Source organism: Myotis myotis, unplaced genomic scaffold (genome assembly GCF_014108235.1).
Source record: "Myotis myotis isolate mMyoMyo1 unplaced genomic scaffold, mMyoMyo1.p scaffold_m19_p_2, whole genome shotgun sequence".
NCBI lineage: Eukaryota > Metazoa > Chordata > Mammalia > Chiroptera > Vespertilionidae > Myotis > Myotis myotis.
Window position 1 is genome coordinate 210156206 of NW_023416324.1, and position 116947 is coordinate 210273152.

The following is a 116947-nucleotide window of genomic DNA, read 5'->3' on the forward strand; positions in this document are numbered from 1 at the left end:
GGGCCACCCAGAAAGTTCCCAATGCTTGTCCCTAAGACAAAGGCAGGAAGAAAGGACAGCTTCCTCCTCCCTTGCTGTGCAGATAAGGTCAACTCGGCTCCTTATCTGTGCGTTAACGGCTCCATGCCCACCTCTCGGTGCATAGGCACCAGCCTGCGGTACGTCTGTGTCCTGCACGGATCGGCTGTTGTCTACAGTGTGACCGGCCGCCTGGGGTCCCCACCTCCTCGCACAGGCACCAGTGCCCTCGCAGCTCACAAACACAGGACACGCACGGCCTGGCGCTCCGGGCAGCGGCCTGGCTTTTAATGCGGAATTTGCGCGAGGAGCGCATCGCATCGCACTGGGCAGGCGCTCTGGATGCGTCTGCGGGAAAGCACAGCGTCCTTGTCTCCACGCCAGCACGTTTCTCAGACACACTCCTCCACGAAGAGAAAGAACAGGACCCATTTCTGTATAAGAATATATTATTTAAAAGGCAGTTTAAAAGTAAAAATTCTGTACAGCATCATGAATTCCTTTTTTTTTTTTGTATCACTGAACAAAACGGTCCTTGCGTGGGCGCCAGGGCGTCAGGATCAGCTTCTCCCCGCGGAGGATCTCACGCCGAGTGGCCGGGCCCAGGCACCGTGGACGGACGTCCTCCTCCTTCAGGCGAGGTCTGCTCGGGAGGGAAACGGACTCCGGGTTTGTCTTCATTGGGATTGAAACGCGCAGGCGATATCGCAAGTGTCACAGGACTAGTCGCGCACTGTGTTTGAAAAATGAGGCCATCGGACATATTGTTGAACATGTTCAGGGAAAATAAAACCATCTCGATCCCTCTTCTGAGCCATTCAAAAAATACGATCTGCCTTCAAAATTGAAAGCCAGCCCGGCTGGTGTGGCTCAGTGGTTGAGCATCCATCTATGAACCAGGAGGTCACAGTTCGATTCCCCAGTCAGGGCACATGCTCAGGTTGCGGGCTTGATCCCCAGAAGGGGGCGTGCAGGAGGCAGCCGATCAATGGTTCTCTCTCATCATTGATGCTTCTCTCTCTCCCTCTCTGAAATCAATAAAAACATATTTTAAAAAAAGAAAGAAAAAGAAAAGAAAGCCAGCATTTACGGAGTGCTTCCTATGGACCAGCCCTCTGCTTGGTTAACTGCTAAAACCACAACATGATGGTGATTTAGAGACTCGGGGCCTGAGGCTCAGAGGTTGAGTCTCCAGTGCAAAGCTTGGCCCCAAGGCTTGCTTTGTTGGCTGCTGGGTGCCGGGACCTCTGTTCCTCTAATAAAACCAAACCTAGTTTCTCATGCCGGCACCTTGCTGCTTTATAAACCGAAACTCCCCCAAAGGATCCATCAGCCACCTGGGTGGCGTGTCCTCATTATTCAGGCCGAATGGCTGGTCTGCCTTCTGCATGGACTGAGGGAATGGCTGATGCCAACAAGTGCTCGGGGAGGTGATCACAGCCATGCTAACAAATACTTTCTTTGTGAAAAGCTTGAAAAAAGCGTTTTCCCTTAGGAGTGGCACACCTGCTAATTACTGACCTTTTCCTATCAACTAAAGCATGCCCCCTCCTTCAGAGCCTGATTCTAATTATTCTGAGCAAGGCATACACGTTTTACTTATTTAAAAGTATCTGATATTCAGGTTTCCTCTCTCCTCCCTCCCTTCCCCTTCCCTCCCTCTCGCCCTCCCCAGATTCCAATCCAGCTCCACTGTGTTGGGAACTGCTGGGAATCAGTGCACAACAGCATTACCTTCGCTTGGCTTCCCATCTCTGCTTTTCTCCCTCGACTTGTCGGTGCCCCCGCCTGCCCGGCTCTCGCTCTTCCTCTGTAACCAGGACAGACAGAGAAGTCAGGCTCGGGGACCCTGAGGGGTGGCTGCTCGTCTGCTTGGGAGCTCCCCGTTGACTGCAGATGCTAAAACGTGAAGCTGAGACGAACGTCTGCAACCTTGTGGTGCCAAACACACACGTGTGAGCGTTTCAGACACAGCTCGGTGCACGGGCCACCTTCCCTGCTACGGGAGGCCTCACCCGGTGCGGCCACTGCCGGGCGCCTGGACGGCGAGCTCACACTGGCTGCAGTGCACACAGCCCCGTGGACTGGCCGTGGCGACTGTGGAGTCCACATCCCTTTCACCTCCTTTCTGGTCTGTCCTTTCTGGGGGCAGGAAGGGGCCGTGGAGGGTCCCAGTGGCCCCCACTGGGCGGCCGGGGCCTGGGACTTGGAGGCTCAAGGCCTCCGTTGAGATGACGTGTGGATGGCCCTGGAGAGTCAGGCTCTGCAGCTCTCCTGCAGGGGGTCTGGGCAGGGGGACGCCTCTTCTTACATCCGTCCTCTGTATCATCTGCTCTTAGCTTTTGGAGTTTCAGCACCTGCCTGTGACCTGACAGCCGTGGGCAAACTACAGCCCGCGGGCCGGATCCGGCCAGTTTGAAATGAATAAAACTAAAAAAAAAAAGACCGTACCCTTTTATGTAATGATGTTTACTTTGAATTTATATTAGTTCACACAAACACTCCATCCATGCTTTTGTTCCGGCCCTCCGGTCCATTTAAGAACCCATTGTGGCCCTCGAGTCAAAAAGTTTGCCCACCCCTGTGCTAGAATCTAACTAGAGAGATGGAGATGGCTGGGCTGTGGGCTGGGAGGTATGTGTTGAGCACCTACTCTACGTCCAGCATTGCACCAAGGAGGCTGAGAGCAACACAGGGCGAGCCTCAGCAGGGCATGGCGGGAGTTCCCAGTGGCAGAGGCAGGTGGAGGCACCGTGATGGGGAGGCCCTGGCTGAGGTGAGCAGTGAAGAAGACATGGTGCAGAGCCAGGTGGGGGGCACAGGCTGGGATGGGGTGAGGTCAGCCACAGCCACATGGGGCCAAAGTATGAAGCAGCAGGGAGACTGCTCCAGCTGCACTGGGGCCCCCGGGGAGAGGGGAGGCCACACCTGGGGTGGGTGGAGGTCAGGTGAGAAGGTCAGTGGGTGGTCCCAAGAGGCAGGGGGCCCTGACGCAGAGATGCGCACACCCCGGGGTCCTGCCTTGGCCAGACTAACTTGGGGGGCTTTGGGGGAAACCTCGACCCCAGCTCTGAGCCTGTGAACTGGACCTCCCCTGAAAACTATCAATCCCCAAACACCCTAAAGCCAGGCCCGGTCTGTCTCCCTGGCCCCTGGGAGGGGCCGAGCTGCCCCGTGGGAGAGTCTGTGGCCTAGAGCCAGGACGGGACATGGTGGTGGCTTTTCCCAGGCCAGGGGGAGCCTCTCAGTGAACAAGGTCAGCGCAGGGGCAGGGGGAGGAGAGGGAGGACGTTGGCCGGACGCTGCTGGGGGAGGGAGATGCCGTGGACGCTGACCCTCGTCACCTCACAGCGGGCGGCACTGTCATGTGACCTCCAACCACGTTAGAGCCCCCGATGTGGTCGGCCTGCCTCTCCTTTGGGTGGGAACGAGCGCCCGTCCAGAGGGGCCGCCTCGCGGTGCCAGCAGCGTGGACGGAGCCCGCGTCACCCGCTGTCCCGCGGGGCCCTACCTCCGTCATGGCGTCGTCCATCTGCTTCAGCTCCTCGTAGCGGTCTCTGGATTCCCACAGGGGCTGCAGCATGCTTTCCTCAACCGCAGGGAAGAGCTGGAGGGGGACACACTCGGTCAACCGTCCGCCGCTGAGGCGACGGAAAGCGTTTGGGACAAGGGCAGGTCCTGTGTCTCAGTGGATCGCACGGGAATCTGCATCCGTCCACGGGGCGCGGTCGGAGCCCCCAGGGTGTGGCCTCTATGGCATCCGAGGTGACCAAGGTTCTGACACTGTCGGGTCAATGGTTCCTGGAGCCCCTCACGCCTGCCACCTGCCCACCTGGTTCCACGGTCCCCGCTGTCTCCTGCTTCTCACAGGGACCTGGTAGAAGCCACTCCCTCCCCAACTCTCCCCTCCCGTGTCCCCCTGCCCCCCAACTGTCCACACTGCACTTTCTCATCTTCCAAAGCCAACTTCATCCACTCGGCCCCCGACAGCCCCAGAGCCTGGAGGGACTCGCTCATGCCTGCCCTCCAGCCTGGACGGCTCTGTCCTCCAGTCTGTCCGCCTGTTGGACATTCGCTGAGACTCAGCACAGGTTGCCTCCCCCCTCCCTCCCCACCCGGGGCCCTGTGCACACAGCTCTCCTCCCGGGAAGGTCACACTCCGCCCTATTGCAGGGGAGGGTGGGCCTGTGGTCGCGTCACTGCAGCCGGGACCAGCTCTGCTCGCCCGCTGTGAAGGCGCAGTGTGTGGAGAGAACGCTGTGAGCAAGAAGGCAGCTCCCGAGAAGCAACAGTGCCCGGGGCTTAAGGAAGGAGCGCTGAGCTGGTTCTGGAAGATGGAGGGAGCAGCATGTGAGGCTGGGGGCCCAGGGGAGGGAAGGGTGCACTTGGTGGTAAAGGTTGGAAGAAAGGCCAGGACCAGGAGCTGCGGGCCGTCCTGCCAGACAGAGGTGCTACGGAGGACGGGGGACCATGGGCCTGTGTTGGGGCAGTGGGGAGCCATGGAGGGTTCAGGAGAGAGGGGGAGACCTCCTTCCTGAAGGTTAACCTGGTGACAGCCGTGTGCTGGGTGGAGTGAGTGAGATGGAGATGGGACCGCTTAGGAGGTTCTTCCGAAGGTGACGGTGAGAGGAGCTGACACAGGCTCCTCTGGGGCCCCGCGAGCAGAGGGCCACTCGGAGGAGGTCTCCGTGGGGACTAGCAGGCTGGCCCTGGTGGCGCAGGAAGGGGAAGCGGGAGGTTCTGTGGGTGTGCTGCTGTGGGGAGCAGGAGGCGGGAGGGCAAGTGGGAGGTGGGGGGAGAGTGTTGGGCGTGTTGGTGTTAAGGTGGAGGGGGGCTTCAGGTGGGGTGTCCGGCGGGCAGTTACAGTTCACATGCACGTGTGTGTGAGCGTGTGGGCGAGTGTGTGAGCGTGTGTGAGCGTGTGGGCGGGTGTGTGAGCGTGTGGGCGAGTGTGTGAGCGTGTGGGCGAGTGTGTGAGCGTGTGGGCGAGTGTGTGAGCGTGTGGGCGAGTGTGTGAGCGTGTGGGCGTGTGTGTGAGTGTGTGGGCGAGTGTGTGAGCGTGTGGGCGTGTGTGTGAGCGTGTGGGCGAGTGTGTGAGCGTGTGGGCGTGTGGGCGAGCGTGTGGGCGAGCGTGTGGGCGAGTGTGTGAGCGTGTGGGCGTGTGTGTGAGCGTGTGGGCGGGTGTGTGAGCGTGTGGGCGAGTGTGAGAGCGTGTGGGCGTGTGGGCGAGCGTGTGGGCGGGTGTGTGAGCGTGTGGGCGAGTGTGTGAGCGTGTGGGCGTGTGTGTGAGTGTGTGGGCGAGTGTGTGAGCGTGTGGGCGTGTGTGTGAGCGTGTGGGCGAGTGTGTGAGCGTGTGGGCGTGTGGGCGAGCGTGTGGGCGAGCGTGTGGGCGAGTGTGTGAGCGTGTGGGCGTGTGTGTGAGCGTGTGGGCGGGTGTGTGAGCGTGTGGGCGAGTGTGAGAGCGTGTGGGCGTGTGGGCGAGCGTGTGGGCGGGTGTGTGAGCGTGTGGGCGTGTGTGTGAGCGTGTGGGCGAGTGTGTGAGCGTGTGGGCGGGTGTGTGAGCGTGTGGGCGGGTGTGTGAGCGTGTGGGCGGGTGTGTGAGCGTGTGGGCGGGTGTGTGAGCGTGTGGGCGGGTGTGTGAGCGTGTGGGCGGGTGTGTGAGCGTGTGGGCGAGTGTGAGAGCGTGTGGGCGTGTGGGCGAGCGTGTGGGCGGGTGTGTGAGCGTGTGGGCGTGTGTGTGAGCGTGTGGGCGGGTGTGTGAGCGTGTGGGCGGGTGTGTGAGCGTGTGGGCGGGTGTGTGAGCGTGTGGGCGGGTGTGTGAGCGTGTGGGCGGGTGTGTGAGCGTGTGGGCGGGTGTGTGAGCGTGTGGGCGGGTGTGTGAGCGTGTGGGCGGGTGTGTGAGCGTGTGGGCGAGTGTGTGAGCGTGTGGGCGGGTGTGTGAGCGTGTGGGCGAGTGTGTGAGCGTGTGGGCGGGTGTGTGAGCGTGTGGGCGAGTGTGTGAGCGTGTGGGCGGGTGTGTGAGCGTGCGTCCACAACGTGTGCATGTGTGTGTGAACGTGTGGGCGAGTGTGTGAGCGTGTGGGCGTGTGTGTGAGCGTGTGGGCGAGTGTGTGAGCGTGTGGGCGAGTGTGTGAGCGTGTGAGCGTGTGTGTGAGCGTGTGGGCGAGTGTGTGAGCGTGTGTGAGCGTGTGGGCGGGTGTGTGAGCGTGTGGGCGAGTGTGTGAGCGTGTGTGAGCGTGTGGGCGAGTGTGTGAGCGTGTGGGCGGGTGTGTGAGCGTGTGGGCGGGTGTGTGAGCGTGTGGGCGAGTGTGTGAGCGTGTGTGAGCGTGTGGGCGGGTGTGTGAGCGTGTGTGAGCGTGTGGGCGGGTGTGTGAGCATGTGGGCGAGTGTGTGAGCATGTGGGCGAGTGTGTGAGCGTGTGGGCGAGTGTGTGAGCGTGTGTGAGCGTGTGGGCGGGTGTGTGAGCGTGTGGGCGGGTGTGTGAGCGTGTGTGAGCGTGTGGGCGGGTGTGTGAGCGTGTGGGCGAGTGTGTGAGCGGGTGGGCGAGTGTGTGAGCGTGTGTGCACAGCGTGTGCATGTGTGTGTGAACGTGTGGGCGAGTGTGTGAGCGTGTGGGCGAGTGTGTGAGCGTGTGTGAGCGTGTGGGCGGGTGTGTGAGCGTGTGGGCGAGTGTGTGAGCGGGTGGGCGAGTGTGTGAGCGTGTGTGCACAGCGTGTGCATGTGTGTGTGAACGTGTGGGCGAGTGTGTGAGCGTGTGGGCGAGTGTGTGAGCGTGTGTCCACAACGTGTGCATGTGTATGTGAGCGTGTGGGCGAGTGTGTGAGCGTGTGGGCGAGCGTGTGAGCATGTGGGCGAGTGTGTGAGCGTGCGTGCACGGCTGTGCACTCCGTGTTTCTCACTGTCTGTTGTGTCGCCCCGGGTGCGGCGATGGTCACTCACCTTGGTCACTGTTTCAAACATGGGGATCAGGACGAACTTGATGAACCCAATCTGGGCCGTGGCTTTGGTCACTTTGTCCCGGTCCATGAAAGGGGCCACGGGGAGGCCTTCCGACTTCTCGCGGTCGCTCTGGGGAGTGCAGCAGACGCAGCGTTAAAGAAACACGCAGGGAACTTGGGGGGCTCTGGGGATCACTGTTCTTCGAGGAGGAGAAATATGAGCTGATATGCCGCGGCCAGCCCAACCGCGGTGCGTTATGTAAATCAGGAATAACAATTGCCAATTGTTTGAAAAGACGATGCTGCTCTGAGCGCTACATCGGGTGTGCAGGGCCGTGCGGGGCCGTGGGGTGAGCACTGAGGGGAGGGCACAGGCAGAGGCCAACGAAGTGGGTCGCAAGAACGCGCCGTGGCAGAAGCAGCTTGGGGACACCCCGCCGGCTCATCAGAGCTTCCCCGGCCGCCCCGGGAGCCCTTCCTGTCTCTGCAGTCTTGACCTTCAGGCGGTTGTCTGACATGTGTGCCGCTCAGAGCAGCTTACTTAGTGGTGACCGGCGGCAGTTCCACAGCATTAGCTTTCCCAGGCAGCCATGCCTCCCAGGTCTGAGATGACAGCCTCGCTCCCGCTCCCGTTGGCTGTGCGCCTGCCGTGAAGGCTTTCTGGGGGCGGGAGGCACTTCTGCCGACCCGTCTGTGTCCACTGTGACCCGCCTGCTGCGATTCAAACTGGGCCTCACGTAAGGGGCCAGGCAGAGCGCCCGGAGGCGTGACTGCTGTGCACGAAATATTCCCGTAAAATACTCTTACCTGCATGAAGTATTCTTCTAATAAGCAGTCCACCCAAGGCTCTGCGACTTCCATCGGACGCACCTCGTTGGAGATATCACAGCATTTTATCAAAATCATCTTCAGCTGCAAGAAGAGGCCTGGGGTCAGGCAATGGCGCGCAGACCGGAACCCACGCCGTTTGGGCTGGACGTGGCCCCCAGGAGCGGGCGGGGCTGTGGACGGGGCTGAGCTCGGCTGCCCCTCCATGGCTCAGCCAGGGCGCCTGTGGTGGGGTCCCTGGCGGTCTGCATCTCGACCCTCAGCCTCAATTGGGGAGGATGAGGGGCATCACTGCACCCCCATAGGATCAGAATGTTTTTCTTTCTTTTTTTAAAAATCCTCACCCAAGGATATTTTTCCATTGATTTTTAGAGAAAGTGGGAGAGGGAAAGACAGAGAGAAATGTCGAGGTGAGAGAAACACATCGACTGGTTGCCTCCTGCATGTGCCCTGACCAGGGCGCGGGCCGGGGAGGAGCCTGTAATTGAGGTACGTGCCCTTGACCGGAATCGAACCTGGGACTCTTCGTCCGCAAGTTGATGCTCTATCCACTGAGCTACACCGGCTAGGGCTCAGAATGTTTTCTCGGCGGGACCTTGAGTGGTAGAACAGCCCATTTAACACCAGGACCTTCTGTCATACGAATATACATTATGAAGTTCTTGATTATTGAAGAGACAGGAAAAAGTGTAGAGAGGCATCGTTAGCGATGAATAATGGAGCCACTACAGTCAAGCTGCTAAATTATTAAAATCACGTTGCCTAAGGCAGGAGGAGATGATTATAGTCTTGTTCTAATCAGCTGGGAACTTGCACTTGAACTCTCCAGTCCCGTGTCAATGCCGGGACATACAGCAGACCTGCAGGTAATCCTCTGATGACCTCAGAAGGACTAAGAAAAGAATGTTCTCGTATCCAGACCGCTGAACGTGACCAGACCTCCTGGCGTCCATCCTCCAGACCATCTGGACCAATCCGAGGGCCAAAAATGCACACTGGTCCTTCTCCAGAATGTACACTTTGCTATAAGTACTCTTAGCTTTTCTTTCTTCTCCGGGACATTTCTGGGTTTTGGCTTAGCTGTGTTTCTAGTTGGCAAATCCTAAGATCCTTGAATAAATCTTGATCATTTATTTCTAGCCAAAGCTTCCAGACTCTCACTCATGTGACGTTAGGAATCAGAGGTTAAAAGGGTAATAGGAGTGGACAGTGCTGGGACACCCAGTGACAAAGCGGCACATTAGAAATATAGGGTGAACGTAAACGCAGCGAGGGCATAGCCTTGGCACCCTAACCCCTGAATAGGATGGGCAACTGCAGATTCCTCCTATCCCCCGCAGCCCAGGATTAGCAAGACTGCCCGAATGTCAGAGGTGGCATTAGCTTCTGCCCCCTGCTCCCAGGCCCGCGTCTTCCCTGTGGTAGCCGGGCTCTCTGCCTCTGAACCCGGTCAAAGCCGCCACCCTGCAGAAGCCTCCTCTCCCCCTGCGTCCTTCCAGGTCCTGCTCTGGACCCTCTCTCCAGCCTTCCTGGCCACCCAGACCCCGATTTCAGCCCCCACAGTGCCGCCCTGTGCCTGGCCACATCTCGTTTGTGCTGTTCCCTAGTTGGGTGCCTTTCTGGTCCTCCCAGGACACCCGACTCCCTCCGAGCCTGGTGAGGTCTGGGCATGCATTTGGTTCCTCCGATGGAGACTCGCCAGGCCCAAGGATTCAGCCAGAGCGTTTCCACCTGAATCAGTCACGTGAGGGCCTTTGGGACCGGCTGCAGCACCAATGACTTGTTCCAGGCCCAGCGACTGTCACCTGGACTTGCCAGTGTTTGAGATCAGTGCTGGCTGCCACTCAGAGTCTGGTGCGGGTCCACCCGGGCTGTGGGCCCCGAATCTGCCTGGGCTGCTCTTCCGGGGGGGAGGGGGCCTTGGGGAACCTGACTTGACTCAACTTCAGCTGAACCTCCAGGTGAGCACTGCCCTTTAGTCCTTCCCTCGTCGCCCTGCCCCATGGCTTCCTGGGAACCGACCCAGGCCTTTCTCGTCTCCTGTGTGAGGAGTCGGGCTGTAGGCCACAGGCAAAGGGCTCTGCCTGGCAGGCCTCGGGGGGACGCTGCCCCCGACACCAGGCTGGGGCCAGCAGGGCACGGCCGTCCTGGAGGGGGTTGAATCAAGGCCTCAGGCCTGGGCCACCGGGTCCCCAAGTTGCCCTCCGAAAGGCTGGGTTCAGCATGTTTTCCCGGGCTGTCCTTTGTGGGAGAGCCAACTATATTCTCAGGAAACCAGAGCAAGATGAACCGCCTTTACCCGCTTACTATCCTCCCACCAGAATGAGAGGGAGCGTGCAAAAACGCTGCCCGTAGCCACGACGGAGCTTTACTGGGGGAGGTTCCCAGCAGGCGGCCTTCCTGGTGAGACTGGGACCTTTGAAAACCAGCTTTATTGGCACCTCCCTCCAAGGCAAGTAGGAGTTGCGGTTTCTCGGTTTCTGGTCTGAGCTGGGGAAAGGACTCCCTCACCAGCTCCCCGACCCCCAAGAGGCGAAATGAGCCTACTCACCAGGGTCATGTGCTCCTCGTTGCTGTAGTCGAAGTTCTCCATCTTCTCTTTGAAGGAATCCATGATCTCTGCGTGCCTGGCCATGTCAGTGGCCAAGATTAATGTGATCATGCCCTGAAGAGCGAAAGAGCAAAGCATGAACACCAGGCAAATCCCAAGCATTCCCCATTGAGCGCCGACTGTGTGCTGAGCCCTCTGCACACACCAAGTCTCTGCACAGACCTCATGCCAGCCCTGTGTGTGTCTAGGAATCACTGTCCTCATTTTCATTTTATTCATGATTATTATTTTTGTTAATCCTCACCTGAGGATATTTTTCCATTGATTTTTAGAGAGTGGAGGAGAGAGGGAAAGGCAGAGAGGAACACTGATGTGAGAGAAACTCATTGATTGGTTGCCTCCTGCACGAGCCCCATCAGGGCCTGGGAACCTGTAACCGCGGTACCGGCCCTTGACCTGCATCGAACCCCGGACCCTTTGGTCCACAGGCCTACGCTCTACCCACTGAGCCAAAACAGCTAGGGTGCTGTGTTCATTTTTAGATACAGAAGCTGACACTGGACGAGGCCGAGGGCCCTGCCCAGGCTGCAGCGGGAGGGTGGAAGCCTGGCGTTCAGGCCCAGCGGAGCCTGACCCCTCCCCCTGCGCTGTGTCTGTGAAGCAGCAGCAGCCACACCAGGTCTCCCAGGACAATGTCCTCATGGATGGCAGCTTGGCCGCGGACAAAGGCTTCCCCGTGGTTTAGTCACCTAGGCCTGTGGTCTTGTTGGAGGTCAATGACCGATTTTCCAAGGGTATTTTTCCCGTTATCTAATCTGTGTGTGATGACATGTGTACCTATTGCTTGGGAGTGATCAAAGTCTGTCTATGTACAATAGCATTCTTCTATGAACGAATTTGTAAATGAGGACGCAATGAGTTTTTAATATAAATAATCCATTACCTTACTAATCAGATGTTGGCTTAAAAGTAACATAATTCAAAACCATGACCATCTGACCATCCATCCATCCATCCATCCATCCACCCATCAATTTATCCATCTGACTTGTCCATCTGTCTGTCCGTTGGTCTGTAGATCCATCCATCCACCCACCCACAAGCATTTACAAACACACCACCGTGTCGAGCATGGTGTTCTACTTTTAAAAAAAAAATGAAACCACAATCATCAAATGCAGAGCTCAAGTCACCCAGCACAGATCATCTCAGATGTGTTGGGAGGAGGGGGGCACGACTGACATTCTGAATGGTGCCATTTCCCTGTGAAGATTTAACTGTGTAGCAGGGAAGGACCTATGCCGTGAGGAGTTAGCCCTCAAAATATTCAGTGACAAAATGTTATTAAAAATCAGGACAACTGCCCGGCTGGTATAGCTCAGCAGTTAAGTGTCGACCTACAAATCAGGAGGTCACTGTTAGATTCCCGGTCAGGACATATGCCTGGGTTTTGGGCTTGATCCCCAGTAGGGGGTATGCAAGAGGACACTGATCAATGATTCTCTCTCATCATTGATGTTTCTATTATTCTCTCCATTTCCTTCCTCTCTGAAATCAATAAAAATATTTTTAAAAATTGGGACAGCTGATTTTAGTCTCAGAAAAAGTCTCGTTTGAACATGAGGCGTTTGAGGCAGGACAACCCTGTGCGCCCCAGGGCGGACACGAGGAAGATCTGGGCTGTGGGGTCAGCCGCTCCTCCAGCCAGGCACTTCCTCCCCAGGGTCGCTGGGTCTCCCACGAGGGGGCGTTCAGGTGCTCGGATTCTCCAGGTCGTATGCATTCCAGGTCGCTGGGCAGCCGTCAGGGGCAGCAGCCAATGCAGTGCTGTCTCCAGGACTTGCCCTTTACCTGCTTCAGAGAAAGGTTCCCTCGGGCTCTTCAGAACAGCACATGGCACTTGCTTGCCCGGTGGTTCCATAAACATGGGAGGGAGGCAGAGGCCTGGGCTTGAGGAGGGACTGCCCCGGGAACCGGTGATTCAGCGATGACAGTAAGCACCGCATTTAGCTCTGAACTTCCTGGAAGCAGGGCCAGTGGGGAAACATATATGAAGCTTATCAGCCTCCAGCGGGAGGGAGGGTTCCCAGCTCTGGATTCTAGACCCTTTATCAGGCGCATCTTCAGGGAAGGCCACGAAGACATCTCATGGGTGCGGTTTTCATCCATGGACTGTCAGGGCGTGGCTCCTCCAGACGTGGACCTTGGCTCCTGTGCAGTGTCCCAGGCTGCCATCCACATGGACCCGGGGACACAGAGGACCACAAAGGTGTTATCTCAGGGTTCTGGAGGCCAGAAGCCTGGATCCAAGGTGTCGGAGGGCCCTGCTCCCTCCCAGGGCCCCAGGGGAGGGTCCCCTGCTTCTTCCAGCTGCTGGTGGCCCAGCATTCCTTGGCTTGTGTCCACATTACTCCAGTCTCTGCCTCTGTCATCTCATGGCCTTGTCGTCTGTGTATCTCTGTTTTCTCCTCTTCCGTCTCTTGTAGAGACACTTGTCGTTGGATTTAGGGCCCGCCTGGCTAGCCCAAGCCAGTCTTACCTAGCGATCCTAACGATGCAGCTGTGAAGACCCTTTTTCCAATTAAGGGTAACTTCACAAGGCCGAGGGTCAGGAGGTAGACATACATTTTGTTTTTGTTTTTTTTGGCAGGGGTGGGGCTACCATTCAACCTACTACATTCCTCCAAAGGTCGCCCTGATGTCCTCCCTCAGAGGGTGGAGCACAGAGACGCGCTCGGTGGGACCTCCTGGGCGAGGGCTGTCATTTGTGGTGAGTGGAAGTGTCTGCCTCAGGACAGGGGGCGCTCTCAGTCTCCTCCCAAAATGCCCCGAGAAGTGGTCAAGTCTCTTAGCTGAAGTGGGCAGTGGGCAGACTGGGTCAGGGGGTGGCAGGGGACAGTGGTCAGGGCCCAGCTAGGTTGGATGTGGCAGGTATGTCTGTCCAGGGTCTGCTGTGTACTCCCTGTGCTCCCTGGGCAAGTTACCCAGCGTCTGTGGACCTCTCCCCGCTGCGTGGCAATGGAGAGAGGGCGTATCTCCAAGGATAAGTTCAACGCTGGGTGTGAACTGCCGTCAGTGGACTCCCAGGTACGCAGGCCCGGGCGTGCACCTCTTCCTGGGCGCTATGTGGCCTTGGAGGCGGTGGGAAGGGGGGCGTGCTCCCCAGGGTCCCTGTGGGCGCTGCTGTGACCGGGAGCTTCCGGGAGCCTCAGCTGGAGAAGGGGTTCTCTCGTGGTCGTGCTCACTGTCTCCCCTGAAAATCCCCCTCACCCTGCAGGCAGAGTGCCCCCACCCCCGCACACCTGTCGGATCTGCTTGAACCCGTCGGGCTGCACGTTGGAGAAGATGTTGCACTCGGGCTGGGCGAGGATCTGGAAGGCCACGGCGCAGTGGTGGTTCTCCAGGGGCGAGATGTCGTTGTAGCGCACGGCCAGCTCGGTGCGGGCGTTGATCTGGTACCTGGAATTGGGGGTGAGGGGGCAGGAGCCTCAGCAGCCCGCACTCGGAGGCGCCCGCGTGTCAGGGCAACACGCTGAGGGGTACTGTGCTGCCGTAGGGGCTGGGAGGCAGTTGTGAAGGGGCTGGTGAAGGCGGCTGCACTCTGCCCGTGCCAGGAACTCACTTCTCCCGGCTCCCCTGACTCTCTCCTGCCCCTTGAATGAGATGATCCCAAGTTTTTACAGTCCTACCAGGTGGACAGCACCCAGAAGTCTCCATTTCTCTGTTACGGTGCCCTGAAGGCACCGGGCCTTTCGGGATGGCACCTTGCAGACATTTCAATACGTGCAAAAGGCAGGCATTTGGGAGAAGAGTCGGATGCTGCGGTCCAGGCCCCGTGCTGGCCTGTCACCGAGGGTGGGCACTGAGGGAGTAGGTGCCCACGGGCTCCCACGCCTTAGAATCCATGGTCCTGACCATGGCAGCAAGGTTCTCGGGCACATTGTGCGTAAAATAAAACTCAGTACACAGGTACACACGTCTGACAGAAAGAAGCCATGTGTCACTGTGAACGCAAACCAATGCCACGCGGTCGGGACTGCGGCGGTCAGGTGGGTGGGACTCTGTGCCTTTGCCTCCAAGAGGCGGGAACGGATCAATGTTCCAGCAAAGCCCACCGTGCACCCCTCCCACTCCCCGCTCACCCACCCTCCTCTCGCTCAGTCCTAGCCCTGGCACGGTCCCTGTGGGAACAGGGTGGGGAGGCTGCCGTGGGGGGCGGGATCCAGAGTGAGATCCCTGTCCGTGTGGGCATCAGGCCCTGCTTCAGGTACCGCCAGGGCTCAGGCCTGTGCAGAGGCACAGCCTGGAGCCAGGACCACAGAGGGTGTGGCAGCCTCGTAGGGTTTGGTGACCTTGAAGGGTCTGCCCAGGGAGGCCCAAGGCCTTGGACAAAGTTCCAAAGTGGGGAGCTGTGTCCCATGGAGGTGGTGCTGGGGGGTCGGAGGCCTCTGCTGACGCTCCGATTTGGGGCTGGTCTGAGTATTGAGCTGAACCGAGTGCCCTTTAAAACGAAAAGTCACCGTGCACGCACGTGTTGTTGTATCCTGGATGGTCCAGATCGTGGCAGACGGCTGCGGTCATTAGGATCAAGATATCCATTTGGGAAAACTTCTCCTGGATTAGAGAGGGGGGTAGGGGTGAGGAGGGGGTGGAGGGGGGTGGAACGAATGATAAGGGCAGGATGAAGCCCCCTCCAGCCGCTGGCCTGGTGGGAGAGGACCCGCCCCCTCTCTGGGGTGGGGTGAGGGGGGCCCACTTGCTCAGTGACTCAGAAGCGCCTCGCCTAGGTGGGCGATGACACTGATGGGCTGGGTGGGTTCCCTGGAGGGTGGAGGAGCTGCTGCGGAGCCCGAGGCTGTCTGTCCCTCTGGGTGGGGGTGCGTCCCTGCCATCCCCTGGAGGGGCTCCCCCAGACCCACCTGGAGCCCGCAGAGCCAGATCATGCTGTACATCATCTGGGCCACGCAGAAGCAGTGCCGGAAGTTGTGGAAAGGGTTGTTCCTGTAGTTGTCGTGCACGCAGAGCTGCGGGAGACGAGGGTCTGACCGCCCGCGCTGTACCCACCGCCCTCTCCAGCTCCCTCGCTAGCCGTCCCAGATGCTCCCTGCCCCGCCCTCGTCTGTGGGGCAACAGTGCTCCTGTGAGGACAGGCGAGGACGGGTGGCCCAGAGGGCAGGCGTGGGGACAGACCTCCAGGCTTTCACCGTGGGCTCCTAGACTCAAGGTGTCTGAGCAGCCACACTGGGACATGGAGCTGAGGGCCAAGCCAGGGGAACTACCGGGGTCCCAGTGACTGTCTGACCTTTAATATTTGGTTCTGAGCAGTATTTTATTTTTAAAAAGGCCCGCTATTAACACACACTCGTACATGCCATTCACGCATGCACACACTCACACACATACTACTCACACCCACAGCCACACATGTACAAATGCACACACAAGCACATTTACACAGGCACACCCTCACAGACATACTCACATAAACACATACACCTACATACACATACACTCACACATGCACACTCACACACACACGTGTGCACACAATACTTACACACATTCAAACACACACACTGACACATATTCACACACGAACACACTCATGCTCACTCACATGGTCCCACCCACAGACACTCATAACACACTCACACATACTCATGCACACACTTGCACATGTACATACTCATGTCTACTTTCCTCACAAACATGCACACACTCAGACACTTTCACACACTCATACATACTTGCACACACACACACACACACACACACACGCCCCTGCTTTAGCACATGCTGCTGCACTGGTCTGCCCTGTCCTCACCATTGTCTCACTTCCTGGAGCAGGAGCGCAGGGGGGAGTGTGTGGTGGGGACACAGGCCGGCGGAATGTCCTGGCAGAACTCTCCTGAGTGCCCAGGGCCACCAGGAAGGTGCCAGGATGGCCACTCCCATGTAACTGGATGAAACTGTGTTCAAGAGGGACTGCAGGGGCTGCCACTTACCAGCCACCTCTTGAGCGTGATGGGGTTGATGCTGAAGTCTCTGACCAGGCAGAGGTCGTGGTACATGTGCTCCAAGCAGCTCAGCATCTGCGGGCACAGGAAGAGCACAGGGTGGTCAACAGCACGCAGGCCGCCCGCCCGGCCCTACCGTCCCGGGAGAGGTCCGCAGGGCAAGCCGGGCAGCTTCTCCAGGCGCGTCCCCAGGGGGCAGCCCTCCCTGGCCCGGGTCCCCCAAGAGTGAGGCCTGTAGACTGGGGATTCAGCAACCCACAGAAGCGGTGTGGGGTTTGAAAGAGCAGTCAGTGTTCAGAAGTCAATGGAATTCTATACAAGACGGAACAGCAAGCGGCTGGATAAGAGGGAGTATGCTGCGCCCAAAGGACCACATCAGAGATGATTTCATTTATTTCCGCTCACAAGGCACAATCTCATTGGGTCAACCTCGCAGTCTCCAGGACTCTGTTCCATCTAACTCAGATCTGAGAGCTGCGCCCCAGAGAAAGGCCCTTCACTCGCCTCAGGCCTGAGCCGGAGGGTACAGGGGCCAGCAACTTCCATCCCCAACACCCTCACTGTGCCCCCTGGGCCACTTATTAATGTGTTAAATTTAGTCCAGAAGGTGAGTGCATTCTGGGTAAGCGCCCTCCCCTCCCTGCAACCTTACTTCACTGACTGTCTTCTAAAAACCCTGCTCACATTGAAATAGATTTTGTTTTCAGTCCCAAAGAGGATTTACTGTCACTGTTATCATCTATTTAAATATCGCTCAGAGCTCTGGAGCTAATTAAGCGAGGGAAGACAGATTAAATTATTTTTAATAAATGAAAGTTTGACAAAGTGGGCTTTGCCTTCTGGGAAAGCAGGTCTTAGATGGGAGCCCAGGGAGACAGATCTGCAAAGCAGGGGCAATGAAGATGTCACTGGGGGGTGCAGAGCTGACACCGGCCAGCGCCTCTCTGCCCAGGGCCACACACCTGTGCCCTGCCTCTGCCACATTCTCCAGCTGCCCGGTGCCTGCGCAGGCATGGCAGGGCCTCCGGACTGAGGGTGCAGCCCCGACACCCCTTGCCCCACCCACCAGCCCATGCGCCGCTCCAGGCAACCCCCAGGAGCTGCATGAAATGATCGGCAGACGAAACCATCTGGTGCCATGGCTGAGGCACGTGGTATCTAAAGCAGGAGTGAGGTGGCCATGCATCTGTCCCCAAGCTGGTGGCAGGTCCTGGTCAGACAGCTGGGCGATGGGGAGTGTGGAGGACTCAGGAGGTGACCAGGAGGCCCAGCCTGTGAGCCCCGTGCTCAGTAGAGGCGGCCACGCTGCGCTTCCCGGCCCCCGTGAGCTGACAGCAGCTTGCGGGGGGGCAGCAGCGTGTGAGGTCATGGACTCCTGGTCTGTGATGGGGGAACACTGGGCTGGAGCCGGGTGAAGCTGGGCACAGCATCTCTCCTGCTCGAAGAGGTGAACCATCGCCACTGGGGGCTCTGACGTGCTCGGGGTGCGAGGTGCTTTGTGGGTGGCCAGATGCAGTTTCTCGGGGGCCAGGTGGGATTTCAGTTTTCAGTTGTGACTCTTTAATTGATCATCTTTGCCGCCCATGGTCCAAAATTCATTGCACCCCCAGATGTGCCAGAGGCCGGGGGTCCAGTCTTTGGGCACCTCTGGTTGTCACCACAGGCAGCGGGAAGAATCAGGCCCCTCACAAGTCTCTGGACCACTGAGATGTGCTGGCAGGAGCCCCAGGCCAGCAGGTGGCCACACAGAGGCCGAGCCCACCCGCAGGGAGCTGTCTGGTTCCTCTCACGCTGGCCCTGCATGTACACTCCACATGTACATACACCCCACGTGTTGTAGGACAGGGAGGCGTGTTCTCTCTCTGGCCACATGACCCTGTGCTCAGAGGAGACAGCAATGGCAGCGATGCCCACCCAGGTGCTTTGCCATCAGGGGCCAGGCTTCCCCTCTTGCTCCTCGTGGCTGAGGACAAATGACTCCAGGGACCGTGCTTTTTCTCGATGTCTCTATAGTGGAGCTTGTCCACCTGCCGGAAGCAGGGACCTGCACGGTCTGGGCCGTTGAGACCAGAGGTCACACCTCTTGTTTCTCCAGGCCACGCGGCCTCCCATACCCAGTCGATTTCTCACAGTGCATTGATCTGGCAGGTGATGGCCGCTCCCCTAAAATGTCTCCTGCTCCTTTATATCCACGCTCCCAGCCTGCACGCGGCCTGGACGTTGTGGAGCACGTGCGCCATCTGGTCCAGTGTTTGCTACGGGACCATCCCTGGCACACAGGCGGGCTCCCGTCAGGCTGGCTGGGGTGGGAGGAGGTGAATCTCAGGTTTCTGGTCAGTGCTGCCGCGGCTTCCCCTTTGCTGGGGGAGCAGGAATGAAAGCACAAGCAGGGTTCACTCCGGGGACCCCAGCGCCCTGGGAGCGGGCCAGCGCTGGTGACCCTCCCTTTCCGCCTTCGCAGGGATGTCATCACTGCCGCTCTCGTCCAGGCGGGCAGCTTGCTGGGGGCAGCCTTTCTGCATCTCTGCTACTGCAAAGCTGGAGAGTCCGTAGATTTTGGGGGCCTGATGTCTGTGATGAGGGACTTTCTGTGTTCTTGAGGTTCAGAAGAGACGGGTATGACTGATATGATTAGGTAACTAGACCAAACAAAGAAAACCTCTTTTGTGTTTTCTCAGCAAAAGGGAAAGTAAAAAAAAATCTTGCCAAGTGCCTCGCCTCCCAGGTCCTGTACGTGTGCCTGTCCGGGGGCCGGCCTGCGCCTTTCCCCATAGAAGCTGCTCTTGGGTGGGGGGGTGTATCTCCACGGTGTGGGGGGTCTGTGGGCAGCAGCTGGCAGCTGAGAGGGTGTTTGTGGGGTCAGCAGAGGGCCCCTGGGGACTCTCGACGATGATGCTCCCTGGGGGTGAGCACCTGCAGTCAGCACCCCAGGGTTCAAGCCCCTGCACTTGACCGCCTGCTCCTCTGTCTGACATCCCCTTCCTGAGTTCTGTCTCCAGGACCCCCCTGAGCCAATCAACAGTCAGCTTAACTAAAACCTGGAGAATCAAGTGAAAAAAGCAACAAAAAGAACAGAGAGGAGAAAGGCCAGGGGGAGAGTGACGGGGATGCTTCCGTCACGTCCCCACGACGCCGGTCCCAGAGGCTCCCCCACTCACCTCGTTGGGCTCCCAGAGCCAGACGTCGAAGGTCGGCTTGCGCAGGCCCTCTATGGTCTCTGGCGAGAGCAGATACTGGAAAGGACAGGAGGGCATTAGCCTCTGGGCTGAGCCACGGCCGTCACCTCTGGGGGACGGGGACGTTTCCTCTGTCCCGCAAGGACACCCGTGTACAGGCTTGCAGGCTACATTCTGCAAGAATTCTGGCAGCGGGCAAACTCCAGGGACGGGAATCCCACCCGAGGCAGGGCCAGAGCGCCCGGCATGCCCACGTGGGCGCGAGGGACCGTTCTGGGGTGACGGGGACGCTCCATCCCTTGACTGTGGTGGATGTTCCCTGACTACACGAGTTTGTCAAAATTCACCATACAATGCGACTCACTGCATATAAGTAACATCTCAATAAACTTGACTTGAAGAAGCAAAGTGAAGTCGCGGGGAAAACTGCTTGGTGTAAGTCCAAATACTGGCTCAGAAGTGGGTTTGGGTTTGCTTTTTGTGGGAGCCCATATGGTTTAGCTGTGGGCTGAGGGCCTACAGGACACGAGTCAGAGTTAAATCGTCACAGGAAACAGGAACTGCGATTTTAGACGTCAGCCAGTCATAGTGTTTTGGGATTAGATATCGTGTTCCGCAAGGGTCGTGGGGTTTCGGTTTATTTTTTTTTAAGGAACCGCAGTGGAGCACTGAGACCCTGTACTTTGGACCTAGGCTGGGCCTCATGACTCCCTAGGGCTGGAACGTGAGAGATCTGGGTCACATTTTCCTACAGAAGAGACGCCGGTGTCCATCTGAAAACCCTGGACAAGCCTGGTTGGTGTGGCTCAGGGGTTGAATGTCGACCCAAGAACCAGGAGGTCACGGTTTGATTCCCAGTCAGGGCACATGCCTGGGTTGTGGGTTCCACCACCAGCAGGGGGCGTGCAGGAAGCAGCCGATCAATGATTCTTTCCCATCATTGGTGTTTCTCTCTCTCTCTCCCTCTCCCTTCCTCTCTCTGAAATCAATCAAAACAGATTAAAAAACAAAACCAAACAAACCACGGACAACCTGCAGGCCCCTGGCCCCTGTGAGTAAGCGGGAGCCCCAATATCAGCTCAAGAGGGCGCTGAAGGTCAGCTGGGCCGGGGGCTCGTTCACTCACCAGCTGAGGGCTCTGCTGAGATGGGTGACCGCCATCCTGAGACCCCCCTCCCCAATTCCCGGGGCCCTGCTGCTTTCACAAGGGCCCGGGGTCTCTGGTAACTGAGAAATCTTTTGTGACCGAAAAGCAAAACTTCTCATAATAACAGCGTATTGTTCAGGGACAGAAGATCCCAGAGAGCAGGTTTTAAAAAATTTACTTAGAAATTTAGCCCTTACCTCCCGCCACAGTAAGCTATGGTCTGGGACCACTTGGCTCAACAAACGTCAAAGAGAAAACTATTCTGCTTAAGAAGAACAGGCGCGTCCCGCAGCCCACGGCCGCGGCAGGAGCTGTTTCTGCAAATGTGCAGACACTGGGCGGCCAGGCCAGGAGGCCAGGGTGGCCGAGGGCGGGGCCTGTGCCCGGGGCTGTGGACACAGACGCTCTATCTTCAGAGGCAGAATTTCATCTTACCTTGGGATAAGTGGGGACATCGCGTTGAGGTGTCAACTTCTTGCTGTTATCCAAAAAACTGTACTTACAGGGGCAGCTGGTCCTAGGGGGGAAGCAAAGGTTAGTCTGCACCGTTGCTTCAGTCTGGGTGTTCACATGGGCAGGGACTGTGGGCACCTCCTCAGAGCAAAACAAACTGCAAACCCCATGCCAAGCCCAGAGCAAACCCTACAGACGCCCTTGGTCGTATCTGTTGTGGAGGATAAGTCATAAAGCCAGAGACGCCTCATCACTGACCCCCAGGGCCCCTGCTGGGTCTCCACAGGTACAGTGGGCTCTTGGAAACATGGGTCTTCATTACAGATAAGCTCCTAAAAACCTTTTAAAATGACGAAAGCAAAGCGCGTTCCTTCCACAAAATTCAACCAACACAGAAGTAAAGTAAAATAAAAAAAAAATCGAAGTTCCTACATCACCCCCTCCTTTCCTCTTGAGTCGAACACCCTGGGGATCCCTGCTGCGGTGTGGGGTATTCTTCCGGAACATTCCGGGCCTGGACACACACGGACAGCCCCGTGCTTTCCAACAGAGGCGGGATCGCACCAACGTCCTCCCGGCTGGGCCGCCAGCTGCTTTCACCGAACGCGCCACACACCTGCTGGTGCGGCTTCACAGAGCCCGGCCTTGTTAAAAGCAAGCCCTTCTCCGGTGCCCGGGGGGTGGCCGCACTGCACGCTATCAGTCCGGCCCCCAAGACGACTTCAGGGTGCCCCCAATTTTCCCATCACATGCGTGCTGACAGGCGGATCTGCTACCTGGCTCGGTCTTCGTCATTACTCAATGTCAAGGTGTCCCACAAAAGAACAGAAGGAAAGGGGCCAGGTGTGATCTGGGTAGAAAGCCACCCTCCGGGATCAGGGAGAGTGTGCTGGCCCCTGGGGTCGTACCCGGGGGCTGGAAGTGGAGGGCCACGCCAGGAGATCTGGCTGCTCCGTGGCCCCCTCCCCACTTGGGGACCTTAACTTTCTTGTATGTGAACGTGCTCTCCATCCTCCCGCTGATGGGGAGCACAGGGAGTGGGGGTGTCTGCACCCCTCTGTCTGAGGTTCTCAGGCCGGTGGGCGGGAGCCAGCACATCACTGTGCCGCAGCAGCAGCTCGTGCGGTCTGTGGGAGCCGTTGGCGGCCGTACAGTAAGAGCCATGAAGAAAGGCACACCCTTTCAGCTCGACTGTCTACTCTGGGGGATTCACCTAAGAGAAGAATTAGGCACAAGCAAACAGCTCTGTGCACAAAGGTATTCATCGCCGCTTATCTGTTGTAAAAAACACCGAACCGAACGAGAAGTGACTTAAACGGCCCCAATGGGAACTAGTTGAAGCCACTTTGGTACGGAGCGGTCGTTAAGATAACTGAGAAAGCGATGTGAGGTGAGGAAAGTCTGGGTGGAAAGAGAAGCGTCGCCCGCAGCGTGTACTGAACCGGAGTGCGGAAATACTCTCCCAGGCGCGAGCAAACACGCTCACGGGGGGTGGACAGCGAGCCGGCGCTGCGCCCTCTGGAAGAAGGGGTGAGCCACATGTGGGTTAAATCTGGCCTATTTCTCTCTCACCATGCCGCGTGTGAAACAATTAAACATAGTATTTCTTAGTTGTTTTATATGCAAAAAAAAAAAACTTATGGGAAATCAGTGTCCGCATGTGAATTGGGGGCCTTGTGGCTGCTGCCATTTTGGCGATTCACCCCCACATCAGGTTAGTCTGATGGCTTTACAAGGAGGCTGTGCTGCTTGCACACTCAGGATAGTCAAGCTATTTTCTTTCTGAGAAAGGGGCCCTCGGTACTGTCTTCTTGGCATGCTGCTACTCCTCCCCTCAACTCTGCGCTAACAGGAGCAATCAGAGTCGCTGTGACAGCTTCCTGCGTGAAGGGGGTGTAACAAAAGGAACAAAGTGAACCAATAGAAGGCCCCAACCACATGATTTCCATGTCACCCCGCGAAGGAGAAATGCCATTTGCACATTCCCGAGCAGCGCTGAACTTGGTCTGTGCACGTAAGAAAAGAGATAACGTTATCATGACCTTTTTTCTGCTTTTACCCCCTTTTCTATAAATACCCATGCACATGCTGTGTAGGCGAGTCGTGTGCATTTGCCAGGAGGGCTGTGGCAAGAGGGCTGGACAGCTGGAATCCAGCTGCTTCCTCAAAAATCCCAGCATGGGCAGTGTCTGCTGGGTGCCTGGCAACTTGTGCCAGGGCCTCTCCACCTCGCCAGGCGGCCCTGCCTGCTCCCTCTGCACCCAGTTGCCATGGGAACCAGCATCCTCCAGCTGATAGAGCAGCTGGCATGGTGCCTTTCCTTTTCATTCTATTTGGAGCGTGTTTTTCTTTTCATTTCCTGGGCTCTCAGCCTCCACTCCCCTGGGGCTCACACCATTGGTCAAGGCCATTTGTTGGAGATGAAGTTGAGATTACAGACCCCAGAGCCCTCTGATGCCACTCATGCTCCTGCAGCCCTCCCCCGCCCCGAGCCAACCAGCAAGCTCCACCCTGTGGCCTAAATTCCAGCAGGCCACCGGACCTCTTTCCTCATGGGGGAAAGAAAGAGAAACCCCAAGGTGTGTGTCTCCGGGGAGGGCGGCCTATTCTGGGGGTGTCTGTGAGCCTGCCCTGGCTCACAGTAGTGACCTGGCTGCCGTCTGCTGCTCCCCGAGAGGAAAAGGAGGTCTCGTGCGTGCAGACCTGGCCCCGAGGCCCTGTCGGGGTGCTGTGTGGGTGGACCTGGGTCGGCACTTCAGGCTCATTAGCCTTTGGTTCGTGGGGACAGAGTGGGGCTCGCCTGGCAGGTGCCTTTGTCCTTTCCGCCCCCCCCCCCCCCCCGAGCAGGGTGGACATCATGGGAAGAGCTACTCAGAGGTGCAGTTTCTCCCCTAGCTCTGCAGGGGAGTCCCACTTAAGAGGCCCAGGGACGCTGAAATGACACCCCTGCTGATAAAAATGGAACCCTGCCGCCAACAGGGACAGGAGAGAGCGCAAGCCACGGCCTGTTCCACTCCTCCGTCTGTTTCCCAGAAAGAAAAGGGAAGGCTGTTCTCTCCGGCCCAGAAGGGGCTGTGAGCTCCTGGGCCCGGCCTGGGGGGTGGGGGTTGGGGGTGATGCTGCTGAGGACTCGACCTGAGCCCAGGACACGGACTCTGTTCTAAGTGTGTCGTGACATTTGAGATCCGCCCCCCTGCCCCCACCTGTCTTTGATGGAGGAGTCACTTTTACCCCCTCTTGTCTCTCGCCTCTGTGGGCTGCTGTGAAACTGCTGAGAAAATCTGGAGCCCAGGACGCTGGATGTCTTCTCTTTGGATTATGGAGCTGTGAGTTCTAGAATGTGCTTTTCTGGGGGGGGTGGTGCCTTACTGGGGTGAGCCCCAGCGCTCACCACACCTCAGCTCAGCCCGCCCTGCCCCACAGCGGGGCCTGCAGGGGACATCTTGTCTCTGGGCCCCAGGCTGGCTTCCTCTCACAGGCTCTGAAATCAGGTGTATTTTCCCCCTGTGGTGTGTGTGGGTTGAGTTGTATCCCCCAAAGGTCACATGTTAAAGTCCTAGCTCGGGGACCGTGTGCCTTCATTTGGACACAGGGTCGTTACCGACGTGCTCAGCTAACACGGCCAATGGGAGCAGGGTGGCCTCTAATTCACTAGGACTGGTCTCCTTTTTAAAAAGGGAACATTGGACACAGGCACAGCTGGGGGCCTTTCTCCCTGACCCATGTGAAGATAGAGACGGGAGTAATGTCACTACAGTCCAGGGAACCCCGAGGATTGCCGGCACCGCCAGGGCTGGGAGAGGCCTGGGACAGAGCCTGCAGGGGAGCGTGGCCGTACTGACACCTTGATGACAGACCTCTGGCCTCTAGAACTACGACAGGATACATTTCTATTGTTTTAAGCCCTCCAGTTTGTGGTATTTTGTTATAGCAGCCACAGGAAACTCATACAACTTGGACAACATCCTGTTCTTTCTCCTGCAATCTGACCCACAGGCCAGAAAGCCCACCGTGAGCGGCACACCCTTCCTGTCCCGCCTCGCTTCTACCGAGGGCGGGCGGGAGGTGGAGGAATGAGGGTGCTGGGCCGTGGCAGGGGTGAACCCGCGAGGCTGGGCTCAGGATCTGCCCTGGCGCTTTGAGCACGTGGCATTAGGTCATGGGAGAAGGGACAAGAGGCCACAGATGTCTAGTGCTCTGTGGGCTCTGTGGACAAAGCTGTTTGTGGGTGAGTGATGCCCACAGAGGTGCGAAGGAACCAAGGGGGCACCATTCCAGCTCAAGAGACACACCCTCTGGGCAGGGGCTTCTCCCGCCCACTGTACAGACCAGGGGCAGAAGCAGAGCCAAAGACCAGAACTCAAGCTGAGTCCTCTTCCCTCCGATCCTGCTGGGTGACTGAAAAGGCCACCTGTGCTGGACCCACATCCCCTTCCAAGGTGACCTGCTCCACCTGGCCCTGGGCAGAGGGCAGCTGTGCCAGGTGGCACCACACTGGGCTACCGTCTGAGGCCAGTCAGAGAAGAGATGCGGCTAAGCATAACCAACTGGGCCTGGGCAATCGGGCAGTAGGACTGGCCACAGGATGGAGGTCCGGTGTGTGGCGGCTGGGGCACACGGATAGCCGGAGGGCTAGGCTGAGCCATGGAAGTCCTGAGCCAGGGTGACACCATGACAAGGGTCAGGTCAGGTCTGAGCGTCCTTCAGCTGCCACACCAGGTCCCAGCCCCGGGGGCCCAGCCCTGAGCAACTGCAGGACTGTTACTTGTCACACGGAGGACGCCTCCTGTCCCCTATGGAGCTCCCGCTATGGGGTGGCGAGGATGAATTATTCTCCGTTTCCTGTGGTCACAAATTCCTCTGCCCTGACTCCCCAGATCAAATGGGAGGAGACACCCTGAAATCCAAAGGAGCTGCCACGTCAGCAGGACATAAAGGTGACCTGGTCCCTGTAGGACACATGCCAACAGGGCTCTGAGCTGTCAGGCCCAAGCCCACCTGAGGCCACCAGCCCCGCCGGAATCTGATGGACTGAGCGCGAAGATCCGGGATCCCTTCACCTCCTGCCCCTGGACGACCCTTTAACACAGCCCCCTCCCCTCTGGTAAGCAGGCTGCACTCAGCGTTTTAAAACAGGGAGAGACTTCCAAACCATCAGGTGACTGTTTGTAAGAAGCTGGCACACGGGCAGGGCTGCCCTTGGGTGCATTAGTCCCCATGAAATCCCGCCAGGCCCTCCTGTCACCTCTGCAGCACTTAGCCGTGTGGTGGCTGGGGGTGCGGCCACGGTATCACCACGCGGTCTCCAGGGCGGGAACTCCTCGGGGCGGGAAGAGAATCCAGCAGAGCAGGCTGGTCCCTGGGAGCAGAGCCCTCCACAGCCCACCCAGTAAGTGCTCATAGCGCGAGCATCTCTGCCCTAAACATGAGCATCTGCCGTGACTACGGTTCCGGGAGAGGGTCCTATTGTACGAAAAACCCACTTTCGAGGGGGCGTAACGAAGACTGGGGTCTTTGCTCACAAATTTCGGCTCTACGGGGGCACGTGGGGATGGACCCCTTGTTCGGCAGGACACGGGACTCTGAGCCCAGGACAGCTGGGGGCCTTTCTCCCTGACCCATCAAAGGGGACGTCCGCCCAGGAGGGACCTCTGGGGCACCAGGACACTTGTCTCCTGGAAGCCAAGAGCCTTTTCGTTTTATTGTTCCTGTTCTTAAAACACTAGGGCAGGGGTGGGCAAACTTCTTGACTCGAGGGCCACAATGGGTTCTTAAACTGGACCGGAGGGCCGGAACAAAAGCATGGATGGAGTGTTTGTGTGAACTAATATAAATTCAAAGTAAACATCATTACATAAAAGGGTACGGTCTTTTTTTTTTTTTAGTTTTATTCATTTCAAACAGACCGGATCTGGCCCGCGGGCCGTAGTTTGCCCACGGCTGCACTAGAGCTAACTTCTTTCAATCTGGTAAGTTAATCCTAACACTGATCTGGAGGCTGATGCCCCTGGATGCGCACTCAGCCTCCAGCCCCCAGGCCACCAGCGTTCTTTTTTGAGCAGAAAGCGCTGCGGTTGAAGAGCAAATCCCACCAGGAGCAGGGCTGCCTCCAACAGCCAGAGCTGGATCGGGCGCCCCAGCTGTGCTTCTGGGAAAGCGAAGGCCAGAGGCTCCCTGCCTTCGCCCATTCAGAGCACCCTGCCCCGCTGTTCACCCAGCACCCGGCGCAGACCTTACCTGTTGCTTCTGGCTGCCAGTTCCTCCCTCATCTTTTTAATGTCACTCTTGCATTTCTCAATCTCCACCACTTTCAGTCCTTCCACTGGTGGCAAAGAGAAACAAGGGGGTTACCATGGATACACAGAGAGGCTCTCGCAAGGCTGCTCAGTGGGGGCCGCCGCCTGACTCAGCGCAGTGGTTCCCACTCCTGCTCAGGCTGCCGACGTTCCGGTCGGTCTCTCCGCCTACACTCGGCTCAGCCACAACTGACTCTGAGATTGTAGGCCTATCCTGCGGCCAAGTGTGGGCTGTCCCCTTCATCTGTGGGTTTCTACAGGATGAAGTCCTTCTCCCTGCTCCCTGAATCTTGACTTTTCTTGCACCCACTTCTAGTTTCTCTCTCCAGACCCCTAAGCATGAGTTGAGGATATAGGACAAAGAAGTCTCTTATCCAGAAGAAAAGAAATGGGGGGGGGGGGGCATTGCCCCAGGACATTAAAATGCAATGGGCTCAATGGGCAAGACCACAGCCTTCCCAGCAAGGGTTCACATTTCATTTAAGGTTAAAGCTTTGCACTAAGGTCCTCCCGAAGCAGTTCACCAGGAGGGCCGGAAACGGGTGAGAAATGAACAGGCAGCGTTCAGGATGGGCAGGCCTGGGAGGGACGGCATTGCTGGAGTCCCCTGGCACAGGTGAGCCCGAAAAGCCAGGATGCAGTTTTCATCTAAGAGTGAGCTGGGGCAGCCCAGCCAGCGTGGCTCAGTGGTTGAGTGTTGACCTATGAACCAGGAGGTCAAGGCACATGCGCGGGTTGCGGGCTCAATCCCTGGTGGGGGCCATGCAGGAGGCAGCCGATCAGTGATTCTCTCTCATCATTGATGTGTCTCTTTCTCTCTCTCTCCCTCTCTCCCTCTCTCTCTCTCTCTCTCTCTCTCTCTCTCTCTCTCTCTCTCTCTCTCTCTCTCGCTTTGTCTCTGAAATAAAAAAGTGAGCTGGGGCTTAGGCCTCCAAGCCCGCGTTCAACATTCAGCCGTTCACTCCGGCAGAATGGCTGCTGGCTGCCAGAGGCAGGCGGCTTTGAAGAGGCTTTTTGATTAGAGTCGGTTACAAGAAATGAAAAGACTCTGTAATCACACCTCAATTTTTATGCAAAACGACATGGCCACAGACACTCTATTCCCCTTTTCATCCAGAGCAGCTGTGAATGTGGCTAAAAGTCAAGCGCTGTGATTTCCTTCGCAGTTCCTCCCACCCCAGGAAGTGCTGGGCTCTAGAGCACGCGTTGGGGGGCCTCTCCAAGGGCGGCGCCAGGGCAGCTGGGCTGGGACCATCCCCTCCCTGGGCAGGCTTTCCAAAGATGCCCAGGCTCGGGGGCCAGATGGGGGCAAGGCTGTGTGAAAACACTGCTTCCTTCTGCCCAACGTGACCGGAGTCTGGAGGATCTGATACTCAAATCTGGTGCCGGTGCCTTGCTTCTGGGCCATGCCTGGGACTCTCTCCCGCCTCAACCAGGACATGGGACCGAAGTCGGGGGCCTTAAATGCCAGTGGATGGAACCAGCGAGGTGGCCGGCCGAGGCCAGATGGGCTGCCGTGGGGTGTGTTTCTGCTCACTCACTAAGCGCACACACCCTTCCTCGTGGCGTGGGGTGTTCTTAGCTCTTCCTTGCATCACAGGGCTGGGTAGGAAGTCAGTGAAAGCCACGGGACCTCTTCCAAGAAAGGACACATCGGTACACACCCTCATGGTTTGCACTTGGACAGGGCGCCGTGGGGAGGCGAGCCTGCGTGTAGAGCCCGCGGGGGAGCTGCGCCCGGCCAGCCAGGGACCATGGTTACACTCATTATGCTGCAACCATCGTTTTATACAAAATAGCAGGTGGTAATTGTGGAAACCAGGAAATACGGGGCATCTCAAAAAATATTTTAAAATCTATCTACGGTCTTACTGGGGCAAAAAACAACCCATTTCATATTAAACATATTGGCATTTCTCCCCCTCCCCCTCAGCCCCCTTGCATTCTAACTATCTATCTACTCTTCATTTTAAAAAGACAAACTTAGGACCATGCTACTTGTTCTGTTTTCTCACTTGCTTTTCTCCCATCGTCAATAGCAGCCGCCTCCCAGCATCCATATGGGAGTGGACGCAGATCAGAGTCCCTGGCCACGTGTTGGGGGTGATGTTCAAGTTAAGCCTTTTGGGCCACACAGTATATCACTCCTTTGAATCCTGCCGATTCATGGCAATTACCTTTACGAAGGAAGAGCCTGGTTGCCACGGAAATTGATAGTGAGTCACAAGATGGCAAAAGTCGTGCATTAATCAATGGAAGAGAATAACATCATCTCAGCCCACTTGCCCCATGTTTGGATTAAAGAGCTGAACGTGGACTGAGACGGTCACAGAGCGCGAGGCGGGCCAGGCACCAGCAGACCGGGGGCCTGACTCCCAGTCCTTCCCCAGATACCAGGATGCCTTTGGAAGACTGCACAGCCCACCTCCTGGACCCCTCCCAGCCCTGCCTGCCCCTGCCTGAGGAGGGAGAAGGCCCCTCGAGGAGCTGGGGCCTCCCCCGTGAAGAGTCCTACACAGACTCGGGGGAGCCTCCAGTTGAGATTGCACATCAGTTTCATACATGCGGCCCCACGCGTCCATCTCGAACTTTAAACACAGGTGGGCTCAGACCAGAAACTCAAACTAAAGCGGAAGCGCCCAGCACCCCCAGCACTTGGCTTATTCTCCCTCTCCAGGCCCGGCCGGGCAGGCGGGTGCACAGGCTGAGCACACCTGGCCCCTGGCTGTCCTCATGCGGACTGTGGATGTGCTCCGTTGGGAGGTCACAGGGCACTGTGAGAGAGAACCTTTAAGGATGATTTTCTAAGAGGGACACTGGCTTTGGGGACTCAGCCGGCAGGAGCAGAATGGGACCCGGAGGCAGCTCTGCTCCACGCTGGCCCCTCCCAGAGCTGGTGGAAGAAGCCCGTGTGTGTGTGTGTGTGTGTGTGTGTGTGTGTGTGTGTGTGTGTGTGGCCCCCTTCAGCTGCAGAGCTGGTTAAAGCTGTTTAAAGCCATGTGAGCCGTTGCAACACTTCCTCCAAGGACTTTGGTAAAGAATTCACATAAAGCACATTTCCCGACTGACAAGGAGAAAAGCAAGGTTGGTTTCAGCTTCGGGTCCCCTCGATTGTTTGCATGAGCCTCGGGCCGGCTCTCCCTGTGGTTAGGTTTTAGTCCAGGCCCTGGGCACAGGCTGCCCTGTGCCCATCCTCAGGGACCCTGGCGCAGGGACCCCCCTGCACAGTGGCCAGTGGCCAGTAAACCAGGAAGGAAGTGAAACCCTTGCAATGCTTCATCGCTGACCAGGAAGTGAGTGAGGATCTGGGTGTCCTGTGTTTACAAAATAATCTCTAAGTTGAGAGGGACCCCAGACTCCTTGAGGAAGGCAAACATTTCACATGAAAAGAAAGAAAAGCTCTTAAAGTGAATGAAGGAAGTGGGGAAACTTACGTTTGATTCAGGAGAATGATATGTTTGGAAGGTGAAAAAAATAAAAAAGCAGGAAATTCCATTGAAAACAAGTCAAACAATGTAATGTTGCCTACAGATGGCCGGTGCTGGCTGGCCGCCTGCTCGAGCTCCAGAAGCAGAAAACAGCTCACGATGACCAGAGAAAGTGTGTGTGCACGTGGCCACGGTGCGTGGATGGGTGTGTGTCTGTGCATGTTTATACGTGTCTCTGTGTTTACAAGTATGTGCATGCGGGGGGGTTATGCATGTGAGTGCATGTGGGTATGTCTCAGTGTCTTTATATGTGCATGTGTGCATGTGTGTGTGTGTGCGTGTGTGTGTGAGCCTATACCTGGCCTGGGCCCAGTGGAGTGCTGGCAGTCGGTTCCTGGCAGCCTTCCCAGTCCAGCGGCCCAGGCCAGCTTGTCTGGCAGATGGCTGGGTCAGGATTGCCCTCTGAGTAGCGGGATGACCCGTTCCCCAAGTGATCTGCACGAGAGGTCCAGCTGCAGGACCCCTCTCCTCAAAGGCCTCCCCTTCCCCTTCCAGGGTACCTGCCCCGTCCTTGGGGTGAGGCACTGCTGTCTCCGGAGGCTCTGTGGAATGCATCCCCCTGGGGATGGCGCAGGCACGATGTCCCTGCCACTCTGTGCTGGTGCAGAGGCTGCTGGAGGCTGGGAAGGTGGCCGCCAGAAGCACCAGGAGAGGGCCAGCCCAAAGCCAGGTGAAGTTCAAGGAGGTCGAGAGCCCTTCTGAGTCATGGCCACATTCCTGATGGGAGGCGGGCAGCCAGGAGATGGGGAAGCCAGGGGCTGGTGGGAGCAGAGGCTCCCAAGTGTGGCTGTGGGGGCCCACAGCCAAACCCACAATTCTTAGACCATTTCCCATCTCCCTCCCTGCTCCTGAGAGGGCGGCTTCCTCCATCCCATTCCTGCACCCTGGGCCTTGGTGCTAGAAATGAGCACAGCCAGTAAAAACCCCAGTAACTTCGACCTAGCAGCGAGCCTGAGCTCGGAGGGTGGAGGTGTGATGCCTCTTACAGGCCAGCATGTGAATCTGCAGGGTTTCTGTGGTTTACCCAAGGGCCCTGCAGGGAGATGCCTTCCTGCCAACGAGCAAGCCGGTTCTGGAGAATTCTGGGCCTCAGACAGGCCAGGGAAGAAGGTCCTATGGGCTGCGTCCTTTAATGGTCCTTCATTCACATGGCACTTGAAGGCAAAATAAAAACGCTTCTTGGCCTGATCATCGTCTCAACGGCCAGACGCCAGAAGCCACCCAAGTTGAGGCCAACATAGATCTCTGCAGGGGTTTTCAAAACTCCTTCACGGCCTCTTCAACTTGCCTGTTTGCAAGTGGTGGTGGGCGGTGGGCGCTGGAGCGGCTTCCGTGTGGGGAGGGGGAGATGGGCGAGGGCAGGAGGAAGTGGGAGGAGCTGGAGGGCAGGAGGCCGAGCAGGCGGCACCGCTGCCCTGGACATTGGCCCGCCCGGTGGTGACCGACTTTCCCCACCGTCAGTGTCGACGGGGACTCAGCAGCGAACGTTCATTTTCTGTGTTCTTTGGCTGAACCCCTTCCCGTGTTTGGAAATGCCAAATGCTCACTGCAGTGGCTCACATCCCAAAGATGTGCTCACATCCTAAATCCTGGGATATGCGAATGGGACCTTATTTAGAAACAGGTTCTTGGCAGAGTCCTCCAGGTGAGGTCATCCTGGATTAGGGTGGGTCTTAAATCCAAAGACAGGTGTCTGTGTAAGAGACAGGCAGAGGGGGCGTGAGCCACAGAGACACAGGGGGGAGAGGCCCTGGGAAGATAGTTTGGAGTGATGTGGCCACAAGCCAAGGCTGGCTGGCAGCCACCGGAAGCCAAAAGAGGCCTGGAACAGATTCTTCCTCAGCCTCTAGAAGGAACCGACCCTGAAGATGCCTTGATTTTGGACTCTGGCCTCCGGAACTGTGGGAGGATTCTTTTTTTGTGGTTTAAGCTTCCCAGTTTGTGGTCCTTTGTCACGGCAGCCACAGGAGACTAATGCACGTTGTCTGGTCTCTCTTGCAGCAAGGGTGTGGGCACATGGTCCCCCTCTGTCCAGAATTTGAACCTGTAGCCGGTACTTGGAGAAGCAGCCTGATGTCTGCAGCAGTGCCCATGGGGCAGGTACCATACGTATGCGGTTCTGATGCGCAGCTCAGCATCCTCACGGAGTCAGCTATGCTGGGATTCCGCGCACCCTTCTTGCTGCAGAGCCCAGCCCTATTCCTGGGCCCTCCTGGTGACCATGGGAGCTCCCCAGAATCCTTTTATCCTTTTGAAAAAGCCCCTTTACTCCTGGCTGGTGTGGCTCAGTGGCTACAGTGTTGGCCCAAAGACTGCAGGATCTCGGGTTTGATCCTTGGTCAAGGGCACGAACATGGATTGCAGGTTCAATCCCCGGGCCGGTCAGGGCACGGTGCATGCAGGAGGCAACCAATCGATATGTCTCTCTCACATCAATGTTTCTCTCTCTCTGCCCCCCTCCCTCCCTTCCACTTTCTCTAAAAATATCTTCATATGAGAATTTGAAAGAAAAGAACGAACCCCTTTTCTGTTCAATGCAGCCACAACCGGTGGCTGCCGGCAGCCTGCTTCCTAACCTAAGTTCTCAGGGCCCCTTGTGGGCGCCCCAGCCAGGAGTGGAGGAAGGTGACATGTCACAGAAGGGCAGGCGGCAGGCGGCGAGAGCAGCCCCGCCAGGAGCCTGGTGCTGGTCCCAGGCTTATTTACTTTTCTAATTTGCTGAGTGCATTTGAGCAAATCACTTATCTCTTTGTGGCTCTTCAATGGGGAAAAATAAAACTGCTCTGAAGCTGCCATGGTGAAAGGATTTCAAAAGTGTCATCGCCCTTGGAGAAGTATGACCGTGCGAATCACGTTTCACGTGACTCAGGCGAATTGGCTTTTACATGCTCCTCAATTTCCTTTCCCCAAAACACCCAAGCAATTCACGCCAGGTAATGAAAGGTGCCATCCAGCCGAGTCCCGCCAGTATGAATCAGCCAGGCAGTGTCCAGGACGCAGCAGCCCCGCTGGCTTCCGGTCGGGGTTTGCTTAGTCATCCTCCAGGTGAATAGATAAGGTGCCTTGAACCGCTGCCCTTCGCCTTGACATTGACCAAGAGCCTTCCTTCGCGTTGGGAGTTGGACGGGGCGCGTGGGGCTCCAGCCCAGCTCCTTACGCACCGAGGAGGACACAGAGGCCGCTTTCCTCCAGAATTCTAGCCCCATGGCCACCGGCTCAGGACGGGACCACCCTCCTTGCTCACCAGCGGGGTTCCTGCTTTCCTTGCGGTGACAGGGAACCGAGAGGTAACGGCAGGGGACACGCTCCCCCCAAACTGTGACACCGCGGAGTGTGGGTCCGCGGGACCTCATTTCCTTGAAGGAGACCCACAAGGTATTCACAGAAGCTCCTGTCCGGAGAGGCGTGCTCGAGGCGTCCCGCTCTCACCCTGTGCTCCGCGGGCACGGCAACACGTGACCGTGTACTCGTTACTTTTATTTATTTAATTTAATTTTTAGAAATATATTTTATTGATTTTTTTTTTACAGAGAGGAAGGGAGAGGGATAGAGAGTTAGAAACATCGATCAGCCCTAACCGGTTGGCTCAGTCGATAGAGCGTCAGCCTGCGGACTCAAGGGTCCCGGGTTTGATTCTGGTCAAGGGCATGTATGTGGGTTTCGGGCACATCCCCAGTAGGGGGTGTGCAGGAGGCAGCTGATTGATGTTTCTCTCTCATCGGTGTTTCTAACTCTCTATCCCTCTCCCTTCCTCTCTGTAAAAAATCAATAAAATTATTTCTTTTTTTAAAAAAGAAACAGGGATCAGCTGCCTCCTGCACACTCCCCACTGGGGATGTGCCCGCAACCAAGGTACATGCTCTTGACCAGAATCAAACCTGGGACCCTTCAGTCCGCAGGCCGACGCTCTATCCACTGAGCCAAACCGGTTAGGGCTGTACTTGTTACTTTTAAAACTCGCGGGTTAGTCACTGCTCGAACCTTTGCTAACATAACATTTAGGCATTTCACAGAGAAAACGCCTCACACTTCCCTGCACCTCCCTCCCCTGGTTTATGAGGTGAAGTTAAACAGAGGTCAAAGGACATGTAAGCGAAAGGAAAACCGAAGCTGCACTCACATTCCACGCGTTTCTCTAGCACTGCCAAGTGATTTGCGACTTCAGCTTTGAGTTCGTTGATTTTAAATGCTCTAGGAACGAAAGAAAAAAAGAAAAGCCATAAGCCATACGTTTCTCAAAGTTAAAATGGGCTCAGCAAACAGCTGCTGAATCACGGGCAGGGGGAGGTATGCGAGTGGGCAGGTGAGGGGGGCACAAAGATGCCAGGAGTTGCTTTTAAGGAATTAGCACAGTCGGGGGTACAGGGGAGGAAGGAGAGACACTCTCAGACTATCTGGGGGTGTATTTCCCAAGAGGGACCACAGCAGGTCCTTACCAGAGAGGATGTTTCCTTCCATGCCTGGGAGTGAGCCCGTGCCCCGAGGGGTGCTCTGCTCTCAGCTGGATGCCCGCGCCCCCCCCCCCCCGGGCACACACCACCTCAGGGCACTGGGTGCCCTCTCCAGGCTCCAACCCAGTCAATAAGACAATTCTTGGGCTTCAAGAAAGTACCACCCAGCCCAGCCAGAGTGGCTGAGTGGTTGAGCGTCGATCTATGAACCAGGAGGTCATGGGTTTGATTCCCGGTCTAGTCGGGGCACATGCCCAGGTTTTGGGCTCGTGCAGGAGGCAGCAGATCGATGATTCTCATTATTGATGTTTCTCTCTCTCCCTCTCTGAAATCAATAAAAATATATTTAAAAAAAAAGAGAGTACCACCCATATGGCCTCTCCCCATTTGAACTCCCCTGGGCGGTGAGATACCACAGTGACCAGAACGGGAGGACAGCCCAGAATGCAACGGTCAGTAATATTTTTATTACTGATTTCAGAAAGGAAGGGAGAGGGAGAGAGAGAGAGAGAGAAACATCAATGATGAGAGAGAATCATTGATCAGCTGCCTCCTGCACGCCCCCTACTGGGGATCGAGCCCACAACCCGGGCATGTGCCCTTGACCAGAATCCAACCTGGGACCCTTCAGTCCACAGGCTGATGCTCTATCCACTGAGCCACCAGCTAGGGCAGAACGCCCATTTAAAAAATGGTCTCAGTGCTTGTAGCCGGAACTCCGAGTCCCAGCAGAGCCCGTCGAGAAAAATCTCGGCAACATGGGCCCTCATTCTAACAGCGCCCACCTCACACGGTCTGGGACATAAGGTCTTTGCTGTAAGTGTTTCCTGGACCCCACCCCACGGGCTCCCCCTGCCGCCGAGAACAGGCACACGGCTCCGGAGGACACGGCTCTGGCGTCTGTACCTCGAGAACTGCTCTGCAACCTGGGTCAGCACGCTCTGGATTAACTCTTCTTTCTCTGCAGAGCGAAAAAGAAAGACAGATGGAAAAAGGAGAGGGGTGCGGGTCCGCCGGCCTGACCCACCTGCTGTGGGCACGTGTACCGATGCCGCGGCGAGGAGCTACCCGCCTCACCCGGATGGAAGCGCCGACGCCCGTCAGCACCCCAGGACCTCTCTGTCCACCTCCAAATGCTCTTTCCCCCTGGACTGCTCCAGGCCACTACCCTGCCTTTTAATGCCTCTCAGCAGAGCGGCCCTCCCATCCCAGGAACCGGCTATAAAAGCAGGCGGGACTGGGTCTCTAACTAGGGGATGTTTTCACAGAGTTCCCTGGTTCATTTTATGAGGGCAATTACCATGACAGAGCGGGTTCAAGGCCTATTTCCAGCGCAAAACACGGTGTTCTCTTCTCAGGGCAGGTCCCGAGAGCGGAAGCAGGCGAAACCTGTCCCTTTGTTGCCTGGCACACAAAACAGGCCGGGCGGCTGGATTACAAGGCACAGGCCCTGGCTGAACTTGACCTGCCTGGTTTCCTGTTTCCTGCCTGGCCCATGCTGGGTACCTCTCGGGAAGGCGTAGATGCCCACAGACCTGTCTCCCCCTGCAGTCTACGCTCGTGGACGGGGAGCGATCGCTTCTTGGCTGCAGCTGCCCATCAGTTCACGCCCCTACACACTGAGAGCCTACGTGAGACTTAGCGAGACTCTGCGCTAACCCTTCACTAAAATCAAAAGAATCCTGCCGAGCAAACAAAAAATCCTAATAATCGCCCGGCTGGTGTGGCTCAGTAGTTGAGCTCCAACCTATGAACCAGGAGGTCACGGTTCGATTCCTGGTCAGGGCACATGCCTGGGTTGTGGGCTTGATCCCCGGTAGGGGGCGTGCAGGAGGCAGCCGATCCATGATTCTCTCTCATCATGGATGTTTCTCTCTCCCTCTCCCTTCTTCTCTAAAAAAACCCCAAAAACATCACAATAATCCAACTGGGCAATGGGGTTCTGAAGCTGGAAATGCTCAGATGCTCTGACCTAGTGTCTCCATTTCTAGGAAATACTCATGTCTGTGCACAGCGCTGGCCACCAGTGCTATTTCACATGGTGAAAGCTGTAACCGCCTATATTTCTATCGAATGGACATTAAATAAGTGATGACACATCCATACTCTGGGATCCTATTCTGTTATTAGAAATAACATCTTGGAAAATGTTCATGTCTATTGTTAAAGCAAAAAAAAAAAAAAAAAGGATTGTAAAACAGTATGATCCCATATTTGGAGACACTGGGAGGATACAGTTTGAAATAATAATGGTAGTTATTTCTTGGTTGTAAGACTTTATGTAAATTTTATTTTCTATTTTTGCTTCTCTGTATCTTATGAATTTAGGTAATACGCATGTTTATTTCATTTAAAAAATTAAAGAAACTAATCAATCTAAATTAACCTAATGAAAGGGTGGACCAAGAGACCAAAGGTTCCCTCTGGCGTAAGTATTCGATGTCTTGATGCGAAGAAGAAAAACGACGTTTTGTTATGTTTCTGGAAACTATAAGAGTGAAAATGTCAACCAGGAAACTTTCATGGAGCTGTGTGTTGAGCTGCTGCCCGATCCAAGGCCCCACACTTCCGGGGGGGCTCACACCCCCAGGGGACAAAATTGGCGACTCCATCGATGGGAACCACCAGTGCGAAGGCCTCACAGGCCTCCTGGTGAATCAGCAGGACTGCCGATCACTTATCCTGAAATCTCTGGCAAAAGTAATAAATCACTCACGTAACCTCCAAGAGTTAATGATCTCAAAGTCTTGAGATAAATTTAGAAGGCCATCAAACAATTGACATTTATAGACTGCTCCACCTAGCAGTAGTGGGACACGCATTCTTTTCAGGTGCCTTCCAAGATAGACCACATCCTGGACCGTAAGGAAAACCTCAACGAACGTAAACGAACTAACACCATAGAGCGTATGTTCTCCGGCCACAAGAGAATCAAGCTAGAAACCAGGAACAGAAATATAGCAGGGAAGCTTCCAAACACTTGGGAACCAAACAGCACACGTCTAAGCAACCCATGGACCAAAGAGGAAGTCTCTGGAGAAATTTAAAAAGGCATCAAACCAAATGAAAATGAAAATATAGCACAGCGAAAGGTAGCTGTGAGACATGGCGAGGGCAAGGCGGAGAGGACATTTATAGCACCCAATGCTTACATTCGAAGAGAGGAAAAGTCTCCACTCCATAATCTAAGAGCCCAAAAAAAGCAAAGCAAAATAAATCCTCAACAATAGCAGGAGGAAGGAAGGAAATAATAAAGAGCAGAAATCAGTTAGATGGAAACCGGAAAAACAATGTAGAACATCAATGAAAGGAAGAGCTGGTTATTTAAAAATATCAGTAAATTGACCAACTTTGAGGAAGACGGACAGAGACACACAGAGAAGACACAGATCACCAAAATCAGAACGAGAAAGGGAAGATCACTCCAGACCCTCCAGGCACCAGAAGGATTATGAGGGAACACTACGGACAACGTCACACACACACATTTGACACCTCAGGTGGCAATGGACCAATTCCTAGAAAAGCATGAACCACCGCACTCATCCAACATGAAACAGGTAGTCTGAACAGCCTGTCACTATTGAGGAAATTACATTTCTAATTGAAACCCCCCAAGAAATTATCAGGTACAGACGGTTTCACTAGAGAACTTCACCAAACATTTGAAGAAGAAGAATTAAGACAAATCTAAACAACTTCTTCCAGAAAACAGAAAAGGAGGGAACACGTCTGGATTCATTTTATGAATTGTTTTAGCTATTGTTAAAGCAAAAAAAAAAAAAAAAAAGATTGTAAAACATAACTTGATACCAAATCCAGACAAAGACAACCAAAAAAGATAATACAGACCAATATCCCTCATGAATACCAATGTAAAAGCCTTTAACTAGCAAATAGAATTCAGCAATATATAAAAATAATTATACATCGAGATCAAGCAGAGTTTATTTCAGGGATGCAAGGCTGGTTTAATATTAAAAAAATCAATGTAGTCAACTATATTAACAGGCTAAAGAAGAAAAAATTATACGATCCTATCAATTCATAAAAAGCACTTGGAGAAATTCAACATCTGTTCATGATAAAACCCTCAGGAAAACAGAAAAAGAGGGGAACTTCTTCAAGTTGATAAAAAAATCTGCAAGAAACTTATAGCTAACTTATAGCTTATGGCGAAAGACCGAATGCTTTCTCCTGAGGTTGTGACAAAGCAAGGATGTCTCTCACTGTTCTCGCTCAGCACAGAGCTGGCAGTGCCAGCTGGCGCAACAAGGCAAGACAAGGAAGTAAAAGGCATGCATATCAGAGAGGAAGAAATATAACCGTCCCTGTTTGCTGATGACACAATTGCCTACATAGAAAATTCCACGGGATCTATAAAAAACCCTCTTAGGACTAATAAGTGAGTTCAGCAAGGTCACAGGATACAAGATATACACACGCAATCAGTTGTATTTACATATATGACCAATGACCACATACACACTGAAATGAAACCACAAGGCCACTTACGAACACTTCAAGAACCTTAGGTGCAAGTGTAACAAAGCATATGCAGAAGATGTATGCTGGAAACCACAAAATATCCAGGAAAGAAATCATAGAAGATATAAATAAATGAGACCTACCTGGAAGCTTCAACATAGTAAAGATGTCAATTCTCCCCAAATTGACAGACAGGTTTAACACAATGTCTATCAAAACCTCAGCAGGATTTTATTTTTGTAGAAATAGACAAGATTTTCTAACATTTATATGGAAATAAAAAGGAACTAGAATAGCTAAAACAATTTAGAAAAAGGAGATAAAATGAGAGGAATTGCCAATCTAATTTTAGGACCTAATATACAGCCACAATAATCAAGACGGTGTAATATTGGGAAAGATACTGAGGGACAGACACAGAGGTCAATGGAGCAGAACAGATAACCCAGAATCATATCCACACAAATATGCACAACTGATTTTGATCCGTGTCACAGTGGAAGGGACTTGGGTGTGGCTCTAAGAGGGGAGTGTGAGGGACCCTGTGGGATGGGACATACTGTGTCTGGACTGTATCAGTGTCAACAGCCCGATTGTGGTATCTCACTGTAGCTTGCAAAGATGTGATCATTGTGGGAAAACGAGTAAAGTCTACATGGGCTCTGTTCGTCTTTTTTCTTACCACTGTGTGCATCTTTAATTATGTTAAAACGAGAGGCCTGGGGCACGAATTCATGCACCAGTAGGGTCCCTTGGCCTGGCCTGTGGGATCAGGCTGAAACCGACTCTTTGACATCCCCCAAGGGGTCCCAGATTGTGAGAGGGTGCAGGCCAGGCTGAGGGACCCCACTGGTGCATGATTGGGGTTGGGAATAGATGTGGGAGGTTGGCCAGCCAGGGAGGGACCATGGGAGTGCTTCAGGGTGTGTCCAGCCCTTCTTGCTCAATCCCGATCGGCTGGACCCCAGCAGTAAGCTAACCTACCGGTTGGAGTGTCTGCCCCCTGGTGGTCAGTGCACGTCATAGCGAGTGGTTGAGCAGCCTTAGCAGATCATCAGCATATTACGCTTTGACTGGTTGAACGGCCGACAGGACGACTGGACACTTAGCATATTAGGCTTTTATTATATAGGATAAAAAGTTTAATGGAGGAGTCTTTTCAACAGGCAGTGCTGAAGCAATTGAACACTCACAGGCAGAAAAATGAGCCTCGATCTAACCCTCAACACAGTTTATCTAAAAATTGATGCAAAATGGACCACAGATAAAAACATATAAAATTTTAACATTTTAGGAAAAAAAACAGGAGAAAATCTTCAGGATCTTGGGCTATGCAGGGAATTCTTAGATTCGACACCAAAACCACAGTCCATACAAGGAAAAATGGATAAACTGGATTTCATCAACATGGAAACTTTAGTTCTGAGAAAGATCATGTTAAGACGGTGAAGACACAAGCTCCAGCCTCGGAGAAAATATTTGCAAACCACACATCTGACAAAGACTTGAATACAGATTATGAACATAACTATCAAAACTCAGCAGTAAAAACCAAAGGACCCGATTTGAAAACGGGCAAGAGACGCTGGCAGACACTTCACTGCAGAGCATATACAGACGGAGAATAAGGACAGGAAAGGATACTGAGCGTCTTTAACCATCAGGAAATGCGAACCCAAACCACAGAGAGATCACTGCGTGTTTATCAAAAAGGCTAAAATAAAAAACAGTGACAGCCCCAGATGCTGGCGGAGACGTGGATCACACACATTGCTGGCGGGGATGTAAATGGTACAGCCGCTCTGGGAGATGGTTTGGCGGCAGCTTCTTAAAAATTCTAAAGATGCAACTCCCGTATGACTTAGCAATTGGACCCCAAAGCAGAGAAATGAAATTTTATATTCACACAGAGGCCCGTACACGATGTTCCCAACAGCCTTGTTTGCAATAGCCCCGAGACTGGGGACAACCCACACGCCCTTCAGGGGGAGAGGAGATAAACAAACTGCAGTCCACCCCGAAACACAACTCAGCAATAAAGAGGACTGAACGATCGCTACGCACAACCACCTGCACGAATTTCCAGAGAAGGCTGCTGAGCGAAGGAAGCCAGTGGCAGTTACCTCCTGAATGACTGCATTCCCAGAACACTCTGGAAATGACAAGACGATAGAAACTGAGAACACATCGGGGATTGCCAGGGGATAAGGAGCTGGTGGGGAGCGGAAGGAGCTTGGTGTGGCCGTGAGAGGGCGCGTGAGGGGCTGTGGGGTGGAGCATTCCGTGTCTGGCCTGGACCGGTGTCAGCCGGGCTGTGGTATCGCACGGTAGCTTGCAAAGCTGTGACCCTGGTGGGAAAACGAGTAAAGGCTACATGGGCTCTGCCTGCATTTTTTTTTTTTTTTTACAACTGTGTGAATCTTGAATTATTTTAACATGAAAAGTTTAATAAAACATTTTATAGAGAGAATGGAAGGAAAGAGTTAAGGAAGGATTTTCCTTTGGACTTTTGCAGTGTGACCCTTTGAGCATTGTGGGGTTTTCATGTCTAAATGTAATTTCCAGCCCCAGGCCCCCCGCCCTCCCCCCCCCAACCTCCACACCCTGAGCCCAGATCAGGAAACGAGGCCTCCCTCCCACCTGGCTCATTGCAATTCCTGCAGCCGCCACCGCTTCCTCCCAGTGGATTCCAGCACTTGCAAACAAACTGCGATTTAATCTGTGTAAAGGACTCTGGACGGGACCGCAGTGAGCGCTGCTTGTACGAGCTCTTGTTATTGTTGTTGCTGTGACATCACTGAGTGTGCTGTCAGCCGCAGGTGTTACCATTATAGCACTGGGGGTTCCCCACAGCCACAGGCATTACATCGCTGGCCCTTTCTCGCCTCCAGTGACTTCCCTGGTGAGCTCCTGTTCCCTGGGGGTGACAGGCTGAGTCTGGGGGCACCACCTCCAGAACCCTGCCTGCAATGTCTGGAATGTGCCCCTGGAGCCCTGGAGCCCCACACGCGTGGACTTAGGGGCGACAGCAGTTTTCAATCACAAAGGTTAGTTATTCCCAATCACTGAGGCCAAACCACACGCCATCAGAAAAAAGACCTGACGGTATGTAGGACTCCCCGCCCCCTCTCTCTCCGCTGCTGCTGCATGGCACACATTTAAAAATGAATGCCCATTCAAGGAACGTTGCTTTGAGAATTTCCCAACAGCTTTAAGGATAACCAGCAATTCGGGGTGCACATGACTGGGTCTGTGGGGGGTCCTCTGGACCTGGACTTTTTGAGGAAATCGGGAGAACGGAAATGAGATTCTGAGAGATGGGACAGCAGCACGGACTACGGGTGATCCGTACAGATGGAACCCGACTCAGCAAGAAAAAGCACTAAACTCGCTACACTCAACCACCCGGATGAGCTGCAATTAAAATCCTGCAGTGCTCCAAGGACCCCGCGCCACTCGCATGTTCTCCGGGGGAAACTGCTCCCCGAGCACAGCTGGCCTGTTGTCTGGAGTAGCGGTTCTCCGCCTCGGCTGCACCTTAGAGTCACCTGGGAATCTCTTTAAAATCCTGATTGCTGGGCCTCGTCCTCCGGAAATTCTGTTTCTTTGTTACTAATGTTGTGGCCCCACCCCGTAACAAAGGAACAGAATTTCCGGAGGATGAGGCCCAGAAATCAGGATTTTAAAAAGATTCCCAGGTGATTCTAAGGTGCAGCCGAGGTGGAGAACCACTGACCTAGAGGGTCCTGGTGCCTGGGCCTACAGCAGCTGCAAGGGCACTGCTGCAAGCTCACTGTGATGGGCGCCTCCGCACCGATGGCTTTAAAGGCAAAACATTCGGACCATCAAAGGGTAGAGGTTTCCGCAGGTTCATCATCGGCCTCTTCAAGTCTGGGCTGCTGTTCACCTGGTCACACCTGGACTGACCTACATTAGGTGCTGGGCGCTTGTCTGGCTGGCTACCCAGGTGACAGGCAGCGATGGGGAAATCCTGGGGCTGGTGGAGTATCTCCTGTGAGACAAGACTCCCATTGAGGTCCAGGGCAATCGTAGAGGCTGGCCGAGGCTGGGTCCAGTTTTTAGGGTGCTGCCCAAACAGCCCAGCTTCAGGCCATGAATCTGCACTCAGTGGCCTCAGAACCTGACCCTTGGAACAGACCCAAGGGGACTGCACTACCTAACCCCGGGAGATGACTGTGGAGTTGCCTCTTGGGGTTCACGGGCAGGACAGAGTCCGTGGGGTGGCAGGGTGGCAGGATGGGCCGCCTCCGGCGGTGTTTACGCAGCTGCTCTCACGAGTGCCCAGGGCAGAGTCTACGGAGCCTGCATTTCCCGATGCCCTGAGGCCGGGCCCTAACTCCGCCTTGAGCTGCAGCAGACAGTTCAAGGAACCTGCCTCTGCGTCCCCACCCCTTCCAGGAATTGTTTACTGTTTCATAGAAGCCCGAGTCTCCCCAGCACAGAATGACATGAAAATCTGCTTTAACCGAGCCACAGGACCACACAACCTACAATTCCTGCTCCAAACATTCGTTTACCGTGATGCACTCACTCCGTCGCCCAGCCGCTGCCTAGCATATCGCTTCATCTCGTGCTGAACAGAACAATAACAACGGCCATCATTCTTTCCGTCCTCTCCACACCTGAGCGGGTTGGGGTGCCTCCCTGGCCAATAAAACGCAAACTTGGCCCTAGCCATCCGCTGGCCCCCAACCTGCGCACGGAGGGGAGACGCTCAGATGTCAGCACGGGCATTGAACCCCACGCCTTTGAGTCCCCAGTGGTGCAATGAACAAGACCTGAGGGCATGCGTGGGGTGCCTTGAGGTTCCCCTCTGGCCCCATCTCTCGTGCTATGAGGGCAGCCGTGCCCACCCATGTTAATAGGATGTGCGCAGCGAGCTGTTTCGCCTGATCAGTCTCACCCCAAGCAATGGCGAGAGCTGCTGAGCATCCTCCAGGAAGCATGTAGTAACAGATACTCTCCCCAGGCCTTTAAAACAAGACACTGCAAACCCCTCACCTTACTTTGCACGACAGAAAACAACCCACAATGCTTGGCTCCGAAGAGACAGGCTCCCCCGAAAGCCCTGATTGGGGGGTGCATTGTTTCCGTTCTTTCCAGGGCTCTGCCTAGGAAGGGCCGGGAGGGGGACTCCCCGTTCGCCTCTCTCCACTCCTTCTTGGGGTGTCACTTCCTCTTCCAGGGAAACAAGAGGGGTGCGCTCACCTGTTCCATGCCCGCTCTCCAGGCCCCGCCAGCCGGCGGAGGATGTCCTGGCCCCGGGTGCAGTCATTGGCAACTCACTGTTTATGAACGCCATAAACTAGGTGTGCAGAACGAGGATGGTGCCTTTATAACCCAGGAACACAATAAAGTTATATGGTCAACAGTGACCTCCCCTCGCTTCTTAAAGGCACAGGAGCCCTTTCCAGGGTCGGTCCTACCGAGAAATCACTCACGTTTATCAGCAGCCAAAGGTTCAGATGTCCCAGATAACTAGACACTGTCAGTCGTTCCGATGTAACGAAGAAAGCAAAGCAGACGGAAGGACCCCGATGAGCAGATTGGGAAATTTGGAGGATGTTTCGTACCTGCCTGGGCTGCTCCTCGCTGGAGAGGGGACCTTCATGCTCTGCCCAGTTTCAGTTGGATTTCAAAAGTCTGGGTGCGATGCTCTCCTCCGCAGGCTGAGTGTGCCAGCGGAAGAATGCCTGGAAGGGGCGCGGCCTCGGGGACAGCACCCTTTTCCTTTACTGCTGCTCAGACTGTGACAGCCACACAATCTTTATGGGGGTTTTATGTTCCAGGCACTGTTCCTAGTGATTTGCATATGTTGATCGTTTAATTCTCCTAATAACCCTAAGTGCCTGTGTGATCTAGGGACAAGGCCAAGTCACAACACGGCCAAGTCACGCTCCCATTTAGGGCTGCAAAGGTGGGGCAGCGGCACTCTGACCCTGGAAAGGTCCCCCCCCCCCCCCCGAACTAGCCCCTCCATCCATGTGCCATGAAGTCAACTTCGAGGGAGAAGGACGCGGGGACGACATTCTCTGGAGAATGCCCTCCGATGAATTTGAGCTTGAGAACGAGCAGCTGACGGCGCCTGCTGGCCGGACTTTGCCCGCTCCCTGATAACCAGTGCGATAAGGCACCCCGTGGGAAAGTTTAATTGTGGTGAAGTCAAAGGGGGTGAACTCTAGTTCATCATGTCTGGGTTCTGACAGTGCATCCAATGGCCCCATGAGACTAGTTTCAGGAAGAATTCTGTCCTGGTAAACTCTGATCCAATAAACTATTATGGTGCCAATGACAGGACCTCTGCTAAAACCTATTAAAAGACTGAGCCTTTTTTGCAGACCAAAGGTCTTACTCCATCTGTGGACTTTACCGTGTTGCACACGACTGTAGAGGCTGCGGCAAGATAGACTTAAAAACAACCCGGAAAATGACACAGACATTGAAATCAGCAGATCGAACCTTTCATGCCGCGACTGTAAGCATGTCCAAGGGGATGGCAAGGATGACCGCTCCCTTTCATTTTCATTTAACGATACTGGAGGTGCAACTAGTTCAGCAAGGCAAGGAACAGAAATAAAAGAAAGGTTGGGGTGCAAGAAGTAAAACTGTCCTCGTTATCAGAAGATACCATCGTCTCTATGGAAAACCCTCGGAATCTATAAAATAAGCACCAGGACTAATGAATGAATGTCAGAAGGCACCAGGCCAACATACAAAAATCTGTTATATTTTTTATAAACTAGCAGCAAACAAATGGGAAGTTAAATTAAGAGCCCGTTAACAATAACACCAGAAAAAGGAAAATGCTGAGGAATAGATTTAACAAAAGGTATGCAGGACTCCCGTCCTGAAAGCTGCAGAACTTGGCTGAGTGGAGGGACGTATCACGTTCATGGATCGGAAGACTCGGTGTTGTTCAGATGTTGTTAATCCCAAATTAATTAAATTATAGCAATGTATTGAATGCAATCCCAATCAAAGTAATTTTATTTTATTTTAAAATATATTTTCATTGATTTCAGAGAGTGAGAGAGAGATAGAAACATCAGTGATGAGAAGGAATCATTGCTTGGTTGCCTCCTGCACACCCCACACTGGGGATTGAGCCTGCAACCTGGGCATGTGCCCGGACTGGGAATCGAACTGTGACCTCCTAATTCATAGGTCAACGCTCAACCACTGAGCCACGCTGGGCTGGGCCCAATCAAAGTCATTTTAGAATTAAGAATTAACTTGTCAATTTATTCTAAACTTTGTAGGGAAAAGGGCCCATGTAACCAAAGCAACTGAAAAGGAAGCACAAAAGTGGAAGACTACCTGATTACAAGCCCTGGTGACGAAGCCAGTGTGGGAGTGGTGTCAGCCCAGACAAATAATTCAGTGTCACAGAACAGAGTCCACGAAGACCCTCACATAGAGAGACATACTTTTCAACAAAGGTGTCAGTGGGAAAGGAAGGCCTTTTTAATAAGTGGAGTTGTAACAACTGGATATGTCAGGAAAAGAACGACTGTCAACCCCTACCTCACACCACACATAAAATTAACTTAAAATGGCCCAGCGGCATGGCTCAGTGGCTGAGCGTCGACCTATGAACCAGGAGGTCATGGTTCGATTCCAGGTCAGCGCACATGTTTAGGTTTCGGGCTCAATCCCCAGTGTGGGGCGTTGCAGGAGGCAGCCAATCAACGATCCTCTCTCATCATTGATGTTCCTATCTCTCCCTCCCTCTCCCTTCCTCTCTGAAATCAATAATATATTTTTTAAAATGAACTTAAAATGAATCGTAGGTGACAATTTAGCAGCTATAAGTCTAAATCTCCTAAAAATTGATCTTCATGACCCCAGGGTAGAAAAGGGGCTCTTGGAGAAGACACAGAAAATACAAAACAAAAGAGAAACTTGTTAAATTAGACTTCATCTAATTAAAAACGGCAGCAAATGTCCTCATTAAGAAAATGCACAAGGTACGTCACAAACTGAGAAACACATTTGCCAAACATATATCTGACCAATGAAATGTATCCAAAATAGACAGAATTCCCTACAAACCAGTGATAAAAAGACAATCCAAGCCACTTTAAACAATGAGCAAAATACTTAGAACAGACACTTCCCAAAGTGGGATATTCGAGTAGCCAGTAAGCACCTTAAAATCATGCCGAACAACCACTGTTATCCAAAGAAATGCACGCTGAGGCCATAATGAAGTATTTCTCTACGCCCACTTGAACGTCTCAACTGAAAACCACTGAGCACGCCTGGAGCCGGGCTGGCTGTGGGACGACTCGATCACCCACACACGCCCGCGGGAGTGTGGGACGGCGCGTCCCCCAGGGAGACGGTGTGGCAGTTTCCTATTAAGTTAGACACACTTGCCGTGGGAACCAGCAGCAGCCCTCCCGGGTGTCACCCAGGATAACGGACATGTCTGCAATCAGACTCGTGCAGTGCTTAGGTAGCTTAACCCCACACTGGAAATTACCCAACGTCCATCAGCAGGAGAGTTTGAGAAACAGCTGTGGATATTCACACGATGGCGGACTACTCAGCAACACAGACGTTAATAAGCGAATGCCGGGCTCTTAGAAACCCGATGCTGAGTGGAGGAACCCGCTCACAGAGGGTGAAACTCACGCAATCAGGAGGAGGAGGAAGGAGCCTGCGGTGGTGGTGTGAGCAGGCTGTCTGGAAGAGTGGCACCAGGAACTTTTCTGGGGTGACGGGAATGCCTTTTGTCTTGGTGGGGGGCCCAGTTACACGCGTGTGTACATGTAAAAAATATTATATATTTTAAATATTTTTTTTTATTGATTTCAGAGAGGAAGGGAGAGGGAGAGATAGAAACATCAATGATGAGAGAAAATCACTGATTGGCTGCCCCCTACTGAAGACTGAGCCAGCAACTGGGGCATGTGCCCTGACCGGGAATCGAACCGTCACCTCCTGGTTCATAGGTCAATGCTCAACCACTGAGCCACACTGGCCAGGCCAGGCATATGTACTTTTATTGGAGCCCGTCAGCCTGGCATTTCCCATTGGTGTGACTCACTGCAGTTACACGGGACGTGGTCGTGTGTGGGTTCTGCCTGGTCCCGGAAAGGCCTGGAGGCAGGGAGCCCTGGGAACGTTTGCTCCCTTGAGGTGCTTGCAGCGCTGGCCAGAGGTCACCGTCTCTACTACACTGGGTTCCACATTCATGACACATGGATCTGGTGTTCCTGTTGGCCACCCACGCGGTGACAATGATGCTGTCTTTGTCTACTCGGCCACCCCAGCGGGGCACGAACCACAGCCCACAAAGCTGCAGGAAGCAGACGTGGAGTGAGCCAGCCCCCCAGGCGTCGCAGGAGGGTGGTTCGTGCTCATTTTATACACTGCGCTCTTGTTGTTTAAAAAATAATGCAAATCAGAATGACTAAGGCTGTGATTATAAAGCTGTTTGCAATGAAACTGCACTAAAAATAGAAAACGTTATTAAGAAGCTGTATTATTTCTCACAAACAACATGTGTGCGCTGAAATTTCAAGCATTATCTTCACGTGCAAGTGAGAATGGAGCCAGCGGGACAAGTGTGGTTTTAGCTGTGGGAGGCATTCCGGTTCTATTAAGACCCAGCAGGTCCGGAGAGACAGAACCGCTAGCCGTTCAAATATGCCCTCTAGGCCATTTAAAGAGATAGCCGCATTCTGCATAAACTATTGCATTCATCCTCTTAGGAACCACGGAGGCATGTATCCCAGTTCCTACTCTGTGGGGACATGGAAGCGCAGTGGGGCTAGGGGCTTTCCTGGGGCCATTTCACCCACTGACAAGTGAGGAAGGCAGAGGGACGGCCCTTTGTTCTTATCCTCCCAGCCCACCCCCAACCCCTGGCCCTTAGGTTGGGTCCCTCAAAAGCTGACTGGAGACAGGAGCTGGGTGCCAGTAGTGTATTTGGAGGTGATCCCAGGAAACCCTTGGAGGACACAGGGATTGAGACAAAGAAGGAAGGAAAGCCCGTTGGGGGGAGTCAGCGAGGGGTCACCCCTGAGGCAGCTGCCACTCATGGCTCTGGGGTCCCTTTGAGCAACTGCACAGATGACACTGAGGAACAAACTGTCCCACCCCCGGCAAGGGGGTGCATCAGCTCCCTCTGTTGCCAGGAGGACTGTCCTGGGCGGAAGCAGAGAGGAAGCCACAGGCAGGCGGGACTCATCCTGACATCTTGAGAAAGGCTCTTTATTGTCCTTCACGCAAAACCTCATGCCGCTGAGATATTAATATGGCTCTTTGTGCTCCGCAGTGCAGTTTGTGATCCAACCGTGGTGGCTCCTAAGATCCCAGGTTTGGGAGGGACTGAAATTCCCAGTCCACTGTCCCCCTCCTCACTCAGCCACCTGCTGGGCACCCCATGAGGACGTGAAAACCCAGCCCTTCACCCCAAGTCCTGTGGGAGGCAGAGCTTGGATCTCAAGACGGCCAGTTCTACCCACACTGGCTCTGGCTTTTGTCAAGTTCTTTCCCTGAAGAAGCCTCTACTCCATCTCTCATTGGTGCTAGTTGGGCTCCCAAGTTACACAGAATCCCCTATATTCTGCCTTCCCTGGCAGTCATGTGACTCTCTGAGCATGGACTTCCTCCCCCAAGCTCATCTCTGTTGCATCCACCCCTCACTCAGGGCTTCCTTGTCCCTGGTCCTGTGTCTGAATGGTGTCAAGTTGCCAATGTCCTTCTTCCTTCTCTTGGAATTCTGTCCATGAGTCTCAGGGCTCAATCCTTAGTCCCTCCTGCTTTGGGGAGTTCATCTCGCCCATGGCTACAAACATGTCACTCCCCACGTCACATCCCTATCTGAGGGGGAGCTCTAGGCTCCTCTCAAGGAATCTACTCAACACTGATGTCCAACAGCCAAACCACACCCAATGCATCCAAAACTGAGCTCCTCTCTCCTCCCTGCACCTGCGCACCCTCAGCTCCTGCCCTGTGGGGGAGAAGGTGCCATTCCACCCTTTCATGGCTCAGGCTGGACCCTGGAGGCTTCTTGGACCTCTTCTGTTCCTATCCCACTTCCACTTAGGAAATCACCTGACTCCTCCTTCAGAACATGCCAGAATCTGACCATTCCTCACCACCTCCACTTGCACCCTCCTCCTAATGCAGTAGTCTCTGCATGGTCCTTCAGGGTCCCACGTGATCTGCCCCCAGCATCCCTCCACCTCATATCCAAATGTCTGAGCTTCAAATAGCCAGAGTGGAGAATGCTCGGTGGCCAGCCAGGAGTCAGCGAGGACCGCAGAGGGACCATGCGTTAGCAGTAGGACTGAACTGTGCCTGGAGCAAGGGTCCTCTGCAACCGTCCTAGCAAACCTTACAACCGGTCTCAAAGGCACCGGACAGACATGCGTGTAACTTAACTGCCTGCCCGACAGAGCCCACGCTCTTTAAGGAGGGAAACAAAGTCCAATCAACAATATAACAAAAAAATGCAAACACGGATCTATGCAAAGGAATGAAGAAAAAACATCACTGACTACAGAAAGCAAAAAAAGATAACAGTGTATTAAGAGTTTCCCCGTGGAAATAGAAGTGAAATGAATGACAAATAGCACAAAGAATGAGGTGGGAGAAGCGAAAGCACAGTTGTGAGATGCTTACACTGTTGACAAGGGGTGTAATAATATAATTTAAAGACTGTGATAAGCTGATGATACATGTTGTGAAACCAAGAGCAACCTCAAAGAAATTCAATAAAGAAGCAAAGATCATAAACCGGGAGTGGAGGAAAATGGAATTAAAAAATGCTCTCTGTGCAAAAGATGTAGGAAAAGATAGAAAAAATGTCAAGAAGGCTTCAATGAGACAAGTAGAAAATGAGTATCAAGGTAGTAGATTTAAATCCAACCATATCCATAATCACATATAATGTGAATGGTTTAAAAATGCCACTTGAAAACTGAAATTGCCAGTATTGATAAAAGCTGCCTGTAAGAAATCCACTTCCAATATAAGGACACAGATACATTAAAAGTAATAAGATGGAAACGAATATAACCATGAGCATTGCGCATAAGAAAGCTGCAGTGGCTATATTAATAGGCGATAAAGAAGACTTTAAAACAGAAAATAGTCCCAAGGATAAAGGGACGATTTCATATGGATCAAGAAGTAGATACATCAAGAAGACACAACAATCCTAAATAAGTACGTACCTAATAACAGAAATTGAAACGGTATGAAGCCAAAACCAAGAGAACTGAGAGAAGAAATAAGTGTATCCACAATATAGTGGGTATTTCAATCTCATCTTTCATCAATCAGTAGAACAAGTAGACAAAAAAAATAGTAAAGGTATAAGAACCTTGAACTACACTATCAACTAACTTGACCTAATTGACATTTCTAGATTATTCCACCCAAAAACAGCAGAATATACATTCTTCTTGGGAGTACCTGGGACAGTCACCACAGTATACCATTTAGCTCAATAAATTAAAAAAGACGGAAGTTACACAGGGTTTACTTTTGATCAGACTAGAATTAATAGAAATCAACAGCAGAAAGAGAGTTGGAAAATATCTAAGTATTTGAAAATTACATAAAATACTCTTAAATAACACATGGACCAGAGAAGGAACCACAAGGTAAATTAGAAAAATATTTTGAGCTGAATAAAATTGAAAACACAACAAACCAAAATGTATGAGGTACAGCTAAAGTATGTGTAGAGGGAAATACCTAGCTTTTAATCATTATAAAAAAGGAGAAAGATTTAAAGTCAATGATCTAAGCTTCCACCTTTATTAGATAGAAAAAGAAGAGCAAATTAGAACTGGAGCTAAAGAGGAGAAATCGACGAAACAGGAGACAAACAGAGGAAGCCAATGAAACTCAAAGCTGGGTCTTTAAAAAAAATCAATAAAATCTAGTATAAATCTCTAGTTAGACTGATTAACTCAAAAAGGGAGATGCTATAAATTACTAATATTTTGGATGAAACTGAGGATTTCACTATCATCCTATGGACATAAAAAGGATCACAAGGACATATTTCAAACTACATCATGCCAATAAATTCTTAGAGGAAATGAACACCACCTCTTCAAATGAATTCCCAAATAAGTACAAACCCTTAATCTACTAATCTAGTTAAGAAATCGAACTCATGCCCTAACCGCTTTGGCTCAGTGGATAGAGCATCAGCCTTCGGACTCAAGGGTCCCAGGTTCGAGTCCGGTCAAGGGCATATGCCTTGGTTGTGGGCACATCCCCAGTAGGGAGTGTGCAGGAGGCAGCTGATCGATGTTTCTCTCTCAACGATGTTTCTAACTCTTTATCCCTCTCCCTTCCTCTCTGTAAAAAAATCAATAAAATACATTTAAAAAAATAAAAATTATAAAAAAAGAAAAGAAATCGAACTCATAATTTAAAACCTTCCCACAAGGAAACTCCACACACAGATAGATTCACTGAGGATTCTACAAGCACTTAAGATAGAAACAAGGCCGACTCTATACAAACCCTCCCAGAAAAATCACACAGGGGCCCCGGAAGCCTTCCTAACTCATTTTATGAGGTTAGATGAACATATAATAACAAAGCTAGGACCAATATTCCTCCTAAACTTCACAAAATATTTGCAAATTGAATGTAGAAAATATACCATGGCCAAATAGAGTTTGTACTAGGAATGCAAGATTAGTTTAACTATTTAGAATCAATCAGTAAAATACGCCATGAACAGGATGGAGAAATAAAACATGAACCTCTCAATAGAGGCAGAAAAAGCATTTGACAAAATTCAACACCAATTTATAATGAAAACTCTGAACAAATTAGGAATAGAAAGAAAAACCCCTGATAAAGGATATCTAAAGAAAATTGCAGCTAACGTCATAATTGATGGTGAAAGACTCCACACATTCCCTCTATGATTGATAACAAAGCACGAATCTACACTCTCACATATTGTACTGGATCTCCTAGCTAGTACAATAAGGCAAGAAAAAGAAACAAAAGGCATCTAGATTTAAAAGCAAGAAGCAAATCTCTCTTGGAAAATCTACAAAAAGGTATTGGACTTAATAAGTGATAGTTTAGCGAGGTCAATAAACAATAGCAATTATATTTCTATAAAATAAAAACAATTAGAAATGAAAAAATGCAACAAATCTATTGACAATAGCATGAAAATAGAAAATGCTTAGTAACAAATACATCAAAATGTATTTAAGAACATTTCCCTGACAACTATAGTAACACATTATAGAGAAACATTAAGAGAAACCTAAATGAGAGATATTCCATATGCATGAATCTGAAGGCTGAACATTATACCAGTAATTCTTCCCCAAATTTTCTATATATTTAATACAATTTCCATCAAAATCCCAGTAGACTTTTTTTTTTTTGGTATCAATTGACAGACTGATTCTAAAATTTATTTGAAAATAAAAGGAACCTAGAATAAGCAACATGTTTTTGAAAAAGAAGAGAAATCCCTTGGACTCGCATTTCTTGAATTCAAGACTTACTAAAAATTTACAGGCCAAACCCTAACAGAACATATACTTAACCATATGATCCAGAAATCTCATTCAATCCCATAGACATGAAAATAGAGCCCAGCCGGTGTGGCTCAGTGATTGAGCATCGACTTACGAACCAAGAGGTCATAGTTCGATTCCCGATGAGGGCACATGCCTGGGTTGCAGGCTCGATCCCCAGTGTGGGGTGTGCAGGAGACAACCAATCAATGATTATCTCTCATCATTGATGTTTCTGCCTTTCTCTCTCCCTTTCCCTTCCTCTCTGAAATCAATAAAAACATATTAAAAAAAAGAAATGAAAATATACATCCCTACATAAATACTCACAGCAGCCCTATTCATAAAGCCCCAAAATGGAGACAGCTCAAAGATCCTTCAGCACGTGACCGGATAAACCAGCTGTGGTCCTTCCCACCACGGGGCACGACTCACCTATAAAAAGGACTGAACTACTGACACACTCAACACACGGGCACAGCTCCAAAACATTAGGTTGAGCCAAGGAGAGCACACACGTTATGTAATTCCTTTTATCTGATACCCTTGAAAAGACAAATCTCATCTTCGGTGTCAGAAAGCAGGTCGGTTGCTGGCAGAGAGCAGGAGTAGAGCGAGGGGGTTCATGGGAGGGGGCGCCTGAGAACTTTCCCAGGTGATGTAAATGTTCTGTGTCGTGGTTTTGGGGTAGTTACAGGGGTGTGTACATTTTCCAAAGCTCATCAAAATCTACACCCCAACAGGACCGTTATCTTATGCATACGGCATACATAAGTGAGAGTGGTACGGTTCCGGGAGGAAATGGGGTTTTAGTGAAACAGCACCACTGGCTGAGGCATCCTGAGGCTGCAGGCTGCACACGGCCCACCTCTCTGGCTCACAGTCTAAATGGGCAGGGCAGGCACTGATCTCAGGAGGACAAGAGGGGACTGTCGCCCAGTGTCCGCTAAGTCCCTGGGGAGAGAATGGCGGGGTGTCCCTGAGGAATTGTCATGGGCAGAGTAGAAGCCTGTCTCTGCAGTTATAAATGGCTTTAGATCCTGGAATAGTATGCGGCTTTCGATGCTAATGCATAACTAATACACATTCATCACAGGGTAGCCCGGAGCTTTCTTCTTTTTCTTTTATATTTAAAATGACAGCAGGGCCTTACCAGAGAGTTGCTTGAGGGCCACAGGTCTCACTTTGTAGGGAGTGCTGCAAAAGAGAAGACAGGTCACCGTGAGATACTGTCAGAGACGGCCGGGCACACCTGGCCCCAGAGATAAGCGCTCAAGTGAATTAGAATTCACTGGATTATTTGTTGTTGTTGTTGTTGTTGTTTTAAATTAGTTCTTGCCTGGCCCGGGTAGTTCAGTGGTTGAATGTTGACCTATGAACCAGGAGGTCACGGTTCGATTCCAGTCAGGGCACATGCCCCAGTTTCGGGCTTGATCCCCAGCAGGGGGTGTGCAGGAGGCAGCTGATCAATGATTCTTTCTCATCACTGATGCTTTTATCTCTCCCTCTCCCTTCCTCTTTGAAATCAATAAAAATATATTTAAAAAAACAAAAGAAAGAAAGTACCTGTCTTACCACTGTTGGAACGGCTGGCTCTAGGAATAGTGACAAGGCTGGCTCTACACAGGTGTGGTGGGTGGGGAGAGAGCCAGAGGCGCTGAAGACAGACGCCCCACGGACCAGACTTGGGATGGGCTTATGCAGAGACCCTCCCATCGCCACAGGATCCTGAACGGAGCCCAACTCTCCCTGAAGAGCCCATCTCAGCTGCGAATGCGCACAGGTAAACCTCTCATGGGTGAACTGGGGAACGGGGAACCCCAAACTGGGAACTGAAGCAAAAGTGGGCGTGGGACCGGACCTGGAGAGTGAATGTACCGAGCAGTCACAGGAACCTTCCAGGCCCTTGAGCCAGATGCCCGGGTTGAGTTTCTGGCCCCTCCAGGTTGGCTCCTTGGTCCTTAACCCTGACTCTGAATATCCCATGGCCAAATAGAGTCTGGGGGCTCTCAGACCCAGGCAAGCTGCTGCCGGGACCCGTCAGCTCCTGGCTCGGTCACGGTCGAGCCGCCTCGCCATTCTCTTCCTCAACAACGAACTGCTGCAAACTACTCTGGGGTAAACTGCCTTGAACTTCCATTGCATTTGTCTTTTTTTGAAAACATTACTGCCTGGGTGCCCTCCTTGGGAGGAGGAGCCCGGCCGGGACCCAGGAGGCCTGTCTCCTGGGCTGAGGGATGCCCGTCTGCCACCTCACAGGCACACAGCCCTTCGCCCACCAGAACGCTACACCTGTGACGACTGGGCTAAAACGGGAAACCGGAGGAGCCCTTGTGGAGGACACACGGGCTGCGCCACTGTGGCCCCTCCTCTCTCCCTGTGCCCGGCCACAGCCCCTCTTCTTCTCATGCTATTTGAGCGTCTGTTTCTCTCTCCCGTGAGGAGCTATCTGGACGCAGCTGTGGCAGAAAGAGAGGGGTGGCGTGGTCAAGAGGCCACAGCGTTCCCAGCTGGACCCCCTGGCAGCCAGAACGGCCCCCGGTCCAGGGAGAAGCGCGGGACCGAGGTCCCTCTGAGCGCTGTCCGAACAAGGTTGGGATGCGTCTATTCTACTTGTTGGTCCTCAGGGGACAGGGCTGCCAGGTGGTCAATCTCCCTTCTGACCAGCCCCCAGAGAGAGCGGGAGCCCCGCAGCCGCGGTTAATGAGAGCCTCCCCCTTGGGTCATCTGTCGCAGGTTGTTTAAAATGCGGTCTGGTCATCCTCTGACCTGGGGAAGGGAGGGGCCCTCAGTGGGTCCTGGCCGTGGGAGGAGCAGGAATTCAGCACAGAAGAGGGTATGCTTTTGTGGTGGGGCCCTCCTGTGCATGGGGCCATGGAGCTGCCCCCTGACCCTCTTCCCCCATGTGACAGCCATAATATCTCCAGACATCGCCAGATGCCCTCGCCCGCTGCCGCCCTGTGGAGAAGTGCTGCCACAGAGCCAAGGGCCAGACCAGAGATAACGCGTGACAGAGTCTGAAAAGACAAACTGTTTCAACTGAATTCAGACAAAAATGTGGTTTCGCTCCATCAGAGACCAGCTTGCACTGACAAGGCACTGGTCTGAGTGAGAGATCACTTGTCTGGTGGACAAGCCTGGGTGACAGGTCACGTGCTGGCTTTCCTTCTGCAGCGAGCTCTGGTTAGGCCGGAGCCTGGCTGAGATCTACAAGAATCTCGTTGACGTCTTTAGGGAGCCAATTAGCACCGTTCCTTCCGGGGAGCCCGGAGCCCATAATCAGGGGGCAGAAGCTGCTGATGAGTGAGATTCAGGGAGGCTGATGGGTGCGCTGGGCGGGGGAGGCCTGGCGGGGGTGGGGGAAGCCTGCAGGGGAGGTCTCAGGTCACCTGCCATTAGGCAGCCGCGAGCCCTCCAGTTGCTGGGTAGGTGAGGGTCTGCCTGGTGCAGGCTGTCTCCCGAAGGCTCAGACCAGCTGGCTCAGGCCAGATTCACACATGTCGCTTGGAGGGGGTGTTCAAGGAGGACCCGGAGACACAGACTGGGGTCTCAAGGGGCACCCCCACACCCAATCGCACTCGTGTTCCCCACAGAGAATGCAGTTTAAATTGCCTCGCCCAGCCCCTAGGATGAAGTGGGGGCCGTCGGGGACTCTGCAGAGCACTGGGCAAAGGGGCCGAACAAAGATGGAGGGGCCCTGCTCAGAGTCCTCGTCCTTCCTTCCTCTTGCCACACACAGTGTACTCATATTCGAAAATGTGTTCACTGCCGACCCCTCCCCTGTCCCTCCCCTCCACCCCCCCTCCCCCGGCTGCCTCCCCCCCCCCCTGTGCAGAGAGGAGTCCCCAGGACTTCAACACCAGGATTCGTCCCGGTGGGAAAATGCCAACTGTCCCCAGGGGCTCTGTCAGGGAATGTCCTGCTCCCCTTCTGCAGGTGGACAGGGGGTGGCTCCACTATTCGACACTCAGCCCCCTTGCCTCGGTTTGCCCATCTGTGAAATGGTAATAACACCAGTCCCTGCTCACAGGGCTCCTGGCCCCCTTACAATTGTTACCACCTGGGTAAGGAACCAGCTGAACCAAGCCTCCTTCACCGGCCCTCCCACCCCACCCTCCCATCTTTGCTCTACATTCAGATTTCTTCAGCATTAAATCACAAAAACAACCAGAGATCCTCGGGTGGGTGTGGGCAAGTGTCGGAGACGCCACGAGGACAGGGTCGAACTAAGCCGCCGGCCGCTTACCTCTCGGAATTTGCGGGCATGGTGGGGTCGATGGAGACCATGGCGTCGTCCGTGGTCAGCAGGGAGATGGTCGTGTTCCTGGAAGACACGCCAAGCCGGCGCCTTCACCTGACGGCCTCACGGGGCGCACCCTGGGATGGGCCTCGCGCGAGAGGGGCGCCCGGAGCCCCGAGAGCACGAGCGGACTTGTGCTTCGGCCCTGCCGCCCGGTTGTAAATAAAGCGGAATGGCCGAGTAACCCTACGTGCTCGGGGACTTCACCGTCATTTAAAATGGGACTTGGAGAAAGCCTCACTGACTGAGTTGGAAGGTTAAATAAAACGGGCGAAATGGGAATAAACAGTATATCGTTTGCCTTCCTACTTCATTCCTTTGGGAGTCCACCTAAATGGGCACGAATCTCTCCGACAAAACAGTTTTAAGTGAAAACGTGGAGTCTCCCTCCAACCTCTCCCCGGGTCCTCCCGTGAGCGGCTGCCTGCGCCACGGTAGGTGAGCTGCCTGCTCTTCAGTTGCGTATTTTTTAAAATCTGTGCAATGGGTGACACTCAAACCTCAGGGTTGGTCTAAAGCAGTGGTTCTCAACCGTGGCTGCACATTAGAATCACCTGGGAACCTTTTTAAAATCCTGATTTCTGGGCCTCATCCTCTGGAAATTCTGTTTCTTTGTTACTAATGTTGTGGCCCCAGCCCATAACAAAGGAACAGAATTTCCGGAGGATGAGGCCCAGAAATCAGGATTTAAAAAAGATTCCCAGGTGACTCTAATGTGCAGCCAAGGTTGAGAACCACTGGTCTAAAGAATAACATACATTTATTTCTTAGCACAGCCCTTAACAAAAGATGCCCCAGCCGGTGGCTATTTTTGCTGCTACAAACTGCCTGCCATTTGCTGTAATTCAGCTCCGAATGCCTTCCTCACTCGCCTGTGAAAGACTCCGTGGTCCCCGCTGGACCCGGATACTGACTTTAAAGGCAACTGTCCTGCCAAAGCTACTCCCAATCACTCTATAATTGAAAAGTTACGATAGCTTTCCCACTTGCTCTAGGACACTGCTGATTTGGGAAAACAGTTCTCAGGGAATGCTGACGATTCTATAAGGTAGGCAACTGGTCTTTTCCCAAATACTGATCTGTGATGACCCGCCTGAGCTAGAGGAGGCACCTGCTGGACCGTTAGGGGATGGGAGAGGTGGGGGCGGGCAAAGCCAGACACAGCTGCCCTCCTTCATCCTCCCTCCAAAAGCAGATGCGTCAATGGAGGAGAAAGGAAACTCTTGATGCTACTTTCTGCCTGATTCCGCCCAACGCTTTCCTCCCTGCAGACACGGGAAGCCTGTGGCACCAGTGTGCCGGCTGTGGCCGAAACCGCCAGGGTTTCATTCACAGATGTGAAAGGGTTGCCCAGGTGGCCCTTCTGCCCCTCTCAGCCCTCCCCCAGGGCGACCCCACCTCTTTTCCGGTCAAGGTGAACTGAAAGACACGGAGGCGGGGGCAGAGACGCCCTCCTGGCGGCGGGTCGGCTGCACACTCACCGAGGCAGGCCGGTGGCGATGCAGAAGAGGTCCATGATGTCGCTGGAGTTGCAGTACTTGCTGAACACCACCTGCGGGACAGAGCGACAGGCCGTGAGGAGCGGAGGAGCGGCGGTGGGTCTCCACGTTGGCTTCAGAGTCCGGGAGCTCCTCTCCGGCCCCAACCCGCAGGCTTATTTTAAAAAGAAGAAACCATAACCTTGGGCTCTGGAATGTTACACATAATACACGTCATTCAGTGCATGGAGAGAGGTTGTGACTAATTTCATTCCTTTGCCACTGAAAAGAGTTGTAAAATCCAAAGCGACCGCCCACGTAAACGCCCCCGCAGGTGACAGGCGGCCACATGCCCACCCTCCGTGGAGCCTGGCTCAGCGCAGATAACCTTGGCTTAGGGATGTCTCACTGCAGGGAGCCCCCAGTGACCTCATGAGGGCCATTATGTAAAAAAATAATAATGTATAAATTTAAAGGTCGTTAGTTTTAAGAAAATTGCCTTTTAGGACCAAGGGCTGATGTATGACTAAATCAGGAAATCACAGTGAGAAGGGACGTGCTGTGAACCATGGTCCCCAGAGCACACCATCTGGGTGCCTCCCACCCGGACGGGGGAGACTGAGTTGGCGTCAGCGCCTTTTGTCCAAGGGGTCCCAGGTCCCGCCCTGGGCGACTTCAAGTCCACCCAGGGAGCTGTTCTCCAGGCCTGACAGCGCACGGGCCAGTCCCCGCCGAAGCTCCACTTCCATCACAAATGTTTCCCTGACCCGGGCCCTGCTTGCTCACAGCACGAGCTGGGCTGGGAGGGAAGCAAGCCTGAGTGGGTGGTGGCTTGTCAGTGCCCAGGGCACCACTTTCAGCGAAGCTCAGTTTGCATCGTCCTTTATTAGACACAGTGAACTATAAAGAGCAGGTGTTTCCCCCTCAAACTTAGCCCTTCTGTGACCAACACCAGGTCCTGTGTGCTGATGGCCTGGCAACACTGCGACAAGGCCACTGTCAGTGACGGTGCCATTGGCCTGCGCTGCCCACCCTGCAGCCGCTATCCTGGCTCAGCCCTGGACCCTGGCACCGACCTGTTTCTAGATCCAATTGGGCCATAGAAGGTCCACCTCCTCCCCTGGGCACATGAGGTTCTAGGGTTTGTGTGTTCTAGCTGAGTCCTTGCCAAGTTCCTATCCCCAGCCTCCACTCCAGGCCCGAGCGTCCCCACCCTGGGCCCTCCCCTCCGGCCCTCCTCTTCCTCCGGTTCCCGTATTCCCTCTCCCTGCTCCTGGCCATCAGGACTCACTGGCAGCTGCTCCTCGAGGCCTCTGGACCCGACACCCCTGCAGAGAAGTCTTGCCTTTGACCGTGTGTCAGGTCCATGTTTTCATGGCAGCGCATCCCCAGCGGCCCTGGCCACTCACGCACTGGCACGGGGATATTTCTACTTCCCCCTCTTGGACCTCTGTCATGTTCATTTCCATCGCTGGGCAGAAGTCCTGGGTGCTGGCGGGTTGGGTGGCACTGCCCGGCTCAGGAGCACCACCTGTTGTAGTTCTCCAAGGCAGACGTGACGCCTTTATAAAGGTCCCCGCCCCTGGGCGCATGTGCGCAGACACCACACGTCTAGTCGGGATCCCGTCCCAGCCCCTCGGAGCTCACGGGGTGGGGACGATCTCGGGGTTCTCTCCAGTCTCATCTGGCAAGACAGCTTCCGATCACGGCGTCTGAGGACTTGACTAGAGGAGTCATGTCAACAACAGCACCTCCGAAAGCGAGGGGGCCGCGAATGGGACCGCAGCTCTTACGACAGGGGGTCTCCCAGACTTTGCCAAGAGCACCCGCCCCACAAAGCAGTTGGGGTGAGGTGGTGTCCTGGTTGCCGCATGGCCCTCGAGGCTCCCTCGCCTCTTATCTCTGTGACTTGAGCAAGCTACTCAGCTTCTCTGTGCTCCCGTTTCATCTTCTGTAAAACGGGCAACCCAGGTCGCGGTCACCGCAGAGGGTGTTTTACTCAGACACTTGCTGAGGCTCCGCGATCAGCTGGAGCCAGTTTGTGGCTTCATTGCAGGACCGACCACCTCAGAGCCCCAGAGGACAGGACCCTGGGGGCCGGCGTCTGACGGCCTCATACAGACGATGTTCGTACCGTTCGCCTGGGATTTCAGTTCAACAACAGACAAGTGACGAGATGGCTCACCCGAGGCCCCGCGGAAGCAGGACGACGGGCACGGTGCTGTGCTTGTCTGCCGCGCTGTAGACGTTTTCACGTTTCATTTTCCGGATGGATAGGGAAGCTCTTTCTCCTCCGAAGCTATATGTCACTCTCAACAACCTAACAGCTCCTTTTGTAAAGCGAAACGAAACATTTTCACATGCTCGCTGGGTTTTACTGCCTGCCCTCCCCTAATTCAGAAACTTTTATAAGTTTTTGCTTTTCATGGCAAAGCTGTTATCTGCAAAGTCTCCATGAGCACACATTCTCCTTCTTACCAGGCTGTACTTGGGGATATCGGTCTTGCTCATTTACTCAGGGGTGACCAGACTCTTGTGACCACGAGGAGTTGGTGCTTGCGGAGCCCTCCTTGGGGACTGACCTGGTCCGGGGCCCCCAGGCTCCTGCCTTCGAGGTGGGAAGGGAGGCCTCACCTACTGGCGGCACAGGGGCCTTGGGACATTCTGGGGAGCTGGACGAGAAATGAGTTCCCCCAATTTGTAAGAGAGTTTTGTGCGCTGGCCTTCCTAGCCTCGGGACAGCAAATAATGGAAGTGCTGACAAGCCCAATTATGAAGTCTTTCGGCAAAGCAAACACAGGAAGGGCCATCTGGCAGACTGGCCCTCTTGCCCTGCACAGAACAGCCAAACCACGTGAGGCCAGCCTTATCCTGTGATCCAGAATCATCTTTCCTTCAGGTCACGTCTGCCAACCGGTGGGGAAGTCTGGAGTAGGAAGAGTCCAGGGGGTGTCTCCAGGGGCAAACCATGCTGTGTCCATTGGCAAACACATTTCAATATTCTGCATATAAACGCGTGGGTCTTTGATCCTGGCTGGTTGGTCATGGTTAGAGCCTCAGCCTTCAGACCATACCTCAGTGGCAGGTTTGATCCCTGATCCCGGTTGGGGTGCATGTGGGAGGTAACCAGTCCATGTTTCTCTCTCTCTCCCCCTCCTTCCTCCCTCCTACTCTCTCTAAAGATCAATGGAAAAAATATCCTCAGGTGAGGGTTAAAAAAATAAAAATAAATGCATGGTTCTTTGATTTCTCTTTTTGAACATCTTACCAGTTCCCTTGTTCAACTAATGCATTAGATAAAAATCTTTGACGCGTATCATATTACGGCTGTGTGAGAGTTGTGCCTTTGCCTTACTTATTTAGTGAGTTAATGAGCCTTCAGCAGGGCCAGGCAGGTGAGAGGCAGGGTGAAGCAGCAGGTGCACCCTCTGTCGGACGGGCTGGGAAAGCAGCGTCTTACCGTCTCTCCAGGTGTCAGAGAATGTGGCGAGCAGGCACGGCCATGGCATACTCAGCCCCATGTTGGGTGCCATATATACCGAGCCAGCTAGCCAGGTTCGGTGAACCTGAGAGGGGGCGGTGAAGGATTGAGAAAAGAGACAAGAGAAAAAAGCTGGGTCTGGGTGGGCCGCTGTCCTCTGTGATGGAGAGCTAGTGACAGCGCCACAGGCTACAAGCTGTGTCTTTATTTTATAGCCAGATTCCACGAGGCAAAGTAAGGGCGGGGTCTAGATGTTTGCAACATTCTCATGCGTTTTGATCCTACTTAATTACATGCACCTGAACTCTATCAAGTCCACATCATTCAGGCACATGGGGCCACATGTTCGGACCATAGGTTCAAACTTACAAGTACAGCCTTTGTCTATAATTGTGCTGGGAGGGCTTTGCCCTCTAAACTGGGACTTGAAAGTGGCTTTGCCATGAGAAGACTGTGCCCTCTCATTAGTCTGAGGCTTGAACCTGTCCAAACACTGTAGCTGCTCTCCACAGGAGAAGCCCCGCCTAGACCAGGTGTTGCTGCTGTGGGAACCAGCCCCACAGCACACGTGCTTGGGTGGCCTGGGAGACACCCCACCCCGGGGCAGCCTTGTCAGGAGGGCACAAGGCTTTTTGTTCACACGTTGGATCATTTTGCAAATCCTTTATCCTTTATCCAGAAACAAAGAGCACCAACAAAAAAGGGTTTTTTTTAATAAAATGAAATTTAAAAATAAGATATGGAGGCAGTAAGATTAACGGAAAAAATAAAGATTTGGTACTGCTGTCCAACTTGAGGCAAATCGGGGCCAACGTTCATGAATGAGCACAGCGGGTCACCCCAAACTCTTCTGTGGCTTGATTGGCAGCCCGTGATATTAAAACAAGACCAGAGAAGTAAATGAGAAGGCAGAGGTCTCTCGTCCCCGGATATTAATCTCCCCTCGTATTTACTAGTAGCTGGGCCTTGAATGTCAGGGGAACTTCAGAAGCCTCCCACCGCCTGCATCACAGAATGACTGACACTCACCGAGCGTGAGCCACAGGCCCAGCCCTGTGCTCAGGGATCTCCACATGGGAACTGAGGCACACGGAGACACGCGAGGCTCCCACAGGCCTAGCCCATGAGTGGCAGTCAGGACCCCAGGCCACCGTTATTCAGTGTTCACACCTGAACACAACACCCACGGCACCAGGTCTCTGTCTTTTGATACCTACACTCTAACCAGCCGTGAGCAGTGGTGCTGTGGCAGGAGTTGTGGGTCCAGTGCTTGTCCCCAGTTTCTCCTTCTGTTTCACCCTACCCCGACCCATGGGCAAGACCATAACCACTTGGAGCCTCAGTATGCCATTCTGTAAATGGGGCTATAAATGCCCGCCTCTCAGGACCGTGATGAGAAATACGTGAGGGAACACGTTTGAAAGGAATCACTCGGAACACCTGCGGCTCGAACCCAATGTCATACCAGCCAGGTGCCCATGGGTCGCCCGGTCCCTGCTGGTTCCAATGCCCTGATCTGGACTCAGGTCTTCAGGGGTCTCCGAATTGCCAGATGCACCCAGAACAACATCTGGCCACATTTCGTTCGGGACCCAATCTGATTTTAGTAGGAATTCAATCTGCACAATCTCCAGAACGTGAGGAAGGAGCGTCCAATCCACTCCTGTTTTTCCTGGCAGGGGTGGGTGGGGAAGGGCTGCCTTTGACTCTGGAGCGTCAGGATCGGAGGCCTGGGAGCCTCGACCTGAGCGGCACGCTCACGGCAGGATGATCCTCTGCTTTGTCGGGACTGATCAACAGCCAATCAAGACAAGGAAGGAGGTACGTGTCAGTGGAGCACACACAGGTTGGCTGGACCTTCTGGCCCAGCTCAGGGTTGGGACTGGCCCATCGGTGTTGCACAGCCCAGAAGGTGGGGCCTAGTGCTCCGGTGAGGACTGTACTGTTGGCTGGGTGGGCACCATTCTGACAGAGGCCCTCTAGGCCTGTCCTTACAGGTGGGGACTTAGGAGTGAGACCCAGGGGACTGCAGCGGCCAGCCCATTACCATCACAGCCTGGGGTGCCTCGACCAATGGGCTGTCCAGCTCACTCCCTACAGCCCCGGCTCCTGGTGATCCTGCCCCACCCCAATGACCTAAGACTGGCCATTGCCCAGTCACCTTTCCTCACCAGAACGTTTACTAAGTCATCTGGAGCTGGTGGCAACTGGGGTGAGTGCAGGGTCACGGGGAGTCTGTCCTCAGCTGACCACGCGAGCCACCCAGATGAATAAGGAGGAACAGTCCCTGAAGAAGGATAAGAGGGAGGCGCCAATCATAGAGGGCAGAGAGAGGGAAGCAGAGAGCCCAGGACCCCCCGGTTTCCTGGCACCCTGGATCCTGGGGCTCTTTCTGGGGACCTGCCAGGTCATTACAGAAGCTCAATGAGCTCCCTCCCCGCATCCATCGACCCCACCTCTACACAAACCCAGGCCTCTTGAACCGGCATAAGAACATGTCTGTTTCTCGATATCCAAGCGCCTCGACCAATACACTTAGGAAAACAGGGCTGGTGATGGTGGAGCAGATGGCCAGAGGGCTGCCAAACCCGCCAGGTGGCCGCCAAACCTGCCAGGTGGCTGCCAAACCCGCCAGAGGGCTGCCAAACCCGCCAGGTGGCCGCCAAACCTGCCAGGTGGCTGCCAAACCCGCCAGGTGGCCTCTGGGTTAAAGAGACAGGAGAAGCCGTTTCTAAAAGCCCGGGAGTGGCTGCTTCTCCGTTCTGAGGCCAGAGGCCTCTTCCTGGGACACGGCTCTATTGACAAGCACCAGCGCTCTGTGCTCCCCTTTCCCCCTCGGCCACCCCACCCAGGGACTCACTGAGGGGAGCATCGGGAAGGGGCCCCTCCAGGGCCTGCTTTGCAGCCACACGCTGTGCCGTGTTGTGCCAGGAGGCAGGAGCGCGACATGCCTGCAGACTGCCTGGCAGGTCTCGATAATCGCGTTTGCCCATTACGAGGCTAGGCGTGCAGATCTGCTCAATGCCGAGCCGGAGCCCTTGGGAACGCTGCACCAGGGAGATGTGCAAGGGAGTCTCCAAGGGAGAGGACGGGTAAACAATGAGCCGGTGGAAGGTTCTGGAGTGGAAACAGGATTCCGATGATGTGAGCGCTGGACAGGAACTAGGATGCGGGCCATGTCAGCAGTGATGTGGGGGCGGCGAGGAGGGGGGTCCAGGCTTCAGCGAGACCAACAGAGGCTTTGAGGCGCTCGCCCACTGCCTGGGGCACCCCACCTGTGCCAGACCTCTGGGAGGTTCTTCCACCACTGAGAGGGGCCTGGCATGGGGGCCTCCTCACCTTGGCCTGAGCGGGGAGCCAGGGCTCGTTCTGGTCACCTCCCGATTGGGGCTGGACCTCCTGCCCTGGGCCTCTCCTGGCTTGCCAGTGAGATCCCTCTGGCACCAGTCCTTTAATTCAGCAGCAGATTCCACCGCAGGGAAGCTGCCCAGGCTGGGATGCACACGGGCATGACCACGCCCAGGCTCCCCCCAGCACTCGGGAGGGAAGGGAGGTGTGCACCCCCAAGGGCCTCCCCTACTCCACGCCAGCCCTCATCTGTGCGTTCTTGACCGTGGAGAGTGGCAGCCCCAGCGCCTGCTTGCCCGCCCACCTGGCCCTGACCACAGATGGCCGTGGCTGCCACACCATCTGCTTCCAGACGAGGAGGCCGTGCTTGTCTGTGTGCCCAGAGCCAGGGCGGGTGCAGCCCAGCAGGTGCTGTATTCCCTTCCTGCCAGGGACCAGGCCTGGGTTTTGGAGCGTGCACTTAAGGACATATGTTCCCTTACAGATGTGATTTAAATGCACGTATGAGTTCACCCTCATGGAAACGTTTTAAAAGAAAGCTTTTTAAGAAAAACTGGTCTTAATGTCTAGCATCTGCTCTCCTTTTTCTTCTTGCCTTTATCTTTTGGGGGTGTTTTAGGAGCTATGGGGGTGCACAGTCCAGAGCTGGGCCTCTGTGGCCCCAGGCACACAGGAGCCTGGCGGCCGGGGAGCGGGCAGCCTGAGGAGGCTCCTGCCATGGGGTGCGGGCAGGAATGCCCGGGAAAGCACGCGTGTGGCACCCTTCAATGTGGGCTGCACACGTGAAATGACTTGCATTGCCCCTGCCCCGTCTACCCTCCTCATTCCAGACCCATTCAGCCCACACACTGTTGGCCGAGGAAGTTACGCCTTCTGAGCAAGGAGATGCGGGCAGGAGGGTCATGACCACAGCAGGGGACTGAACAGCGAGGAAGCCACGCGCCCCCCCCCCCCCCCAACGCCCCGCTCGCACATCCTTCCACATCTTCCACATGGGATGGGGGAAGACCCCCGGTCTAGTCTCCTATTTCTATTTGAACAGAAACTCCCTGCAGCTGCTGAAAACGTCCTTGTTGGCTGTCCATTCTAGTTTGGATTGGCATGAAGTCAGCGACCATCAGAAGTTGTGGGTTTGTCCCACGGATAATTGTGGGGCTACGTTATGAAATGCTCCCAACCCAGGGCAAATAGGACAGCCCTACAGCAGTTAAGGTTTGGGTTGAGCTTTGCAGGCTGGGAAAGACAGAGACCGCCACTATCACAGGAAGGAAGTTCAGGTTGTGGGGCCGGGCAGGGTGGGGGCCGGAGGAACTGGGGTCCCGGGATCTTTGCCGTGAAGCCAGATATGAGCTCCCCCACCCCCGCCCCCCACCCCGCGACGATCTCACCAAGCAGGTGAGGCGTTGGTGCCCTTTCAAAACCACAGAGAACATCTGTGTTACCTTTCGAAGGCATGAAAAACGGTGTCAGGGAAGTCATGCTTTGGGGTTGGTGGTTGTAAAACATGCCATTACATTCATTGTCTCGCTGGTACTGCCATCACCGACTGTGAAATTGCCTTAGCAACAGTTTCCACAGCACTCCTTTGAAGTTGGAGTAAGGACTCTAGAGCAAAATTTCCCACCTTATAATTCTTCCACAGTCTCTCCCCCAAGGGGTTTTAAATAGCTACAGGTGGAGGTGAGGCCTGGAGACACTGTGATGCCGGGTCCTAAGGGAGCAGGGAAGAAGGGGGGGGCGGGCGGGGGGGCTTCCTATGGGTGTGCTTGAGCTCTGTTCCCCCTTCCTTCGTCAATCAGAACTGGCACCTCTGCCAGCCACCCTCCCTGCTGGCCCCTCCTCAGTCTCTTCACACTGGCTGTTGATCTCGCCCCGCTCCCCCAGCACCTTAAATCTCAGCCTAACACTTCGTCACAGTTTTATTTACTCTCATAACTTGGTAATGACGTTGACTCATGATCAGTGTGACACAGAAATCTCCACCCAACCCCAATAAGGATCCTGACATCTAGAAATAGCACCACGGGCCTCCAAGAAATTGAATTGTTTAATCAAACTGGCCACAGTGAAAAGGGGGTGAATCGCTAACATCTGGAGGCAACCCAGACACCCTTCCAGGGGTGAATGTTAAAGTGTGGTCTGTGCACACCTGCAACGCTGCCCAGCAATGAGAGTGAACCACCGATCCACACGACCGCTACCATGGGTCTCAAGAGATGTAAGCTGAGTGAATAGAAGCCAATCCCAAAAGTTTCCACGTTGCAGGATTCCATTTATATGGCACTCTAGAAATGACAACATTATAGAAATGGAGAAGAGAGTCGTGTCTTTCCGGAAGTAGGGACGAGGGTGACTGGGTCGGGTAGGAGCTGGATGGGTGTGGATGTAAAAGGCCTGGAAGAGTTCTGAGTCCTGACTGTGGTGGAAGATGTGAGAGCCTACATGTGGGACGGCCTGGGATAGAACTGAACACGCGCTCTCCAATGAGCACAGCTCACGGGGGAGTGAGAGTGACAGGTGGGGTGTCCCACGGTCGGTACCCTGGTGGGGACACTGTGCTCCGATTCTGCAAGACGTCACCACTGGGGGGACCCGAGTGAAGGGCACACAGAGCTCTTCATAGTTTTTCTTACAACTGCACGTAGATCTACAATCATCCCGAAGAGCCTGTTTGAACTAAGGAGACGGCACCAGCTGTCTGGGCTGGCGAGGGGACGCCTTTAGAGGGACGTGCGTTCACAGAGCCCAGGGGACAGTGGTTTGGCAGTGTTCTGTCCCTTTGACCCAGAATCCCATTTCTAGGAATTGCTCGTAAGGAAGTAATAACAGCAAGGTAATAAAAGAGTTCATTAAGCGCCAGGCACCGCTCTGGCCTGACACTTCATGAATCAGCAAATCTGCAGGGCGAGCCAGTCGCCTCCCAGGTTTACACCCAAACCACTGCCCTGTGATGTCGCTCAGCCGGCAAGGATGCACAGCGAGGAATGCTCCTCTTGTCTTCTTTATGCCATGGAATGAAGCTAAACATCTCACAAAGGATGAAATGATTACATTTTAGTTAGTCTCCATCATGGAACATTACATAGGCATTAAAATCATGTTTTTGAAGACTGCTTAATAATACATTGGAAATGCTGCTGATGCGATGCTGAGCGAAAATGATCAGGATAAAAAATTAGGTGAAAGACACACACACACACACACACACACACACACACACACGTGCACTCATAGGAGAAACACCAGTGGGAGAGATCCTGATATGTTAGCCGTCTCCTCTGTGTGGTGTGATAACGGGTATTTCATTTTCTTTTTATACTGCTCTGCATTTTTCAAATATTTTACAATGAATATGCAGGGTTTTTTCGTTTGTTTGTTTTTGTTGTTAATCCTCACCTGAGGATATTTTTCCATTGATTTTTAGGGAGAGTGGAAGAGAGAGGGAAAGACAGAAAGAAACATCGATGTGGGAGAAACACATCGATTGGTTGCCTCGGAACAGGGCCAGGCCCGAGGAGATTGCTACCGAGGTATGTGCCCTTGACCGGGATTGAATCGGGACCCTTTGGTCCACAGGCCGACGCTCTATCCACTGAGCCAAACCGGCTGGGGCCATGCAGGGCTTTGGTAACCAGGAAAGAAGTTATCCAGTTCTAGCAGCAGAGCTTAGGAACTGATAACAACTCGCTTCCGAACGCTCCCTCCTAATAGCTGCTGCACTGATTATATAAAACTCTCCTGGGAGAAAAAGGTCTTTACCATTTTTATTTGGACGGAATACTCTTTGGCGTTAAGCCAAGAGGATGAGAAAATTAAACAACAGTGAACCAGGGGACAAAAGCCAGAATGTAAATGGCACTCAGCTAGGAGTTTGGGGAGGTGGGGTATGCGAGGGAGGCACCCAGAGAGAATGGGGGGTGCGGGGGCAGGCGGGTGTGGATGGAGGCAGGAACACCAGACTGAGAGCAAAGACAGAGCCGGGTGTCTCTGGGGATGGAACAGGGAGAAGGCTCCGTGGTTCTGTGCTGGCCGCAGGTGGGCAGGCCGAGCGACAGAATGAGGAGCAAGGGCACCTGAGGACACGCAGAGGGAGAAGGGAGTGGGGAGGTAATGCCCCACCCCCACCCCCACAGCCACTCTGGGTCCTGAGATTCAGCCGCAGCCTGGCTGCCCTCCCCATAGAGCAGTGGTTCTCAACCTTCTGGCCCTTTAAATACAGTTCCTCATGTTGTGACCCAACCATAAAATTATTTTCGTTGCTATTTCATAACTGTAATGTTGCTACTGTTATGAATCGTCATGTAAATATCTGATATGCAGGATGGTCTTAGGTGACCCCTGTGAAAGGGTCATTCGACCACCAAAGGGGTCGCGACCCACAGGTTGAGAACCGCTGCCATAGAGGTAAAGGGTCCTATTAAAGAATTTCTCAACTCCAGACCTTGTCCTCAAGGCCCTCAGATCCGTGCGTTTTTAAGACCCCACTGGTGACCAGCAGGGTGTGCAGGCCCAGGTCTCCTTCCGAGGGGGCTGTCGGGAGCCTGGGCAGGGTCCAGGCAGGAGGTGGGCGGAGTCTGGCTCTGGTGGGGAAGCCACACCCTGACCTCCGACCTCTGACCTCCGCAGTGAGTGTTCTGGTTGACCAGTGCTGCCCCAGGGCATAGGGGGTGGGAGTCCTGGGGGCAGTGGGTTCCGATTTCCTTCCTTTAAGTAGGTCTATGTAAACTCCTTGAGACGCTAATGACAAACAAAGCCAGCTCTCAGCTGTAACAGCCTAAGTATCAACGCATTCGAGGGGGGACACGTATTTTGGGGTCAGGTCCCCCCAGGAGGCACGACTGCTGTCCTGAGACCCGAATGTCTCATAGACGCCTGCTGGTTGGTGAGCCGCACTGCCCGGGCCTCAGGTCTGGCCACGTCCACCTCAGGCAGCGTTTGGGGCCAGCAAAACGAACTGCTGCTGTGGCCAACGTGAGCCCATGGCTGACATCCTGAACCCCCCGTCCTCACACAAGGCCCCCCCAAGCTCCCGTTAATTCTCTGGTGGGTGCTCTAGACCTGACTTGGTGGAGTAAATGGGTGGTGGGATGTCACTGTTCATATAAGTTTCATGTATTAGAATCTCATGTAAAACTTTATGAGAAAAAGCAGTTCAGTTGCTAAAACTGCTCAAATCACTGCCCTGACTCTGGGCATCAGGGAGAGTGGGGCCGGCAATAAGGGCGGTCAGCAGGGTGACCTCAGCCAGTGGCTGCTCTTCGCTGGCTCTGTGACAGGTGGGGCCTGGGTTGGCCAGAGCGAGTGCAGTTACCGCTGTTTCACATCCCCAGGGTCACCCTGGCCAGAGGGACCTCCTGAGCTTGGTGTCATCATCATCACATCACAGAGGAGGGCTCTGAGCCACAGAGAGAGAAGAAGCTGGCCTGGCCTCGTCCCTGTGGTGCAGGATGCACACTCGGGCCCACCTGGCTCCAAGCCCAGAGACGTGTGCGGTGCCTGAAGTCAGAGCATCAGTGCATGTCTGCGTGGGCAGTAGCGGTGGTCTCTGGCCTCTCTGCCCATCACTGTCCCTTAATGGTGTGTACATTCTCTGTTTGCCTTGTTCTCAAATGATTGATATTTTCAGTCACACACTTGGAGTGACTATTGATTTAGAGCCCCCTCCCCAAGGAAAAACAGACCAATTCAAATTCCTTTTGTCTATCAGACCGTGATCACTTTTTATAGCTTTTATAAACAACTAGAGGCCTCGTGCACGAAATTCGTGCACTTGGGGGGAGGGTTCCCTCAGTCTGGCCTGTGCCCTCTTGCAGTCTGGGAGCCCTCAGTGGATGTCTACAGGGAGTGGGCCTAAGTTGGCAGTTGGACATCCTTAGCGTTGCCGTGGAGGCGGGAGAGGCTCCCGCCACTGCCACTGTGCTCACCAACCGTAAGCCTGGCTTCTGGCTGAGCGGGGCTCCCCTTATGGGAGCGCACGGACCACCAGGGGCAGCTCCTGCATTACGCATCTTCCCCCTGGTGGTTAGTGCAGGTCATAGCAACCAGCCATTCTGCCGTTCGGTCAATTTGCATATTAGCCTTTTATTATATAGGATTATGCTTTTACACAAGCTTCTGTAAGGCTTCGTCTGCCCTCAGAGCAAACCAGTCTGGCTCCAGGACCACATACTCCAGCTCTAGGAGTTAGAACCCAGCCCGTGCAGCCCATGGAACAGCCAAACTCCAACCCAATGTGCATTCGCAGCTTTTCTACCCCCGGTGGAGTAAACAGTGACTTTCCATCACCTTTTCAGCACATGAGAATTCCAAATGTTTCATGTATAAAAGAAGCTAAAAAGAGACCAAGACCTAAATCCTACATTTTATTACTCAATAAACAAATACGTGTTCACTGAAAAGAGGCTGTATAGTCTATCGCTCTATGCATCTCTCCCTCCTTCTTTCTCTCCCTCCCTCCTCCATCCATGTACTAGTTACCTGCAATTCATCTCTAATTATGTTATAAAGTTGTTCATTTCATGATGCCCCTTATTTTCAGAACACTCAACAATAACATCACCACCAGAATGGATTGCAGTTAACCAGCAGGCAGGCAATTGGTGCTTTTTGTTTGCTAAGATAAAATCTGTATTAGGCCTTATTTCCCTTTGCAATTTAGAAGGTAGGTTTCTGGTCACTGCATTTGAAAAGAATATAAAATAGTAACAGAAATGAACATTTATTACCATGAGCAGACACATGACATACATTTTCTTAAAAAGATATTTTGCATAATGGAAATGCTCCAACAGGTACAAAAGCAGAGGGTGTGGCTCAATGAAGCCTCCCTCCCCACGTCCTAGCTTCAATAGCTGTCCACACGAGACCCATTCTGCTTCGTCTGTACTCCAACTTCTCCCGGCTGGGGTTATTTTAAAGCTCGTTCTAGATATCATATTCTATCATCTGTATATATTTCAGCGTGGATCTTTAAAATAGAAAATCTCTTTCTTTCAGTTTAAGATGGCCACAGTGAGATTATCACATGGGAAGAAAATTAACAATTTCCCTTATCTTCTCAGGTTGCCATTTTATAGATGTGTAAACTGAGGCCCAAGATCATACAACTAGCATGTAGCACTGATGGATGCAAGCCTCAGTTTGCTGATTTCAGGGCGGTTGGATAAGCAACCAAGGTGGTGGTGGTGGGGTGGGGTTTTGAGGTTCGTGTTCTGAAGCATACCATTGCCTCCCAAGATTCATGTCTTTGTCATGTACCTTCTCTGGGGCCCAGCACCTAGGAGGGCCTCAATAAATGTCTGTTAGGTGAAAGGATAGGAGAGGCACATTTGCTTAACGTGAGTTAACTTAATCACAATGTGCAGCAAAATTTGCTAGGGAGAAGAGAGCTGTCTAAGATCCTGCTTGTAACATGCAGCCGGCAGACAGGGGAGGCAGTGATGTCAAACACCCACAAGAAATTAAAAGTGGGTGTGACCGATGCTGTGAAAGAGGGCGGGCCTTGAGGCATGAGGGGGCCACAGGAGAGGGCGGCATAACGCAGGAGGTGAAGGGAAGATATGGCCTCCTCACTCCCATCCCGTGGTTAAGAGCCCTGTAGCCCCCGAGGAATGCCCCACCTCCCAAAGATACACACCTCTACCCCCAGGAACCTGTGACTGTCACTGTGATCCCACAGTGTCTGCAGGTGTGACGAGATTAAGGCTCTTGAAGTGAGATTACCCCAGATTATCCAGGTGGGCCCTCAATGAAATCACCCATCGCCAGGGAGGCGGAGGGAGAGTTGACAGCACACAGAGAGATGGCTGGGATCTTTTTCGCAGGCAACGAGCCCTTGAAGCTGTGTGAGGCATGGCGTGTCCATGCGATTGGGACCAAACTTCAGGAGGGGTCAGGGGAAGATGGATTAGAGAGCGGCGACGCTGAAGGCCGAGTATCAGGTCCAAGGCTACCTCCCCCACCCCCATAAGAGCTGATGTGGGCCTGGGTGGGAGCTGGGAGGTGGGGAGGCCGGAGGGGACCGTCAGGGAGCTTGTGGGGAATCCCTGTCCTGGTTGAGGATGCCCTTTAGCCGGATGCAGCTCCCAGGCTGCCCGCACCCCTCCGGCTCTGGCTCACCATTCCCCACGCCCGCGTCTGCTGTGGTCTCGGGCCTCTTGTGCACTGAGCCCATTTGTCATGGCTGATCCGATCACGGCTCCTGTCATCTCTCTGGGTTGCTTTGTTTGTTATTTTTTTCATGTCTGGTGTCTGAGGCCAATCTCCGCTGTCATAAATAATGGATCACAGGGGACTGAAAATGCAGAAATCGGGGAGCTGAGAGAATGAGAAGAGTGCTGGGCGGGAGCTCAGAGGACTACGTTGTGGGGGGACGGTCGGAAGGTGTCTCTCTGGTTTCAATTTGCTTTACTCCTTGAGCTCAGATTCAAGGAAGAGGCAGCTGTGGATGCACAATCCTTGTACTTCCCCTCGCTGAGCCCTCGCCCTGCTCTGCCCACTTCTCCTCTTGAATCAGGACTCCAGTGTGGTCCATGCGACCTGTCCCTGGGTCAGGGCTCCTTGGCACCCCCGAGGAGGGCAAGGGTAGAGGAGGAGATGTGGGGGAGGATCTGGGGCCGCAGCCCGCCCCCAGGGACCCTCCATGGGGAGCCCTCTCCCAACAAGGAGCCCCTGCAGCCCTGTCTCAAGGCGGGATGCGAGAACTGTGAGCGGTGAGAACAATGGTTGGGCAAAGGAGAATAGACAGAGACGGAGCCGTGTGACATCGGGACCTAAAACCCAACTTAGACCCACAGAGCTCGGCTGTCCTGGTCACCAGCATCGTCGAGACGGGCCCCGAGGCCCTCACAGGCACCCTGAGAACAGTGGGCAGCAGAGGACGGCCACATGGACCAGAGGAGCCCAAAGAGCTCCCATCTGCAATGGGGAGAAGGCGTCTTCCTCTCTCCCTTGCCTCCTCCTCTCCTTTTCGTGGCTTGAAGTTTCATTAGAAAAACTGAGCATGGTTTTCCTGCCAGAAAAGAAATGTCTCGGAACGTGGGTGTCAGGGCCCTCGAGCGGGTCCAGCTTGGCTCCTGCTGTGGTGGCTGGAGTCACTCCGCACCCGTCTTGCTTCCTGTGCGGCAGAGGCTGGCCCGCACCAGCCAGGATACAGCCTGTGGGCCTCCTCTGCGGCAGGCACCCCGGAGGTCGGGTTTCTGCTCAAGGCCGCTGGGCTTTCCTGATGTCCCGTCAGTGTCCTCCGGGCCACCCTGAGCCCAGCATTGTGCAGTTGCCATAGCCACGCCACGCAGCACCTGTGTCACACGGCCTGCCACTCACTGCTGCCCGTGCCACCACCTGCACTGAGCCACAGGATCGCTCTCGGGCTCACTGTTCAGTCTGATGCCTGGAGATCACGGCCGTTGGCTGAAAGCTGTTCACCCCCCGGCTCTTCCTCCCAGAGGCCAAGCCTGGCACTTCATAGGGGCAGGTGGGAGCTGGAGGCGGCTCGAGGGGCCCAGGCTGTCTTCTCAGAGCGGCGTGATCTGTCACCGGAGGATGCACAGTGGGCCCAGTGCAGAGGCTGAGACTGGATCAGAAGACCCAGCAGGACCCGGAGCCGACCAGGCGCTGGCATCCAGCAGTGGCCCCGGCTACGCCAGCACCGACACCAGGAAACGGGGGAGCCCCAGTCCCTGGAGAGGCCTGGGCTTTTGGGAAAGGCCTGGAGGGGAGATGCTGGTGAAAAGCTGGTTGGGGAAAATGGGGTGCAGAACTTGGCACTCTCGTCATGCTCCCAGCCATATGTTCCGGTGGCCGGGTGTAAGGAGGTCTTGACGTGTCCGTAGCTCAGAACATCAGCCTGTGTCACCGGCACACTCAGCCCACACCGTCCAGGTTTGTTCATGGGCGCCCCTTGGGACAGGTGACGATTATAAGGGTTAACACTTTCCGAGCCTGGGAGAGGCAGGCTGACTCTGCGAAGAGCCCTCTGCCTGCCCCACCCACCAGGTGTCTGCCCCAGTTCCTCGCCATCCATGCCGCACCTGCACGAAAGTGTCCCCTCAGCTTCCCCAGGCTGTGGCCCATCGCAGTCACCTTTTCAGCGTGGTGCCGGCCCACACTGTGTCAGAAATATTTGCGGAGGCAACTCACCGCTCCTCCACTTCCCGCCTATCACGTTGCCGCGGGAGTCCTCTCCTGACCCTCGCTTCTTGGAATATTCCGGGCTGTCCTTGCCAGGAGGGCACAGATGCCACCCCCCGTCTCTGCTGTTTGGGGCTCAACCTTCAAAGCACCACACGGGAAATGGGACTCAAACAGGTGTCGGGACCACAGCTGCACATCCCGGTGGCTCAGGGGGACGGCTTAAGTCCTAAGGACTCCAAATGGCCACGCAGTCACCGGCCACCTCTGGGGTCCCATTTCCCAGCACTTGTGTGTCCTAAGCTTTGGGTGTTGTTATTCATTGTGGCAGCAAGAGAGTCCAGGCTTGCGTAAGACGCTTCACTGAGAGATTCCAGAGTACGCCTGACCATTAATTTTGAACCTCTAACCCCACTCATATTGTAACCTTTCCCTGGGTGGAACACGGCCCTGAGCGAAAACATGTTGGTGGCTGTTCCCCAAAGCACTTTGGAAATGGTAGGATCAACAGACATGCGACAGACTCGCGACAGATGAGTCTCCAGCCACACCCAGCTGCTTCTGCTGCCCGTCAGCGTCAGTAACCAGCAAGGATGCTCCCTCCGGGCGAGCTGTCCTCTCGCATGTAAATTCCAGTGGAGAGATGGCTGCGATCTCTACGTGATAACGTCCAATGCGCTGCCTCCTCTTTGGTTATCTGTAAGGCTCTAGAAGTTTTTTCTTTTTAATCCTAAAGGCAGACACGGTGAGGATACAGACAGCCTGAATCACTGCTCTGCTTACAAAATAAATCAGCGCTGTGTGCGACTGGCCCCAGGACGAACGGATCCCACCTGGAGAGACGGCGCCCTGGTCATCACACCTGCCCTGGTCACTACACCTGCCATTCCGCGGTGGTGACAGGAGGAGGCAGGTGACAGTTTTCCTGATCCCAGTGTTCTGGGCTAAACTGAGGAGAGCTCCACTGTGACGAATCCCGCCAACTCCGGCCACTCTGCGGTGGGCTCAGACTTTGTTTCCCCAAAGTCCCCCTCCACCCCCCAGGGCTGAGCAGCTCTCCCAGGCTGCACAAGGGGGGCCCGCGGGCCCGCGGGGGAGGTACAGCCAGCAACCAAGTGACAAAGCCGGCAGAGTGCTCGGGGCTGTGATGGACAGCAACCAGCCAAGCCCTCTCCAAACAGCCTGTTCTGGCGGCAGAGCTGACTTCACCTGTCAAATTATCAAGGGCTGCGGGCATCACTACCACCCCCTCCCGAGAAGCCAACGAGCCGGAAGCCTGGAGCCGTGCCTGCGCTGAGTGGTCATCCCTCCTTCCCTCTCTGCTTCCCTGCCTCCTGGCCTCCCTCCTCGCCACAGCCCTGATGGAGCTGCACCTCCGAAAGGCCGGAAGAGAAATGAAAGGTATTTGTGGTCCTCTCTTTGGGGGGAAGGATGGGGGAAGGAGGGCGGGTTTGGGGTTAACCTGGGAAACACAGTCACGTGGTATCATTGAGCTGGAAGCACCCCGGGGCTGGCTGGCCCTTTGTTCACGGAGCGCGCTGGACCCGGGGCCTTGTGCTGGAACCACCCCTGATGCCCATGGGCCACCTGCCAACCCGGGAGCATGAGGCCGGGGTCTGGGCGAGATTCCCCAAACCAGACACGGAGATTCGGCTGCCTCAAATCCACAACATAAAAAATAAATAATAAGCAAATAACAGTAACCAAGACTTTACGCGCACTCATTGGGTGCCGGCCCGTTTTAGACTTGATGCGCATTCATGGCTTTCATCATAACAACCCACTTCACAGAGGGAGACACCGAAGTATATAAGCAACCTGCACACACACTCCCGGTTCCATCGCAGACAAGCCCCAGAATCCGTGCTCTCGGCCATGACACCATGCTGCTGGGAAATGGACTGAGGGCAATTGAACCTGAAAAGCATCTGTTCACGCCTCTCCCCGCCTGAAACATACACAGACCACACCACACATAAGCCTCCTGGAGGAACAGCTATGACCAGGAAATGGGAGGGTTTCAGGGAACACAGTTTTTCCTAAGTCACAGTAATACACCACTGCAATGGCCTAGGTTTGCAAACCAAGGAGATAAGCATGGAAATGACTGAGGTTTAAGAACTATCAGGCAGGCCCTGGCTGGTGTGGTGCAGTTGGTTGGGTGTCATCTTGTGCACTGAAAAGTTGCCGGTTCGATTCCGGGTCAGGGCATTATGCCCAGGTTTGGGGCTCGATCCCCTGTTGGGGGCATGTAGGAGGCAGCCAATTAATGTTTCGCTATAGCACTGATGTTTCTCTTTCTCCCTTCCTCTCTCTCTAAAAATCAATAAAAGTATTTTTAAAAAATCAGGCAGATTCGTGATGGATGAATGGATAAACAGAATGTGTATATACACGCAATGGGCTATAACTCAGACTTAAAATGGAAGGACATTCCGATACACATCTCAGCATGGAGGAACCTTGAGGACATTACGCTAAGTGAGATAAGCCACTCACAAAAGAATAAATACTGTGTGATTCCACTTACAGGAGGTTCTAGAGCAGTCAAATCCATAGAGACAGAAAGTAGATGGTGGGTGCCAGGGCTGGGCGGGGGGTGGGTGTTAGTGTTTAAGGGGGACAGACTGGGAAGATGGGAAGTCTGGAGATGGACAATGTGATTGGGCTCAATGCCACTGAGCTGTGCATAAGATGGTGAAGTTTTATGTTATGTGTCATTTTCTACAATTTTTGAAAATGAAAAAAAAAAAGGGAATCTAAAGCCAATTGAATACAAGGTCTGGGTCTTCTTTACTTGTGTCCAGACCAAGTTTTCAGGGGGGCTGTGAGTTTCCGTTCTGGGCAAATGCTCAGGTCAGGTGATCAGCTTTGGGGCTGCGTGGTAACTACATGGCAGGGGTGGAGGGGCCAAGGCAAATAACCCACACCGTGAACTCAGGACGTATTTTGAGTGTGAAATGTTTGACGCCGTCTCCACAGCAGCTCACCCACCGCAGGGACCGTGAGCTTAGGCGCCCAGGAGATGCGCCCGCTTTTATGCTCCTGCGGGCAACCTTCAGGTCTGCACTACGTTAGAATGTTTTTTCTCTCAAAAAGATTCAGAGCCTTGGGAATGCAGATCCTCAGCCACAGGGGCAGGAGGACTCAGCTCGGTGAGCTGAGCAAGAGGCCGGGAACCCCTTTCGACGGAGCCACTGACCTGCAAACTGCTGCGTGCCACCCTCGGCTGGAGCGTCTGCTCCGAGGGCTAGAAGCAACGCCGTGCCCGGGCGTGTCTGTCCCCAGAAACACACCTCCAGGGGGACAGCTCTCATCGCACTGCCTGTCTGGCTGAGGGGGAGAATGGGGAGCAGGAATTCCTTCCCGGAGGACCAGCTGGTGGGCTGCTGCTGTCTTGGCAAGATGGAAACCTGAGGTCCCTCTGTCCTCTGGTGACTCTCTTAGCCCCCATGGCCAAAGACCTCCCCAGCCCCCAGGCACGCTGCCCGCTGAGCCACCCACAGTCGGGGAGCGGGTGACCGAATGGAGGGGGTTCAGCTTGGGGTGACTGTGGTGGGAGAGACGGCGGGGAGGGGGGTATGCTAGCTACACCCCCAGGCAGCAAACCCAGAACAGGGGTGCAGGAACCCAACCCGCAGTGACCCAAGGCTACGTGTTGGCCAGCCCCTGCTGCCTCCTGCTGGTCTGGCTCTGAGGCCAGCCTCCTGGGCGCCCCTGCTTTGTCTCTCATTTGCATGCTGTTCACATGAGTGGTCTGATGTGCCTGCCTTGCCCTCCCTCTGCCCTTGCTCTCCTTCCCTGACACCAGAGTGTGTGCTGCCGGCTTCTGAGGCCAGGCAGCCCCGCCGCCCTAACGGCTCTGGTGAGCCCCCTCGGCTTAGGGTGTGAGGTACCCCGTTTCCCAGAGGAGTAGCCTCTGCCAAGCTGGAGACAAAGGTGCCTGGGGCAGTGGGACTGGGGTCGTGGGGTCCTTGGCACTGCCTCCCTCTTTGTGGTTCAGATTCACAGCGGCCTCAGAGGCACAAAGCAAATGACAAGACAGCGCCTGCCCTGGCTTCTTCCAGAGGCTCCTAGTGGCAGGTGCAAGGGAGAGGAGGGGCCGGGGTTGGGGGGGGCCCCACTGTGCCCAGGCCTGAGGACGGGTCAGGTGTACTGAGCCTCCCCAGGGCCCAGCACTTTATGGGTATTACTTAGTGCCACCTTCAGCCACCCCATGGGAGGCACCACCACTGCTCCCACTTCCCTGAGGGCAAAGTGACTTCCCAGCTGGCAAATGGCAGAGCCGGGCGGTCTGTCCTGCCACCACGGCCTCCACTCTCCGTGTGACGGACAAGAGCAGCCCAGCCCCTCTGAGATAGGGCATGCTGCCTTCAGTCTGAGAGGTACCGTCGGTCCCCATGTCATTATCTGTCAACCCTGGTGGCATTAGTGGGGTTCAAGCCTCCAGCCACCCCCTTCCTGGACTCCAGGTGTTGGACGTGTCTGGTTTAATCGGCCTTCAGACCCCGGCACGTGGTAGGGAGGAGGGAGGAGGGAGGAGGGAGGAGGGAGGAGGGAGGAGGGAGGACGGAGGCAGCAGCTCCCTGGCTGCTCAGCGTCCTGGGCTGGACTTTGAAAACTGTTTTCCAGAAGTTCTTTACGGACAGCGCCTGCTATGGCATCGCAGGCGGCCAGGCCGATTACTTCAATGGCTGATGGACTTGTTGAAAAAGAGATGGAAAATCATCACACTCATTGTTAGTTTTCACAGCCCAGCTCTGAAGCAGCTGGAGACAGAGGGGTCATCGGAAGCTGGGGTCGGGCTGGGCATCAACATGGCCCCACTTCTGTTTTGCACTGGAAATCCAAATGGGAGTGGGATCACCCCTTTCTGTAACCCCCCTTGGTTGCAATCAGCTTATGTTACCATTTCAATATCTTCTTAAAGATATTGTTATACGCATCCAAAGGAAGAGAAATGGGCTTTGCTGACGAAGGCCAAGGGGAGCCTACCTGGCAGGAAGGAGGGAGCAGACAGGTGCACAGAAGCCCAGAGAACTCTGCTGGGTCTGCCTGGCTCTGTGCAAATGAGCAAGGATCCTGCCAGTCCCCGGGAAAAGGGTGCTCTGAGTGATGGGCCAAGCAGGAGCGCAGGTGTTAAAGTGAAAGGAAATTTCCACTGGGCTGCGCCAGGCGCCAGGACACGCACATTCCAGCAGGGGAAGGGACTAGGTCCCACCGTGTGAGCACACTGGACAAGACTTGGGTCAGTGTGCCCTCTGACCAGTGGAAGATGGGATGGCTCTGAAGACGGGCCAGCTGTGTTTGTGCCCAAGGCAAGAAACAAAGGTAGAGGAGCCTGGTGCAGGGCAGGGCCGGGCAGGGGCATGGGGAGGGCCAGGCAGTAGGGAGCAGAATTCCTCCGGCCAGACCCTGAGACCGCCAGCAGGGCGTGCAGAGGCCTGGGCTCCACGTGCAGGCAGGAGGGCCGCAGCCACAGAAGAGAACCAGACCTCCGGGGAAGATGGTGGGTCAGGGCCCTGCAGTCCCACGGAGGCTGGCTTCTGCGGAATCCAGGCGGCATGATCTAGGGTCCCACGTGGCATGAGGGCCGGGCTGGGTGAAAGACAAGCACTGTGAGAAGGCCCCACAGGCTGAGCACACGGGGTGCTTGGCTCCAGCCGGAAGGGAAAGCAGTCACAGGTGTGTGTGTGTGTGTGTGTGTGTGAATGTGTATGTGTGTGTGTGGGGGTGGGGGTGGGGGGGTTGTTATGAACTAGAAACTGTCTTTTGTTGACATTTTAACAATGTTTGAGCTCTGCTCTTCCCTTTCAGTTGTTCTCATTTGGTTCCTGTTTTAGAGTAGAAACAGCTTTGCAAGTGGCTGTTGGCTCATGAAGACCTGCGTGCCAGCTGCAGGTAAAGGCAGGGACAAGGACACAGCAGCGGAGTGGCTGAGGGTGGTCCCGCAGAGAGCGTGATGAGGGGACTGTCCCCAGGGCGCTGCTAGGCCGGGGCAGTGCACACAGAGTGGTCCCGTTCTACAGGCCTGAGAGCTCCGGGCCCGTCAGTCTTGCCCGGAGAATGTGCTCACCAAACCCAAGCCCACGGCCAGCCTGGAATCCCACCAAGGACCCTCTCCGCCCCATCCGGACGGGAAGGTCAGCAAACCCGCCTGGAATGCCACAGGCAGGAGCCCCTCAGGCTGCCTATGCCAGTGCATTGTCCCCTCATGCCCTGTGCATCCCAGGAAGCACTCCTTTCTCCGCACCCGGGAGGGAGGGAAGAAGAAGCCAGCGCCGGTGCCGAGGCAGGGCCCCCGGGCCAGAAGCTGAGGGAAGACACAAGCAAACCCTCTGGACGAAGATAAGGAGCATCTGCTCCCTGAGGGAAGTCCTGGGGGCAGGGGTCCCAGCTCTGCAGATGTGGGGACACGGTTCCAATCCCTCCTTCATCTGGTGCCGGGAGGTGCCAGAGCCACCTGTGCTCCTTGGCAAGTGGGCGAGCAGGCGATGGGGACAGTGTGGAGGTGCTGCTGGCTGCGTGAGGCTGCACCCCCGATATTCAGCAGTCCCTGGGTCTTCCTAAGGTTGCTGGGTCCGAAAAGGACCCCTTCCGCACAAAGCTGGTCCTCTCAGAGGAAGAAACTCTACTCACCAGGCCCACACGCGACTGGCACCATAGCCCTTCCCACCAGCCGGGTCCTGCTGTGCCTTCTGTCTGTCACAGGACCCAGGTCCAATGCTTGGCACAGGACAGAGGGAGCCATTGCTCAGTGGGACTGAGTGTCATGAATGGCACATTCACCCTGGACCCCAGCACTCGGCACATAAACTCATCTGGCTAATTGACGAAGTGATTGGCCTTGCCCTGTTTGGTTCTTCCAACAAGCAGCACTACCGTATACCCATGTGACATCAAGAAACAGTGGCATGGAGGCTAAGTGACTAATCCGTGGCCATGGCATGGAAGTGGAGACGCTGAGCACTGGCCTCTCCTCAGACACTGCGGCCATCCACCCAGAGCTGTGCTGGAGCAGACAACACCCGCGGGAGCCACTGCCGGAGCGAGCAGGGAATGGCCAGCAGTGGGATCACTCAGGGGACAGAGAACAGAAGGAATGCAGGAGCCAAAGGACAGATGACCAGACGGGGCAACACAATATATACTCGACGACGTCACACATGCCTTCTCTCCTCCCTCCACAGCCTCCCCTTGGAAGCAACATGAGGTCTGTGCCCATGACCTTTCACAAACAGGACGGGATGGATAAAAAGGGAGACAGGACCCGACAGCATACGGGGAACTTCAGAGTTAATCCCGTGTTTGGGACTTTAAGAAAACTCAGCCCTCAAAGTGTTGCAGAAAGAGCCCTGAGCCGAGAGAGACATTTGAAATCTGGACAGAGCTGCTGGCGTGGAGTTCAAGGCGGGGTGAAAGGTGACCAGTGTCCAGCACATGCTTGGAAACCCCAAGTGGTCTGGCTCTCAACCAGGCTACAAGTCCAGCCCGAGCCTCCAACAGTGACAAGGGCAAGGGGGGAGGCCACGGAACAAGGTCAAGAATGAGTAACAGGCATTGCAGCGATGGCAGAGGTTTACAGACTGCGGCCCTCCTCACTGTGTCAGTTAAAGGACATTTATGGGGCAGAGAGCGTGCACCGCGCCATCATGTCCCGGCTGTTTACACGAGTTTGTTTACTTCTCCTGACCGTCCATAAAGCAGATGCTACCCCCCTACACAGGCGGCAGCCGGCTCAGAGCAGCCTGGGGACTTGCTCCAGGCCACAGAGGGGGTGGCGGCGCCAGCACACATCAGCTCTTGCCCCTCCCGAGGCCACGGCCTCCCTCCTGAAGGCAGGTGCCCCAGGTCCCGGAGGCCACCCCCACCTTGGGCGTGCCACCTGCGGAAACCATCCTCCCCACAATCAGAGCCGAGTAGCCTGCCAGGCCAGGTGCGCGCCTCCTGGCCTCTGGAACCTCTTTCGCGCTCACCCACTTCGTCAGGCTTCTCAGGAAGCTTTTGGGGAAGTTCTTGGGAAGCAGCTGTCACTTCTGAACTGGTGGCGGCGTCTCATCTCACCTCTTTCGAAAGATAAAAAGCGCTGACGTTCGCTGCCTTTTACTAGGTGGGGCAGAAAAAGTGTGTGCTTGTATCTGTGTGTGCACATTTGCCTGTTTGCATATGTGTGTATGCATGTGCTTTGGTGTATGTTTGCAGGTGGCATGTGTGCACACACGTTTTCACATGCATGTTTTCGCATGCATGTTGTATGTGGATGCGTGTGCACACTGGAGCAGGGGGGCTATTCAGTGGAGGGCCATTTCTTCCTTTGGGGAGGCTGTTATAAATTCCTATGCAGTTGCCAAGACCGGTTTGGCTCAGTGGATAGAGCATCGGCCTGCGGACTGAAAGGTCCCAGGTTCGATTCCGGTCAAGGGCATGTACCTTGGTTGCGGGCACATCCCCAGTGGGGAGTGTGCGGGAGGCAGCTGGTCGATGTTTCTCTCTCATCGATGTTTCTAACTCTCTATCTCTCTCCTTTCCTCTCTGTAAAAACTCAATAAAATATATTAAAAAAAAAATTCCTATGCAGTCACTGGGCACTTGGATCTAGTCCTGTGTCTACTTGTGACCACCTGCCCTTGAAGATGTTTCCGGTCCCCATTGTCTGATTCTGATAGGGGGCTATGGGAGGGGGAAGGAGGGGAGTCTGCACTTCTCATTTCACGGGGATCAAGCTGGGGGTGGTGAGAGAGAGGTGGCTTGTTGGCAAGTCTATCAGCTGGTGGAAGTGCGTCTGAGAACCAGAGCCCTGAGCCCTGGCAGGCGCCTACTCTGCCCGGCTGGGCATTCCTCCTTGGTTTCCTGGTGGGGTGCTCCGGGAGAAGGGCAAGGTGAGACGATGTGCCTGAGGTCTGGGAAGATGGCCTCACTAGGGCATTTCCCTGGGGGGCGGAATCTAGGTGGGGCTAAGCAGCTCACTTATTGTTCCTCTCTGCCAATCAGAAGCAGGGGCCAGGGCTCTCTGGACCCCTGCCAGGGGCTTAGAAGAGAGGGGCCACCAGAATGGTCTGCTCTGGATGCCTCTCCTCCGGGACTCAGCTGGTCAGGGACACTGCACGTCTGGAGGGCTTCCTCTCTGCGGAGGAGGGCAGCTGGGCAGCTGGGCAGCAGAGCTGGTCCAGCGCCCACCCAGTCTCTCCGCGGGCCCGGGAGATGGGGCAGCCCCTGTCACCCCCTCTGCTGTCACAGCTGACCCCGAGGGAAATGGGAACAGGGACACAGACAAGAGGCTGGGGGCAGCCCCCGCTTCCCCGCGCCCCGCCCCCCACCTGCTCCCACCCGCCAGGAAGCCGCGCGGTCCCCAGCTGGCGGCTCGCAGCGGCACCCTCCGTGCATGGGACCGGCACCCTCCGTGCATGGGACCAGTCCGCAGGTCTGCCCACCCGCTCCGCCGGCTCTGGGGTTGTTCCACCAGAAATGAAGTGGGTTAATGCACAGCCTCTCAGAACCTACAAACTCAGCCTAAGCAGATTTGTTACAAAGAAAGCTCTACCCATGAAATGGAAAAAATGCCGCGGGTCGTCCCCTCCCACGGGGATCCAGTTCATGGGGAAACCTGACCGAAGAGCCCTGCCGCCCCCGCCAAAGTTGTCGGAGACCACAGCCCGGACCCCTGGACGCTCGGACGCTCGGACGCACGGACGCTCGGACGCACGGACGCAGGTCCCCCACCCGCCGCTGGCGCCGCGACCCCCGGGCTGTCACCCGGGCAGGGGCCGCCGTGGGGGGCTGGCAGGGCCGGGGGTCGCGCGCCGGGAGGTGCCCCGGGGCCGCGTGGGGAAGCGGGGAGGAGCTACCTTCTGAATGCGCCCATCGATGTCCAAGTAGATGGCCTTGGGCCGGTAGCTGGAGGAGCCGGAGCCCATCTTGCGCCCGCGGCTGCACTTGGACTTTTTACTGTACTTTCTCGACGCCAGCGCCGCGGGGAGGGCGGGGAGTGGGAGGGAGGAGGGGGCGGGCGGCGGAGGGCGCGGGGACCAGCCAACCAGAGCGCGGCCGCGCGCCCGGCCGCTCCGTCGCCGCCTCCGCCGGCTCGCGCGTCTCGGCTCGCGCTCCGCCCCTCGGCCGCCGCCTCCCTCCTGCCTCCTGCCTCCGGCCTCCTGCCTCCTGCCTCCTCCCTCCGCTCTCCTTCTCCCTCCTCCTATCTTCCTCCTCTTCCTCCCTCCGCCTCCCCTCCCCCGCCCCTCCTCGCCCTCCGCCTCCTTCCCTCTCTCTTCCCCCTCCCTCCCCCTCCGCCGCCTCCCCTCCTTTCTCCCTTTCCCCTTCTTCCTCTCCCTTGTGTGCGCTCCCCCTCCTTCCTTCCCACATTAAGGCACACGCTCCTCTTCTTCCGTTGGACTCCAGCCGCCTCGGGGACAGGGCCAAACGGGCAGCCGATCTCCATGTGCCCTCTGGACCAGTGCCCGTCGCTAGCGACCCCCTCTGGCTGCTGCAGGGCTGGCCGCCTCCCCAGGCTGACAGCGGCGCACAGCGACCTCTCCAGGTGGACAGGCAGTCCTCAGCCAGCACCTGGCTGGCACCGGGCCCTAAGCCATTTGTGGTCATGACCCAAACCCAAGCGCCACTTAGCACTCGGGAACTGGCCCCAGGCTCCCCTTTCCCCGTTCATTCGGTTCGAATAGGAAGTGAGAAGAACTCTTCTCCGTCAGGCACATCCTTCCCCTAAGTTTTCCCTGCGTTCTTGGGGGTGCCCGCCTCTTCTACCTGCCCCCGGAGCTGAAACGGTAATTTTGTTTCTGTCCTTAATGCAGCCAAAGCAAGGGGTTACCCTGCCACCGGCTATTTGCTGGTTTAAGCCCTTTTCTACCCCCCGCCCCCCGCCCCCCCCCCCAACCCCACGCCCATTAACTGTCCCAGGGAGTGTGCAGCAAGCAGGAGGGGGAAGGAAGGACTTCAGGTAGATGTGACCTGCGGATCCCATGCGACTGCCTCTGCGGCTCCCCAGGTCTCAAGGCTCTCCCAGTGGGCATGAGCAGGGCCAAGTGGGCTCAGTGCCCGTGGCTTTGGGAAGGGTGCCCACCCAGCTGGAGAGTGAGTGCGCTTACTGTTTCCTTCTGAGTGAGTCCCCAGCCCCTGCCTCCATCTGTTGAATGTCTGGGCTTTGCTGACTGAGAGTGTGCCTGGTGCGCACAGGGGGCTCTCCCTCCAGGCCTGCCCAAGCTAGGCTGACCACAGCCACGGTCACTGCCTCACCCTTCCCTGCCACCCGGCCTCAGCTGGTGCACAGTCCCTGGGAGACTTCTGGTCCAGGGCCGCCTGTGGCATTGGCCAGGCCGGAGCCCTGAGGAAGGCGGGGTCATCATCTTTGGGTGAACCGTCTTCCTCGGCCTTTGGACAGACAGTCCAGGATATGTCACTCTGTGAGGGTCTCAAGAAATGACAATGGCCTTGCCCTCGACTCCCAGTGCAGTGAGGGGACTGGTCAGAGCCTGGCACCACGGGACTTGCTTTATAAGTGAGAGGGGCCAGCCAGGAGGCCTTTGAAGTGTGTGTGTGTGTGTGTGTGTGTGTGTGTGTGTGGCGGGGGGGGGGGGGGTGATTACAGTTAATCACTTGACTCACAATTGTGATAATGTGTCCCCTAAACCCTGGAAAGATAACTATGATTACGTTGAACGCTGTTGTTGAATGTTCTGATGCTATTTGGACGAATCTAGCCACTCGTTTATGGGGCTGGTGTGCTGCCCGGCGTGGAAATCTCACCGCCGGACAGATGGCTCATTCATGAGCTTGGTGCCTATTTATTCGCCATGTGTTTTTGTCATCTGACCCTCTCAAGTCACCTCCTTCTAGCGGGTGGTGCTGCTGCCCGCTGACTGGAGGGTGCGGGTCTGTGACTGTGCACGTGCCACCCCGTGGGACAGGCCTCTCACCCGCCTGGCTGATTCTGTATCAGAATGATAATTGCTCCCCTAAGCATCTGACTGATTAGACTGCTGTACGGATAGTCAGTCAATGACATGGCAGTCCTGGCCCCGACCCGTCCCCGATGGAGCAGCAGTGACTCTTGCAGCCACCACGCTGCCCTTACCATGTGCTGGTGCTGGGCACTCACTGGGCAAGAACACAGAAACCAAACCCCCGGCCTGGAGGAGCCAGCGTGTCCTGGGAGATGGACAGTGGGCTAAGTTAATATGACATGTAGCCGGTTGGATAATAATTAGTGCAAAGGAGAAGAGTCATGCGGAGAAGGGGCTACAGAATGTGGGGTGTGGGAGCAAGGAGAGGTGTAGGTGGGAGGAAAGAACCTTCTGGCAAAGGGCGCAGCCTCATGCCAAGGTTCCTCGTGCAGGAGGCCAGTGTGGCTGCAGGGTCGGAGGGAGACGTGGAGGGACTGTATTGGGGTGTGAGGTCAGAGAGGTGACAGAGTGGCAGGCCCCAAGGGGGGCCATAGAAGGGACTTAGCTCTACCAGCCCCCCTCTGACTCCCCCCCGCCATCAGATGCAGTCCACGCAGGAGGTTGAGCAGGGGCAGAGTGGCCTACTCGTGCTCTAACAGGGCGTCCCGCTCTGGGCCGAGAATGCACTGGAGGCGGAAGGACTACAGCGGGAAAGTGGTGGGATCCTACATCCAGTTTGGAGCCTGTTGGAGCCTTTCGTTTCTGCTCATTTGTTAGGTTGATGCGATTCTGCTTTTTGCTCTCCTTCCCTTTCACAGAATGTGGTTCTGCCTAAATTTATGCTCCTTCATCCTGCATGGGCCGGGGGTCAGGTTCCAGGAGCCAGCCCTTGGGTGCCCATGACATTAGCCGGAAGATGCCCCCTGTGTCCTTGACTTGTATTCCGGATCTTGGCTTGTCCACCAGGAATACAGCCCATGTAAGGTCCCAGAATCTCGAGATAAAAATGAATAAATGAATAAACGGCTGGTGTCTGCCGTGGGCCGGGGGCAGGAGGAGGAGCCTGGGGAGCAGGAGGCCTGTGGGTCTCTGTGGACCCCATGAGCCTGTCTGCAGAATCCTGGAGAAGTTGGGGAGGGGGCGTGAGCTAGCCCTGGGGAAGCTCCAGGGAGGGACTCGGGGACCTGGGTGTGAGATCCCGCCCACCCGAGTCTCACAGGGAGGGAGGGGGTGTAGGTGCAGGAGCTCCTGGAGCTGCAGACAGGAGGCTCCTGAGAGGCAGCGCTGGGTCCGGCCTCCTCACCCACCCCCGTATGGGCTGCAGTTTCTTCTGGTACCGTCCTGCCTGCACACAGGAGCCTATTCTTTACTTGTCGTAAAGCCTGCACCAAAGGAGAATGTCAGAGTGAGGCGTGGTGAGAGCCACACTGATGATCAGAGGCGCTGAGCCAAGACCGTGCGCGAGCAGCTGGGCTTTGGTCCCCCGGTCCCACTCCAGCTTGTCACCCTCGGCAAGAAGGCGCAAAGCCGTGATGAGGAGGAAGAGGAGGGTCTGCCATGTCCCTGCAGAGTGGGCAGTGCCCCCAAGGAGGCAGACACAGGGAAGGAGGTGGGAGCACCGAGGAAAAGGCTGGAGGGTGAATCCCACAGTGGAAGGAGGCCTCTGCCTGTAGCAGCTCCTGCAGCTGCTCCCAGCGGCGCCCCTGGACCGGGGAAGTGGGTCAGCAGGCTGCTGCTGACTCAGCCCTGAGGGCACCCCCCTTCTGTTCTCTCTTGGGTCTAACTGGCATTTTAAAAAATGACTATTCTGAAAAGAATCCAACCGCTTCCTACACCAACTCTTCTGAGCCAGGGCTGGGCTGCGGGGACAAAATGAATTTGTCAGACAAGGAAAACATACTGGTGCCCACTACATACAAGGCCCAGAGCAGGCCTTGTTAAAGGGTCGGGCGCCCGAGAGCAGTGATGGCGAACCTTTTGAGCTCGGCGTGTCAGCATTTTGAAAAACCCTAACTGAACTCTGGTGTCGTGTCACATATAGACATTTTTTGATATTTGCAACCATAGTAAAACAAAGACTTATATTTTCGATATTTATTTTATATATTTAAATGCCATTTAACGAAGAAAAATCAACCCAAAAAATGAGTTCGCGTGTCACCTCTGACACGCATGTCATAGGTTCGCCATCACTGCCCTAGACTCTGGAGCCAGGGAGAAGATTAAAATGATAAACTGGTGCTCTTCCGGTCTGCGGCCATCGTAGAGCGCCAGCGGTCGAGATGAAGTCCCATCCCTCTGTGACTCCCCACCGGAGCCCACACTCGCAGGAAGGTTATGTCTTCTCCCCTTTCCACGGAGCCGAGACAGAAGTGCAGTGTTCGATCCATGCCCGTCTGAGAGGATGATGAAATCCAGGTTGTGCGAGGACATTCCAGAGGGCAGCAGATTGCCAGAGTGTCCAGGTTTCCAGGAAGAAATATGTCATCACACTGAACCAGTCCAGCGTGAAAAGGCTAATGGCACAGCTGTTCATGTGGGCGTTCCCCCCAGCACTGTGGTTATCACGAAAGCTGGACAAAGACCACAAAAAGATCCTTGAACGAAAGCCAGATCTCGCCAAGGAGGAAAGGAAAAGGGAAAATACAAGGGAGAAACAATTGAGAAGATGCAGGAATAAAGTAATCTTAATACAACTTTCATTAAAAACTTAAAATGAAAAGACAATTACAAACTGGTTGGAGATAAGGCACTTTCCATTCTGAAGGCCTGACCATCGGCCTCTTGGCGGAATCAGACGTTTGTACGTCTGTAGGGAACTGAGCAACATCCGTGACCTGCTCTGACGCTCTGGGAAAGCCAGGCAGGGTGCACCAGGAGTTCGAGAAAGGGCCTGTGCCCTTGACCGTCTGCCCCAAGCTTTAGCACGAAGGGAGAACACACTTGCACAGAAATGACCACGGCAGCGTCCGTTTTAGCAGCATTTGATTTATACACACTTCTTTCTCTCTATGGGCTTGGTAATTACAAAATTATTACTAGTTGTAAATTTTTCAAACAATATAGTAGCAAGTCAAAGTCCCATCTGGGTGAGAAGACAGGGATCCGCCCCCTTCGTACTGGTCCCATGGGTCTTTGACCTGCAGGCTCTCTTACCTTAGATAAGATGCATGGTGTGATTGATGGGCGTTGCCATTCCCCAACCGGTTTTGGTTGTAAACAGGGTAAAAAACCAGCCCATGTATATCCTTTGGTAGTTGTGCTGCTGTTCTGTAGAACGGATTCTTAGAAATAGGATTTCTGGGTCACGGTGTATGCCTATTTCAATTTTTTATTTTGCCGAGTTGCCCTCCATAATGGTAAGTGGTCTGAGCACCCCATTCCAATGTGTGTATTAACGTGTGGGTTTCCTACACCAACAAGCAATTCTCTGACGCCGGCTGGTGTCCTGTAATTCATCTACCTGGACAGGGTGTCAGACCCCACGGTTAAGGGCGCAGTCCCACAGACTGCTCTCCCACTTCAGATGCCGATTGCACGTCCAGGTTGTCGCCCGTGTTTCTGATTGACCGCTATAGAGCGGAGGTTCTTGATTAACGTGCTAGAGCAGCTCGCAGGACTCAGAGAAACACGCTCCTTACCAGATCACCCGTTTAGTGTAAGAGGGGGGAAACTCAGGAACTGGCAGCCAGATGGGACGCACAGGGCAGGTGTGGGAAAGGCCCTCTCCGAGTGTCCTGCTCTCCGAATGTCCGTGTGCCCAAGCCTGGCAGCTCTCTGAACCCCATCCTGAGTGTTTATAGAGGCTCCACTACATAGACAGGATTGATTAATCATTGGCGGTTGGTGATTGATGCCACCTCCAGCACCTCTGCCCTCCCCATAGATCAGCGCGGTGAGGTTGAAAATTCCAATCCTCTAATCATCTGCTTGGTTCCCCTGGCAACTTGCCCCCACCCTTCGGCAACCTAGGTGCTGTCCAAAAGTCACCTCATTGACAGAATCTCAGGTGAAAATCAAGACACCTTTACTGCTGTTATCACTAAGGGAATTCCAAGGGCTTTAGCAGCTCTGTGCCAGAAACAGGGACGAAGAGCAACGACATGTTTCTTACTAGAATTCACAGTATGGCACCGGGTTATACCAGCTTATGCACCCACCGTCCCAAACCGGAGCGCCCTTCCAGCACGCTGTCAATACAGTAAGACTTAACCCTGGCTGCATGTTTTTAGGGCACGGCGATAGGGTTAAGCCTCGGACTGACCTGTTGGCAAAGTCACAAACAAGTCCCAGCTTAGAGGGCACAGTCCTCTTAGCATAATTAGGCTTGACCTTATGACCTCCTTAGATCTCACCTGGGAAGCTAATGGGCTGAGGGAGGTGCAGGAAGTGCTGCCAAAAAAGTGAAACTTGCAAGAGCAGTGTAACTATGGTGACCACTACCTTGTTTACCTCTGACTATAAAATAAAGGCTCAGCTTGCCTCTGGATTTCTCTCTGTGGCCTCAGCCAGGCACAGGAGGTCCACGGAGAATAAAGAGAGAACCTGGCTATGCTGATCATCTGAACGCTGTCTCCACGTCCTTCATTCTTCACCGACTCCGTCCACACTTTTGGGAACCCCTGGACCACTGGGGCTGGACCCCGGCAATGTTTCTATCTAATAAAAAGGAAATGTTTTGTTTTAACTTGCATTTCTCTATAAATGAGAGGAGGCACCCTCTGGCCTGTGGCCATTTGGGTTTCTTCAGTGAATTCATATTCTTTGCCCTTTATTCTATTTTTAAAATCTTTTTGTTATTGATTGCACGTGTTTCTATACAAAGGTTAGTAACCCTTTGGCTGTCATATATTTACAAATATTTTCTCCAAGTCAGTGGCTGATCTTTTCCATGTCTTTTTTAAAAAAAATCTTTTATTGTTGAAAGTATTACATATGTTGATCTTTTTAAACTGAATTCATGGTATTTGCAAAACGTGGCTTAACATGTTTCGGTAACCAAAACTCTACCACATTTCCTGTAAGCATTCTGGATTGCTTGTCCGCTTAGAAAGGAGGTAGCATTTAATACAGAAAAGTTAAGAAAGAAAGAAAAAGTGACCCACATTTTCAAAGATTTGCTGAAGGGAAATTCAAGGTTGATAATTGTGACGAGTGTATAGAGGCCAAGAAAATTCTGGTAACTTCAGTGACAAGGTAGAATCCACAGAAGCATCTAGGCTTGACCTGTTTGTTCGTTTGTTTGTTAGCGCCTGGACCGCGGGGACCAGCCTACTCGGGAGTTTGCAGCCAGTGAGAAGCTCCGTGAAAACCAGCAAGACTTGGCTCAATCTGGGAGGAGACTCTGAAATGGCTGTGTTGAGCTGGTGGGGTTCTAGGCATTAAAAAACATTTTTTCCCCTAATGCTGTGCTGTTGTATTTGCCATAAAAGGGAGAAGTATTAAAGTGATAAAATGAGCCTGGGCGGAGCAGTCTCCTCCCGCGTTTCCAGTGGTGGCTGGGCAGGGAAGAACGTATCTCTTTGTAAGTGTGGTGCTGTGACCCCGGGTGGAGCAGATTCTCAAGTCACCTCATAGTGTGTCGTGGAGTCACCCCGCTTCTGAGGGTCCTCGGGGGGCCTCTCTAACCCCCTTCCTGTGGTCAGTAACCGCCTTTGTGGAAGCTGGTGGGTCAGACCCTCTTCCTCGCTGAGTCCACTTTCGTGGTGTCCTGCCAGGTCCCCTGGACCCGCTCATCCTCCTCACGTGTGCGTCCCACATCTTCCTATTGGGCTGGTCTGTCGTATCATTTCCCTGGAGGGCCAGGTTGGGGACCTCCCCTCTCCTGCCAGGTCAGCACCCCAGGCATCTATTATTTGCCCTGTCCTTCTCTGCCCCCACTTCTGCCAAAGACGCCAGACACTGGCTGCCACATCTGGGGCTTTGCACCTCGTTTCATCCCAGAGAATGTCCCCCATCTCTCCTCCCCTTGACCACCTCTTCTTTGTGATCCATTAGGGCAGTGGTTCTCAACCTTCCTAATGCCGCGACCCTTTAATACAGTTCCTCATGTTGTGGTGACTCCCAACCATAAAATTATTTTCGTTGCTACTTCATAACTGTAATGTTGCTACTGTTATGAATCATAATGTAAATATCTGATATGCAGGATGTATTTTCATTGTTACAAATTGAACATCATTAAAGCATAGTGATTAATCACAAAAACAATATGTAATTATATATGTGTTTTCTGATGGTCTTAGGCGACCCCTGTGAAAGGGTCATTCGACCCCCAAAGGGGTCGCGACCCACAGGTTGAGAACTGCTGCATTAGGGTGTTACTTCAGGACTCTATCTTCCCTGAGCCCCCAACTCCCTGCATTGGGGTGGGGAGCTCCTCCTCCCTGTCTGGAGACCTGCACACCTCTGTGGTTCCTGCCGTGGCCCCGGACGATTTGCCCGTCCTCCCTGAGCCTCAGACTCCTCGTTGATGGAATGGGGGTGACAACTGCCAGTGCTGAAGGTGAGTGGGGAGCCTGGGATATGTGTGACCACCCATAAGCCCTGGCGCGCAGTGGGAGCGCGGTTGATTCCGCTGGGCACGATGGCATTGCTACAGCACTCACCCCAGCCTTGTCACTACCCCCCCCCCCTCCGGCTAAATGATGACCCTGTGGGGGAGACTGGGTCAGGGGTCTTCACGATAAGGACAGGTCTCCACCGGAGCGGCCTTCGTGTGATGCAGCAGCCGCTGGTCCTCTTACAAAGCTCTTGGCCTGTGTTGAAAGTTTGACCTTGGCTTAATTAGCATTCAAGCCGGTACTAAGAGCAGCTAGGCACTCCCTGCCCCCTCGGCTAAGATGCTTTTTCTGTTTTTCTGAGAGGAAAGGGCTGCTCTGTGCTGACCCTGGGAAGCCTCTCTCCCCATCCAGCCCCCGTGAGGAATGTGTTTCCTGTCTGCCCACTCGGCCAGCGCTGCAGCCCTGGACACCCTGTGGCCACAGAGAAGCGCACATGGAGGCCACATGGGCTGTGCTCAGTAGCCGGTCGCCAATGCAGCCAAGTGATGGGGCTCAGCCGGAGAGGACCCGGGCCCCCGGCCTCTGTGTGCTGGGAAGGGGGCCCCCCGAGGCTGGGCCGCACCTGTCCCACACACAGCGGCACACCAAACTCTCCAGTGTCCCTCCAGGAAGGCTGGACGTGCCTCTAGCTCAGCTTCCCCGCCTGCTGCGTAGACAGTGCTGACTGTGGCTGTGTCACTGCTGGACTGCAGCGGGCCTGCCCCTTGTAAAGGCTTTCAGGTGCCCTCGGCTGGCCCTGAGGTCACCTGATAGGAGCCCCAGGCCGTCTGTGAGTGTGACTGAGGGACGGCTTGGGCGGGGGGAACTCAAGGCTCTTAAACTGCAAAAAGACCCCAGCGCTCTCCAGCCCGCGGCTCCTTGTGATCCGAAGGCGGGCAGAGCAGAGAGCTCGTTCCAGCTCTCAGAGCTGCGCTGAGAGAGGAACAAAGCCATGGCACTGAGGACGGAAGGAGGCTCCAAATATGACAAAGCGGGTGAGCGGGGTTTGGCTCCTTCGGGCCCAGTGATACGGGAAGACTCTGAGACTTGTCAGGAAGCGGCGGCTCACCAACGAGGCCTCGCTTCTGTAGCCAGCTCACTTCCTCCCTACACTCCTTGGTGGGGGAATGGCCGCCCACCAGACGCCAACCCAACAGGCTGGCTCCGTTTTCGCTTGGGCTCTGGGATGGGACTGGGAGAGCGCGGTGGGCGTCTGCGTCTGTCTGTCCTCAGCCTCCCTGCGCCAGGAGCTCCCAGGGTGACTGCGGGGCGCAGGCCAGGGTTGTAAGTCAGTGTCCGGGCTGCCCCTAGGACCCAAGGGACCTCCTGCCTCAGGGTTGGCTGGGTGCTGAGGGTTGTCCCCGGAATCAACTGCAAACTGCTGACCTCATCTCCAGAAACAGGACGCAAAGCCCCACTCGCACGCGGCCCTGCACCGAGGATTCGCTAACAGCCGTATCCTCAGTCCTACGCTCCCACTTGGCTCCTGAGAGGAGGGTGGTGTGCGTTGGTGTCGGCGGCCTCCACGGGGCTTGGCATGCTTAACGAAATACACCGAATGCTGGTTTTAGGGGCCGGAGCTGGCCTATGTTTTAGCTTCCATAAACTTAGAGTTTGATTGTGGCCATGCCTCTCGTAAATTTGTGATTAATTACTTGAGCACCTGCTTGTCCAAATGTATAGGAAGTTCCCTGTCTTGCATCCTGATAAGAGCCCCTCACCTTCCCAGGTGCCCCAAACCCCAAGGGGTTAGAAGGGTCAAGGGGAGGGGCCTCTGAGTCCTCGTGGGGGGAGAGGGCAGGGCATTTCCTTGATTGCTTCCCACAAAATAAGTAAAAGAACTCCCACAGTGCCCCTCCTCCAATATGTGTGGCATAGTATATTTTATAAATTGCAGATGATAAAAGAGTGAGATCTTAACAGTGAAAAAAATCCTTTTCCTTTTTATTTCTTTCTTAACTGTCAAGCCATTCTCGATATCTGTGTGTTTAAATGCTTTGGCTCTGAGAGCCATGGGCCATGGGCGATGCTCCAGGGCCACTGCCATCACCTGGACGGCCCCGACCGTGGCTCAGGGAGCAGGTCTCCGGAGCTGCTGGCCGCCTGCCCTCAGAAAGGTCCCCCTCGTCTGTGACATTCATGACGGTAACTCGGCTGGGGTCACAACTGCCGAAGCCAGCTCTCACCGCAGCCCACACCTCCAGGCGTCTTCCTCCTACTGCTTTCTCATCTCGCTCTCGATTTGCTTCTCTGAACTCCACCGAGCCCCTGGGCTTCCCGGTGTGTTCCTCCCCTGCTCTGGTCTCTGGGGGAAGGCTCTGAATTCAGTCCAGACACCCCAGCCCTGGCCTCTGGGCCATGTCCATTCTCGCCGCCTGACTTTGAACTAAGGAAAAGCACCGTTCTTGACCAGTTTAGACCAGAAGAGACTGGAATTTTCCAAAGAAGCTTCTACTAAGAAATTAGGTGAGGTGGGCCATGGAGGGAACCAAAGAATCTGCCACCGTTTGGAAACATGAGCTTTCGATGGCCTGTTTCTGAGCAGGTGTCATGAAGGCCAACCGTGGAGCAGGTGGACTGGCAGGAGCCACCGGGCCTTCCTGCCTTTGGGCCAGCCCAAACCCAGACACGAGCAAACACACACTTACTGCGCAGGGGTCAGGGGGAGCACTGGGCCAGGAGCTGGGAGCTGGGGTTCGGCAGAGCTATGTGCAGCGGGCCTCGCTCTCTGCCGAGCTCACAGGCAGACAGAGGAGGAAGAGACGCACACTTCCTCCACCCTGCACCCGCCCGACACATGCACACAATGTGATGAGAGCTATCTCTAGTACAGGTTTGCAAAAAGCTCTACCAATAATTAAGACGGGCAGCATTCTCCTTACCTTGGACTTGTATTCTGGCGAGGAGACAGTAAACATCCACCTGGGACTTGTATTCTGGTGGGGAGATAGACAATAAACAAACCAAAGATGTATAATGCCAAGACAGAGATAAAACCTACAAAGGATAGAATAAGCCAAGAAAGAGCATAGAAGATTCTTGGAACTACAGCTTTAGATATGGTGGTCAGGGAAGGCATTGTGGAGGAGCTGACATCTGAGCAGAGACACGAATCGGTTGAAGGAGGAGACTGGTTCAAAAGAAGGGCTGTCCATGTGGAGGGAGCAGTGGTGGGAAGGCCAGAGGCAGCTGGTGCTGGGGCGGGGAGATGGTGGAGGAGAGCCAGCAGGGCAGCAGAGAGCAGAGCAGGCCGGGTTTGCAGTTTGGGGCTTCGTTTAGGTGTGATGGAAGCCTCTGGCGGATCCAAAGCTGTGGAGGGACCTGAGTTGACTTGGATGCAGGTGGCATGTGTGTAAGGAGGCCAGGCTGATGGTTGTAGTGGCCGGGCCCGTGGGTCCTGGGGTCTGGCCAGCTGGGTCCGAATCCAGCTCTTACTTGCTGGGCAACTCTTGGATAAGTTGTTTCACCTTCCTAGGCCTCAGCTTTCTGCTCTGTAAAATGGGCTATCGGGGCCTTTGCAAGGACTAAATGGTATACGTGTGTAAAGCACGTAGCCGCCCACAGCCTGCCCTACCCGCGGCTTCCCTCCTCTCCTTCCTGGCCTCTTCTCTGCTTTCTAACATATGAATAGGCTGGAACCGCTGTGGGAGCGCCTGCGGTTGGCTTTCTGTGTAACAAGCACTAAATCGCTGTTGCCATGGCAGTTGTAATTTTTTCCCTCTGGGAGTGTAGGTTTAAGAATTGCTGAAGAGGCCCCTTTAGAAAAAGTTGAACATTCTAAACAGAATTTCCGCTCCCACATCAGGGCAGGCAGGCAGCGGTTTCTCCCCGAGACAACTCCACGTAATGGCATCCAGATGTGGGGAGGGGGCGTGGGGCCAGCTTCGGCCTCTAATGAGAGTCACCCGGGGCACAGTGCGACCTTCCAGGAATGGAGCCGGTCCTGCTGACCACCAGCCAGCGCGGGGGCTGGGCTCCCCGTGTGTGTGCACGGAACTGTCTCTTTGCAAAGGCGGTCTCCCTGGTGACCAGCCATCCACATTTAGGCGACATTAGTGCTCTGTAACCGTGGTTTATGGGTTGTCATTGCTGCTGTTTAAACATAAATTTGCTGCTGCTTCTTCAATGGCAGGAGGAGGTCTAAGCCTGCCAGCGGAACTCTACATCGTCATCGAGCGGGCGTCAGCCACATAATTAGTGAGGTGAAAAGACGAGGGTGTCTAGCCACCGTGTATAGGAAAGTTTGCTGCTTCAGAAAGAAATGGGCTTTGCATCTATGAGGTGCCCAATACAATTTTTTTGACGATGCAAGACACAGTTCCCCAAATTTCTTTTCTTCCTAAAATGGGACGAGCTAACATCATGTACCTCCATTTTATACCCAAGTGACAGAATGTCAGCTCAAAGGTAAGGACGGGCAACGCTTTGGCTCAGAACTAAAAAGTCCAGGGTGGGTCTGGCATTAGAGGCAAATAGATCCAGCGTCTTGGTCTGTCTGTCTGTCTGTCTCCCCTTCCTCCAAAGGGCTTTCCCCATGTGGCCAGTGTCCTTCCTGGCGGGCTGCCCAGGACTCATAGCCCAGCAGCCCTGCAGCCCAAGGAGGAAGGGAGCAACTTCCTGGGAACGCGGCAGGAAAGGCTGTGGAGAGAAGCCCCGAGGCCGGACTGGGCTCAGCATGCGCCACCTGAGCAGGGCTGCGGCCCGACGATGCCTGGGCACATCCTGAGCAAGGCTATTCCTGAGTCACAAGCTTAATATGCGCATCGTAATTTTCAAAATAAGGATTTTATTTTAGAACAGTGTTATAAGTTTGCAGAAAAATTGCAAAGATAGGATACAGAGTTCTCATATACCTAACACGTGTTTCTCCTGTCATTACTATCTTACCTTAGTGCGATACACTTGCCACAATGAACGAACCCACGCTGACACATGGTTCTTAACCGAAGTCCGTAGTTTATTCACTGTTATTCGTTTCCGCTAATGTCCTCTTTCTGTCCCAGGGTCCCATCCAGAAACCAGTCGTGTCTCCTTAGGCTCCTCTGGGCTATGACAGTTCTCAGATTTTCCTGTTTGTTTTTTTTTTTAAATATATTTTTTTATTGATTTCAGAGAGGATAGGTGAGGAGAGAGGGATAGAAACATCACTGATGAGAGAGAATCATCGATCAGCTGCCCCCTGCACATCCCCTACTGGGGGTCGAGCCCACAACCTGGGATAGAACTGTGACTTACTGGTTCATAGGTCGACGCTCAACCACTGAGCAACACCGGCTAAGCAGGTTTTCCTGTTACTTTTATTTTTTATGCTTTTGATGACCGTGACAGGTTTGAGGAGTGCAGGCCAGCTATTTTGCAGGCTGCCCCTCAATCAGGATTTGTCTGATGGTTTTCTCATGATTCGATGGGGTGTGGGTTTGGGGCGGGAAGATGGCACAGGTGAAGTGCCATTTTTATTACATCATATCCAGGTGCTGCCATCAACATGACCTATCGCTGTTGATGTTGACCTTGACCACCTGGCAGAGGTCATGGCTGTCAGTCTCTCCACTGCCAAGTTCCTCCTTCCCCCTTTCCACACTGTCCTCTCTGGGAGAAGACTCCTCGCACAGCCCACACCTAAAGAGAGAGGGGTTACGCTCACCCCTGGAGGACAGAGACTGCACGCATGCTGAATTCTTTTTCCTGGGAAATTGGTCTCTTCTTCCCTATGGGTTTATTTATTCAACCATTTATTTATATCAACATGGACTCATGGATATTTATTTTACTCTTGGGCTGTCATCCAATACTATTTATTTTGTGGCTCACATTGTCCCAGCTTTGGCCATTGGGAGCTCTTTGGGTTGGCTCCCGGACTTTCCACCATGTGCTTTCCTTTTCTTCTCTCTCTCTCTCTTTCTCGCTCTCTCTCTCTCTCTCTTGCTCTCGCTCTCGCTCTTTTAGCACTTCCTTACTTCTGGCACTGTAAGATGTTCTAAGCTCATCTTGCACATTTCCTGCCCCTGCCCCAGAATCAGCCGTTTCTCCGGGAGCCTTGGGTTCTTACACAGGAGAATGCGATTAGAAGCCAACATCTGGCGCCAGGTGTACTCATTGACCCTGGGTGTCGTTGCTTCTAGACCCTCTCAGCTGACAGCGCAAGAAAATATATGTGTGTATACTGACCTGTGTACATGCAGGTTAAACATTTCCACATATAACCTCTGTATCCACGTTAATTCATGTGATCCTATTGGCATCTCCAGCTCTCATCCATGATCACACGGGTCATTCCAGCCTCTCCTCTTGCGGACGTTACCTCTGAGAGAGCCGGCTCCCACCCTCCGCCGCCCCTTACTTAACTGTCCAATGCTGTCCGTGTGGACTGCCATTGGAGAGCAGGCCAGGGGCGGTGGGCCTTCAGGGCCTGGCCTGCTGGATGCAGAGGTGAGGAAGACCCTGTGGTTCCAGCTGGGCAGTCTGGCTGCATAACCAGGACTCTGTGGGCTGCCCTGCCTCCAGCTCCAGGATGGCGGCTGCAGAACAGTGTCGGCTGGAGTTTGAGGCCCAGCAGTGCTTGAGGAGTTAACCTCCTGCTGTGGAATTCACAGACAATTGAGCTGCTTCCCTGCAGAACGTCCGATAAGGGGCCAGCGGCAGCGTGGGCGGAGCGCGGGGGCTGCAGAAAGACAGAGAGGAAGATGTTCTCAGGAACCCTTCGTGTGTGGGAGGCGAGGAGCGTGCACAGCTGGCGGAGCATCAAAGGCTGCGAGAGGATAAACACAGGCACTGGGAGGGGACCTATGGGCCCAGCCAGAGGAGCTGAAACCAGGGAGGCTGTAGAGGGAGCAGACTCCCCACGTGCTGATGGCAGAAATTCATTGGAACTGAGCAGTGAGCCTCTCGATAGGGCCCAAGGTTTAAATGGCGACTTCAAAGCAGGACAGGTAGCCCTTCATCCAAACTGGCCTCCCTTTGAGAAGTCCCCGCCTGAGCCAGGTCCCAGGGAGCTGGGGCAGAAACCCCGACGGGAGTGACGGCTTTATGAAAGGATCTGCCTTGGGGTCTGCTCCTGCATCAGCACCCCCTCCCCTCGGGACGGCCCTGAAGCTTTTCCTGACCCTTGCTCTCCCTGGATGGCTGGGCATGTGGGTTTGGGGCTGGCCACCTGCCGCTGTGGTTGCCCCGCTGTGAGCTGCAGCTGTGCCAGGAGTCCCGCTGTCTGTGCCTGGGGGTCAGGGAGCCGGCCGAGTCTTTTGCTCAGAAGTAGCCCAACACTAACCGTCAGGAAGCGTGGGAAGTTCCCATGCAACCTGACCCTGGTTTTTTGTTGATACGCGGGCTGCCAATTGTAGATTGCCGAGAGAGGGACGAAGACAACGCCTGCTGTGTCCCCTACACCTCTCCGCAGGCAGCTGGCGTAGCCTCATGTCACCCGTTCCTTTCCCTGTTAGGAGTTGTCGCTTCTTATTGGAATTTGCAAGTGAGATCACAGCGCTCTGCAGGTGGTAGTTCTGGGAGGAGGTGTGGGCCCTCAGAGGCCGCCTTCCTCATGTGTGCACATGCGTGTGTGCAGGTGAGTGTGTGTGCGCGCACACACGTGCACGTGCATGTATGCGTGTGTGTGCATGTGCAGGGGTGCATGTGTATGTTTGCGGGTGCATGTGTGCACGCTGTCAAATCCTACTCATCAGCCCAGTTAGCACCAATGGGAACTCTACGAACCCCTCCTGTGCTGCACGTTGGTTAATCTCACCCCACCTACAAAACACACGCAGCCTCTGAGGCCTGCTCCGTGAATTCTCATCATGGCGGCTTACGAAAACACACAGCCCTTCACTGTGTGGGAAACACTCCTTTTCATCATTTGCAAACCAGATTAATTCTTTTAAGAGATGCTGTTACCAGGCACATGGGTTTGATGTAATTATGTGCACGGCAAAAATAATAACCCGCCTCCCACTAATGCCATTACAGGTCCCGTGTGACAGGTGGGGCTTGCAACTGGCCTTCCACTCGTCTCCAGCTTAAAGAGGAGGAGAAAGTGCTGTGCGAAATGGCACAGAACTGGAAAAGGCGGACCTGTTTGGAAAACGGTGCGAGGCTTCTTCGGAAATGCTCCGTAGCTGAGGGTGTGTCTGTAGGGTGTTATTAATATGTACGCGATAGCACATTATTATGGTATTAATATTACAGGAAAGAAAACAGCCATTTGCTTCAGCGAGAGAGCCAGCCAGATTGGGGGTTTATCACTCTGGAATAAATATCCGGTTATCTGACTGAATGTAAACCTACCCAGTGACTGATTTGATGATCTGCAGACGGAACTTGAATGAGTCACTGTTACATCTATTCGCTGCCTCTCCGAGGAAGGAAAAAGCCGCCTCTACGCAAACAAAATGAAAACCAGAGAATGTGCTGCGGAGTTCTCTATGGGCTAGTCTTTGCTTTAATTGTGGGGCAAACAAGCAAAACTGCTGCAACCAATGAGGGCTTCCCTGCTCGCCTGCCCCTGCCCGTGGTGGGCGTGGGAATGCTGACCCTGCCCCGGGCCAGTGAGCCAGCGACTGCGCCTCGGTGAGGAGACAGGCCAGGGCGACCCTATGGGAGGCAGCGCTTTCTTGGCCCCTGACATTTACATCTCAGTGCCCCTGTGTGTGTTTCTACACGAACCTCCAAAAAAGGCGCCAGGGTGGCAGCGGGGGCTGGGCGAGAAGGGGCAGCGAGCCTCTCCCTGACCCACGAGAAGGTGGGAGAAGACGGTTGGGCCCCTCGCATTTTGGAATGTGCTCATGTCAGTTTACAAATGTGTCCACACGCCTGCATGGCCGCCAGAGCGAGACAGGCCTGCCTCCCGTACGGATGCTGCCACTCGAGAAGCCCCTTGGCGGGGCTCAGGCTCAGGTGTGCAGTCTCGGCAATGGGCATCAATGGCCTCCACTTCCCAGGGGCCTGTGACGATTCACCGAGATGAGCTGGCACCCGCCCCTCCGGCCAGCACGTTCTGCGGGGCACAGCCTGCGTGGGTCTGCACAGCAGGCCGGGTGGTGTTACTGGGGAAGGTGCATGCAGGTGGCGTCTTGCAGTGCCCACCTGTGACATAGGAGCTTCGTGGAGGAAGTTAGGGGACTTCCCCTCTAGGTGGCCCCTAAACTGTAGGTGAAGCTCTAACGGTGAAGAGAAGGGGATCAGGAGGTCAGCGTCCTGCAGGGCACGTGTCAGAGGTGTCAGACCCCGGGGCCGATGTTAAGGGTCAGATCGTCAGCGGACAGCAGTTTGTGAGTCCAAAGAGGGGCAGGAGGAAACAGAGCTGGTCTTTGGGAGAAAGATTTGCTTCAGGATCTAGAGGCCACATCCATTCTCCTCCTTGGAGGGTAAGCGTTGCACAGGGAAGAAGAATGGGAAGGGATGTTGGGAGCCATTAAAGATATTGGCTTAAACAAAGCCATCTTAAGAATTATAAGTTTCTGGTTCCTCCAGAAACTCCTAATTACCAGAAACCACCTGTGTCTTGCAAATTGGCCAGCAGTTACAGATAAACTACCCTCACACAGCCGCTAAATCACACATCTCCACTGATAAACACACAGCCATCCGGAGCCTGCTAAATCACACATCTCCGCTGATAAGCACAGCCATCAGGAGCCTAATAAATCTCTAGTAAAAGGTTACTGCCCATAGACCCCTTTACCCACCCCCCCTTCCCTAAAACAGTATATATTCTGCCGCTGTGAGAATAAAGTTTGAGGCTTGATCAGAACTTGTCTTGCCTCCATTCTTTCGTGTCCCTTGTTTGTTTCATTCTCCTAGGGTGTCTCTTCGTTCCCCCGTTGTTGTCCCACGGGTCGGGGCAAAGGGAGGTGTAGGCGACCTGGGAAATGGAATCTGGGGTGACGCCAGGAGGGTCTGTGCTGGGGACCCTGTCAGTAGACCACGTGGCTCAGCTCTCTTCTCTCTCTGGGTCAGCCTGTGACCAGTTACGAATATCATTGACTGAAAAAAAGGGAGAGAAAACTGCAAACAAATGATGAGAGGCCGGGAGGAGCCCTTGCCCACGACAGGAAGGAGCATTGTAGTCATGCTGGGAGCACCCACCTCATTCCAGATGGAAAACGTTGTCCAGCTCAGCACCAGCGGTCCCAGGGGCTCCTCCCCACGCCAAGGCCCGCGTCTGTGCCTGGAGGCCTCGGCCAGCAGAGACACGGTTTCCTTGCTTTGTTACCGAGGCCGGGCCTCTCTGTGTCTTTTCTTACTGTAGAATCGGGGTGACCAGGGATTTGTAGGGTCTCTGGGTCAGGCTCCCCTGACCCAGGGGCCGTGGAGGGTTCCCCGTGGCCACACTGTGGGTTCGGCTCTGTGGGAGCGTGGTTTCAGGGTCACTGTCTTTCAGGGAGTGAGAATATCATGAGGCACCATGTGACTTGGTTAATGTTATGTGAGTACGGGGTCTGTTTTATACAAAGTTTTACCTTATAAATTGGTAACTATGGAAAACAGTCATTTTACTGTATTGTTTTGGAAAAAGCAATTCCGGCTTCTCATGTGATATAAGCTAAGTTATTCCAGGAGTTTCAGAAGAGGCCAGGATTTTAATTCAAGCAAAGGCGTTCGGAGGCATTGCTTCAGACCTGGCGTAAGCTGCGTCCGGGAGGACACCACGCTCCCTTCTTATGCAGGGCAGGCGTCTCCATCTAAGAATGAGGTGCCTGGGCCCCGTAGACCAAAGGACTCGGCTCTCTGAGGGTGGGCCTGGGAACCTGTGTGTCCAACAGAGCCCCCCCAGCCCAGGTGGGCGCTGAGAGCCGTGGCAGAGAGCCTCCCCATTGCTGCACAGCCGGAAGCCCCGAGCTTTGTGGCTGGGGCTGGGCCAGGGCAGGGGACAAGGCGGGCATTGCTGGTGAGGGGTGGGGCCCCCTAATATGTGGCTCCCAGCCTCAGGGGGAAACCCGCATTCTCTCGGCCCCTCGGGCAGGACGCTGGCGACCACATGAAGGGATGGTGGTTGCCGTACAGGGAGGTTAAAAGTTGACGAGCACTAACGGGGCCGGTGCCATCCCGATTGGCCTCCCAAAGGAGACACGCTCTCATTAGTGCCTTTCCACATGAGTCACCGCCCAGCTGCCCCGACGTTCGTCTGCGCTTACCCGCATGCATTCAGGGGAGTGGTGACTGACAGCTTGTCCCAGAATGGAAATGCAGATGACAGGAGCGCCATCAAAATAGAACAGGCCGGGTTTTTAAGACCTCACAGTTGGAGGCACAGCTTGTGCTGGAAATGAAGTCAAGGTGGCCTTGAATCGGAGTGCTCTGAGCTGCAAAAACGTGACTCAGCAGGACCGAGGGAGAGGCTTGCCGCCCCGAACGTCTCTCTGTGGGATCCCCCACTCTGATCGCATGTCACGCCCCCTCCCCCCGTGGACTTTAAACTCCCCCAGAACTGTGTCTTACTCATCTCAGCAATTTCCATAGCATCCAGCCCGATGTCAGACACATAATAGGAATCATTTTCTTTTTTAAGGAACGGATCCATACAATCAGCAGCAGCTGGGAGGTGGAAGATGGAACTGCCTCCCGTTGGCCTCGTGGAAGATGGCATTCCTCGGAACGGGTGCTTCCACGCATCCCTGAGATTATTTCTGCCCATTTTCTGCTGCCAGAACCAGTGCTTTGTAATCCTTTAAAGTAGGGAGGCCCATGGACCGTTCCTTCATGACACGGGACAGAAAGACACTAGAAGGAGAAAGGATGAATTTACCTGCGGGCACAGCCGGGCCCTGCAGCGCAATGTTCAGGCAGGCTTTGAGTCCACGCTTGTCTTCTCAAGGAGACAGTTATTAGGGTGAACCCTGGCCTTCCCATCATCGCCCTCAGGTGCCTTTGGACAAAGAGAAGGCTTCCGAGAGCATCTGCTTTGAATGAGTCACACTCATGTCGGGCACTGGCACCGCGGGCACCTCCTGTGACAGCGGGCACGTCTCCGTGCTGCTCCTGCGGGAACAATAGCCCGTGTGCCCGGCTTGTGGTGGGGACGAGGCAAGGTCAGCCCTCGGAGCTCAGGAGCAGACTTTCCTGGGCAGAAGCCTGCGGGAGCAACGGGCCATGCGAGCTGTTTGCTTGCGGACACTCCGAGTCCCCCAGGAGGTCCTGTCTGGGTGTGAGGCCCTGCCATTTGGAAGACAAGCACTGAAAATCACTTAAAATGTTTGTTTTGCTGGATGCACTTGACCAGATGTGAGCTGAGCAGAGCGAGGGCTGAGCGTGGTGGACTCTTGCTCCCCGTGGCAGATCTCACTGCGGCCCCCGGAGACGCTAGGCATGGGCTGGCACCGGGGAAACCCACTTGAATTCGCCCCTTGAGTCCTCCAGCCTCCGCTGTATAAGTTCTTCGAGCGGTAATGTCGTGTGGAAAATGCCAGGTCACACGCTGAGAGGGGAGCCTTGCGGGTCGAAGGGGTGGTGGTTTGTGGTTGGCCAGCAGGTCCCCACACGGTCCGTTTCTCCCGCTCTCAACAGACCGTGGCAGTTTCCCTCTTCCCGATGAGAAAAACAATCAATTGCAAGAAGGCGCCTCCGTGACAAAAAGCTCTTTAATAAACTCACGGAGAGCGGAAGACATTGACCGCGCCTTGTGGTTGGGCTGCAGCCTAGAAATGCAGCTGGAGCTGATCGCCTCAGCGGCCACCGGACTGTTCGTGGCCAGGAGGACGTGGACTCCCCCGGGACCGGCCAGGTGATCCAGTCCTGGGTACCCGCTTGCATTCTGGTTCTGAAACCACAGGAACCAACACCCACTCAGCAGCCAATATGCCCCGAACTGAGGAGAAGGTGGAGAGCAGACTCAGCGGGGGGCAGGCACCAGCTGGGAACAGTCGGGGGGTCCCGGGGAGGGTCGGTGACAGGGCTGGGGCCTTGGACACTCGCCATCACGGCATGGCCACCTCGAGACACGCCGTCCTCCACGGCAGCGCCCGGCCGCCGACGGTCCTCATCATTACATCACCCCTGCAATCACCTGGGAGAGCCACGAGCCTGCACCCACGTCCAGGGAGCTGCTCAGACTGGTCCTTCTGGGTGCCTGTCCCTCATCAGGGGGACACGAGGGCCGGTAGCCCTGGGCTGTCCAGCGGTGACCGTGCAAGGCCCCTGGCTTCCGCGAGCCTCGTTTCTTCCCCTGTGAGACGGGGAAGCCACACCGACCTGCGGGTGTGGGGGCCAAGCTGGGCTCACGGTGAGAGCCGACCCCGCTCCAGAGCCCTCACGGTCCTCTGCGGCTACTACAAACCCAGAAGCCTCTCTGCTCCCCAGAAAAACTGCCGGCGCCAGAGCCGTCCGCGGGAGGAAGGCGTGGGCGACCGGAGCCTGCCGGGAACGCAAACGGGACTCTGCTGTTTTCCAACTGATAATAAAAAGAGAAACAGAGAAGTAGCCAGTGAGTGCATCTGATTCATCCACGGCAAAAGATTTAAACTCTACGACGCCAGGGAACCTCAGCCTCACAGACGCCCGTGGTATAAACACTCATAAATACAAGCAGTCCCGACGCCCAGGGCAGCCCTGTCCTTGCCTGTCCCTGTCTCCCCTGTCATTGGCCACTCGTCACACAACACTGACACCATCCACCCCGGAGGCGATGGAAAGCTGTCCAGACGCTGATCCTGAGAGGTTCCCGGGAGGCAGAGTGGGAGGGAGAAGGAGCAGGAGAAGCAGGACCGCAGGAAGGGGACCCAGTCAGGTCTAGTGACCGCTCAGTCCCCTGTCATCTCACCGACCCTCCCCGGGCTGTCTCCCCACTGTGACCCCTGCTGCGAGGTGACATCACCTGTTAGGACAGGTGCCTCTGTAGAAACCAGTCGGGGGATGAGTGTGCCTTCATCACCGTGGCTTCCCCTCCCTCATCTCGGAGCCGAGAGGATCAGACGGAGGACGTTGAAATTTTGCTGTCACAGAGAATTGTGAGGTGGATGGGGGCATGGAGCACTTTGGGGCGGGGGGACAGGCTGGATGGTACTCTCCCATGGGTCCTGTGTCCCCAGGAAGGCACAGGGCGCCTGGAGGCCGGAGCTCAGAGCACAGAGAGGCGGGCGAGTGCCAGAGGCAGAGGGGCCTCCTCACGACTGGTAAGGAGGGAGGCGCGGCACGGCTCTTCCTCCCGTCTGCACCCCGATTCCATGACACAGAAGTCAGGCCACCGCCTGGCCACGGCAGGGCTCTGAGGGCTGGCCTGTCCTCGGTGGGAGCACAGACTCTGGACAAATCACTCACAAATGAACTTGGGATGCAACCTACTCAGTTTTACGTCCGTCTGTAGTCAAGCTTCAGGACTTCCTAGAAAGTTTGGCTGAGATCTCCCTCCCCCTCCCATCCCCCTGCCCGGGGCCGTGAAAATGCTGTGACCAGAGGCTTAGAAAACCTCGACCCTGCACTTCCCCCAGGAGCGACGGTCACTCTGTGCTGTCAGTGCGCATGCGGCCTTTACAGGACCAGCTGCTGCAGAGGACGAGGGCTGCCCGCCTTCCTGAAAGTCTGAGCGTCTGTGCCAGGCCATCCTCTGAGCAACGCCGGCAGCTGTGGCTACAGGTGCAGGAGGGAGTGGCCAGGCCCTTGGGCTCGGCCTGGACGCTTGCAGGGCGCCCTGACGGATGCGCTGGGTGCCGCTCCAGGCTGCCTGCGTGCTCCTCATTATCACTCCCTGCTGGTGTGGGAGGAGCGGGGCTCCCTTCTCACCCTCAGGTCCTGTCTGTTCACAGACCTCGTCACTGTTTGCTGAGTTCATATTTTCCTATAATATCTTCCCAGCAACCAACACACACTCCCACAATCTGGCTCCCAACCACCTCCCCTAGAGCTGCGATTTGCTGAGCAGTAAGATGTGCCCCCAGGGGGTCAATGAGAACCACGGCCTGCCCAGAGCGACCCCTTTCCTGCCTCTGTAACAGCTTCCTCACTGCCCTCCCGCAGCCTTCTGTCGTGAAGGTCACAGGTGGGGACCGTTGGGGGTCGTCGGAGACTGTCAGGGGCTGCGCTTTGCACCTGAGCAGGACACACGCAGCAGCCAGCTCCTCAGACCTCACTGGGCACCCTCAGAGGGAGGTCACGCTCGGGCACCGAAACGTTCCAGCCCAGAAGGGGCACACGTCACCCCGACAGTACATTGGCCGGACAAGGCAGGGGCTGGCAGTTCCATCACTGCGTGTGCTTAGAAGGGGCACGAGTTGGAAATATTTGGCAGCAAGCTGCTAATGAGACCCCCAGAGGACCACAGACACCAAGGACTTCTGGGGAACTCAAGGGAAAGGATACGTTGTAAGCCCGTTGGGCAGCATCCAGGGCCGGGGACCAGCCCTGTGGGCGGCTGGCCAAGTGGCCAGGAGAGAGGACACTTACTCTGTGGCCCATCGCCTGCTCGGTCCTTGCTGGCTGCACACAGGACGGGGTAGGAGGCAGCAAACCCTGGATTTCACCGGAAATCCCCAGTGTTCCCTCCGCCACCTTCCAGGGTCTAATCCAGGGGCAGGTCCTGGATTTGTGTTCCAGCTTCACTAGGGAGAAGGGCTCAGTGTTCGCTGCTCCCCAGCCCACATTTGCAAACGATTTGGGCAGCTTCGGAGGAGAGCCGGGTCTGTCCTGGGAGCGTCAGGAACGTCATCTGTCACCAAACGGAAGGCCTCCAGTGGTTCCCAGTCCTGATCAAATCCCCTCCCGGCTCCGCTGAGTCACTGGCATTTGGGTGGTTTTCTTGCATTCCATATGATTTGGAGGCATCGACTTATCATTTCCCCTATTTGGTATTCCAGCGACATCCATTTCTCACTCCATCCTGCATTTCTATAAATAAAGTTACTGGTAACTTGAGCTTCTTACTCATTTGCCTTCCCTTTCCACACCAGCGGGCGGGATTGATAAGTCCTGTGCTGAGGAGGTGAGCGAGGGACCGGCGCTCAGGCTCGCCCTCGTCGCTCTGCCGGCTCTTCTGTCTCTGTCTGCGTGGCACAGGTGTGAGCGCCGGCCCAGGTGTGAGCGCCGGCCCAGGTGTGAGCGTCGGCCCAGGTGTGAGCGCCGGCCCAGGTGTGAGCGTCGGCCCGGGTGTGAGCGCCGGCCCAGGTGTGAGCACCGGCCCGGGTGTGAACGCCAGCCCAGGTGGGACAGCGAGGGTGGGGCTCGCTCCTTGCACTCACGGGTTAGGTCACCAGGCAGGGCCCTGGGGGGACGGCTGCGTGGAGTCGCCCGACCTCTCGGGGCTTCGATGACTTTGTCTGGACGTGGCAAAGGGTGTCTGACCCTGGTTCCCACAGAACCAGAGGCCGAGCAAGAAAGGTCTGGCTCAGGCAGTGACGTTGTTTGGTTTGCAATGACAGGATTCTAGAATTTTCTTAAAAACGCACAACCTTTTAAGGGGAACGTGAGAATAGAATGGGGGCAGGTCAAGATGACACAGTGAAGGCACGGTGTTGCTGACTGGTGAGTCTGGGTGACGGGCACCAGGAACGTAATCTATTTTCTTGTCTATTTTTGTGACGCACAAGAATTCCCATAAGAAGTGTTTTAAAAAAAACCACGTAAAACAGAACCACAGGGAAGCCTGGCTTGCTGTGGCTTCTCGGGTCAGAGTGGCTGAGCCTGGGCTCCCAGCCTGGCTGGGGAAGGACAGACGGACGGTGAGCTGCAGACACAGGCGGATGCTGACCCTGGCTCAGCCACAAAGGGCGAGAGGGTTGAGTGTGGTAAGCTCCCCGGGCCTCAGTTCCTTCATCTTATTAATTAATTAATTAATTTGTTGTTAAAAGGAGGGAGAAGTGTGGGGAGGAGGGGGTGGTGTCTGTGTGGGAGGCTCTCCTGCGCTGGAACTTGACGTCTGTAGAGTGTCCTCCCTTTGTGCTGGGCAGTCCCGTCCCCGCACCTGTGCCCACCCTCCTCCCCTCTGCCTGCAGGCCCACCTGGCCCGCTGGTGCTGGCAGTCTGAAGCAAAGCGCCTGCCCTTTGGTTCTCGCACCCGTTAAATGCGCCCCGAGACGCAATCGGACCCTCCAACACCCAGACCTGCGGGGAGCGCTGGGGATCTGCTGGGCTCTTCCCTGCAGGGGACGCTGCCCTGGGTGCTGTCCTCTCCGGGCCCATCTGTGAGTCAGCTCTCAGGGGCCCCCTTGTGGCAGCAAAGGAATCAGGTTATGTTAGAACAAAAGAAAGAGACAAACAACAAAAAGCGGGCCTCAGCCTTTCAGACCCCAGGCAGGAGCAGCGCGCAGGCCCTGAGAAGTCGCCTGTCCTCAGTCTGTGCCCCTCCCCAGCCCCCTCTTCCGTCCGTGGCGGAGGCCATGATACGGCCCTGCCTGGACCCCGCAGCACCACCGGCACCCACCCCGGCTCTGCAGCGATGGCCGTGGTCATGGAGCCAGGATGGCCTCCGGTTTGGGGCATCGTGAGGGGCCCTGCACAAATGCCACCTCCCGGGCACCTGGGGCGGGGGTCAGCTGGGCTCGGCACGGTTAGCAGGACGGGGCGAAAAGCACAGGCCAGCGGCGACACCCCTGGTTTCCACATTGCCTCTCTGTTTGGGCCTCAGCTTCCTCAGCTGTCAAGCAGCCTGACGTCACCATCAGCCCTGAAACTGATTGTCTGACCAAAATGGAACCTGGGACTCTGCCACCCAGACTGGCTTTCCTCTGGCCCTTCCGTTTCTGACTCTTCACATTGTCTCCTGGTTGGCGATTCCCCAACGTCACCTTCCCTGCGCCCCACTCAGTGCCACCGTCACACACTCCCTGTCACGGCTGGTATTGGCACCACCTCCACGGCCTCTGCTCTGCCCACCGCCTGTGTCGGCCAGCACTGCCCTCCCCGGGTCCCCATCCCCAAGCCCACTCCACCCGCCCGCATCTACCTCTGCACACCCAGGACCTGGCCTGCTCTCCTGGCCTCACCCCTCCCCTGCCCCTCGCCCGTCCTCCCCCCTTGCCCTGCTCGTCTGGAAAAATCCTGTTAAGACCTCTGGGTCTGCAAGGACTTCCCCTCATGGTTTGCTCCACCGTTCACTGAATTTCCTGCTCGGCTGTCCCGTCCTCAGAGACAGCCGTCAGGTGTAAAATGTCATCTCCCACTTCCTGACCCGGGCCCTGGTTTAATTTCTTCCTAGACCTTGCCCCCTGAAATGGCCTGCTCACTTGTTTGCTTGTTGTGGTCTGGGGCCCAGGGGCCAAAGCTATAAAGAGGACGGCTCGGAAGGGAGCCCCAGAGGCCGACAGGCACGTGGTCGCCGCTCACTCACCGTGTTAAATGAAAAACATTAAGGTCAGAGTCACGTTGGCTTCTAAGAGCAGGGAGGGCCCGGGGGCCTGTTCTGGGCCTGGTAATCATCTCTCCCTGGCCCTGGATACGGTCGCACGCTGTGCGTTTACAGCTACTGCACACAGTGGCTGCCGGGGGCTCCCGGGCCAGGGCCTGGGTCTCCGTGATGCGATGCTGACGCTCAGTCTCGGGGTCCCACATGCTTAGGGAGTCAATGCTGTAGTCCTTGCCCGTGGACACCCAGGAAGCGAGCCGCCTGCTTCTCGGGTGTCCACCAAAGCACCCCGGTTTCCTGGTGCAGACCCAGCCCCTGCGTGGGCCTCACTCACACCTACTTCAAGGCAGGAAGAATTACCTGCGTGTCTCAGGCCATCAGCTTAGTTTGACTCAAGGGAGCAAGCGCACCAGAAGGTGTGAGCCTCAGGTGACAATGACACCAAGCAACCGGTGTAGGATAACAAAGGCTGACGGCCCTCCCTGTGGAAGGCCTGGGAGGAGGAGCTCATAGTGCATTTGTTCTCTAAAGGGCAGAACATTCTGGAACACACTGGAAAAGGAAGCTCACGGGGAAGCTGTTACCCTAACTGGCTGCGTAATATGGAGGGGCCCCCCAGGGAGGGAGACCAGGTGAGCCCGCCCCTCCTCCCTGGCTCTGTCTCTGGGGGCTGCCAGGACCAGCCCTGCTCTAATCTGGCCCGTGGCTCCCACTGTAAGTCTGTGCCAGTGTCATGGGCACATGACCAGTGCAGTCACATGGGACCCTGTGCTCAGAGGGCCCCGTGCTTGGGGCTGAATGCTCTGCAGTCGCCAGTTGAAATTCTGAATAATGTCATCCCTGCCTTTGTGGTTTGTCAGTGAAGCTGGTGGGACAGCGAAGGGGGTGTCGGGGACCGGAGCCGAGGCCCCCCTCCTGTGACCCCTCCTCCTACCGCCTCCTACAGCAGAAGACAGGAAAGCATTTTGTATTTCAGAACCCTGAACAGCACCTCTTCCTGCTTTTGAAGGAGGGGCTCCTGTTTGCATCTGGCACAGGATCCCGGTTGGAGAAGCGGAGGCCTGCGGCTCAGCCAGCCTGCGGCTCAGCCCAGGCTCCTTGGGGACAGTCCCCACCACACACTGTGGGCAATCCACAGCAGCCCCCGCATGCCTGCGCCAGCCTCCGTCTGCTCTCCCTGCAGCAACCCCCAGCCACACGGCCACGCGGCCACATGGCTCCCTCTGTGCCGGTCCTCCAAGTGTGGTCCGGGCCAGGTCAGTCCTGCGCTGCTCCAGCTCCCGGTCAGATACAGAGACTGAGCGAGCATTCACCAGCTTCTGCCCTGACTTGGCCGAGTGGTTTTATGCCGATAGAATCTGACAATAAGCCATTAGGACTTGTGTTTCTTTCCAGTTATTTTTTCTAGTAATTTTGTTTCCTTGGATTTTGCAGCTGCGATTGCAGGGGTGGTCCTGGTGTTTGACTTTGAGGGGCTTGTTTGTGCGGCTTCTTCGCTTTGTGACTGTGGTCCCACCCTGGTTCTGTCACAGCCCCTTCACCAGCCTGCATCTCAATCATCCTGGCACTTTGTGTGGATCTGAATGGGGAAATCTCAGGCGCATACACATTCAGGAGAGGCAGTGCCATCTCCATACGAATGCAAGCGGCTGCGCCCTAGGGCTCTGCAGACGAGGCACCTCAGCGGCTGCTCTGGATCAGGCGAAGTGCAGTGTGTGTGTTTTTTTTAAATTTTGTTTTATTGCTTAAGGTATTACAAAGAGTAGTACATATGTCTCCTTTTTCCCCCTCTTGACCTTCCCCCGGCCTCCCCCACCCCCAGTGTCTGTGTCCATTGGTTATGCTTATATGCATGCATACAAATCCTTCGGGTGAGCTCTTAAACCACCCCTCCCGCCCCCACCCTCCCCGCTGTAGTCTGACAGTCTGTTTGATGCTGCTCTGCCTCTGTATCTATTTTTGTTCATCGGTTTATAATGGTCTTTATTATCCATAAATGAGTGAGATCATGTGGTGTTTTTCCTTCAGTGACTGGCTTATTTCACTTAGCATAATGCTCTCCAGTTCCATCCATGCTGTTGTAAATGGTAAGAATTCCTTCTTTTTTACAGCAGCATAGTATTCCATCCTGTAGATGTACCACAGTTTTCTAATCCATTCATCTGCTGATGGGCACTTAGGCTGTTTCCAGATCTTTGCTATGGTGAATTGTGCTGCTATGAACATAGGGATGCATATATCCTTTCTGATTGGTGTTTCTGGTTTCCTGGGATATATTCTTAGCAGTGGGATCACAGGGTCAAATGGGAGTTCCATTTTTAACTTTCTGAGGAAACTCCATACTGTCTTCCATAGTGGCTGCACCAGTCTGCATTCCCACCAGTAGTGCACGAGTGTTCCTTTTTCTCCGCATCCTCTCCAGCACTTGTCCTTTGTTGATTATTCGCAGTGTATTTTTATATTCAAATCATACACCTTCTCCCTAAAAGTCGTGATGAAATCTTCCCGTCATGGATGGAGAATGTGTTTCCGCTGACCTGCTTTAACACTTGGCTGTGGGTCCTCATTTTCAAAAAGGGCAGGCTCTCCATTTCTAAAGGCCTCCCTTCCTCCGTGGCTCTGGAAGACCGTCCTCAATGCCTGTCCCTGAGCTGGGAGGCCAACCGCGGCCTCAGCCGCCTGTCACTCCACTCCAGATGGTGCTGCTCTTGGGAAGGTGCAAACAGGAAGTGGGTCCACTTAACACCTGACCTCGGCCTTTGATGAGGTCAGAGAGACTTGAAAAGAATTCTCTGTGCATTACTGAGTGGCCCTTTGTTTATTCAATTTAATTCAAAAGTGAGCACTGAGGACAGAGGTAGTGAGCAGGGGGCTGCAGCCACAGGGGCACGGACCAGCGCTGCCACCTTGACCCTTGTGGGCAGGGCCCGGAGGGGCAGCCGAAAGCCAGGGACAGGGACCCAGGAAAAGGAAGCTGCTGGAGGTGGACAAACACAGGATGGAAGAGAGAAAGAGACCTGTGCGCTGAGTGAACGGCGTGTGAAGCTGTGTATAACCCACTTGGAGTTTGTGGAACTTTTTAGTTGGAAGAAACCCGTTAAACGTGGCAGTAACTTCTGTTATGAA

At 54.7% G+C, this 116947-nt stretch overlaps 1 protein-coding gene across 4 annotated transcripts; it reads right to left on the bottom strand.

Annotated features, from left to right (window-relative positions):
• Positions 1 to 519: 519 nt before the first annotated feature.
• On the bottom strand, positions 520 to 87101 carry PDE9A (phosphodiesterase 9A). Of its 4 annotated transcripts, none has more exons than XM_036351439.1 (19): positions 86978 to 87101; positions 60179 to 60249; positions 58644 to 58721; positions 55551 to 55594; positions 36270 to 36324; positions 35033 to 35103; positions 27366 to 27450; positions 21111 to 21192; positions 19511 to 19585; positions 16341 to 16427; positions 15255 to 15359; positions 14867 to 14949; positions 13638 to 13794; positions 10336 to 10449; positions 7764 to 7868; positions 6958 to 7086; positions 3530 to 3625; positions 1753 to 1828; positions 520 to 751 (listed from the first exon to the last, which is right to left on the bottom strand). In XM_036351439.1, exons 1-19 carry the CDS (start codon positions 87044 to 87046, stop codon positions 741 to 743), a joined length of 1593 nt encoding a protein of 530 aa, XP_036207332.1. In that variant the 5' UTR covers positions 87047 to 87101; the 3' UTR covers positions 520 to 740. The 4 variants fall into 4 exon arrangements, with proteins under 4 accessions (XP_036207332.1, XP_036207333.1, XP_036207334.1 ...); XM_036351440.1 differs by having other exon boundaries at positions 520 to 661; positions 86978 to 87046; XM_036351441.1 differs by lacking the exons at positions 55551 to 55594; positions 58644 to 58721; positions 60179 to 60249; positions 86978 to 87101 and adding an exon at positions 36441 to 36501.
• Positions 87102 to 116947: the final 29846 nt, after the last annotated feature.

Bases quoted from the DNA above. Each gene is read 5' to 3' on its own strand.
- PDE9A (XM_036351439.1), bottom strand. From the start codon at position 87,046: ATGGGCTCCGGCTCCTCCAGCTACCGGCCCAAGGCCATCTACTTGGAC. The intron at 27,451-35,032 runs GTGAGTGCAGCT...CTTTGCCACCAG, and splicing joins GCTAGAGAAACGCGTGGAAT to TGGAAGGACTGAAAGTGGTG. The intron at 7,869-10,335 runs GTGAGTAGGCTC...CTCTTCTTGCAG, and splicing joins ACGAGGAGCACATGACCCTG to CTGAAGATGATTTTGATAAA.